The sequence below is a fragment of the Alternaria hordeiaustralica genome, assembly GCF_023758085.1.
Source record: "Alternaria hordeiaustralica strain BMP 2776 chromosome Unknown scaffold_15, whole genome shotgun sequence".
NCBI classification, from domain to species: Eukaryota; Fungi; Ascomycota; class Dothideomycetes; order Pleosporales; family Pleosporaceae; genus Alternaria; species Alternaria hordeiaustralica.
The window spans coordinates 571,166-713,686 of record NW_026056787.1 but is presented as its reverse complement, the minus strand read 5'-3'; the positions used below and the strand labels follow the sequence as shown (position 1 = coordinate 713,686).

The window sequence follows — 142,521 nt, the reverse complement described above, 5'->3', positions numbered from 1 at the left end:
AAATAGTAAGTTAATAAACCTTAGGTCTAATAGAAGCCTACTAATAAGAAATAATAAAAGTTTATATATTTTTAAGATAGAAGACGTTAAAAAGCTATTAGTCTAACTTCTAAGTAATATTATAAAAAGTATTAGTAATAAAGATACTATAAAATAGAGTAAAGCATTCTTCTAGATAAAGAACCTAGCTAAGATAGATAAAGACCTTACACTAAAGATTAATATAGTTATAGTGTTACGCGAATCTATACGCTTACCTACTAAGTATATAGTAAGTTAGCTAAATAATACTTAGATTAATAGAGCTTATAAGTATAAAGGCGTTAAGATTAAACCTATTAATAACTCTAGCTAACTAATATAACCTATTAAGAGGTAGTTAGACTAGAAGAAAAGAGTAGTAGTAAAGTAAGTACCTAATACTAATAGCTAATTAGCTTTATTTACTAAGTATTTTAAGCTATAATATGCTATATTTCTTTAAAGTACTTAAATAATACCTAAACGTATTTTAGAGATAAAAATCTTATTAGAGTTATTACTAGTAGAGAAAGATATGCTCTTAGAAGTTCTCTACTAATAAGAAGTAGTACTAGCCTAGAACTTTAGAGAATCTAAAAGAGTTAGTAAAGATATTATCTCTTTAGTTATTATTAATATAGTACTATATTAAGTCTAGAGAGCTAACTAGTTCTCTATTCTAAGAAAGCTTTAGTAGGTTATAATTAATATAATTTAGAACTATATTAATAGAGATACTTTAGAGTTATATAAAAGCTAGTATTATAACCTATAGTTCTTAGTTACTAAGAAAGACAAAAGGTATTACCTAATTAATAACACTTAAAAACTTAATAGAGTTATAATTTATAACGCTAACCTACTACCTAATTCTAATAAGTTTTTAGAGAAATTTATAGAATACATTATTATAAGTCTATTAGACTTCTTTTTAAAGTATAACTAAGTAGAACTATATAAGAACTTAAGAGATATAATAGCTTTTTTAATACTATTAGAACTTATATAATAGTGCACACTTCTAATAGATATAATAAACTCTCTAGTAGAGTTTATATATATTATAACAAAGATTTATAAAGACTATATCTCTAATAGATATATACTATATCTTAATAATATATATATTAAGAGGCTAAAGAAGCGCTATAGTAACTATAAGGTAGAACTAGGTATAAGATAGTTTATTACTAAACACCTTTTAAATATTAATAAAGTACTTATAGATATTAAGCGTATAGGCGTAATAATATTAGGCTATAAGTCTAACTTCTACTACTTCTTTATAATTATTATTAGCTATTAAATTAATAAATATAACTACTACTCTAATAAGAAGAAGGTTAATAAGATTATACGTTAGCTAGATTATTATAACACTAAGAAAGTCTAAATATTTCTTAGAATCTATATTTACTATAGAGTATAGGTACTAGGTTTTACTATTATTATAGCCTTTTTATTTAAGCTTCTCTATAAGAATATACTATTTAAATAGAGTTTAGAGTAGAAGTAGGCAATAGAATACCTTAAAGTAGCTCTAATAACTACTCTAGCGCTAGTTTTTATTAATTACACTAAGTCTATCTAAAAGATTATTCTTATAGTTAATAGTAGTAAGAAGAGTTAAAGTATAGTTATTATATAGCTTAATCTAAATAGCTATTATTACTCTATACGCTTTAAGAGTAGAGTTTAGTCTACTACTAAAAGAAATTAGAATTTAAGTAAGTATAAATATAAAGCTCTTCTACTTTCTCTAAAGAAGTTTTAGTTCTATATCTATAGAGTAAACTTCTAAGTTAAAATAGACGTAAAGACACTTATTACACAACTCTAATAAAGCGTAATAGATCTCTCTAAAGCTCTAATTACTTAGTAGCTTACACTTCTTAATATATAGAAGTTTAATATTATCTATATAGCTAGTAAGAAGAATGTTATAGCTAATACTCTTTTAAGAATACTTAAGCTAGATAGCTAGAAGCTACCTAATAAACCTAAGAAAGATATAGAAGACTTTATTAATACGCACCTAAATATAGTTTAGCTTATTTTTAGTAAAGCTCTAGCGTACGCGTATAGAATATACTAGATAGATTTTTTTTTTAATAATTAACTACTAGTATATAGCTATAGTAATAAGTTATAAGTAATTATAGGCTAGCTTCTATTCTATAGAAAGCCTAAGTATATATCTACTACTAAGTTTTATAAGTTTAAGAAGAAGGCGCTTTAAATAACTATTAGAGAATAATATCTTTTTATAATCTTTTTAGAAGGCTAGCCTCTATAAAGAGTAGTTAACTTAATAGATAAGTAGTATAAGATTATTAGATTTCTTTATAATAAGTCTAGCTACTAAGGTAAGAAAGATACTTAGCGTAAGGTGTAGGCACGCTACTATTAGAAAGAATAGTATAATTAAGTTAAACACTATATATAGTTCTACTCTAAGTACTAATTATATATATTAGTAATAGTTTAAAAAGAGCTTTAGCTTATAGAGCTACTAATAATACTATTTATATAGATTACTATTAATGTTATTTATATACTATCTAGCTATAATAGTAAGAAGTTTCTTATTATTATCTAAGACTACCTTTTATAATAGGTAGAAGCTAAGGCTTTAGCTAAGAATAACTTAAAGAGTGTTTAGAAGTTTCTATTATATAATATCTTTTATTAATAGAGTATTTTACTTAAGATATTAGCTAATAAAGGCTCTAAGAATAAAAGCTTTATTAAGAAACTTTAGAAGTAATAGAGAATTAATAGAGTTATTTTAAGTACTTACTACTCTTAGAGATAAGAACTTATTAAGTAAGAGTACGCGCCTATTATAGCTACTCTAAAGAAGCTTTCTAGTAACTAGATAGATAACTTACCTAACGTTTTATAGGCTAACTATACTACTATTAAGTAATCTATAAATAAGATACTAGCGTACTTAGTCTTAGGCTAGTAGTATATCTTACTTATTAAGCTATCTATTCTAACTTAGTAGACACTTCTATAGAATAATATTTAGAATATATCTACTCTTTTTATAATATAAGTCTACTAGTTTAACTATAGAGATAAATAATTTAAGAAGTCTATTAACTATACTATACGTCTTAGGTATAAGAATAAGAACTATTTTAACTAGTTAAGAGTTCTTTAGCTAAGTAAGCTTTCTCTAGATAATTTTATTCTATTAAGAGACTCTTTCTATAAAAATAACTAATCTACGCTTACTAAGTTTCTATCTAAGTAGAAAAGGCTATTTTGTATTAGTAGCGTTAATAAGAAAGGTTAGTATTAGTTAGAAGAGCTTAATAGTACCTCTTTCTAAAGTTATACGCTAGAAAACTATCTAAAGGCCTTTTACTAGCGCATAGTAGTAGATCTTACTAAGATTAATAGACTAGACTATACTATAACTATATTCTCTACTAATAAAACTAATAATATAGATTAAGAAGTAAGTAGTAATAATAATAATAAGACGTCTAAATAGCCTATATATAGCTAAGATATTTTAGATACTCTAGAGTTAACTAAAGTTTAAAGAAGCCTATAGCTAAGAGCTTAACTAGATAATCTATTAGTTAATATAGAAGAGAAACAAGATATAGAATAGGCATTAACTAAACCTTAGTAATTATTAGTAGTTATTTTAATAAAGAAGCTAGATTTTAACTAAAATAAGTATTAGGTATATATATTATAGGTATAGTTTTAAGTAGTTTTAGATATATATATATTAAACACTATAACTAAGCTCTAAACTATATCTATAAATATATATAGAGAATAGCTACTACTATTTTAGTTTATAACTAAGTAATATATCTACTTCTTACTCTTTTTCTTTTTCTTACTAGAGGTTTTCTAGACTAATAAGCCTTTAGACTTAAATAGAGTAAGAAATTTATTACTCTTATTATTATTAATATCTATAGCTTTAGTAGAAGGTGTAGTAAGCTTATAAGTGCAAAGAGTGTATATAGAAGTAGATAGTAGTACTAGTTTCTTTATCTTCTTAGTAGAAGTAGACTTTATAGTACTTTTAGAAGAAACGCGCTTACGCTTAGAAGATAGTAAAGCTAGAAAACTCTTTAGAGTAGCTATAGCTTTCTTTAGCTAAGTAAGCCTTAGCTTATAATTTTTTTTAGAAATACTCTTACTATAGTTACTAATATCTAAGTTCTAGAACTTCTTAGTAGAATTATAGTTACTATTACTAACTAGCTTCTTAGAAGTATGTAAAGCTTAAACTATAAAACTCTTCTTATATAACTAAAGTATACTTAGGCTATTAGAGCTATTAAGAGAGAAAAAAGGCTAGAATAATTAATAAAAGAGGTAGAATGCTATAGAAGACTTATTAAGATCTACTAGCTTAGTAAATATAATCTTCTTACTAGAGAAGTTAAGCTAACCTAAGAATAAGTTAGCTATTATACTAGTACTAATAAAGTAGATATCTAAGAGGTAGTTAGAAACTTATAAGTAAAAGAGTACTAGAGTTCTACGCTCTTTACGTAGTAATTAGTATAAGTCTCTTATAGTATTAGAAAGCTATTTAATATAACTAAGTAATATAACTTAAATAAAAGCTTTAAACTACGTTTATAATAGCTATATATTTTATTATATCTACTAAGCTCTTTATTCTTACCTAAAGCTAACTTATACTTAATTACGCTAATAAGATAATAGTATATAAGTATAGTAATAAGAGACTTAAAGATAATTTACTTATAGTTTATACTAAAAGAGAAGAACTTATAAAAGAATAAATAGTTTTTAGATACGTCTAGAGGTACTAAATTAATTTTATACTTAATCTAAAGTTTTTTACTCTAAGTTAGAAAGTAAGCTACTATAAGAACTAGTCTAGCTAGAGTTTCTAAAGTATTAAGGTTAATAATATATCTATAGAAGTCTTTAATCTAGTTAATAGTAAAGTCTACGCGTAATATATATATTACTATAAAGAAATATAATATTAGTAGAATATCTTTTAGAAAGTAAGAAAGAAAGATAGTAGACTTACTCTAGCTAATAATAGTATTAGAGGTAGAGATACGCTTTAGTAGCTTATATAACTTTACTATCTAATTACTAAAAGCTCTAGGCACTAGACACTTTTTTATAGGTAACTTAGAAAGAACTTTAAACTTAGATAGGCTAGAGCTCTTAATAGAGAGGCTAAATTTCTTAATATTAGATAGAGTTTTATAGTAGTTAGGTAGTATAGTAGAGCGTAAAGTATTCTTATCTATAATACTCTAAAGCGCCTAAAAGGCGCTTAGCGCGTAATTAAGGTTAAAATCTATTTATATAATATCTAAGAATGTCTTAATATTAATCTACTCTTAAAGACTAAGAAAAGATTTCTTATTATCTAAGATAAAAAAGTTAAAGTTATTAAAAGGCTATGTATCTAGCTTATTAAACTTATTAGCACTTATAGGTATAGGCTAAGTAGTAATAGTAGCTAAATAGTTCTTAGCTTTAGACATAGTAGTTATCTTATTAGTAGAAGTTAGCTTAGTAGTAGTAGCCTCTAGCGTAGTAATAGTAGACGCTTACTTAGGCGTAGCGCGTAGAAGAGCTTATAAAGTAGTAGAGTAGGTATTATTAAAGTTAGAGAAGATAATAGACGCGCTTTTAATAAGAAACTACTTAATAGTCTTACCTTTAGGCGTAGTATTAATAGAGCTAAAAGCTATAGTAAGAATATATATAAAATAATAGTAGTAGTAGTAAAGTAAAGAGTAAGAAGAAGTAGAAGAGTATATAGAAGAGTATAAAGTAGTTAAAGCGTAGAAAGAGTAGAAAGTAGTAATAGAGATATTATAGAAGAATTTACTTAATATATTTACTATCTAAAGAGCTATTAAGCCTATAGTAATAGACTTACTTTTCTTATAAGAACTACTACGTAACACTAGATTATAATACTAGAATTTTAAAGCTAGCTAGTATATAATAATACTTTTAGAATATATTAGTAATATAGAAAAAATATTATAATACTATAATATAGAATGTAATATATTTAGAGTAGTTAGAAATTTAACTAAAGGCTACTTAGCTAGAGCTATAGTAAAACTCTAACTAGATATCTTAAGTAGGCGCTTAGATTAGTATCTACTAATAAGAAAAGGCTCTTAGATAGGCTAGAGAATAGCTTTAAGAACCTTAGAAATAGATCTTAACTTTATAGAAGAATTATTTTAATTTAGAAAGATATTAGAAAATCTTCTATATAATTATAAAGGCTGCTAAGGCTATTACTATTAGTACTTCTTAATTATAGCTTAGAATCTAGTATTATTATAATAACTACTAGAAACCTAAGAATATTATAATAGAAAGATTATATCTAAATAATATTTAGAATCTAAGGCTAAAGAAGAAAAGACTTTCTTTCTTTTAAGTATAGAAAAGAAGTAATATAGGTTTAGCTATTATAATATTATAGGCGTAAGAATATAAAGTAATAAAAGAAGACTTAGAAGTATATTATAATTTTATTTACTATAACTATAGAGTAGAATAGATAGACCTAAGAGTTAATTAGAGAGAAAAGAGACTAGAGAACTACCTATATATAGAAAAGCTAGTAGAGCTAGAAGTTATAGAATTAGTAGAAGTTAAAGAAGAAATAGGCTTAGTAGTTCTAGTAGAAGTAGTAATAGAAGTAGTAATAGTAGAAGCTTTAGACTTAATAATATTATTACTAATAGTACTTACCTTATTAGTAATAGCCTTTTTAGGCTTAGACTACTTATAAAGCTAACTATAACTACTATCTAGAACTTAGATAGAAGAAGAAATAGTATAGAGAGCGTAATAATAAGGTTTTCTAGTTAGTATAATAGACTTAAGAACACTAGTAGCTAAATAGCTATTAGATCTAATAGAAAGTGTAGTGTTTAGAGTAAGCTAGCTAGTAGATAGATTAGACTTTATAGGTTAGCTCTAACGCTTAGTAATAGTTAATCTAGACTTATTATTACTCTTACTAAGAATCTTTAAGTATAGTAATAATAACTAAATATAAGTTACGCTAGTAGAAGTAGAAGTAGCCTTAGTATTAGAAGTTTTTTTAGGTAAATTATAGCTAAGATTCTTTAGACTTAGTTAGAAAGCTAAGTTATAACTAGTGTTAATATTACTTAAATAGTATCTATACTAAGTAGCTATACTATTACTAGCCTAGGTAAATAAAGCCTTATTACTCTCTTTAGATATAGTAGTTAGCTTCTTACTAGCCTTAAAACAAGTAAGAATACTCTTAGAGAAACTAGTAATTATATTAAAAGTAACTATAGACTTAGTAGCTATAGTAGACTTAAGACTATATCTTACTACTTAGATCTCTAGAAGAATATATTAGTAAAGATACTAGAAATAAGAAAGTAAGTATTATAGTAGAGAGATTAGAAGTATCTCTATTAGAACAGGTGCTTAATGCAGTTAATTGTATTATATATATATATGTAGTTGTTATTCTTGTCTAAACGCTGTTTAGACCTAGCTTTCTCTAGCGCACTAACTCTTAAGCCTAATAGCTATTTAGCCTATTATTATGTTACTAGTTTTACTACTATATCTCTTCTACACTTAAGAAGAAAGCCTTCTCTTCTTCTTAAGTACAAAAGAGAGAATAGCTCTTAGACATTCTCTTCTACCTATTATATTGCTAGATTCTATCTACTTAATCTAAATATACTATGCGCTAAACTCTTGCCTAGAAATCTAAATGCAAAATCTCTTTAGGCTATTTCTATTCTAGTACATCTCTCTCTATTACTCTTCTTGTTTTAATTTAATCTCTTCTACTAGCCTATAGCCTCTTTCTCTATTACTCTAGTGTATTCTAAACCTTGTCTTAATTACTTTTAATATTATCAGCTAATAATCTCTTAGGCTTAGATCTATGTCTTTCTTAGGTTTAATCTTTACTTTTTTATAGCGCCTACCTATCTAGCGCTTAACTCTCTATAATATTAGCCTTTTCTCTAATAGATATTCTATTATCTCTAGTATATTGCTAGTACATTTATAGAGATATTTTAGAAGGTTTGTACGTACTACACTACTATTAGAACCTATACGCTAGTTGCTCTACTTTTTCGCCTAAGAGCTCTTTAGCGCTTAGCAACTAGGCTATTAAAATAATAATATTATAACTTTTCTTCTTGCGCATAGTAATTACTACTCTTAACTCTACCTTTGCGCGTGTAGCCTTTTGCTATTCTCTCTCTATCTTCTTCTCTTCTTCTACTCTACTCTGCCTTAACCTTCTTTCTCTACTATAGCTTTATCTAAGCGCTCTAAGAGCGAATTAGCCGCTATAGACATTATACTAGTTACTATATCTACCTTCTATACTTAGAAGCTCGCTGCTAAGCTAGCTATTATATCTAAGGCTAATAACAGCTCTACTACCTCTATTACTATACCTACTCTTAAGCCTACTATAGCTAAGCAAGCTGCTGCTATTACTACGCACGCGCTTGCGCTTTCTAAGCTAACTTCTACTAATAAGATAACTATTAAGCCTAAGGCTATAGACTATTCTACTACTATTACTACTTAGCCTATAACTAAGAGTGCTAGTAATAATACTACGCTGTTATTCTAACCTTTGCGTGCGCCTAAACAGCTATTAGCTAAACCTACTCTACCTACTCTACCTAAGACTACGCTCTTAATTAAAGCTAAGACTAGCGCTAGTGTTAGCTAAACTAATACTATTATAACTAACGTGCCTAATACTACTCTACTACTCTCTCTTGTCTATAACGTTAACTCTACTAGCTTTTCTTAGCCTAACTTAGCTCTAATAAAAGCCCCTTAGACGCCTGCGTCTTACCTTTCTAAGAAGTAGAAGAACTAGAGTAAGTCTCTGCGCCTTTCTATCTTTACTCTAACTAAAGCTATTAAAGAAGGTAGACGTAGTATACGTATAGCAAAGTTGTATAAGTACAAAACTTCTAACTCTAGTTACAATTAGTATATTACCTAGCGTAAGTCTTTTCTCTTCTCTAGAGCCTTTTAACTAAACATTATTCTAATATCTTCTACCTTATTAGTAACTAACTAATAAGCCTATATTATTACTCTTAGCTTTACTATAGATATATAAGATTACTTATATACCTTATAAAGCGTAGAACGTATACTTAGGCCTTCTCTATCTATTCTAGCTACTAATTAGAAAAGCTATTAGTCTAATATATAGGTTAACGCCTATAGCAACTTCTACTTAGCTAATCTAGAGATAACTATTAGCAAATTCTTTTAGTTAGACAATAAGTCTGCGCGCTAGCTATTTAACTCTAATATAGAGGCGCTTATACTATCTTATTATTTTAGCGCTAAGTTAGTTAGTGTAATTAACTCTTTAGTTAAGAATTCTTCTATTAAGATTATTATCTATAGTTAGTGTGCGTTATTAAATTATAAAAAGATGTTTAGCTAGTGTATCTAGGTCTATATTAATAGCTAGCTAATAAAAGGTAGAGTTTACACTAATTACTTAAAGCATAGTAATTATTAGGTCTGCTCTTTTTACAGTAAGTCGCTAACTATTCTTTAGACACTTACTTTCTTGTTTCTAGTATCTTTACTAATATATTCTTCTAGAGACCTAAGTAGTAAGGCGTAGCCTTAAGTCTACTATAGCTACTAAGTCTATAGTTACCTCTAATATAATCGCTAGTTTCTCTAAGAGCGTTCTTACTTGTCTTAAGGCTAGTAAGAAGCTAACTACTACATCTAAAGAGAGCAACAAGACCTTATTTACCTAGACTAGTAATAGTATAGCTACTTAGTATAGATACTATTTAAGTAATATTAACGCTAGTTGCAACTTAGCTTTCTAACTAAGCCTAAAGAATCTTAGCTGCAATTCGCCTAAGAAGGCTTCTAATACTAAGGCTACTTCTACTTCTACTAGCGCAACTTATATTTAGTTATTATTACTACGCTTAAAGATTCTTAGTAAGAGTAATAATAAGTCTAGATTAACTATCGCTAAGTGTTAGAGCTAACCTGCGAAGTCTAATCTATCTACTAGCTAGCCTGCTCTAGACGCTGCGCTTTCTATTAGGCCTAATAGCTATTTAGCTACTAGTGTTCTTAAGCCTATTACGCTAACTAGAAAACCTTGTTATTACGCTCTCTATACTATTTCTTCTTCTGTTTAGGTTCTAGATAGTAGTTATAGTTAACCTTATAAGTAGCCTAAGCCTAAAAAGGCTATTACTAATAAGGTAGATACTATTAGTAATAATGTTGTTAAGTCTAAGGCTTCTGCTGTTGCTACTTCTATTACTACTTCTACTAGAACTACTAAGCCTATTTCTTCTTTAACTTCTACTAATTCTATAACTTCTAGCTCTGCTAGCTCTTCTATGCGCAGATAGTTCTCTAGTCTCTTTTCTCTCTAATTAACTCTTAGGTCTATCTATTCTACTCTATAGTTATAGCAAATAAAATTATAATATACTTCTAAGTCTTCTCTTATTACCTTATATTCTTACGCCTATAATATTATAATAGCTAAACCTATATTACTTCTCTTCTACACTTAAAAGAAAGAAGGTCTCTTCTTCTTTAGCTTTAGGTTCTAAATATTATTTAGACATAATCTTTCTATTACAATATTCTTAGGTTTTTAGTAGTTATTATAATAATACTAGATTCTAAGTTACAATTAAGAAGTACTAATAGTAATAGCCTTAGCAGCCTTTATAATTATGTAGAAAATCTTCTAATATCTTTCTAAATTAATATAATTCTTCTATAAAGTTAAGATCTATTTCTAAGATTCTTAAAGCTATTCTCTAGCCTGTCTAAAGGCCTTTTCTTGTTAGTAGATACTAATCTAAGCGCCTACTTAAGATGTCTAGTTAGAGTTTTACTATAGCTCTAGCTAAGTAGCCTTTAGTTAAATTTCTAACTACTCTAAATACATCGCATTCTATATTGTAGTATTATAATATTCTTCTTGTATTACTAATGCATTCTAAGAGTATTATTATATACTAGCTAGCTTTAAAATTCTAGTGTTATAATCTAGTGTTGCGTAGTAGTTCTTGTAAGAAAAGTAGGTCTATTACTATAGGCTTAATAGCTCTTTAGGTAGTAAACACATTAAGTAAATTCTTCTATAATATCTCTATTACTACTTTCTACTCTTTCTACGCTTTAACTGCCTTATACTCTTCTACGCGCTTTTCTACCTCTTCTTACTTTTTACTTTACTACTACTACTATTATTCTACGCGCATTCTTACTATAGCTTTTAGCTCTATTAACACTACGCCTAAAGGTAAGACTATTAAGTAGCTTCTTATTAAGAGCGCGTCTATTATCTTCTCTAACTTTAATAACGCCTACTCTACTACTCTATAAGCTCTTCTACGCGCTATACCTAAGTAAGCGTCTACTATTACTACGCTAGAGGCTGCTACTTCTAAGCTAACTCCTGCTAATAAGATAACTACTAAGCCTAATACTAAGAACTATTTAGCTACTATTGCTACTTAGCCTATATCTATAAGTGCTAATAAGTTTAACAAGCTAGATACGCAGCCTTTTAATAACTTTAACTTCTCTACTTTAGATAATAAGAGATCTCTTCTTAGCTTTTAAGAGTAGATTAATATTAAGACGTTCTTAGATATTATATAAATAGATTTTAACCTTAATTACGCGCTAAGTGTCTTTTAGGCGCTTTAGAGTGTTATAGATAAAGACACTTTACACTCTACTATACTACCTAACTACTATAAAACTCTATCTAATATTAAGAAATTTAGCCTCTCTATTAAGAGCTCTAGCTCTTCTAAGTCTAAAGTTCTTTCTAAGTTACCTGTAAAAAAGCGTCTAGTGCCTAGAGCTCTTAGTAATTAAGCAGTAGAGTTACACAAGCTACTAAAGCGTATTTCTACCTCTAATACTATTATTAGCTAGAGTAAGTCTGCTATCTTTCTTTCTTACTTTCTAAAAGATATTCTACTAACATTATATTTCTTTATAGTAATATATATGTTACGCGTAGACTTTACTATTAACTAGGTTAAAGACCTCTATAGATATATTGTTAACCTTAACACTTTAGAGACTCTAGCTAGACTAGTTCTTATAGCAGCCTACTTTCTAACTTAGAGTAAAGAACCTTAGATTAAGTATAAAATTAATTTAGCGCCTCTAGACGTGTCTAAGAACTATTTATTCTTCTACAAGTTCTTCTCTCTTAGTATAAACTATAAGTAAATTATCTTTAAGTCTCTTATTGCTGCACTTATATACTATTATCTTATTAGTGTAATTAAGCATAAGTTAGCTTTAGGCAAGAATAAAGAGCTTAGCAAATATAATAAAATATACAGCTATTACAAACGTAGTTTAAAGCTTCTATTTAAGTTATATTACTTAGTTATATTAAATAGCTTTCTAATACTATAGAGAACTTACACTAATTGCTACGCAAAGAGCGTAGGACCTTAGTGCTCTTTTACTTGTAAGTTTCTAACTACCTCTTAGATATCTACTTTCTTAGTATTAGTATAATAGCTAACTTGTTCTTAGGTTAGCCTAACTCTCTAAGTAAGAAGGTTATATTTACTAAGCTAGTAGATCTTAATAAGTCTTCTATAGTATTCTACCTCTCTTATTAATTATTCTAGCTATTCTTCTCTCTTAACAGCTCTAACAGTCTAAGCGCACTTTAGTTCTATAAGAAGAGTTCTATAGTTTAGGCTCTGCGTGCTTCTAAGAAGCTAGTTAGTAATAGCAACTATAATTCTACTAAGAAGTTCTAGAACTTAGATATTAGCAACTATAGTAAGAGTATCTCTAAGAAGAATTGTAAGCTAAGGCTTACTTAGCTAGAGAAGGCTATAGCTACTCTAAAGAGTCTTTTAGCTCTACTATCTTCTAAGCGTAAGCGCGTTTCTTCTAAGAGTACTAAAAAGTCTACCTCTACTAAGAAGATAAAGAAACTAGTACTACTACCTATCTCTATACGTACTCTTTGCACTTATAAGCCTACTACGCCTTCTACTAAGGCTATAGATATTAATAATAATAAAAGTAATAAATTTCTTACTCTATCTAAGTCTAAAGGCTTATTAGTCTAGAAGACCTCTAGTAAGAAGAAGAAGAAGAGTAAGAAGTAGGTACGTTGCTTAGTTATAGGCTGTAATAGTAGTAGCTATTCTTCTTATGTATTTATAGACGTAGTTTAGAGCTTAGTTATAGTATTTAATATATATATATCTAAAACTACTTAAAACTATGCCTATAATGTATATGCCTAATACTTATTCTAGTTAAAATCTAGCTTCTTTGTTAGAATAACTACTAATAATTACTAAGGTCTAGATAATGCCTGTTCTATATTCTGTTTCTCTTCTACATTAACTAATAGATTATCTAGTTAAGCTCTTAGCCTTAGGCTTCTTTAAACTTTAGTTAACTCTAGAGTATCTAGAATGTCTTAGCTATACGTAGGCTGTTTAGGCGTCTTATTATTATTATTACTACTTACTTCTTAATCTATATTATTAGTTTTATTAGTAGAGAACATAGTTGCAGCGTAGTCTAGCCTATTAATCTTAGCAAGATCTACTACTGTGCGCTAGTAAAAGGCCTTTAGGTAGTTTTCTAGTGTATAACTTTAGAAAGAGGTACTATTAAGCTCTTCTAACTAATACTAACCTTTCTTATTAGCGCTGCGAATGCGAAATAGCCTCTTCTACTTAGGTAGAAACTTAGTAAGCGTAGATTAGTTGTTTTTATAGAAAGAGTCTCTTAACAGAATAAAATTACCTAAAGAAAGCTTACTTAGCTAAAGAACTCTTAACTAGTTAAAATAGTTCTTATTCTTATGCCTAAGACGCATAGTGCAGTTAATAGACTTCTTAAATTATTTATCTCTATAGTTAAACTAGCAGGCTTATATTGCAAGAAGAGTAGATATATTCTAAATATTATTCTATAGAAGCGTCTGCTAAGTTAGAATAGATAGCTTAATAGGTAAGATATGCTGCTAGCCTAAGACTAAGTAAGCTAGTGTCTTGTTTATAGATTATTTAATAGTTATACAGTTAGCCTATAGAACGTTAGGTAAGTTATCTATCTAGTTACTAGAAAGCTTCTTTAGAGCAGCTATAATAGGCGCGTACTCTTACTTAATAAGTTCTTACCTCTAAGAGTAGTAGGCGCTTAAAATAACTCTGTTAATTCTCTATTACTTCTAAAGTTCTTTAATAAGGCTCTTATTCTTAGAGCCTCTATTAGCTAACATCTTAAGTAGAATACTCTATTAACAAAATATATTATGTAGTAAGAACTTCTAAACACTCTTTAAGTTGTTTTTAGCTAAGGCCTTAGCTTCTACCTATTACAAAAGGTAGTCTTAGGTAATAATAAGAAACTTCTTACTATTATAACTAGGCGGCATGTAAACAACGTTAATAGTAATCTATATAAATAGTACTATTAGTAGCTCTATAGGCTAAAGCTCTTCTTAAACTATTACTAATGCATGCAATTAGTACTTAAGGCAGAACTATACATAGCGTTTAACTTAATTATACTATTCTTTCTAATAGTAGCGCGCCTATACCTTACGCTAGGTACCTTTCTTGCTCTAGTAGCTAGACTTATTATAGAGAGATCTAATAATCTTATACTGCTTATCTATTAAGTTAACTACTCTTTACAAAGGCTAGCTTTCTAAGAGAATTATAAAGAGATGTTATTCTCTAATAGTTATTTAGAGCGCCTTTTTCTTAAACTTACAAAACTTAGTAGTAGATATATACTTAGGCCTTCTATAGAATAGTAGCTAGCCTACAATTACTTATAACTTATTACTATAGCTGTCTGCTAGCAGTTAATTATTAAAAGAAAGATCTACCTAGTATATTCTATACGCGTGCGCTAGAGCTTTACTAAAGATAAGCTAAACTACATTTAGATACGCATTAATAAAGTCTTCTACATCTTTCTTAGATTTATTAGACAGCTTCTAGCTATCTAGCTTAGGTATTCTTAAAAGAGTATTAGCTATAACGTTCTTCTTACTAGCTATATAGACAATGTTAAACTTCTATATATTAAGAAGTATAAGCTACTAAGTAATTAGAGCTCTAGAGAGATCTATTACACTTTGTTAGAGTTACGCAATAAGTGTCTTTATATCTATCTTAACTTAGAAGTTTACTCTATAGATATAGAACTAAAACTTCTTTAGAGCAAGTAGAAGAGCCTTATATTTATACTTACTTAAATTCTAATTTCTCTTAGTAGTAGACTAAACTCTACTCTTAAAGCGTACTAAGTAATAATAGCTGTTTAGGTTAAGCTGTATAATAACTATACTCTAACTCTTCTTACTACTATTAACTACAAGAATAATCTTTTAGATAGGCTTAGTGTAATTAATAGAAACTAGCGCTAGAGCAGTTATTAGAGTTACCTTAAGATATTCTATTACCTACTTCTACTCTAGGCTCTATTTAAATAGTGTATTCTTATAGAGAAGCTTAAATAAAGAGGCTACAATAATAGTAAAACCTAGTACCTATACTCTATAGTAAACGCAGATTCTAAGAAATATTTAGACTTTCTTAGCGTTGCGACAATCTAGCTAACACGTAATCTTATTAACCTTCTTCTTATTAGAGTAGCAGCTATACTTATTAATTTAATAGCTAATAATAATTATAGAGAGGTAGTAGAAGTTAAACTTATAGCCTAATATTATTGCGTCTACGCGCTTAATATCTGTAAGCACTTTATTAATATTTAAAAGGTATTTAGCAATAAACTACCTTATACCTAGTTCTACCTTATAGTTACTATAGCGCTTCTTTAGCCTCTTAATGTATACGTTATTAAGGTATAGTATATACCTATTAGAGATGTAGTCTCTGTAAATCTTTATTATAATACGTATAAACTCTACTAGAGAGTTTATTATATCTATTAGAAGTGTGCACTATTATATAAGTTCTAATAGCGTTAAAAAAGCTGTTATGTCTCTTAAGTTCTTATGTAGTTCTACTTAGTTATACTCTAAGAAGAAATCTAATAGGCTTATAATAATGTATTCTGCAAATTTCTCTAAAAACTTATTAGAATTAGGTAGTAGGTTAGCGTTGCAAATTGTAACTCTGTTAAGTTTTTAAGCGTTATTAATTAGGTAATACCTCTTGTCTTTCTTAGTAACTAAGAACTATAGGTTATAATACTAGCTCTTGTATAACTCTAAGGTACCTCTATTAATATAGTTCTAAATTATGTTAATTACAACCTGCTAAAGCTTTCTTAGAACAGAGAACTAGTTAGCTCTCTAGGCTTAATATAGTACTATATTAATAACAACTAGAAGAATAACGTCTTTACTAACTCTTCTAGATTCTCTAAAGTTCTAGACTAGTGCTGCTTCTTATTAGTAGAGAACCTCTAAGAGCATGTCTTTCTCTACTAGTAATAACTCTAATAAGATTTTTATCTCTAAAATGCGTTTAGGTGTTATTTAAGTGCCTTAGAGAAATGCAGCGTATTATAGCTTAAAATACTTAGTAAATAGAGCTAATTAGCTATTAGTATTAGGTACTTGCTTTGCTGCTACCCTCTTCTTCTAGTCTAACTACTTCTTAATAGGTCGCGTTAGTTAGCTAGAGTTGTTAATAGGTTTAATCTTAACGCCTTTGCGCTTATAAGCTCTGTTAATCTAAGTATTATTTAGCTAACTTACTACATACTTAGTAGGCAGGCGCGTAGGTTTACGCAACACTATAACTATATTAACCTTTAGTGTAAGGCCTTTATCTACCTTAGCTAGGTTCTTTACCTAGAAGAACGCCTTACTCTATTTTATAGTGTCTTTATTACTAATACTCTCTATAATATTACTTAGAAGTTAGGCTAATAACCTTTTAATATTTTCTATCTTAAAAATACATAGGCCTTTATTATCTCTTATTAGTAGGCTTCTATTAGGCCTAAGGCCTATTAACTTACTATTTAATCTTAATAAGTACGCTATTAGATCTTTTCTAGAGGCTCTGCGCTTCTTCTATAGAATCTATTTACTAATAGATTATATAAGCATCTAACTACTATTTAGTCTACTATCTCTAACCTTCTCTATTATTATACCTACTGCCTTTATATACGCGCACGCTGCGCTGCCTACTAGCTCTTTAGTTATATACTAGAGTATAGCGCTAGCTACTACACTTCTATACCTTTTTCTAATATAGGTTCTATATAAAGACTAGAAGCTATAAGCTTATTACTTCTAGCACATATAAATCTTGTATTAGCTTAGCTGTCTACGCTAAAGATGCGATAGTACGTTAATCTATTAGTTATATACTTAATACGCGCCTAAGCATCTATTAGAAAAGAGTTACCTAGAATAATTAGATTAGTGTAGAATTCTATAATAAAGAAGTTTATTTAGACTTTAATCTACTCTATAATAATAGAGACACTCTAGATAATACCTATAAAGCTTACTATACTTCTATTTACAGTAACTATCTAAGCGGCCTTTATACTACCTAGTAGTAATATAATTAGCAATATAGCTCTCTTAGCTACTTCTCTCTTAATAGTGTTTAGCTTAGCGCCTAAGTCTAAGAGGTAGAGAAAAGAGTTCTCTCTAATATTAATAGAGACCTTTAGATAGTCTTAACGTAAGTGCTTAATACCTATTAGTTAGTTATACGCTTAATTATCTCTTAAGTAGTTATAATCTACGTTTTTAGAGTTATACTCTTAGCCTTAATCTACAATAATATACTATTGCACATAGCTAATCTTCTAGTTAGTCTAGTGTTCTACCTTTAGGCTGTAGTAGTTAACTACTTTACTAGCTTCTACTTCTACTAGTACGTAGTTAGAGAGAGTGCTAAGAGTAATTATATTAACTACAGCGCCTAAAGGCTTGTTAAACTTCTATTCTTCTTTCTCTTCTTATAGCTTCTCTTATCTAGCCTATTACTTTAACGTCTTAATAATATTAACTTTAAACTTATCTAGCTTCTTATTTATATAGTTAGAGTTAAATAGCGTCTTGCAGACTTTAGGTATATTACTAAGAAGAGTACTAATCTAAAAAGAGATTAAAGTACCTAGAATACTATAGATTATAGCCTGTGTATTAGGCTTAAGCTTATTAATAATCTTACGCTTTCTTAGTTACTTATTAGTTATCTTAGGCTTTAGTTCTAATTATTCTTGTAGTGTTCTAGATACTCTATTATCTAGTTGTATAAGATTGTCTTCTTCGCTAAATTAGATAACTCTTTTCTTATTTAGCGCCTAATAGCTTAAAGAGTGTTCTATTCTATTCTTATAACCTTAGAGATAAAGAATATAATTATTACTAGGTCTTCGTAGTATTATCTTCTTCTAAACCTTAGAAGAATTATAAGATACTACCTTCTTAGGTTCTAAGAATACTCTAGAAATAGTTATAGCTGTAATAGTGTTGTTGCATTAATTTAGATTTACTAGACGTAGGTAGTAGTCTAATTCGTCTTTAGCAAAGATGCTTAAAAGCTTCTAGAATTATTCTATGTTATCTACTTAGAGGCTTCTAGTAGAGTCTAGCATAAGCTAAACTAAAATAGTATTATTCTCTACACTAATTAGAGCCTTTAGGTTGCTAAACTAGACGTTAACTATAAGAGAGTTAATATTCTTCTTTAGAAATTGTTACTTAATCTTAGCTAAAATGCTCTTAGCCTATAGTCTCTAGCCTAGGTTATTAATACAGCTCTAGAGGTTCTCTAACGTACTCTACTAAAGCATGTTCTGTTTATCTATATAAAGCTAGCTCTTATCTATATACGCTTAAAGAGTTAGGCAGTTCTACTTATAATAATTACTCTTATTATATACCTAATAATTTATAGTTACTCTAAGAGCCTGTCTATTTATAGTGCCTTAATTATATCTAGTTTCTAGATTTTAAAAGTCTTAGAAGTTGTTGCAGAAAGTCTAACTAGTATTCTGTTAGTAACTACTATATTACTACTACTGCTAAGGTTAATACTAGTTATTTAGCTAGAATTACCTCTAGCCTTAGAGTAGATACGCCCTTAGGTAGTTTACGCGTTTATTAGCTTAATAGTCTACTTCGCTGCGTATATTAGAGTTATTTATAAGTTTAGTTTTGCAGTAAGTCTACTAGATTTTCTATAGTTCTATCTCTAGGCTAGCACAATTAATCTTTAGGTTAAGCATCTTATTAACTAAGTTATCTACCTCTATATTAGTAGGTGCTTTTTCTAGAGAAGACTAGAAGGCATAGAGCCTAAGTAGCTTGTCTTAGAGTAGAACGTTAAGCTTAGGTAGCTAGAAAGCCTGCGTGTAGTTATCTTAGAGGGTTAGTACTAGTTACTAAGGTTACTAATAGGCTATTAGCTGCGCTAGGTTAAATTTAACTTCTAGAATAATTTCTTTAACTACTTTAGAGAGGTTAAGCATACAAGCTTCTTTCTCTACCTCTAGATAGGTAGTAAAGTAGTTACTAATCTTAGTATAGTTAAATGCCTTTAGGTTGTTAGTTTTTAAACTAAACTTGTTAAGTATCTTTATAGCATGTCTAAAGAGTAGTCTCTTAACTAGGTAGAAACCTTAGCAATCTTTATTAATAGTTAATGCTTTAACACAGCGCTTACTGCGAATCTAAAACTTCTATAGGTACTTCTTAATGTTTAGATTAGACCTTGCTTAGCACTAGAGAAGCTAGTGCTTAAAGTACTTAGCTCTAGCTTTCTATTAGTCTTTGTTATTAGTACAAAAGAGCTTTCTAAAAGTCTCTCTAAACTTCTTCTAGAATTTAGTAACTAGAGCGTTAGAATATTTATTTAAGGCTTAGATAATTACCTTCTACTTAGGTTTATAGTGCGCTAAAAGGTAATTAATCTTTATCTTGTCTATAAACTTATAGTACTTTAACATGTTCTTAAAACGCTTAAAGAACGTAGTAACGTTAGTTCTATTAAACACTAGAACTGTCTCTAATAGGTACAGAGAAAGCTAGGTAGAATAGACTAGAAGGCAATTGCCTAGCTACTAGAGAGACTAAGCTATTATCTAAAGAAGCTTTGCTATATTATTATTCTAAGGTTGTACTAGAGGTTGTACCTAAGGCTGCTAGCTAGTAGTGCCTAAGAACTCTAGAATGTCTAGCATCTTAATATTCTTCTAGAATAACGTAGGTATTACTTTAGGTTTTATAGGCTTAGTTTAGAGAGGCAAAGATAGTTATTTAGCAAACTAGGCTTTTAAAGGGGCTTTAGCAACTAACTTAGATTATTTATTAACCTTAGCCTTGTTAGATTAACTCTTACTTATTTATGTAAGGTAGTATATAAGTATTGTAAATAGTATAATAGCTAGTGTAAATGTTAAACGTATAAGTGCTATTAATTAGGTTTAACTATTTACTTACTAACAAAGTTAGGTATCTTTTACTAGAAGAACTATTACTACCTTTTTTATATACTATAATAGCTTTCTACCGCTATCTTATTATTTAGCCTCTTTCTTTCTAGCTATACTAGAATTAAGGTCTACTACGTTAGCTCTTCTAACCTTTCTTAGGTCTTGTTATTTATTCTTAGTAGAATAATATAGCTATATACTTTCTATTGTGTTATTTTCTATCTGTGTAGCTGTCTAAAGAGCAATTAGCCTAGTCTAAACCTCTTATCTAGCTCTTTATGTTACTTAGCGCAGCGCTACTATAGCTATATTATTTATTAGCCTACGTAGTAGTTATTATTATCTAATTATTTATATTGTTAGAGGTCTCTTAGTGCGCCTACTTCTTAGGTATCTATACTATTAGGTTTCTGTAGCTTACAGCTTACTTCTACGCGTCTCTTAGGTATACTATTCTACGTATTATCTTATTCTCTATTTTATATACTTGCCTATTACTTATTCTATTATATTACGTAATAATTGTGTCTCTTCTAAAGCCTAGTTAAACTATTATTCTAATAAGCCTTTAGTAGGTAAAATACGCACTTGCAGGTAGCGCGCAGCCTTTCTAAGGTAGAAGGCTAAATAGGTTAAGTTTTAGTTAGTTACTATATATAGTAGAGAGATTAGAAGTATCTCTATTAGAATAGGTACTTAATGTAGTTAATTATATTGTGTGTATATATGTAGTTGTTGTTCTTGTCTAAACGCTATTTAGACCTAGCTTTCTCTAGCGCACTAACTCTTAAGCCTAATAGCTATTCGGCCTATTATTATATTACTAGTTTTACTACTATAGTATCTAAAAGATAGTTAGTAACTTACTATAAAAAGAGTAGACCTAATAATTACTATACTTTAAGTAATTAGTATAAACTTTACTTTTTATTAGCTAGCTATTAATATAGACCTAGATACACTAGCTAAATATCTTTCTATAATTTAATAATATACACTAACTATAGATAATAATCTTAATAGAAGAATTCTTAACTAAAGAATTAATTATACTAACTAACTTAGCGCTAAAGTAATAAGATAGTATAAGCGCTTCTATATTAGAGTTAAATAGCTAGCGCGTAGACTTATTATCTAACTAAAAGAATTTACTAATAGTTATCTTTAGATTAGCTAAGTAGAAGTTACTATAAGCGTTAATCTATATATTAGACTAATAGCTTTTTTAATTAGTAGCTAAAATAGATAGAAAAGGCCTAAGTATACGTTCTACGCTTTATAAGGTATATAAGTAATTCTATATATCTATAGTAAAGCTAAGAGTAATAATATAAGCTCTCTAGTTAGTTACTAATAAAGTAGAAGATATTAGAATAATATTTAGTTAAAAGGCTCTAGAGAAGAGAAAAGACTTACACTAGATAATATACTAATTATAACTAGAGTTAGAAGTTTTATACTTATATAACTTTACTATATATATACTATATCTATTTTCTTTAATAGCTTTAGTTAGAGTAAAAATAAAAAGATATAAAGACTTACTCTAGTTCTTCTACTTTTTAGAAAGGTAAGATATAAGTATCTAAGAGACTTTTATTAGAGCTAAGTTAGACTAAGAATAGCTAGTAGAGTTAACGTTGTAGACAAAGAAGAGTAGTAAAGTAGTATTAAGTATATTAGTTATAATAGTATTAGTTTAGCTAATACTAGTGCTAGTTTTAGATAGAGTAGATAGAGTAGATTTAGCTAATAGCTATTTAGGCGCACGCAAAGGTTAGAATAATAGCGTAGTATTATTACTAGTACTTTTAGTTATAAGCTAAGTAGTAATAGTAGTAGAATTATCTATAGTCTTAGGCTTAATAGTTATTTTATTAGTAGAAGTAGGCTTAGAAAGCGTAAGCGCGTGCATAGTAATAGTAGTAGCTTACTTAGCTATAGTAGGCTTAAGAGTAGGTATAGTAGTAGAAGTAGTAGAGCTATTATTAGTCTTAGATATAATAGCTAGCTTAGTAGTAAGCTTCTAAGTATAGAAAGTAGATATAGTAACTAGTATAGTGTCTATAGTAGCTAACTTACCTTTAGAGCGCTTAGGTAAAGCTATAGTAGAAAAAAAAAGTTAAGGTAGAGTAGAGTAAAAAAAAAGAAGAAAATAGAAAGAGAATAGTAAAAGGCTATACGCGTAAAAGTAGAGTTAAGAGTAGTAATTACTATATATAAGAAGAAAAGTTATAATATTATTATTTTAATAGCCTAGTTACTAAGCGCTAAAAAGCTCTTAAGTAAAAAAGTAGAGTAACTAGCGTATAAGTTCTAATAGTAGTATAGTATATATAAACCTTCTAGAATATCTTTATAAATATACTAGTAATACACTAAAGATAATAGAATATCTATTAGAAAAAAGGCTAATATTATAGAGAGTTAAGCGCTAGATAGATAGGCGCTATAGAAAAGTAAAGATTAAACTTAAGAAAGATATAAATCTAAGCCTAAGAAATTATTAGCTACTAATATTAAAAGTAATTAAAATAAAGTTTAGAATATACTAAAGAAATAGAAGAAGAAGCTATAGGCTAGTAGAAGAGATTAAATTAAAATAAGAAAAGTAATAAAAAGAGATATACTAAAATAGAAATAGCCTAAAGAGATTTTACATTTAGATTTCTAAGTAGAAGTTTAGCGTATAGTATATTTAGATTAAGTAGATAGAATCTAGTAATATAATAAGTAGAAGAGAATATCTAAGAGCTATTCTTTTATTTATACTTAAGAAGAAAAGAAAGCCTTTTTCTTAAGTATAGAAAAGATATAGTAGTAAAACTAGTAATATAATAATAAGCTAAATAGCTATTAGGCTTAAGAGTTAGTGCGCTAGAGAAAGCTAGATCTAAATAGTGTTTAGACAAGAATAATAAGAATATATATATATATAATATAATTAACTATATTAAGCACTTATTCTAATAGAGATACTTCTAATCTCTCTACTACACTAGTACTAGATAGTACTAGCTTATAGTAGTAAATATCTCTTTTAAAGAGTTTAGTAGCTTTAGTAAAGTCTAGTAGCTTTAGTAGAGTCTAGTAGCTTTAGTAAAGTCTAGTAGCTTTAGAGATAGAGATATTTAAAGTTAAAGTAAGAAAATAGCTCTAAGTAAACCTCTAAGATTTATAAAAGCTATATTCTTATAGTAGTATTATATTATTATTATTAGTGTTAAGTGTAAAGATATATTTAACTATATTACTAATATAATTATTTTAGATAAGATAATAGGTCTATATACTTATTCTACTTTATACTTAAATTATTATTTACACTAATAAAATACTTTATAATTATTATTAATATAAACTCTATTAACTATCTACTCTATTTATATATATATTTTAGTTACTAATATTTATTAAGTAAGAAATACTAAATACTACTCTAATAAAATAAGTAGCTAGAGTAGTAGCTACTATTAATATTAATATTAATAAAATAGTTATAGAAGTTTTTAATAAACACTATTACTATTTTATAAAATATTAGTAATATTATAATATAAATAGTAGTAATATATATACTTATAATTACTTTTTTATTTTATAGTTTAGAATAATTAAAAGCGTTAAATTATTAAAAAAGATAGCTAGTTTAAATCTCTAAGATTACTAGTTACTTAAGTAATAGGTCTAGAATAGAAAGATAATATTTATGCTAGTTAACGTATAGAATAAATAGCTTAATTTCTAGATACTATATATTAGTAGAAGTAATTATATAAAGTAATAGTATAAACTTCTATTCTAGTATATTTTATAGAAAGAAAAAGTAAGTTTAATTATCTTTTTCTCTTTATTAATAATCTATAGTATTTATAGCTTAATTTATAGATACTTTTTAAGCTATAAAAGATATTAAAATAATATTATATATACTAAATATATTATTAATTATTAATTATATTATACTTAAATAATATAACTACGCTTATTAAGTAGTAATTATTAAGAAAAAGCTTTTTATTATAACTACTTAGAAATCTAGCTTAGGTATTATTCTATATATTTTGTAAATCTTTCTTTTTAACTACGTAGGCACTCTTAGCTACTTTACCTACTTATACCTAAATATTATTAATAATACTTTTTAATAATATTAGAGAATATACTTTTTAATATTTAATACTCTTTATTAATATTAATACTATTATAAAATAGAATAGATTTTTAGTATATTTTCTATTCTTTACCTTTTTCTACTTACTTATACTACGCTTCTTTTAATACCTATAGTACTAGCTAATTATTACTTTTATTTTTTAGGTATAAAAGAATAATTAACTACTATAAGTATTAGTATCTAGCTTATTTCTAATTACTTTAGATATTACTAAAGTAGCTTTTAAAGCTAGAGTAAAGTTTTTATATATAGAGAACGTAACTAAATAGACTAAAGAATATTAATAATAATAGAACTAGCTTTTCTTTTTTATTACTAATAATATAGTATTATATAACTTCTATATTTAGAAAGTAATAAGCTTTAGTATCTAAGAACTAGAATTATTAAGTTTACGCTCTAAACCTAGACGTTTTATCTTAACCTATTATTTAAAATATTTCTACTATCTTAAACCTATTATTAACGCTAATAACTACTATATATAATTATTACTAATATACTCTTTATAAGCTTTAATTATTCTCTCTAGGCCTTAGAAATAAAGCTTACTACGTTATATCTTATAATATTATACTATATTATAAATAATAAATTACTTTTTAAGCTATTAAAACTAAGCCTAGACTTAAACGCCTTTTACTATCTATCTATACTTCTTTTTCTTATATATTTATAATAAAGACTTATAATTCTATATTAACTTATTTATTACTACTAATAATACTTAAATAATACTTAGTAGTAGTACTACTACTATATTATACGTAGTCTCTTTTAAAAGTAAGCGCTACTACTACTTCTATTATAGTTATAATTACCTATAAGCTTAAGAAAATTCTAAAATTAGTAGTAATATATCTATAGTACTATAAAAGAGCTATAGATCTCTCTAATACGCTAGCTAAATACTCTAGAATAATCTTAAATATACCTATAGTCTATACTAGTTACGTATTCTACTATAAGCTTATTAATAAGCTATTATTACTTTATTATCTAAATTATCTATCTTACTTATATTATTAGCCTAATTATAGGTTTATAGTTATTATTATCTTTAATTACTAGCTTATATAGAAGCTATAGTAGCTTTAAGTAGCTTAGCTATCTAGAATAGTACTATTAGTATCTAGTTATAGTATTAAGAAGTAAATAATATATATTTTATAAAGTTAGTTTACGTAGATAAAAGTTAGTTATACTATCTAGCGTAGTTAAGAGCTATTTAACGTTAGTACTATACTTTAGAGTACTTAATATACTTAGAAAAGCTACTATATATTAAGTTCTTAAAAAGACTACTAAGAATATAGATCTTTACACTAAAGATCTTATCTTAAATATAGCGTTTAAGCTCTATCTTAATATTAAATCTATATATAAAGTAAAAGAAGTAAAGCTTTATATTATTTATAACTTATATATAGGCTTTAGTATCTTTAATATAGGTAATAAAGTTAATCTTTATTAACTTATATTCTAAAATAACTAATAAAGGTACTGCCTTAAAGAAAAAGTAGATTAGAAGGTATTTTAGTAAATAGTCTAATATATTAATATTATAAGTTAGTATTTTAAGAGATAGATATAAAGGTAGATCTAGAGAATAAAAAAAATAAAGAGAATAAAAAAAAAGAGAAAGCTAAACGTAAACTTTTTTACTTTTTAACTATAGGTAAAAATCTAGTATATATACGCGTATAAGACTTTTCTTTATAAACTTTTTTTATAGAACTCTTTTTATAGAACTCTTCTACTAGCTTAGAATATCTATTATATATTAGATTTAGAGTTACTACTATATATTACTACTTTATAGCCTTGTTTTAGAAATAGCTTTAAATACTTTAAGTTCTTAGACGTTTATTACTATTTTTCTATAGTTATAGCTTTCTTTACCTCTTACTTCTATATAGAGCTTTTAGAGAGTAATAAAATATATATATAACTTTTAAATATTCTTCTAGAGATATATAGAATGCGTAGATACTCTATTATACTTTTTTCTCTATAGTTTCTAAGTTAAATTCTAGCTTTTTACTTTTATACTTTTATATAAAGTTTAAGAGCGTTAAACTTTATAGCTTAGTTTTAATTCTTAAGACTTTTAAAAGAATATATACTACTATATACTATAAAATAAAGTGTTTAGAAAATACACCTATATTATAATTATATACTATATTACTTAACTACGTTATACTTATATTTCTATACTAGTATATTTAATAAAGTAATAAGCTTTAATTATAGATTAAGTATAAAACTACTTTATAGTTATTTTTAATAATAAGAGCTTTTTCTTTATAAATACTAATTTCTACTTAACTTATTTAAGCTTATCTTAGTGCTTAGTAGTAATATTAATCTTATAGCTAAGATTATCTTAGTTAATATTATTAAAATTATTATTATTTTCTAGCTTATTATCTTTAGTGCTCTAGCTAAAAGTAATTATATTTAATACCTTTTTAGGTAAGTTAAATATTACTAACTTCTTTTTATATAGTAGTATTATAAAGTATAATAATAATAAGTATAGAGTATAATAGTTATAGAGTAAAGATATTTTTATACTTATAAATATAGTATATATTTTAAATACTATAAAAAGTAGAGTAGTAAAGCCTATATATATAACTAGGTAAGACCTTTTTAGTATATTTCTAATAATTCTATCTTACTAATTATTATCTACTATAAATCTAGTCTACTTTTTATTATTAATAATAAAGATAATAATATAATAAATAGTAAGACACTACTTTAACCTACTAATATTCTACTTTATTTACTTTTAATAATTATTTAATATAGTTTATAATACTTTAAAGTAGAAGATATTAAAATAAATTTAGTACTTTTAAGAGTGTAGTACTTTTAGTATACTAAATACTTATAATATTTTCTCTACTAAAGACTATAAGTTAGCGTTATATATATAAGTATTATTATTATAAATATAAAAGTATAAAGCTAATAAATTTAGAATATTTATATAGATAAGAGAGGTAGCTAAGTAAATAATAATTAAGTAAGCGTATTAAAAATAATAATATACTATTTAGTAAGAACGTAGCTAATATTTATAGCTACTTTTAATATATTAAAGATATATTAAAGACCTAGATATCTATAAACTAGAGAATCTCTCTATCTATACGCTCTAACGTCTATAATATACTTTACTACTACTAGTTTATAATATTAGTAATATAGTAGTACTAATATTACTACTATTATAATATTACTAGGTATTTATACCTCTATAAGTTAATCTATATAACTAGTCTCTTTTTATACTTATTAAAAATATTTAGCTACTTTCTAGTATAGATACTATCTACTTTTATATCTACTAGTACTATAATATTATATATAATATATAGTACGCTATAGCTATACTACTAATATCTAGAAAAATAAAGAAAATAGTATATAGTTATTCTTAATAAAAGAATATATAAAGCTATATTAATAATACTATCTAACTAAGTAATATTATTATAAGTGCTTACTAAAAAAAAGAAATAAAAACTATTAACGTTAGAGGCGTTACTATAATATTTAGTAAAAAAGATATCTAGATCTCTCTACTAATTATAAAGCTACTAATTTATAATTTTAAAGCTATATAGAATAATCTAAAAAGAGCGCTTATAATAATTAAAAGCTAGCCTTTACTTCTCTTCTTATAGTCTTTTATATATAGTAGTAGTTTTATTTTTAAAATATAGAATATATATAAATAAAACTACTATTAGTATAAAATATATCTAAGATAATACTTTATATTACTTTTACTAATTTATATTATTATAAATATATATAAATAAAGTAAAAGACTTAGATTAAAAGTAAGTATATAAGATATATAGTATATAAAATAAATATAGCAAAATTATTTAAGATATTAAAAAATAGCTATAAATATCTATATTAAAGCCTTTATTAGTACTAATTAAGAGAAAAAAAGTAGATATTAACTAAAATAATACTAATATAGTAAAAAAGTAGCTTAGTAGTATTAAGTATAATAACTTTATATTATATAGTAAAAGTAAAATAAGATTAAAAAGTATATACGTACTAATAATAGCTAAGAAGTATTAAAAATATTAAAAATAACTTTAACTATAAAATATAAATACTAAGAATATAGTAAAGAATAGTTAGATTATAAATAACGTTACTATAATTATTTTTAAAAATTACTTATTAATACTAAGCCTATATTAAAAAAAGTCTATATATCTAGAATATTAATATACCTCTAAAATATTAGCGCTATAATGTTTTAGATAATAAAATAGTCTAAACTATAATTTTATATATTAAAAACTATTAAATTTATATTTAAAATAAGCTTCTAATATTTTTATATATAAATTTTACTTTTTAGAAAAACTATATTATTCTAAAATTTAATAGTCTCTTTATATATATATAAAATTATAAAAAAGCTTATAAATAATATTATTATTATATATATATTATATAAAATAATATTTATAAGTAATTATTTTATAGAAAAGGTAAAAAATAATATCTAGAACGCGCTAAAAGTACTTTAATATAGCCTAGAATATTAAAAAAATTATATATAATATAAAAATAGTACTATAATATCTATAATAATATATTATTTCTATATATAAGTATTAGTAATAATACTATATTCTATACTATAATTATTAGTAATAATATAAAACTACTAGTAAACTTTAGTAAAGTAAGCTATACGTTAAGTTATATGTTAAAGGTAATTTTAGCGCGAAAATAGTTTAACTATTAAACTTAGAGTTAGGAGCTCTACTTCCTAAAGCTACACCTACTACCTACTATCTCGCATCGCAATACCTTCGCTATGTCTAGCAAAAACATCTGCAAAGACATGTCTGGGCAGTATCTTTTGTATTTGGAAGGGGACGCGAGTATAAGCAAATCATTCAAGGGCTGGCACGAGAAGGATCTTATAGCCGCGACGCAAGAGCTCTCTGAGCTCAACAAAGAGACAAGGCATATCTTCGACATCGAAAAGGAAAACAAGAAGATTGTCTGCACGAACAAGATTAATGAACTCACGGCTAAAATTGCTCAACTGGATGAGCAGCTGGCGAGCCTTGACGAGCAGATTCAGCGTTACAAAGAAGAAAACAAACCCCGTCCCCAGAGCGAGTTTGCGGAATGCGAAGCACGAAGTAAAGCGCATATGCGCGCTAGGTTGGAGAGAATCCGGTAGGGGATTGTTCGATGCAAAATCATGAAGACAGCACCTAATTCTGTAGCTATTAAACTAATCACATATTCAAGCTAAAGTCAAGATATTAGTTTATCTAGGTAGCACTGACGTACGCGCCTTGACTAGCGAGCCTTCAATACCTTATACAAACGGCCGCTTGCTCTCCAAGAAAGAACTGTTGGGACCGACATCGAGTCTCGACTGCGAATGCTCCCATCGGAACACCACCAAAGAGGCATTGAACAAGTGTCCGATACACAGCGGCCTTGTGGAAACCTCATCTCGCCTAGCAGGAGATGGCTCTCTAGTCGGTCCCCTGCATGTTCCTGATGCGCACCGACCAGATCCTGCCGGATGGATTCAACCGGATAATTGGATTCGTGGGGACGTTGCGCAATCATCCTTGGTGGGATTTGCCTCGCACGAAGTTCGCTCGAGCTTCTAAGATTGCACGGGTGTCGGTAGTTTCTTTTGACTACACCATGCGCAGGGGGAGTACGCGTAAGAGATGCAAGCTTAGCCAGCCAATGTCTTGAGTTACGAGCTCATGTTGTGACTTGTGCAAACATAGGTAGTCCAACTGCATACGGCGCGAGAGCGTAGTTGGAGTACTCCTGCTAGATCCAGAGATAAGCGACTCCCTCCGTTGGAGTCTTGGAGACGCCGGCCAGATTCGCCGAGATGAAGAAGCGCCCGTCTCATCCTGGTTCAAAGACCGAGCCGACCCACCCACCATCGTCGGATATTCGCCTCACTAACGCTGCGCCGCCGGCCACTGCAACCTCACGATACCGCCAGAACTTCGGATCACATGGGCACGCTCTCCCAATGCATTGATGAGAGATCCGCAGTCTACGACGCTGAGCTGCGCAACGGCCCACACGCATCGACAGCTAACATGACTACGACTGAGATCTGCCGCGCAGATCAATGCAAGACATCACAGGATTTAGCCTATCCTGACGTCCTCTATAGCCCTTGAAAGACGTCCAATGGCGGCTCCGGCGAATCTGTCCTTCCGACATCCACGAGCAACGGCAGCCTTGGCAACCCTTCGCCGGGACACGTCGATGAACTTTGTTTTCTGAACCGAGGCACGAACCGCCACGGGCTAGCAGACGTCAACAATGGCACGGCATGTGGCGCGGGGGAAGTTGCTTCATCTCTCGCAGTGGACATGGCTGGAAACTAAAACAAAACGACGCCTGCGTCCTTAGCATGCCCGACAGCTCCACCTTCAAGACCCTTTGATGGTCCACGCGCGACATCCAGGCTATCCCTGAACACCAAACTATACGGGGCAAAATGTCAACAACACTCCCTTCTGAGCCCGTTTCGCCGAAAGCTACTCCGCTGCCTCCGCTCCCAGCTGAGGATCCGCTCACGCCTCAACAATGGAAGACGCTACTTGCTATCACGGATGCCGTCATCCCAGCAATCAAGCCCATCTCCACGGCGAGGACGCAGACTGAACTCGCCGCAACCGACACCGACTACTCGACTGCAGTCAGCAAGCTGAGGGCTCTAGCGCCCGGAAACGACCCTGATGCGGAGACGGCGGTGAAGGAGTATCTTGACGACTATGCGAGTCAGGATCCGGCGTTTCGAGCGGAACTGCAGCGCGTCTTCGCCATGTACATGCCGCAGAACCAGAGAAAGGACCTGTGCATGGTGTTGAATGTCCTCAACACGCGGGCGGGGTCACTGGCTTTGACGGGCTATCTCACGCCAATCAGCGAGCAACCCGCTCATGTAAGGGAGTCGATAATACAGGGCTGGGCTACCGCGCGGTTGGGACCGCTTCGCCAACTGCGCCGCTCGTTGGTGATCATCACTAAGCAGGCTTGGATCAAGACGTCGCCTTCGCTGAGACGCGTAATAGGTGCTCCACGTGTGCCTGTTGGTATGAGACCTGGAAAGGGCTTCGACTATGAGTTCATCCAGATACCTCCAGGTGACGAGCCTGAGATCATTGAAACAGATGTGGTAGTTGTGGGTAGCGGGTGTGGTGCTGGCGTGACGGCGAAGAACCTCGCTGAAGCCGGCCATCGTGTGTTGATTGTAGAAAAGGCATATCACTGGACGCCAGACCACTTCCCCATGGCCGAACTAGACGGCTGGCACCACCTCTTCATGAGCGGATCCTTCCTGACATCCGACGACAGTTCAGTGAGCGTAGTAGCAGGCCAGTCCCTCGGCGGCGGAGGAACAGTAAACTGGTCTGCCTCCCTCCAAACCCAAGGCTACGTCCGCCGCGAATGGGCAGCCCGCGGCCTCCCCTTCTTCACATCCGCGCAATTCCAAGAATCGCTCGATCGCGTCTGCGACCGAATGGGCGTGTCAGATAAAAACATCAAGCAAAATCGCAACAACGAGATCCTGCTCGAAGGCGCACGGAAACTCGGCTGGAACGCTGCGCCTGTGCCTCAGAACACCGGCGGCCAGCAACACTACTGCGGCTACTGCAATTTTGGCTGCGGCTCCTGCGAAAAGCAAGGCCCTGTCGTGTCTTTCCTCCCAGACGCCGCGCGCGCAGGAGCCAAATTCATCGAAGGCTTCCACGCGGAGAAAATCATCTTCTCGAACAAAAGCGGCAAGCGCGTCGCAACCGGCGTCCTCGGCACCTGGACCTCACGCGACGCCCAAGGCGGCGTCTCCAGCACGCCTCTAACCACCCGCCGCGTCCTCATCAAAGCAAAGCGCGTCGTCGTCTCCGGCGGGACAATGCAATCCCCTCTCCTCCTCCTCCGCTCCGGTCTCACAAACCCTCAAATCGGACGAAACCTCTACCTGCACCCCGTCACCTTCCTCGGCGCCTACCACGCCGAAGAGATCAAACCATGGGAAGGCGGCATCCTCACGTCCGTCGTCTCCGAGTTCGAAAACATGGACAACGCAGGCCATGGTGTCAAGCTCGAAGCCACGAACATGGTTCCATCCGCGTGTCTGATGTGGGTGGACTGGAAGTCCGCGATGCAGTATAAGATTGATGCTGCGAAGCTGAAACACATGGTGGGTTATATTAGCATTGCGCGGGATAGGGATACAGGGAGGGTTTATCCGGATCCGGTGGATGGACGGTGCAGGTTCTCGTATCAGACGAGTAATTACGATAAGAGACATGTGCTCGAGGGCGTTATTGCGCTGGCGAAGATACAGTATGTGGAAGGCGCATCTGAGATCTTCACCGTTATACCCAATATGCGGCCGTTTATCCGCGATCCGGCGGGACCGTCTGGAGATGGCATCAACGATCCCGAGTTTGTGGCTTGGCTCGATGAGATTCGTGCTAAGGGGCTGCCGTCGCCCGAGACTGTGTATGTGTCTGCGCATCAGATGGGTACTTGTCGGATGAGTGCAAAGGAGAGAGATGGTGTTGTGGATCCCAAGGGCAAGGTCTGGGGCACTGAGGGCCTCTACGTTGCGGATGCCAGTGTCTTCCCCAGCGCTAGTGGCGTCAATCCTATGGTTACGAATATGGCGATTAGCGATTATATTAGTCGGGGGATCATGGCGGGGTTGGAGGTCAGGGAGTCGGCGAGGCTGTGAAGGTGGACGCAGGTACATGATTTTGCTTTCTCGCGGTAATGATAATGTATCCCTTTTCATGCTGCAACTCGGACAAGCCAGAGTTCATCACCGACATCCGTTGCACACTTGGTGTTCTTGTCCACGGCATTTTGATTTGCGACACCGCAGCATGACAATCTGAAAACCAATGTTGTCCATTTGAGAATCATGCCCATTGATAGTGATATCATGATCTGCGGGTTGGCCTTTTGGACCCAGTACACCCTCAGCAGTCTGACTTCGTAGCTTGAGTCCAAACCGCGCTTGCATGCACCCGCATCTCCCCCTGCCACCCATCCCACATCACCACTCCATCCCCCAAAAGCCCCTTACATCCCTCAGCGCCCTAAAGACCGCAAAATGATCCTCCTCCTCCATAAGAAACAACAACTGCATCCCTCTCCTCCGCATCTCCTGATGACTCGCCCAATCCGCACACCGTGCCAATCTCTCAAACAGTTGTCGGAGCATCTGGGAGTCGGTGACGCATGCGACCTCTTGACCACTCATGTCCCCTCGACCATTCATATCCTCTCGGTCCTCGAAGCTATCGAGAAGATCAGGCGTGCCCAGTATATGCAGATCCTGCACAATAGCTTCGAGCTTAGGTAACAGGTCCCACAGTCGGCTAGCCGTGATACGTTTCCCCCAGTCGAGGTCAAGCGCGCGCATCATGAAGTGGTTCAGCAGGGTACTGTATACTTTCGTCGTATACTCCGATGGACAGTCTATGCGCGTGCGTTCAACGACATGGCCAGCTTGGTAGTAACAAAACTCCTTATAAAGCCCACGCGCAACAACACCATCCGGTATCTCCCGTCCACTCCCCCCAAACCAAGTCTCGGCATCAGTCTCCAGCTCCCGCACTTTCTGCATGGGTACACGACCCAGTACCAGTTCGTGCATCATGCTGCCCAAGGACCACATATCGGATTCTGGGCCGTGGCGATAGTCGGCTTCGGGGGGTTGGAAGGACGGTGTACCTATGTGTCCGCGTGGGATTTCTGGCAAGGGGTTACAGGACGCAGCGCCAAAGTCTGCGATCTTGGGTAGGGAGAAACGCTCGCCTTCTCGTGCCGCGGTGAGGAGGATGTTGGCGGGTTTGATGTCGCCATGCACAATGCCGCGGCTGTGCAGGAAAGCAAGACCACAAGCGATATGCTTGAACACATGCCAGAGGAATAGTTCGGGAATGGGGCCATCCAAGGTATCCAGGTAATCCAGTAGATCGCCTCTGGGACAGTATTCGAAGATCAATTGTAGACGGGAAGGATGCGGTGGACTCAGGACACTGTTATAGTATCGGATGATGTTGCCGTGGCGGCCTAGGTTTTGCAGAATCGTTGCTTCTGGTAGAGGTGCGGCGGGATTTGGGAGGGTCAGAGTTTTTACCGCGACGAGGATGCCGGCTGAGGTGTCGAAGCAGAGATCTACGAGGCCGTTTCCACCGGAGCCGATGCGCTTAACGAGCTCATACTGGGTCCAAACTGGTTCCGTGGGGACTGCGCTGCTTTTGATGATGCGTAATTTGGTGAGCGCATTTTTGATGCCGAAGGTGCTTGCACGTTTCTTGAGTCGTGACGTGTTATCTTGAGCCTGCGGGGCGTCTGTTGCTTGCACTAAGGTCTGGTCGGAATTCTCAAGTTGCTTGGGGCTGCGCGCTGCCCTTCGCAAGTCGTGCAGAGTGCGGCGCCTGCCGAGGGGACGTTGGCTGCCTTGCTTCATGAAGCCCATAGTGTCGGCTAGTCGGACTGAAGTGAGAGTGGAAGGAAAAGGGGGGGTGCTATGATTCAGTGGTAGCGAACGGGGTGTGGGTTGGAAGCGAACCATAGGGGAGCACGACTGCTGACTTCAGGGTCATTTGGGTGACAGCTTTTTCTCGCCGCCCATGCAGCATTTCACTTCCAGTCCTGAGAGCTCATAAGATTCCATGTGAATACCTACAACTACGGAGGTTGAGGGAGGATGTTTTGGACCTATCAGCAAAATGCAGTAGCAATGTTCCATCTTCGCCGCTGTAGCATGGGGTCATGTGCCAGCCACATCGCGATAAAAGATCCACCTTGGTATTACTCACACGCCTCTTCGATCCAATCGCCTCTTCGTTCGAACATCAAAGGAAGGGGCTCAAGGTGGAGCGTGAAGCAGTCGGCTTGATGATCGATGAAGTACTGGCATAGACCTTCCTGGCCAGGAGCAAATGCAATGATAAACCGTTGGGAGATCATGGCAAGGACCATGCGCAACTGTAACATGGCCAATGGCTTGCCCGCACAGTTGTACACGCCGTAGCCAAATGGAACGAATGCGTCTCTGCGAAGGATGAGGTCGGGACGCGAGTACCAGCGTTCGGGAATGAACTCGTTTGGTCGAACGAACGCGCGGGTATCTGAAAGGTCAGCTCAAGCTGCAACAAGTGGGAGAGAGCACTACCTCGATGTAGCGCGTACTTCGGCGTTGTGACATTCATATGGCCTGGTATGTGTCGGCCGGCGATGACTGCGCCTTCTGCGGGTGTTACGCGCTGAAGACCGGAGGGGACGGGAGGATGCAATCTCAACGCTTCGTTGATGATGCCGGCCAAGCAAGGTTTGTTCATCAGATCATGGTCGTTAGGGAAAAGAGAACGTAAGTCTGACAACTCATAGTGGAGCTTCGCCTGGTACCCAGGATGGCGGCACAGTAGATAGCAAATAATCGACATTGTGATGGCGTTTGTATCAGCGCCAGCAACGATAGCCAACTTGGCCTCTCTGAGAGTGTTGCCGTTGGAGTCTGCAGATTGCGGCAAGTATGTGTATATGTCCGACATCGAGACGGTTTTCTTCGCACATGAGCATCAAGATTATGAGTCAATCGGAGCTTGGCTGACTTACCTTACTGCGGGCCTTCAATGCTTCATCATACCAACGTTCCCAGGGCTTCTGCTTCCTCGTGGACATGTGCAGGTTTTTAGCGAGGTGGAGCAGAGGCATGTTCAGCAAGGCGAAGCCGAGTACTTTCTGCTTGCTGAGGAACTCTGTCACGATCGGACTCCGTTGCTTCGTGGTCTGTGTATTGAAGGACTGACCAAATGTCAAGTCCGATATGACATCAAAGAATAGGTCTAAGAAGGCACTGCTGGCGTCGATCGGGTTTCGTGATGCCGCATGACTCGTAAGTATACTGGCAGTGATTCGATAGTGTCGTATAAGTCGTGGCACATATCCCAGCAGTGCTACAGCTGTTAGCTGTGGTGGTCTAACATTCCATCGTGCTAGCTGGTGACGTTGATCGTGCGGAACTAGAAGTGACAGAAGGAGGTATATGCTCGACCTTGGTTGCTTGGCAGCAAACGAAAGCGGAGATCACTGACCTGGTCTATGGAAAGCTCTGTCCCAGTACCGACGCTGTTCCTTATGGAGGTTCGGATCGCGGATGAATTGGAGGCTATGAAATGGATGGGTCTGATCGTAGAATTCGCCTTTCAGGATCTTGCTCCTCGGTCCGTGTACGTCCGCTATCGCATCAGGATGGCAGATCGAGATCTCGCGTGGCCCTAGACCAGGTCAACGACGCACTCGTCTAAATGCTCTCCAAACCTACTTATTCGCACAAAGTCGCCATATCGATCATGCAAGCTGCGCATCTTGACATATAAGTCGAGATCAGGGACGTTTTGCTTGATGATCCATATGCTAGTGTTCCGTGCAGTTATAGGCCCTGGAAAGGATCTGAGAGGGTGTAGCCATCGTCGATACACTATCATAGAACTGAGAAGGCCGCTGACTAAGGACGTGGTCACATCGCCCACGCAAGCGAAAGATGAGACCCAGGAAACATTCCGAATAATAGCAACGGCTACGACTGTAGCTGCGAAGAGGACACATGCTGAGGATAAGATGGCGGCTGAATGGCGGTCCCATTCGCGATGCCTGGCCAAGACAGTAGCGTGGAGCACGACACCCGCAGCGAATGTAATAGCGAGACTCATATTGTGTATCCTGGGATAAGAGTGATTGATGGAGGAGAAGGGTTCTGTGTTTGAAAGTCATCCAATACGGCGGGTAGCAGCAGCTATGTGTTGCTGCCAGGCAGTCACGCTCGGTCCGCGCGGTCGGCATTTTCGGTCATTCCTTCTCATCTTCATTGCGGTACTGCGTGCTATTTCATCGATTCACAAGGAACGATTAACGATGGGCAAGAGATGAATGTGATGATGGAAAGCGCTACGTGATGGGGAGGAAGAGATGGTAGTCGCAGACGCGTCACGAAAGACGCGATGCCGCCGGCACAACTCCGGCAATGCTCATTGGCTGACACGCGTCGCCCGTGCGATCTATCTCGTGAACAACGCGATGCCGCCTCCATCGCCCTTCGATTCCGAAACCTGAACACCCATGCCAGCCTTCGCATAGAATCCTCTATTCTTCTCTCCACACAAGACACTAGCCACAACCTCGTTGCCCTCCTTCTGCGCTTCGCGTACACCCCACGTGGCTAACAGCTTTCCAACACCTTTACCTTGGTAGTCTGGGTGTACACCACAGACGTGCAAGTCCCAGCACTCAGTGCGATGGCCTGTCCAGTACTTCTCCGAGTTCGCGACAGCCGTGTCGAGGAAGGAAGTGCGCGTAGGATCAGCCGCTCGATTGGGGAAGAGCGCTAGAGACATGGAGTGGTATGTCTTAACGAGTGGCGCGATGAGATTACCTGCGAACAGAGAGGTCAGATAGGGCCAGCTGCGCGCTCATAGGCTATGCGGAATACTTTGATGGACATACGTGGATCTGTTCGCCCTAAACCCATGCCCTCTCCGCCTTTTCCTAGCCTCTTCCAGTCTGCGGCACCAACGACCTTCTCATCGTCTGTCACGACCAGGAATCGATGTCGCCAGTCCCAAAACCGTTCTCGGATACCGCGCAGCAAGAACCAGTATACGTCGTCTGGGTAGTCCTTGCGGTGTGGATGCATGAGCTCGCCGATGATCTCATCGTCAAAAAATGCCGCCGCCCATACTGTCGCTATCGAAGAAAGATCTGAGAATCTTGCAGGCCGAAGCTTAAAGTCGTTTGTGCTCGACTCCGTTGCCATCGTGCGTATGAGATTGGTCGCGCAAACGACTGGCTCTTTTGCGACACTCCCCAAGATGTCCAGGTAATCAACCAACCGTCAAGTATTGTGATACGGTATTATGCTCATGGCCTACGTGTGCCGAGCAGACGGGGCTGCAGATACGCGCTCCGGGCGTACTTTAACAGTTGTGAGAGGCCCCACATTCGGGCTACACCCATGCCGCTACGCGTGCGGAGTATGCATACATCATACCCAAGAGACCAGGATTTGTTCCTTAGAGCATGCCAGAACACCGAGAAGAGCGACAAACCTTTGGCCTCCGCTACTGATTCTGTCTCGTCGTTTGTCAATGCTCACAAGGGCTGCAACAACGCTTCAGCAACACGTGATGCCGTCCGACCACCCGATGTGGTTCACGCGCCCTTCGCGAGACCGAGATACATGTATAAATATGTGTGTGTCAGTTGCTGACGCTGATCTGGTATCCAAAAGCGCAATCGTCTCATCGCTAATATGAACCTGTTGGCGCCATGGTCAATCACGCTGACTGACGAAGAAGGTCGTCTCAATGTTCAGCCGCATATCCTACGAATTCATGACGAAGCTTGCTCGCCGTCAGCGCCATTGCGCAGCCAGTTCCCACTCCCCAACGAGGTTCTCGACGTTGTACTGGACCATGTTGTTTGCAACAACAACGAAAGCTACAACGACGTGCTGAGCTTCCTCTTGACCTGTAAAGGATGCAACGAACCGGGGTTTAAGAAGTATCTCTATCGCACTGTGTGCTTTGCGCCAGATCTAAAGAGCATCGCCATACTCAAAGGCATCGCTGACGATCCTGCTCGAGCGAAACTCGTAAGGGCTATAGTGTACAAAGATGCGGCGCCACGACGGCTGGAGGTTGCAGAATTCGAGAGGGCAGGCCTAAGCTATCGTGACCGCGAGTTCCATCGCCCTTGTCAACACGACCGGATGACGAATCCCTATCTTTGGTCTACATGGTTGGAAGATAATAGCCTAGGTTGGATGGACAAGTTCATCAACTTGGAAACAGTTTGCTATCGGCCAACCCGCAGCATGCTTCCACTTTCCGTGGATAGAGCGTACACGAAGCATACACCACTCAGGGAGACTAACAACTTGCGTCTCACAGATCAGGCCCCCTATCAAGAGCTGTACGGAATTAATACAGGCAACATTGTTCTCCCTTCTTTTGGCCTTGCTCAAAACTATCCGCTACGGTACACCTGCGCGAAAGCTCAATGCAGACACTCCATGAACATCTTCTACGCGTTGCTTAGACACATAGATCACCGCCAAGGCCAGCGACTTTGGAAAGCCGCCATCAACTTCAACACACTCGGGTTCGTCGGTTTTCCCACCGGAGAGATGGTACTCTCACATCTCACCATCCTGGAATACAAATTTGACAGTGGCGACAAGTCCAATGCGTATAGCAGCGACTCGTTGAAGATGAGGCTGGTCCACGACACTTTCATCATGCCCAACACCTTGCGCTGTCCAAATCTACGACACCTGATCTTTTCAGGGAGATCGCTCGCAGAGAACAACGCGCTTCACATGTCCATGCCTCAGATCGGGCTAGTGTCGGGATGGTCCCAGCTTCTCTGTCCGATCCGGACCTCCAGTCTCGACACGTTGCGCCTCGTCAATGTGAAATTGAACCGGATCGCAGTCCAGAAGTTACTTCGACTATCAGTCAGACTTCGGTTAGAGAATGTTGTCTTTCTTGAGAATTCATTGGATGTCTTCACAGAAACCTTGGAAAATCGCCTCCTGTCAATCGAAGTGGGCGGTCTTATCGTCGTTGCAAATACGATTATAGGTGGGTGTGACAAGGTCTGGGTCGTCGGTAGTGAGATGGAGGCTGCAGCGACTGTCCGGGAATATTCTCAGTACGTCCGCGACTCATCGGCTTTGGAAAACATACCCTACGTTCCGTCCAAGGATCTAAAGTGCTATATGCTGCTTAGGGGGCCTTCGCCGCTGCGACTCGACAATATGTGGACGACGTCGAAGAGTCTGGCGTTGAGGAATAGTTCATGGTGAGCGCCATGTAGCCGTCTATGGAAGCATGTCGGCAGTTCCACGACTCTCGACCAAGTAGTCTAGAAGGGACTCACAGAACCACATTTCTTCCATCCATCCACCCTTACAGCAAACAAATCCATTGCACGTTCACTTATAGAGCGCCGGGACTATTCTTACACTTACCTCGCTCAGATTCTCTACACTCAGACCCACAGTAACAGCGATGCCACCCATAATATCACGAGTTCCAGACAACAGTACGCCTACAACCAATCTATCAATCCCCTCAACACTTACTCCAAACAACAATACCTCGACACCTCCTTCAACCAACCCTTCGACAGCTACCCACGACTCCTTAGCCGCCAACCACCTGCTCAGCAGCTTATTCATCAACTCCAACCCCCATCCACACGACCAGCCAGAGCTCGCCATGCCTGATCTAGAACGCGTTTTCTCCTCGCACGGAAATGACGGACGTGGACGTCGGTATACTGGGATGTACAGGCAGGGCGAATGGGTGAACAAGACTATCGCGGTACTTCTCGTTGTGAGCGGTGTGTGTTTTGCGTTGTCTATACTCTATGGTACTGGGGTGTTGTGAGTGGTTGGCGGGTGAGGGGATTGGAGATCGCGGTATGGGGCGGGCGCGGGGTGTTTCCCAAATCCATCCGATCAAATACTACAGAAGTAGCTCGCAGCGCCATATGCCCTTCATTCACACCATATTTCAGCCAAACAGTGCATTGCTCATTCACTGATCAGCGCCCGGCCACTCTATAGAATCGTCTCACTCACTCACTCACTCATTCACCAAATCCACTGTGCCACCGATAACATCACGAGCTCCAAATAACAGTACGTAACAGCGACATCAACCAACCATTCGATAGTTGCTCGCGAAAAAACAACCGACACCAACGCCATGTCCGACCCAATCATCCGCCCCAACACATACGACCAGCAAGAGCGCACTACAATTGATCTAGAACGCGGTCTCCCTTCAGAAAGAGATGTTAGGCGGCGGGATATCAGGATTCACAGCGTAGACGAAATGTCAAACATGGAAATCGCGGTAATCTTGGTCTCAGGCGTTGTATGCTGTGTACTGTCTGGACTGTATCTATCTAGCGTATTGTGAGTGGTTGTTGAATAAAGAAGGGGGGGATTTGAGATGGCGACGTGGGGAACTTCGTGTATGATGGTTTAGAACTAGATGTACTAGAGCATGCAGATAGATAGTCAACTCGCGTTAATAAGTGTCAAAAGAAAATATGCTGTACACTTCAATCGTGCATTGGATATTTTGTGGAGAGGACGGGTAGCGAGATGGCAGGATGCAGATTAGTCAGCAGACGAAGTGGGGTGAAAGCAACATCGCACACGATCACCAGACGTTACCCTTCTGCATCACATTTTCCATCAGAAGCATCATCAACGACATGTTCCATTCAATATGTACCCATACCAGAATGTCAGCCCGGCAAATACGACAGTATCCAGGCATCGCATAGCAGCATACACCCCGTCCTTGTAATCTCCAACCTCGTCATCACCTCCACATCCTCACGATTTCGCAACACCTGTATCCGTCAAACCCTCACACCTTCTTGCGACCGCTTCCCTTAGGACGCCCTGGCTTCCTTTTCGGGGTAGCTGGCAGTGACAACGGCAACGAAGTAGCCTTTTGTCGTTTCCTGGTTCTCTTGACAACCTCTGTTTCTTTCTCCGGCGCGTCCACGTATTCCTCATCATCGTCGATGACGATGGGCCTCTTGCGCGACTGCTTTGGAGATATCTTCTGCGCGACATTGGTGCTTGGTACTACCGGTGATGCTGCAGCGGCCTTGCGAGGAGCAGACAGTGACGCGGTCTTCTTAGCGTTGGGGGCACTCGCCTTGGCTTTGAGGACCTTGGGTGCTGCAGATTGCGCTGCCGTGTATCGCAGGTAGTTTGCGCCGGCTTCGCCGAGGTTGGCTGGGCTACTACCGACTACAGGGTGGTTTGCTTTTCTGGGCGCGGTCGCAATAGTGTTGCTAGGCGCCTTCATTTCCTCCACCGGGTTCACCAGGATGTCTTCGAAGAAGTTGTCGCCTACTCGAGGGATCGAAATATCGAAAGGATGATGCTCTTTGCGCGGCGTATAGCTCTTGCCTAGTGTGCCGTCGGTATGGCAAGGCACGGAGGTGATCTTGAGTGCGATATAGCATTTGCGAAACTTGGTCTGCTTCTCGCGCTTGACGGCTTCCTTTTCGCGTAGGGTGCGACGCAGGTTCTCTGTCAAGTGGTGAGCGTAGTCGCGAGTGTTACTGCCAGTAAGTGAACATACCTGCCCCCGCTGACGTCAAAGTATCAGTCACCAGCTTCTCGTTCTCCTCCTCTACGCACGCGTCGCAGTAGAACAGCAGCATCTTCGCCTTCTTCTTCTCATCTCCCTTGATCTTGTGCGATCTGTGCTCGACACAGTAGCAATTGGGTGCGCATCGCTCGTCGGGCGTGGGTGTGGTGATGAGGTGGCCGCATGCGAGGAGGTGCTCGTAGGACATGGATGCGTTGTTGCATGAGTCCGCGTCCCGTGATCCTAAGACGCGTGGGTAGGTGACTTTCTCGTGTATGGCGTCGACCTTCTGCTTGGAGTCGGTCTTTTGCTTGGTGGATGGCGACGGCGTGGCTGCTTGTCCTGGGAGCGACCACCGAGTCGCGAGCATGTTGCCGACTTGTCTGGCGACAGACGACGACATGAGTGCTAACGAAGAGAACACTTTGGGATACAAGGTGATGTAGGCGGCAAGCGCGATTTGGATTGCGCGGTAGGTGGGTGGTCGGTAGCTTGGACTGTAGGTCAGGCGAGGTCCAGTGAGTCGAAAGAGAAGAGTTGGTCTCGCGACAATAGGATTGAATACTCAGAATCCACCGCCAAGAAGTGAGGGTGAGTTGGGTGTGAGCTCTTGAACAGGCGATACTCACGCAGCCGTAGTTAGTGAAGGGCAGGCCGCGCACAATAGCAACCGCGCAGTCTTCACCTCGCCCATGATTTCAGACCGCGCATCGCGTACGCAGCGAATATTGAGGGTATTATATAGTCTTCGGACCATTTCGTGACGTGGGTTCACATGGTGGTGTAGTATATAGTTGCACCACCTGAGATTGGCGGAGGTATCGTGAAGCTTGGTAGGCGCGACTGACGAGTGATTCAGGAATGACGTCAGCTTGCTACTTCTGCTTTCACGTTGATTGCTGGTTGTGCGTGCTTGCTCTAGGACGTAACAACATGCGATGCGCAAGATGACTGACACTTGCAGCAAGTGAACGCCTGCCCAACTTCGTATGATTTCGGCGATATTCGGATGTATCGGCACCGAGACCAATAGCTCGAAGAGCCAGTGAGAACTATGAGGTCTCTCCAGCAGCATGGAAGACAGCCACGCTCATTGGCTGCCATAATGGTTGCCTAAATCGTCAACATCGCGCGGAGGCGAAACGTCAAAAGCCTTGACATCGACATTGACATTCACGCCTCTACACACCCTTCTTCCTTGACGACCCATAGAACAATCAACGTTTCGCGATGCCAGTCTCTATCGAACTGAGAACAGATACCGAGCACCCCGACGCTCTCACCACATCGTCAGAATGTCCAGATATCTACGAAGAAACCATGCCTGGCAACACTCCATACATACTCGTTACCATCAACGATCCCGAGACCCTCTCAGTCCTAGGCAGCAAGCTAGCCACCGGCGACGCCAATATTCCCATCCTCCAGCCGCCGTCTTCACGCAAGTCCGCCGACGACTGCTTCTCACTCCCCGTCACTGCAATCAGAGTGCTGCACATCGGGATATCTCCGCTCGTCTCCTCCGATGATGTTCTGAACGACGGTGACACCTACGGCCCATTGATGACTCCCTTCATTGAAAGCTGGCGCGACGCATTCCGTAGTCTCCCAGAACGGCACTCAATCGAGCGCGTTGTATTCAATGTGCGCTGTGAAGATTCAGGCACGGTACGGAAAAGTGGCCACTTGCTCCAGGAAGTGAGTACAGGGATGTATGTAAAAGCGAAACGGACAATGGGGAGGGATATGGTGTTTAGGGTCGTGGGTTATCAGAATGAGAGGCATAAGCGATGGCTAGAAGGGGCTCTGCCAGGTAAGAAAGAGGAATTTGGGGCTCCGGTAGCCAAGGAGGAGACGACAATAGCGGATACACTGCATCTTCAATGAAGGTGGTCATTGTATGCCGAGGGTACGCCAGCCTTCAAACAGCTGTAATCTCACTTGCACTTTGACATCTCTACCACATGTCCGTCCACATCATATCTTCACAATCCCATCACTGCAGCCTACCATTTCACTCACACCCAACCCCAAATTCTTCCCACCCGCGACTTATCCAACCAACCCATACCGCACCCTACCATGGCGCTCACCAAGCCGCCGCCTCGAAATCACTGCGACGACCCGTCCACCCCTCTCCACACTCTAGACTGCGAACATATCATCAAGCCGCAGTCCTCGCCTCCCACACCGGTGTACTTCCCTGCTCCAAAGTCGCCATGCTCATCAAACTGCACGCGCAGTATCTACTCCGCAAAGCCCCAACTACCCTTAGTCTGGCTCAAGCGACAAGAAAACCTGCATCAGCATCCATTCATCTGCCCCGCGTGCATCGAAGATCGCATACGCAGCCAATACCCGCGATATCTCGAGGACCACCAGAAGAACCGAGCGGCCTCGCATAAGGTGACGGACGATGTAGAGACGAATGTACAGCTTTGGACATACGAAACGGTGCTAGAAGCAGTAGAGAGAGGAGGTAGGGTATGTGAAGCAGAAGATAAAGCAGGTATCTTTCGGATCAAGTATCTTGAAGGGTTCAAGGCTTTGACGCAAAGAAGAAACACATTGGCTAGGGTTTGGGATATAAGAGATGCACGCCAAGAGATTGAAGTTGAGGAGCAGGACAGAGCCACGCCCGATGAAGATGCAGAGATGGACAACTTAGCCGAGCAGCTCTTAGACGTAAAACTTGGGATTGCGCAAGACAGCACAGTTGATGATCTTATGGAGGGCGTGTCAAGATTGTAGACAGTGCCATGTCTTCTGTTATTCCAACCTGGTCAAACTTGTTCTCGCCGTCGGCCCACCTGCCCGCCCCGGACATGGGCCAAAAAGATGAGCAAAAAAACATCAAAATACATACAACAGCGGGGATTCGCTAGTGGTCACCCACCTAACTACTAATCCGCCGGTATCATGCTTGTATATGGCTGAGCGGACGGGAAGCCTAATTTTCATGATCCTATGGTCGTATGTGAAAGACTGGGCAATTTTAGCATATATATTGGCGGTGTGCGCCACGCGAGCCTTCTCGGACGGGTAAACTAAGTTCCAGCAGTGCCGTCGTCGAAGGAAGCAGTGGATAGAGTGTATACCGTTCAGATAGCGAGAGATTGAGAGCGCGACTGTCTATGGGTCTTGCAGCTTCGGTTCACATAAGGACAGGGCTGGAGCGGCGAGTGCAGCTAACTAGAATGTGCAGGGTGGGAGGCTGAGTAGAGGAGTGGCGAGTCCGTACTAGAGGAAGGGGAAGTAGATTAATAGGTTAGGCTAAGCTTGTGTTCATACAAGCAGTATGCTCTCATAGCTACCCTTGCCAACAAACAGGTGCTTACATTGTTGCCATGCCAAATCAGAAATAAACACTCTATACATGTAACGGTATGCACTGTCACTACGTCGAAGTCCTAGGGCCCAGCGGCACTCGGGAATGAGATACAGCCTGTCGCCACACCGCCAAGAAGGGAGTGAGTCTTCATATATGTGCCCTACGATACCTGATCCGACAACGAGATGGCGAGTATGCTCGAAGAAGCTACTTAGTTTCGTAATAGAAGAGGGACTCGGGACGAAGGGGTCTTCTTGATGAGCTACAGCTGCGCGGCGACGTCGCTGACTCTTTCGTTTCCCCGATCTGCTTTCGCGTTGGAGGAACTCATCCAAGGCCGTCGCGCTTTGCTCCAGAGCAGACAGACGGTTCGCTTTATCGTCGTCCCAAAAGTTGAGACGAATGTAATCGCGGAATCTTCGTGTGTACGTCTTCGCATCGGCGTGAGGTATATCCTTTGATTTTAAACCTGCAAGGATTCGATCTTCGACCTCCAGGACTGCTTTGCGCAACACCTTTACGTCCTTGATTTCCTGCATTGGAAGAACCTCCACCGTCGCGATTACTCTTCCTAAGGCCAGCGCATCGTGTATCTTTAACTCGGTACATCTCACGTCGATGTCGAACACACCCTTGGGCGCCCCCCATTTTCGCTTGTACTGTGCAGTACATCTATTACAGATTGTAACGCCTGATTCATGGTATGTCTTTCCCATTGAGATTCCGTGAGCAAGGATGTCGTAATTACTTTCTGGCGCTTCGTGGGTCTCGTTCTCTCCAGTCCACTGTTTCGATTCCCAAATTGGTACCCAGGACGGTATTCCCTGGATGCTACTGGGCCCGCTTTCCAGAATTCTGAGAGGCCGCGATTGAGGATCGGCGTCAAATAGAATCCATACAGCAACCAGGTGGAAGAACTCAGCGTCTTTTTGGTCTTTCTGGTCTTTCTGGTAGTCCATCATGAAGAACATAATATTATCATGACAACGGCCCATATTGGCCAAACCATACACGCCATTCACCCTATCTTTAGGCTTGCTCACTTCAAAGTTGCCGCTCATACTGCTCAGGTAGGTAAGAAGACGGCTCGCAAGAGATATGTCGGACGGTTCGTATCCCTTATGAAACATTCCATGGACAGTGAGGGAAATGTGTGTTCGGGAAAGTGGTGATGGTGCATCTTGAAGCATGCAACGTTTCGCCACTTCGAGGAACCTGCGGTATCCGACTTTCACATAGCCACATTGCATGACGGGATCTTTTTTCGAACGCGTGGCTTCCTGGATGACCCAGACGCGTCGCCACCAGGGTTGCATCGCCACAATTCGTATTCCAAGAACTTGTAGTTCATCAAGAGAACAGACGTTATTCTCTTTCTCGTCGAACAGGCGGTCGTCATCCATAACGTAGTTTGTGGCTGCGAGAAGTGCTCTCTTGATGGTTCTCTTGTCATTACTCAAGGCCGCTCCTAGGGCTTCTTCTGGAGGTAGATCGGAGTACAATCCTCCAGGTATCGGAAGTCTTCTTGACAGATCATTCAAATCGTTTTCTTGTAAGTCAGGCGTGGAATCGCATATGTCACCGACGGACCCTAGCCAGATGCGCACCTCCAGGGCCTGTTCGTAAATTTCCCCCATGCATTGTACTTGTGAAAGACATTCCTCCCTATCAGACTGGTTAATACATATGGCATCGACCCACAGTATGCGCCCTGATGCGCGATCTCGTAGATGTCGTAATGCCTTCTCCAAGTTTGTCGTAACTCCGAATGATGTGTAGCAATCAGCCTCTGGTGATGGAGCAGATGCCCATGTGAGAGCAGCTTCACTCGTCGGAGGCTGATGGTAACCAAGTTGAATAGAGTTCTTTCGTTTCGCATCACCCCACACGTATGACAATGCAGTGTAATCTGTTTCTGGTCGCTTTTGGAGGATATCGGCATGGTAAACCGTACAGTATATACTATCATCGAAGTCGCCTGGATGTAGATATATGAGTCGAGTTTCAGTCGCTTCGAAGGATGATTCGGAAAGCGGTCGATATGGGAAAGCAGTTTGTAGGCTACTCATTTTGTGCTCGGGTGAGTGAAATGATGAGTGACACAGTCGTAAGAAGTCGGAAAGTGCGACAAGGCTGAAGTCTTGAGGTCGTGCACGAAAACCGGTGAAGCAGAGTGGCGAATCGTAGGACTCAACCAATCATATCCACAAATCTGCAATGTTCGCTTTATTGGCTTAGATCAGCCTACATCGCTGTGAGTAGGGTAATAATGTGTTGACATCCTGATCGCAACGATGGCGTGATATCGTAACAACAGTATATACAGCATGTTAGAAAGAGTCGGTATGAATATATGCCGCATACATGACCCATCGCGAAACAGCTTGCGCGTCCATCTCATTGCCATTATCGCCGCCTTCACTTCATTGCCGTCTACCATTCAGGCTGACTTACAACTCCTTCTTCAAGAAGTGCTCAGGTCTGTGATCTGTCTCGTAATCCACATGCACATATGCCCTCTCCACATCAGGCAGACTCTCTAACTTGATCTGAAGTTCCTCGGCTACATCATGTGTGGCGCGTAGAGTAGCTTCAGGGTCCATGACGATATCGACTTCGACGATGAGACGTGGACCGCTGTGGTAGGCGCGTACGGTGTCGATTTGGAGGATGGTGGGGGAGTGTGTCATCGCTGCGAGAACGATTAGTAGGATGAAGGAAATAGTCGGAGTGGGGGGGTGTCTTACAGATATAAGTGATGTGCTGCAGCATCGCAGTATCAGCCGTAACACCAATGAGGAGCTGAAACTCCGAGTACGCCGTCCGTGACCAAAGGAAGATGATCAAGACCGAAAGTATCATCGCGCCCATGGGGTCCAACCACCACTTCAACTTTGATCCACCGACACTGGTCAAGACACCGAATCCGTTGATGAACAGATCGTTCCTGTGATCCTCCCACAGAATGCGGACTTGGCTGTACTTATTCCGCAACGCCCAACAGTACAAGAACAGACTGAACTTCGTCGCAAATGCAATGCTAACCGCGATGACGGACGGAAGGAAGAAGTCGTTCGTCTCAGGTCCGTTGTGTTCGGCGACTGTGCGGATAGACTCGACGATGATAACCACCGAAACGGTAATCATAAGCGCGCAGAACGACAGGTTTCCCGCCGTTTCAATCCTCGCCTTCCCGGAGGGGAATTTCCTCGCATCAACCCTCGCAACAGCGCGATTACACATAATCAGCGTAAGATTACTCAACGGATCAAACAGCGAATCCGCCATCGTCGTAAACAGACTCAAACTCCTCGAACTAACCGCCGCATAAAGCTGCAACACAGCCAGTATAATATTCGCAGCAAAACTCCCAATAACAGCAATCTTATACTTGAGATGATTCGCCGTATCCTCATCCTTCGCCGCCGCCCGATGCTCCGCCACGGGCTTAAGCAACCTCTCTATATTCTCATTTTGGGCAGAGTAGAACTCTTCGAGCTTCTTCGCTGACGTCGCGGCCTTGTTGAGGGTGATGGGCCCGCAGCCATCGCGTTTGCGCGACGTGTTGGCGCGGATGAGGGCGAGTTCAGATTCGGGTTTGATGGCGGAGGAGAGGGAGTAGGGGTCGTTGTCGGGGGTGTAGGAGGGGGGTGATTGCGATTCTAGGTCTGAGACGTCGGGGTGGTGGCGGATGTGGCGGGCTATGGGGTCGTGCGAGGAGGGTGTTGGGGCGTTGGTTTCGATGGCGGTGCTGCTCGCGTCGTTTTTGCGCGGAGTTGACGCGTCGGCATGGCTGTGGGCGTGTTGCGCGCTGGGGCTGTTGTTGCTGCTGCTGGCGCTGAGGTGCGCGTGGTGGGGACTTGATGTGCGTTCTATGCGGTCCGGGTGCGTGTGGAACGGGTGCGGTTTCATGGATATGGCGCGGTGCAGATCGGGTTCTGACATTGTTGCGGTGGTTACTCGATTTCGCACACAGATGTGGAAGGGTGCAGATAGATGCTGAAGCAATTGCGCGCTCCTTTCACGGATGACAATGATGGCGGCGGTGAAATAGGTCCGGTGAAGCAAGCCCGCCAAGCGCCATAGTCGCGATCGACCGCTTGTGGCCAAGCTTCCAGCGTACACGTGGGGGAGATGCGCGGCGTGGTGATAGGTGAACTTTGTTTAATCGTCCCGACTCCTTTGTTTGCGAACGTGCGTCTCAAAGCATTGCGGTATCTTGACAGTCCATCCCGAGGTCCCTCTACAAACCCAACTGCCAGGGCCCATCTATCATCTGTCACCATGCACCCGTACCACGGTACAAAGTACTACCGCCTACCAAGCATGCCTCCATACTTTAGCGCGCGGAGTCTATCGCGCCCAGCCCGCACACGCAGCAACATTCCAAGACAAGATCTTGAGGTGTCTTATCGATAAGACCCGCGACCATTCCGTCATCGGCGCCCCGCTCACCTCGGCTGGCCTGCCACGTTGATCAAGACTACGTGCGTCACGTTTCTCACTTGCACACTCAACATCTATAGATGGATCGTGAACCCTGCATATACCTCACCAGCTCACACAGCATATCACCACGACTTGCGCATCCTCACCGATGAGCATACAGGTCGGTCAAGCAATTGGTGTTGCTGCCAAGATGGTCAAGAAATTGTGTCTGCTGCTGCTGTGGGCTTGGTGGTGAAGTGAAGATTGTGGTGTGTTGCGGTTGTGATGGACTTGGTGAGTCGCGTGATAGAGATTATTGACATATCCTCATGTACGAATTCCTATCTCAATCGACCAGCAGTAGCATTGCAGTCAAGGTACTTCTTCTAAGTCACCACTCCGCTCATCGCACACGCATCCATCCTCTTAGCCTAAACACGCCCTCCCACCCCAAAAAGGTGGAGTACCTCACCTCACCTCGTACCAACCCCCTATATCTCCTCTACTAAGACTCTCACACATCACCTCAACAACGCTCTCACGCACTCCCTCTCTGCATTCGGCAAACAGCAATGTACGTGTTCAAGTCTATATCTAACTACATCCAACGTGCGTACATGCATGCATGCGATCAACATCGCATCTCCACTAGCTATTTAGCCACCACCAGAATCCGGGGTATCATAATGCTCACCCCCTGGTCTATAACAAAGTGTGAAGGGAACTTGGGAAGATGTCTAACCATGTATGCGGTACTTGGAGATGGAACGGTGAGGGGGTAAAGAGCTGGGTAAGAGAGATGAGGGGGAGGAAGGATGTATGCGGAAAGGAAGAGAGATATCGACATGTGAAATTGTGGAAGGAAATTGACACATGCAGCGCTGCCCTCCAACCCAGTCATATAAAGATCAACAAGATCAACAAACACAGACACCGCGGCTCCGGCATCGCAATTCCAGAAGCCTTTCCCACACACTCATTGCCGATCTCTTTCCAACCCGCTATCCGCGTTAATCATCCTTTTCTCCCGCTTTCCCGAGACGCGCGCGGAAGCACCCACGACTTTACCATGTGAATATACACGAGACGAAGGACAAGGGTGCCACAGCATCCATGTCGCGTAAACTGCGCGTCTACGGGTGCCGGTGCCGGCTGTTGTATATTACTGCTGCTGCTTGTACTACGGCTGTAGACAGCGTGCAGGCTCCGTATGCCGGGAATCGAGGGGCATGGAGGGGAGATGGGAGGGTGGGTATGCGATTGATTGGGCCGCTCTCGCCCGGTGTCGGTGGAGACAGTCGTCCTCGACATTTGCATATCGGATCTGCGTTCCAGTGTCGCGTAGAGCCCCAAAGATGCTACGTGTAGTGTATTCTGCGCTGCAGGAGCGTCACGTCAACGCTCCTCAACGTTTCCGTTAGTTCCCATGCATCCAACATGCGCCCTGCGCCCCAGAATCCTGCGCCGCACCACCAAATTCATATTCGTTCCCCAGTCCAAACGGCGTCTCTAGCATGTCCGGTAAGTTTGTATCCCACATCATGTCGTCCCAGAAGTTGTTCAGGATAGTGGGATCGTTGCTGGCGTTGGCCCAGGTAGGTGTTGCGGGGTTGTAGTGGTGGCCGAAGGAAGAGGGATGCTGCTGTTGGGGTTGCGGCATCGATGGGTGCTGTGGTGTGTAGGCGGCGGCGTGGGTGTTGAGCATGGGAGGTGCGGTCGAAGTACCGGGGATGGCGAAGTGAGTGTGCGTTTGGCTGTGGGGATGAGGTTGTTGTGGGTGGTATTGTTGGGGGTGCGGGATGTGTGGCATGGTTGGCTGAGTCTGGTGTGATAATGTAGACACGTTCGTTTTGTACGCTGCGTAGAGGCGAGTGACTGCATCTCCACTTCTTTTCGCTGCGATACTCCAGTCTTTGACTGTTTCGAAGAATGTGAGTGCTGTTTCTATACTGATCTTCCATTTTTCGACTTCTTCTGGTATGCTCGTGTCGCTGAACAGGGAGACGAGTGGGACCATGCAGGCTTGGAAGCAGAACCAGACCGCGTTCCAACCTGAGATGAGGTCGGGCATGCATTCTTGGCTGATCTCTTCGATGGTCTTGGAGGCGATGAGTCGGCATTTGCCTACTGCGACCTTTTCGTCTGCGCTCAGGGCGACCCATGGGGAACGTCGAAGTGCGGCGGTGAGCAAGATGGGGCGGTGGAGGATGATGCGGATGTTCTGAAACCTCCACTTCATGACCAAGCGCGTTCGTCGGAGAAACTCTGGACACGGCTCATCGGGGTTCGAAAGGATTGATGGTAGCTCTTCATGCCACTTTACAACCTGCGCGTCGTAACTAGCTGTCTCTGCAGAGGAAAGCAGTGGCGACTCGACAAGTCGGTCCTGTATCCTCGTAGCGATCTGACAGAATGCTGAGGCGTGAACTAGAGGCAGGATCTTGAGCTGCTCGATGTACTGCGGGCTATTGGGTGGTGGAATACACTGAGGCTATCGTGACGTCAGTATTGCGCTTTGAAACATGCACCAATAAATCTTACAGCGTTCACAGCCGTACCCGGTCTTAAAACAGTAATTGACGGCCCCATTCTTCCCAGCGAAGGTCGCCCTGTGGTAGTCGAAGCCCATGAATCCAGACAAAACAGACTCCACCAGATGCGCCGGCGCATCTCAGGCGATATCGAGTCTTCCTCACCAGGCGCCATAAACTGTCTACTCGCGTCGCTTCGCTCTGAGTACTCGCGATGTAATCCAAGTGCTGTAGCCATGCGAAGTGTCCCACCCATCAGCGAATGCGCTTCATTCGGGCGATTCAAATAGTGCATGTAGTATCCGCTCATGATAGCCAGAGCCTGGAGGACTTCCAAATTGCCGCTTCCGAACGACTCCAGAGACAGGTGGCGCCGAGATCGATTGAAGTAGACATAGTGAGCTTCGTTGTCCGCAGCTAAGGAGGCAAGCGACCCCAACGCGAAGACCATGTTGAGTAGTGCAAGCCATGCTGAGTCCTTGCGGTTACCGTATAGGAATGTAGACCAAAATTTGCGCTCATCGATCATAGGACAAAACGGATGTACGCGGTCGAAGTAGCTCTCGAGCAGTTCTTGGCCATGCTGAGGAGGCGGTAGAGCATCAGGTCTGTTATCTGCTAGCTCTGGTGGCGGTGAGCCTGCACGGCTTGGTAGCGCAGTCTCCTGGCTGTTGTGTGCGATTAGTGAACGTGCCTGAGGCGCGCATCGCACGATAACCTTTAGTGCGGCTGTGATTGACGAGATGCCAACGTAAGAAGACAGGCGGTCGACCGACATTGATAGCCCGTTCACATCGTCGGAGATGCCTTGGACACGGAGTTGGTGCTTCCGTGCCTCGTCCCAGTAAGGATCTTCAGGCGGCGCCTGCTCGAGCGCTTCCAAGCTCTCGGCTCCATCAGATCCAGCTTGGGCGTCGGATAAGGCTTGCGAATCGGCCGCCGATGGTGATGTCGTTGGGTGGTTCGCGGAGGATGACAGCGCCAGTTCTAGCAATTCTTCCCGCGGAAGATTAGCGAGCGATTCCAGGTTCTTGACTCCGTACAACTTTGTCAAGATGGTCTTGTACTGTTCGATGTTGTTGGAAAGCTTGTCGACTAGTCTACCAAACTGATTAGCGCCAAATTGTCCTGGTCGTGTTCTAGAATGCTCACTTTCTGCTAGGCACAACTCGCTGTGCAGGCTTCGAATAGCCACATGCCTCAGGGTGCTGATACCATTGGCATTGTCCGCAAGGTTGTGAACCGTCACACCGAATCTTGCGTCTCCTGCATTCGACACATGCGTTGCTGGTGGAAATCCGTCGTGAGCCAGGCGGTCGTGATGGTTTTCCCGCGCTGTCGCTGTCTATCCCGGGCGAGCGCATACCCACGGACGACTGGAAGGTATGGAACATGTTGCGATGACCTCGGTGGTACGTCGGCTGGCCACGCACTCGACAACCACGAGCTGAAAGAGAAAGAAGTTCAGACCAGAGTTGTCAGACGACCCTGCAGGACGCTCGATGAAATATGTCGTGACAGGTCAGTCTGGAGGGAGGCGAAAAACCAAGGCGATGGTCCAAAGTACCAGTGGTACGTCCCAGGACCAATATAACAAGACTCGGAACTAAAACGTCGACGAACCGGGATCTGATATATCAGAGACGCTCGGTAGTGCAGTTTGAGCTGAACGCATACCATCTGCAGCCTGGATAAAAAAAACGAGAAAGTGCACAGAGGCAAAAACGTAAACGTAGGTGCGTCTGGCTTCCAGGCATGTGCCGTCATAATCCTGCAGAAAGCTTGTGTGTATGAAGTCGGCGCGCGGAAGCTAGTCGCAAGTCGCAGTAGCAGGGCCGGAGCGACAAAACAGCCTTCCAGAGTGGACTATTCAAGAGGGTATAATCCCCGCATTATAGCCCACAGCACCCTGGTGATGCATGCAGCAGGGCTGACTGGTGGAGTTTGGCAAGATGAGGAGAAAAAAACAAGTGCAGGCGACCGTTGAGACGGGCGGACGGGAAGGGATTGCGTCTTGCCTTGCTTCCAGGGCTTGCGAGGGGGGAGGGGAGGGGGTGAGCCAAGCGAGATTGGTGTCGAGAGATGGGAGCGTGCCGCTGCCGACGGCTTCGAAATGCGTTCCAGAAGAGATCGCGCATGTCAGTTGCCTTTCTCGTCCGACGGGACATGAAGCAACCCTTTTTTTCCCACCTGGCCGCCTGCGGCAGCACTACTGCACGTCGTTTCAGCGAGTGCGGATCCTTCCCGCCACGATCAAGCAGCGCGTACTCTCGATCGCATGTCCGCGGATGAGAAAGGATGGCGGGTCTACGTTAGAGAACGTGTACATGTGTGTGTGGGTCTCTGGGGAGAGCGTGTGGTGCGCTGCGAACCTAAATTCCAGACCCAAACGTCGAACACCATGTTTCGGGTACCACTCACCCGATCTATGAAGGCCGGTCATTACAGGCAAGCCGCGTTACAGGCGAGAGAACGAAGAGGGTCTGCGCGTATTCGCTACCACGGCCTTCTGCCGGCATATTCAGTATCCAAAATAAAAGTCCACATACCAGCGTCCGGGTCGCGATCCTTCCTGGGCCGAGAGCACAGCGTAGTTGCTGCGAACCGGCTTTGCGTGATGCATGCGGCTAGGATGCATACTGTCTGCACCCTCTACCCCATGCAGCAGTACTCTGACCAGTGCTAAGAGAGCGCTGAAGGGAAGCATCACCGGCTATTTGCAAGGCTTCATAGGTACTGGGTATGTATGCTCCATCACTACCACAAACACAAACACACAGAAAGAGAGAGGTTGTCCACCACCTTCCCATCAACCCTTCGCTCCTTCCCAAGCCTCTCGACCCGCAAACTACACCACCATCGCTGCGAACTTTGGGAACCGGCTTTGCGTGACAGCATGCGGCTAGGTTGCATTTACCTGCACCCCTCTACCCCATGCATGGCGCGTTCAACCAATGCGACATCCCGCCAGCAACGCCATTTAATTTACCCTGGAAAGATAAACGCCTTTCATATCCAAGCCTTGGCAGGCCAACATGACGACGGACCTATAGCAGCCTCACATATAGGCCGCCGGTTCAAACTCTATGTATGTACTCGACAATGCGTAGTATTACCGTTGAGTAATCCAGTAATTCGTAACTTGTGTCGCTCCTTGCCTATAACGTCCGTATTCACAAAGTTTATGTTAGACCGTCCGAGATGACTTCTATACGCAGGGCCGGTGGATGTTGCAAGTAATGATGTGTTGATGAAGGACTTGGAGTGCTGGCGCGTCAGCATGCGCGAAGACATGTTCATCTAACTACATGTATACTTTGCATTTCCACATACTCCACAGCAGTGTGATCCTGCATCCTTCCCACCTCATCAAGCAACCTCCACATTCCGAATCCACAGTTACGAGCTGATCGCTACTCTTTGCCCAAGTATGTCCACCTCAACGGTTCGTCCTGCTTACCCAGCCCCTTGACCTTGATGACTTGCTCATCGCCAGGAACAACATCTATAGCGCTGTCGTGAACGAGGACGCCTGAGCGCTCCTCAAAGACGAGGCCCTTGGTCGGCTTCTGTGCCTTGACTGTGATAGTCTCGCCTTGGGGAACGACTTCCAGCCCGCGGTCCTTGAAGTCCAGATACTTGAGCGGCTGCGGCCAATCGACGTCGCGCGACACGATTTCGCCATCGACCCATATGCGTACGGCTAGGACATGCGGCTCCTCGTTCCGGTTGTCGATCGTGCCTGACAGAACGTCGGTCGTTCCGTTCGGTACGAGCCTGATATCCTTCTTGACGATCTTATTCTTAATCTCCTTGCCGCTCTCAACGCTAATATACCGCAACTCAACAGTTGCGACCACTTCCTCAAGCCTCTGACTCGCGACCCAGACTTCATAGTCGCTCGTCGGGGGCACTCTGGCATGCACGACGCTCCAATCAAAATGCGCCCGTTTGACTGCGACAGCAATCGGGGCAAGCACGCGGCGCATGGCGTAGTAAGCCGGTTTCTTGCGCTGGAAGTAATCGACGATGGACCACGAGGTAACTGGCCAGCAGTCGTTGAGCTGCCAGACGAGTGCACCACCACAATGCCTGTTTTGTCCCCACTGGCGCCTCCAGCCCCTGTAGCCGAACATTAGTGCTTCGGCTTGCGACAGCTGTGTAAGGTGGATGAACGACTATTCGCTGTCAGTACCCTATACCGGCTATATTGCGGCCCACTTGGTCTAGTTCCCGACCATGAACCGGGTAACCGTCGGACGGCACATACCTCTAGGTCGGTCTTGGTCCGGAAGTTTTCCACCAGATACGTGGCTATTCGCCGCTCGTGGCCGTCGGCCTTGTTGTGGAAATCAAGCATGTGGCTTTGCGGGTAAAGCTGCGAGGGGTCGGTGCAGTAGTACTTGATCGTGTCGATGTGTGGGAAGGCTTCCATACCGAATTCGCTATTAAAGCGTCCCCCGAGCGTGTCGAATATTTGGTACTTCTCTTGTGTGCCGTGCCATACTGTATCCATCGTTAGTATACTATATGTGAGGCAATGTGGAAATTGTTACCATTCCACTGATGCATGTCACCCACTGTGGGGTTTGACGTCTTAAGTCCGTCGCCCCATGGTGACCCTGGGTGATATGGCACATGTGGGCTTTCCGCCGCAACGACGTCGGGCAGCAGCTACCAACGTGTACTGTCAGCGTGATGGTATTTGCTAGTATGCGATACGCACGTACCTTTTCGTATATGTACCTGGCCGGGAAATCGGTCTTTAGCCAGTTGTCCGGGTTCTTGTCCTCGTAATCGTAAGTCAAGCCATACGACTCCTGCACCTGGTAGTCCTCATTGTTCCCCGCATAGATGATGATGGATGGGTGATGTCGCAATCTGGTGACGTTGGCAGTGCACTCTTCCTTGATTGACTGCAAGATGTCCGGAAAGGCGGGATAGTTGCCGCACCCAAACATGAAATCTTGCCACACAAGGACACCAAGTTCGTCGCAGAGCTCGTAGAACACGTCTTCTTCCCAGATACCGCCGCCCCAGATTCTGATCATTATTTGATAGCCATCAACCATCATCTCAAGCCATTTACGGTACTTCTCCTCGGTTACGCGGGGAGTGAATGAATCGGCGGGGATCCAGTCCGAACCACCACAGAACACATCAACGCCATTGACGCGGAAGTAGAAGCTTTTGCCAATCTCGTCCGGTTCTTGGATGAGCTCGCCCTTCCGGAATCCTGTTCGCCGTGATGTTTGATGGACGTTTGTTCCATTGGCAAGGACCGTTGCAGTGACAGTGTACAGTGGCTGCTCTCCATAACCATGCGGGTACCACAACTTGGGACTGCCGACATGAAAATCCACTTTAGCAACGCCGTCGCTTATTTTCGCAGTCTCTCGGAAGACACGTTGATCACCATCGTATACATCAAAGCTGACGCTATCCGCCGAGTCGCCCTCAACAGTCGCAGAAATGGTTCCTTGGACGGATTTGAGGCTATCGTCAAGCTTGTAGTCCACTCTCAGGTCCTTGGCTCTTGCTTGATAGGTCTCCAGTCGCACTTCGCGCCACGGACCGCAAGTGTTCAAGATTGGTCCCCAGTCCCAGCCCCAGTGATACTGGGCCTTCCTCACGGCAAGCCTTGACATGTCGCCGTTGAATCCGATCCACTTGTGATCCGGATACTTCTCTTTGATCTTGATGGCTTCAAGACGTGCGGAGGCGAAGTCGATCTCCAAAGTGTTGACACCGTCGGAGCTGAGCTTCTTAGTCACATCAAGTCGATGCGGGACGAACATGTTGTCGCTCTTCAGGATAGTCTCTCCATTGAGCTTGACAGTAGCGAAGGTGTCGAGACCGTCAAATGCGAGTACATGTATGATGCCTTCCTTCGCTTCCGGTACCTTGGGAAGCTCGACTTTGTAGGTCCAAGTCTTGTCCGCTACCCATTCTGCTTCAAGTTCATTGAAGCCCAGGAAGGGATCTGGGATTCTAGTCTTCGTGTCAGTTCTTCCAAGTTCATGTAGGTTTTGGAATGTTGGACGTACTTGTCATTGTCCATCAAGTCCAGGTGAACATTCGTAGGGACCTTTTTGACTGGCATCCACGCATCCTTAGCAGAATCATCACCCTGCTTGAACGTCCATCCTTTCGACAAGACGTGAACGCTGAGAGCCTGTGCCTTCGCCATGATTCTTGTTGTTCAAGATGGTGGTAATTGTTCAGTCTTCTGCCAGCACAGGAAGTGGCTGTCTGGTACTACCAATTGGCGGGGTAGGTACAATCGTCTATGCAGGGACATCCTCTCTCTTGAATGACGACCGAAAACCTCAGCCATACCACATCAGACGTTTCACCACTCCGGAGCAAGCAGTGCCGCGTTGAGCTCCTCTCTCGCGCTTAACGTGGTCAAGAAAGGAAGACGGAGTCGTTGCTCCGCGCCCAAAGCAGCTAGCGCAATACCATTTGTGGATCTGACGTCGGAAGATGCGGTCTTGAGCCGCAGTTCAGCCGTCCAGCGGCCACGAGGTGCAGGTATAGACGGCGAGTTGCGAGATGGTAGCGGTCCTGGTCGCTCCGTGTCGGATGTGGAAGCTGGCGGTGTTGTGTAGGATGGGAGAGGCGCAACGGCAGTGTTCCGGGTGGTGCAGCCCCACGCGGTGTGGGATGGTGCCGGCGTCGTGCAACCTCAGGATTGCTTCTTTGACAACGGAGGGTGAATAGGCTGCCGGTTTTCCGAGGCGGCATATGTGAGCATGCAGTAAGTCTTCGGCGAACAGGTAGTTAATGTAATGGGGGTGTTTGAAGAAGAATTCGTTCAAAGACGAAGGGTATAAAACTATCCGAATATCAAACGACAGTAACCACCAGAGCTATCCAACTTTCGGCTACCAGCAACAAGGGAACTTCCAGATCCTTTTTAACCATGTGCGACCGCCTTGCTACCAGAGGAACGAAGCTGAAGCAGCAGCTACCACAGCCGAGACGAAGGCGAGCAAGCTGCCGTCATGCCGGGAGATCTCCGACGCAGCGCTTCTCCGGACCTCGTCCCTCCTGGCTTCGCTCATCATCATCGTAGTCTGTCTCTCCACCCTCCCATTCTGCGCCAACGCCAGCATCTTATCTCGACTCGTCGCAAGGATGGTTGTGGAACGCGCACCAGGACAAAACACGACTTCAAAGCCGGCGCCAGAGGGTATGATGAAGGTGGAGAATTGGTCGTCGAATGCTGTTGCAGCTGTTAGTCATGTCTTCTTTAGTTGTCTAGTGTAACTGAGCATACCATAGCTGTATGCATCCGGGCAGACGGCCTTTACGTTCTTGGAGTACTCGCTCGGTTCGCATTTGTTGGGGGAGTTGTATTCGCCTGTACAGCAGTCCTTGGGCTGGTTGTTCTTCGCGCATGCGGAGAAACAGGGGTTGAACTGGGGTCGTTGGATGTTGTCGTCAGGGTACGGATATACGCCGTCGCCAGGCTTCTCGGGAGGACTCTGTTGTAGGTCCCACGGACACCATTTGGAGATCTTATTCTCGTCTACGTCCTGGTCGAAGGAGAGTGGATACGAGGTATTCGTGCGGAGGAAGTTGGGAAATTCTGGGTACGGGTTGTAGCCCTGGGTAGCCAGGAGCCCGTCTGTGCCTTGACATGACGGGTTGGTGAGGTTCGGAGGGATGTCGTCGAGCGTCACATTGTCCAGCGGCTGGAGGACAATTGCCATGGGGACATTGTAGCCATCGACAAGCGAGATGTCGTAGTATGTGTTTCCGTCTCCAGCGTCCAACGTGAATTCGGCGAGCGAAACGGGTACGTCTCCCTGTGTCTGAGTCAGCGGGAGTCGGTTAGAAGGGAAGACGAGTATGACATACTCCGACTTGACAGTTCAAGGCGCCATTACAGTCGCCGGATGTGCAAGCCTTTCCACGACCCGATGCAGCAGCAGTGCCATCGTCGTTGAAGGTGCAGTTTGTTCTCCCCCAGACTCGACCCTGCCAGTCCTCTGATACAGTCTGATTCCTCGTCTCTCCGGGTTCAAGCTTGAAGCCAGTCTCGCCTGGACCTGTGCCGGACTGCGTTCCAATACCAGGCCAGATGGGCTCGGGACACTGGTTCGTCACCAGCAGGGGTGTGATGTCCAGCTTCCTTCGATTGGTCTTCCAGGGTGCCTTAAATGCCATGTGGTGATTGGGTCCCATGTGATGAATGGCGTCCGCCATGGGCAGCGCGCTCAGGCAGAGGAGGGTGCATAGCTGTGCGATAGAGAGGCTGTTTATAGACCGGGTATGATCCCTGTTGGACATAACCGCAGACATGATGGGCTGTGACTGCGCACGGCGCATGCGCAATCACAGAATAGGTCTTCGTGGTGAGGAATGGTTGCTAGATATGTGATGCGAGGGTGCAGATCTGCTGAGCTTCGTCGCAAAGGTATAGAGATGAGCGTAAGGTTGTGAGGATGCTGAGAATAAGGCTGGGAAAGGTGGTGAGGTTAAGGGCCGGGGCCCTGCACCGCAAGCAAGGCACATATCCAAGGATTGGCTGTTGTTGGCTGCAGTGAAGAAGTCGCGACTTGGTATTCGTCAGTGACGCAATGTCGTGTTCCTGCCCCTGGCAGACAAGGGTCCAGCAAGGCTGACGGACAGCATCACAGCCTGTCATTGGCGTCCACGCCATGGCTTTCCAAACAACGGGCCGATGAGTTGGTGGCTTGCTTGATGGTTGCATTTGTCTGAGATAGGCATCTGATAAGATGTCCGGGTCTCGGTCGTTGAGGGTTGGTCGATCTTGTAAGATGTTCAATCTTATCGATTAGTCTTGCTGCTGTCCTCTACAAAGAGATGCAAATGCGACCCAGGCACCCAGATAGTTTCGCAACAATGCAAGCTGCATTTGGTTCTCCTTGGTAGCGATGCAACGCGTAAAGCATGTGAAAGACGTGAGAGCGCCACCAAGGTACGCCAGATTATGTGTCGCACTAGATCCTAAGAAGGTCCTCCATGATGGCAATATCAATCGAGATAGGATTTTACGTCTACCTAGAAATTATGGACTGATTGGAATGTTGTGCATGCAAACTAATGCGATGGAAGTCTGTCATCCCCTGGGGCGTTAGGCGTCAGGCGTTGTCGACATGCAAACCACGACCGAAAGCATCCGGGCAGCGAAAGCGTTCGGACAACGAAAGCGGACAACTAGAACATCAGTGATCCGACTATGGGCATGAGCAGAGCGCTACAAGAGACCGAGGCCAATCAGCGCATACTACGGCGAATACCAGGCAAGGGGAAATTGCATCTCCTATTCGCGGTCTGAGATTTCGTGGTGGCATCTCGGAGGTGGAAGCGCACGAATGCCGGTCTCGCCACCATTAGCTGCGGGTGGTGAGATCTGCGCATCTCTTGGCTCTCCTGACAATTGACTGATTGCTACATTACTCTCCGTACACTCCCGCGGCTTGTATTGTTACTCTACCGCGCATCCTCCCACCCTATACGCTCCTTCTCTACAGCGTGCTGTGTTTTACTGCGCCGCAGCTTCTCTCCTCGGGCACCAAATTAGTGTCGCCACGCAACCGCAGCTATTCACCACACCGCCGAGACCAGTGTTTGAAGATACACCGCTGGACACATATAAACAACCCTAGCCAGTCCCTTTCCTACGTACCGCAAATCACCCACCGCCGAACATAGACTTGATGTCTACAACCACCACAATGCCCGGCCGCACCCTTCCGACGATTCCGACCGCCGAGGTGCGCGCGCACAACAACGAGAAGTCCTGCTATGTTACAATCGGCACCAAGGTCTACGATGTTACCGACTTCCTTGATGGTCATCCCGGTGGCCCCGAGTTCATCCTCGAATACGCAGGCAAAGACATCGAGGCAATCCTGAAGGACGAGATCTCGCACACCCATTCCGATTCCGCCTACGAGATCCTCGAGGAGAACTTGGTGGGCTTCATGGTCCCCGAAAATCTTCTGAATGGCGTAGTAAAGAGCTCGAATCCTGCAGATATTGTGCCTCTGCCATCTTCCGAGGTTGGCAAGCTGGAGCTCAAGGGCATGGAACAGGACGGGAAGCCGCTGTACGAAGCAACCGGCATGTCATCTGCGGAAGATCTTTCAAAACCGACGGACCCGAACCAGGACTACAAGCAGCACAAGTTCTTGGACTTGAGCAAGCCGCTTCTGATGCAGGTCTGGAATGGTGGATTCAGCAAGGACTTTTACCTACAGCAAGTGCACCGCCCGCGCCACTACAAGGGAGGCGATTCAGCGCCGCTGTTCGGTAACTTCCTGGAGCCGCTCAGCAAGACCCCATGGTGGGTTGTACCATCGCTTTGGTGGCCTTGTGTCGCATATGGAACAGCCGTCGCGTTTGGTGGGCTATCATCAGCGACGGAACTGGCTGGATACTGGGTCTTTGGGCTAGGATTCTGGACCATTATCGAATACGTCCTGCACAGGGGCTTGTTTCACTTGGACGAGTAAGCACTTCCCATCCACATCATTCATCTTGTACTAACAACAAGCAGCCATCTCCCCGATAACCGCGTCGCGATCACCCTCCACTTCTTGCTTCACGGCATTCACCACTACCTTCCCATGGACAGATACAGGCTCGTCATGCCACCTACTCTCTTCGCTGTCTTGGCGGCACCGTTCTGGAAGTTCGCACACGCGATCATCTTCTGGAACTGGTATGCCGCTCTGGCTGCCTACTGTGGTGGCATCTTTGGCTACACCTGCTACGACATGACACATTACTTCCTCCACCACCAGAAGTATGTACACCCATAGACCACTTTGAAAGACCTCGCTAACAAATTAAAGGCTACCTCCCTACTACCAGCAACTCAAAAAGTACCACCTTGCGCACCACTTCGCCGACTACCAAAACGGCTTCGGTGTCACCAGCCGCTTCTGGGACCGCATCTTCGGCACCGAGCTTGAGATGGGACCCTCCAAGGTCATCAAGTCGACTTAGATCGCGACGCACGAATAGACTTTTGTTATTAGACACCCACCTGTCACCATGTTGTCAAGACCGGCATTGAAGAAGGCGTTCAGCGGGTCTGCAGGGCCATTTTGGGTCGATGCAGCTTTGATGTTTGTAGATAACTTTATGACTCACTACCTCAGATAATAGTAATGCCAACAATCACTTCACTTCTGTTCACAATTCTTCAGTCACTGCTCATTTCCCTGTTGCGCTCACGGCGGCAGTCACCTCCGCACGGACTTGCTGCATGTTAGTCATGCGGACCCTGCCAAGGCCCCTCCAACTTTTCAAGTCATTACGCCCAGGCCTGCCTCTCCACTTTCCACTCACCCACCCATTAACACGTCGTGCTGCACGAGCAAAGCTTCAATCAAGCACCCATTTGTCAAGTGCATTTCGGTCAAGAGGTCATTCGGCAAGCGCCAGCAGTGACATTTCTACGTCCGTTCGATATCGCAATTGAAATCAATACTTGAGCCCCGGCTCGCCATCACAACAACACATCGCCCATTGCAGTGACATCGCGCATCACTTCCACCAGCTACGCTTATCGAGAGCTAGGAACCGCCACCGACGTCGACATGTCTACCCAAGCCGCAGTCGAGGCCCTCCTTGAGGAGACCGCCCGCGAGGTCGAGATGAAGGACGCTGAGCGCAAGCGCACTGCCAGCAGCGAGGCGCGCGACACCGACAGCCGCCGCGACGACCGCCACTCAGACCGCCGTGACCGCCGTGATAGGAGCCGAGACCGTGGGGACCGTCATCGTGAGTCCAATGGAGATCGCCGTCGCAGCCGCGATAGAGACCACCGCCGAAGAGACGGAAGCCGTCCCCGTTCTAGCAAAGGTGCTGACACAGATGAAGACCGTGATAGGCTCCGCCGCAGCAGCTCGCGCGACCGCCGTGGAGGTCGTGGAGGCCGTGACCGAGGAGGCGACTTCTACAGCGGTAGCGGTCGTCCGCGTTCCCGCTCCCCTCGCGACCGCGGCAACGACAAGTACCGTGAGAGGTCCCGCGACCGTCGCCGCAACGGTGGTGATGACCGCCGCAACAGCCGTCGTAACAACACCCCGCCCAAGCCAGAGGTCACCGAGGACGACCGCGACAAGCGCACCATCTTCGTCCAGCAGATCTCCCAGCGTGCTGAGATGCGTCACTTGCGCAGCTTCTTCGAGCGTGTCGGCCCTGTTGTCGAAGCTCAGATCGTCAAGGACCGAGTTACCGGCCGTAGCAAGGGGTGAGTACTCACTTCTCCGTTCCTCATACACACATGCTAACATCCGTCTAGCGTCGGCTACGTTGAGTTCGAAGCTGAAGAGTCCGTACCTCTTGCACTGGAGCTGACTGGCCAGAAACTCAAGGGCGTCCCCATCATTGCCCAGCTTACTGAAGCCGAGAAGAACCGTGCTGCTCGTCCTTCCGAGGGCGGTGCTGCACCCGGTGCCAACGGCGCCCCCTTCCACCGTCTCTACGTCGGCAACATCCACTTCAGCGTCACCGAGAAGGATCTCCAGGAGATCTTCGAGCCTTTTGGTGAGCTTGAGCAGGTCATCCTCCAGCGCGATGAGTTGAACCCTGGCCGCTCCAAGGGATATGGTTTCGTTCAGTAAGTCGTCTGTTCGTGTTCACTGCGACATCATTTGCTAATACATCACAGGTTCGTTGACCCCTCGCACGCTAAGAATGCTCTCGCAGAGATGAACGGTTTCGAGCTCGCTGGCCGCCAGATCCGCGTTGGTCTCGGCAACGACAAGTTCACCCCCGAATCGACCGCGAACCTCCTCCGTACATTCACCCAGCAGGCTCAGTCGTACCAAGGCTCTGCCTTCAGCGGTGCTGGTGGCCGTGGTGCCTATGCTGGCGGTACTGGTGGTGTCTTCGACCGTACCCATAGCAAGGATGACCGTGGTGTTAGTGGTGCCTCTGCTCTCGACGACTCTGATGTCGCTGGAGTCAACTTCAAGACCTATGACCGCAGCAGGCTTATGGACGCTCTTGCGCGCCGCGACGTTCCCGGTGACTCCAGGCAGGGCGGCCAGGCTATGCCTGTCCCCACCACTCGCAAGGCTCCCGCTCCCGCCCCCGCCGCTCCCATGGCCTCGAAGTGCGTCAAGATCGAGAACGTCTTTGACCCTGACGAGTAAGTCCTCGCATCTTCTTCTAGACATTCGCTAACACATTACCAGGGAACAGCGTAACTACGGTGACAACTGGAACAAGGAGCTCCAGCACGAGATCAAGTCCGAGTGTGACAAGAAGTACGGCAAGGTCGTTCACATTGCTGTCGATGCCAACAGCGACGGCGACGTCTTCGTCAAGTTCGACTCCGTCTCCGGCGGTGAGAAGGCTCTCCAAGGTCTCAACGGTCGTACTTTCAACCACCGCACCATCCGCGCTTCCTACGTCGTGGACAAGATCTACAACTCCCTCTGGGGTGCTGCTGCCAGCAGGTTTTAACCGACCGGTACGTTACAACTGTCGTGGGGTGCTCGGTAGCCACTACTGCCGAGCATGCCCGATCACTCATGTGCACAGTATACCTTGATCGGTTCTTACGGTTTCTTTACGACTCATTCTCTCGGTTTACTCTTACGGTTTCTACTCTCGGCACACTCTCACACCTCTGGTACGTACGCATGGCGTTGACGGTATGATACGACTCTCTTTCTTTCATCTGCTTGTTCTTCTTTTTGGCGTTGCTTTTCAGGCTATGCTGGCGAAGGTGTACAACGCGCAGTGCTTTGGATGGTGGAAGCTGCGTTGTCAAGATCAACATGGAGGATGAACGAACGTTCAGAGGTATGATGGATGAAGGTCTTGGTGGATACTGAAAGGATAAGGTCTCGGTGAATGACGGACATGATTGTTTAGGCGGATGATGGGCGAGAGCTTGTATATGGCGCGGGACATGGCGGTGGAGGAGTGCTTACTTCGGTACGTTCTGTGAAAGACTTCGGTCTTGTTCAGATCTTTCACTTGGTCTCAGGTCTCCTCACAGACGATTGTGCATGCATCAGCGGCACTTACCACGGAAGTGGAGGACACATGGCTGCTAATAGCACATAGGACCAGCTCGTCTCTTCCTGTTCTTCCTGGATGACTTGTCTGCCAATAATCATGTGTTTAGATACTTTCTTGGATTCCTCCCTCGTTACCCTGGCCTTGTTGATGTGGAGAGTGGGATGTGGATCGGATGCATTTGGCTGTGGCTGTGGTTGTGGTTTGGCCCTTCTCCGCTGCTGACCATGTTGTTGCCTGACGTCGTGATAGGTTTCGATTGTATCGTTTTATTATGGCTAACTAGGCTTCGCAAATCGACGTCTTCACTTTTCCGTGAGACTACCAGGTTGATCGGTCTTTCGACGTGGAACAGTGCCATGCGTCTGCTCACAGCCAGATTGGTCGACGGGGTCTCGATCATCATTGCTCCAAGTACAGCATCCCTCATGAGACGTTGGAAACCCACCGCGATTCTCCAACGACCCAAGATTGGGGAGAGAATCCCTCTGGCCCTCAGGGTGTCGTGTCGATCTATTTCTCTGAGCGTACGCTGTACCTGCGTATATGATACGCTCTTCTCCCTTTTGGCAACAGCGAAAAAGCATGAAGCGAAGCTCCCTGTGAAGACGACTGGTATGTAAGTTGTACGCGCATCACTTCACGATGGTTCCCAGTAAATTGCGTGTCCTTGGCTCGCTTTTGAAATACTGCTCAGGCAGGTGCTTTCTCCTTCAACATCGCTCCTCGACCTGAGACTTTCGCGCATTCATGATATGCCATAGAGCATTTCTCTTCGCGCACTGACGGCTCAGTCTACTGTCGTTCATCGTGGCATTGCGCAGATTGCGCACTGCTTTGCATAGAAGAGGTACACGCTATGCGTAACGTATCAGCATTATCATACTCAACGATGTTTTGAGCACTTCGATCTGCCCTTACCATCAATGCATTGTAGTGTAATCGTTTCTGGAGACCGAAACGAGTGCCTTGTCAATGTTACACGATATTCCACCAACTGCGGGGAGGCGTCTCCCACCTTCACGCTTAGTGATGCACGACAGCGTCACACTATTGGGCATGTGTGCAGGCCACTCGTCAGACGCAAAATGTCCGATTGGGCCCAGGGTCAAGTGGCTGTTTGGCTACGTGGCTCAGCCACTAAGACCTCTACCTGTGGAGGCGCTGTCTTGGGGCATTTTGGGCTGCGCCGCGCCCAGCTGGACAGCTGAGTGACCCAGCCGAAGGTGCCTCGTCCATCTCAAGATCCTTTTACTCTCTACTTTCCCTTTCTTCTTCATTATAGTTATCTACGTCTTCTTGGATCATGGCAGTCCCGTTCGGATTCTCGGCGGGGGATTTCGTGGCAGCGATTCACTTAGTTCACAAAATCAGCACAGCCTTGCGCGAAACAGAAGGTGCAAGCTCGCAGTACAACCAGACTACCGTTCAACTGCAATGTCTGGAAGGACTGTTGCGAAGTGTTCAGAGTGCGCATTCATCAGACGTCGATTCTCAGCACCTCGATCGATTGCAGATACTTGGGCATGGATGCTACATCCCACTCAACAATTTCTTCAATAAGATCAGAGCTCTGGAGCCTAGCCTGGGAAGCCTCAGTACTGGGGGTGATCGCATTGTCGACAGGGCCAAAAAGACTACAAGGAAGTTGCAATGGGGGCTCCGGGTAAAGAAGGAACTATCAGAACTCACTGCGGCTATCGGTCCTCAAATCAGTGCTATCAATCTGCAACTATCACTGATCAACGCGTCAGTCTCACGGGCTCTTACACATGTAGGACTTAATAGGCTGATTTTTACAGGGAGCGACAAGAGAAGGCTGGATGTTCTCTCGATGTTCTGGTTTCGACGCTCAAAGGTCTCGGTTCTCTGACGAATGAGTTTCAAATCCGCCTGGACACATGCATGGGCTCCCTCGCTACAACAACATCTGTCGGGCACATCGCCCAAGACATCCGAGGCATGCGCTTGGAAGCTATAAATAATCGCAATGCACAGATGGATCTTATTCGCGATCGCACGGAAATCTTCGCAAGTGGCTTTGACCCCAAATCGCCGCAGAGAATCGAAGACCAACTAGCTAAGGTAGTGCAGCTGCTTTCGGAGCGAGGTCTGAGCCCCCAATCATCAGGCGTTCTACTTAGCGGCAAGTCTTTCACCACAGCAGAAAAAGACCAGGAAGCAATCAGGCACGCTGTTCACGTTATTCTCCGATACTTTAGGGCGGTAGTGATTGCTCTACTCATGAGATTCTGGATCGTTCTACCGGCTGTTCAACACATGCTCAGAAACGCGCAGGCAATTCCACGACTCATCTCCGTCTCCGTCTCAGACAGCATACTGTTTGAAGACGCTTTGGGCCGCACGATACATCTGCCATACATACATTTTCGACACCATGCCGTGTTCATGGCACGTTTGCAGTGCGAATTCAAGAACGTTCCTGGGGAACAGAAGGTCTTCCTGGGGCAGTTTCGGGTCTTCACCCAGACCAGCTGTAACAGCTTCCTCACCGAGGGTAACTGGGGCAGTGTTGTTCGGCCCGGTTCCAAGATAGGCATGTCCATTTTGATGATAGGTCAAGGTAGAAAGCGTGGCACGTGTCCTCGATGCGGAAAAGTCCAGGCCGGCTTGAACATACGACATCATTCCCGGTCGGACAAAAGATGGAATTTGAAGAATCTTCCCCGATGGTATGTCGTAAAGCTTTTGGGTAAAACTATGCTAATCGCCCGAAGCACTGCTTGCGGATTGACTTGGGACACGAATGAGTTCAAACCCCCGCGTGCGTCTCTTGGCCGCAAATCCTCCTATAAACCTAGACCAAAGCCCTCGGCTACTCCTCGCGAAGTCGTATCATCTTTCACTGACAACGCGGATATCAAAAGCTTCAAGATACTCCATGTTCTGTCACAAGCCACAAAGTGCGATTTCCACGATAGGTGGATCTCTGCACGATTTCACCGCGAAGAAAGATTTAAGCGCATGCGCATGGAGAGACGGCTCCAGAGAGCTCAGGATAAGAGAGGTCAACTAGAAAGTAACTCGCTCGACCTCAGCGTGACTTGTGGACACTGGCAGCGGCATATCTCTTACGAGAATAGGCTAGATACCCCCCCAAAGCTATGATTGCTCACAATAGCTATCCCAGAATGATTTCCTTCCATTCGTCGTCTGAGAGCGTGAACGCCGCCTTGAAGACTTTGCCCAGAGCTACACGACGATGGATGCCTTCCTTTGGGAACGGCTCTACCAAGAGTACGAAGTACAAATCCCACTCGGAATCAACTCTCTCTTTCGGCAAATAATACGTCCACACCGGAAACTCCTGTTGACTGAACGATCTGGCGTCAGAGATAGCAATAAACTCGAATGTAGTCTGACCAATGGCTTCGTACTTTCCCAGCCATTCTTTGTTGACGATGATGGACCCGCATTTATCGCCCCGCCGGTCTGTGATGTGGCAGCGAGCTCTCGTTGCTCCGACATCTTCCTCCTCGAATTCGGACTCATTAGATCGTACGACGTGAAAAGAGGCCCGCCAAGTATAGAACTGCAGGAATGGCTGGTCTGGGAACTCTTTTAGACCCTCGACGGGTTGGTTGGAATCCGAGATCCTAACGTGATACGGATCTTCGGGCAAGGTCAGCCGGAACTCCAGTTGTTTTCGGTATTGTATTCCATCCGGTGGACTTCCTGTCAACGGTCGACCGTAACTATCATAGCCTTCGCGTTCGGCTACGTCCTCGGACATGCGTTTGTGGGTCTTTCTCATGCGCTCCACGTCTTTCTTGCTAAAGCTGCTTGAGCTTCGACGATTGGAAGTACCCGTCGATAATCGTGTCCTTTTTTTTCTCCTCATTTGCTTGGTCGCAGTAGAGGTAGACTCGGCACTGCTCTGTTCATCGCTCCCGTTAGGCGCAGACATAGTAGGCTCGTCTGCCGGTCGTACAGGTGCCTTGTACCCTCTCCATTTATCGTCAGTACTCCGATCAGTGAAGGAGCATTCTCTGTCCCAAAGGCGACGAAGTGTTCCATGGCCATCTCGAATATGCCAGTCAATCCATGTGTGGCCTAACAGCCAAGCCTGGACATCGGAGAGACACCCATCAACCATCTGCGGTTTGTACTGTATTCCATCGCTCTTCCACCCACACCACGACCAGCTGGGGAATTTGATGTCTTTGTACTTTGGTTCTTCCGACACCCGTTTGTAGTCTAGTAGAGCCAAGAGGTCGACGGGCTCCCACAAAAGGGCGAGATCGAAATGCGATGTTGGAAGCCCGAAAGCGAAGGGCGCCTGCATTGTGCCCTCCATCAACTTACACATTCCACTGAACGCTGCCAGAATGTCCAGCGGTTCGTAAAGCTCGCGCAATGTGTATAGGTATACGCAGTGGGCATAGAACCACATGCCACGTTGCTTGAGCTCGGTGAGCATCTGGAGAGGAGCTTGTACCAAGTCCAGCGACCATCCTCTACCCTTCCCGTCCGCGAAGATATCTTCTGACATACCAGTAGAGCGACATTGAAAGTAAATTTGACCTCTGGTGAAGATTAAGCAACGTTTGGAGAGCAGTCGTTCTTGGAACGTCCAAGCGCGTTTGTTCCACTTGGACGTCTGGATGCTGATCTCAGGTGGTTGGTGCAAGATCAGATGCACACCCTCCGCATAGACTCCGATTTGCTGCTGAGGCCGTTGGTCTTCATCCAGGGCCAGCAAACCCGTCTGCGACTCACCATCCGCAGCGCAGATCGTGAGCATCGCGTTGCCGTATATGAGATGCATGGCTCTTGCATTGAGATTCCAAGAGTGGCTACTATCCTGCACTATGCACAGTGCATCAATCCAAACATACTTGATCCCCAGGTCATGCACCAGACGAATGCTTTGCGCGAGAGCTTTCGGAAGCTTCCGTATAATGGCAGCCAGACCACCGGACTTTCGCCGACTTTGTATGTTCTCAATTTTCGTTCGGTAGTCCATCATGCCGGTGTCTCCCCAAACATAGCTCACAGCCGCATAAGCTTCGAATTCAAGACGCTCATCCGTCTCCTCGAACGGCAAAGGAACAAGGCGATCGTTCTCGATATCGATGACGCCGAAGTATGGTTCCATCAACGTCTCAAGGAATGGGTTCTCGATGCCAATCTTTCGGGTACATCGGCGGTCGTGATTCGTTTCGCATAACCTCACGAATTCGCGGATGAGGTTTTTCTTGTTCTCCGTTGCACCGAAGCGGCGACCGAGGAATTGCGTCTCCTTGTTCAACTGCTTAGGGTAGTCGAGATCGGAATTGGCGTACTTGATTGGTGCTGCTAACACGAGGTAGGATTCGAAGGCCTTGAGTGATGCATCGCTCCATGTGACTCTCAGTCGACGGGTTCGCTTCTCTCCCAGTGCGCGTCTGGGGTCGACGGAAAGACGGCCGTCCATCTCCCATGTGAGATGGCATATCGCCTTAGTAGCATCGACATCCCTCAAGAAGTCCTTCGCGATGGAGTTTACCACGAGGCGGCAGAGAGGGCAAGTTCCTGCTCTCTCAGTAATGCTGTCAAGGGTTCCCAGACGAAACCTTTCATTAGCCAATCGCAAGGAATCGAGCGACGGGCGTATCTCTGCTGCTTTGTCGTCCTCAATAACGAACTTTTCGATGCTGAGATTGAGCGATGCGCACTCCTCGCATGGTCGCTCAACTCTGTCCACAACCGCGTGGTTCTCGGCGGAATGCTTTGACATCGATCCTTCCATTAGTGGCTCGGAGTCGGTCGTCATCGACTAGATGAGGGACTTGATGTTTCGCGCCTTACAATCAAAGTTCAGCGGTTGTTTTCAGGGCTGCCCTCACACCAACCTAGGACACGGTGGACACCCTAGAGCCTATGTTGACGTTAGGTAACCTACTTCGCAAGTTCTGTGTTTGATCTAGTCTGCGAATCTGTTTAGCGATTTCCTTGTATGAGAGGGCCTTGGGATTAGTACTAAGACTGTCGCTAATCCGTTGGAATCTGACGCTCATGAAGACGAGTCTGATCCTGCTAACTCACTTTTGCAACGTTGGATCCAAGCCTGCGCATCAGAAGTAAGAGCATGGCTTCTGAACGCAGCGCGAGAAGGCTCGCCAAAGGGTACTGTAGCTGAACCGCCGTCACTCAGCTCTCACTCTGGAGATCAGCTTCCTATTTCCCAGCCGCCCATATTAGGCGACGCATATACGAGAGCACTGTAGATTCAGACGAACGACATCCAAACAAAAGGATGCAGAAGCAGAAGCAGCGTAGTCTTTGCAGTGCAGCGTGCGTCGCCGACGAACATGGTGGGTGTCTCTCCCGTGTGATTGGACCACGTTCGTTCTTCGGGAGGGTCCAGCCGCACCCGTGCGCATGAGCAAGAACATATGCATGCCGAACATGTTCCCAGGTAGTAAAAGGTCGCAGTATGCATGCTGATTCTTTAGCCACCTCCCCTTCTAAGCTGAGTCGATCTCTGCACAGGTTAGACTGTGTTTCACGCCACGGGCCCCAACAGCACCTTGCGAACAGAACCTTGGAAGCGCCCACGCTCGGCAGACCACTGCCGATCGCTCGCTATCTTGCCTGTCGGATACTCTATTCACTGCCTCCCTCCATGAGCATGTCCCCGTTATACAAAACATCTCCCCGCTAAGAGCGGATTCAACTTCGCGATAGAGTGCCCAGGTGTCTCCTTCAATTATAGCAGCGCCAACCAAGCCGCTCTCTCTCACTAGGCAAACTGCCTTCCAACCACCACTTTGAGCGCGATCTAATCCATCATTCTACTTCCCCTTCCTTCGATACGGACTTGTCATTCCTCCCTTCAGCCTCCCACCCTGCACATTCCACTCAGCCGCACTCCCCGCTGCAGCCCTGTCTTCAGACAGATCAAAGTCGCCAAAGTTTCTCTCTTTGAAATCATTCCAGCGCTCGCGAAGCGTTTTCTTCTTGCGGTCTGCTCGCCGCTGAGCATCTAAATCGGTGTATTCGGAACCGAGAACTGCTGCGAGGGTACTTGCGGGTGCGCCGCTGTGTTGTTTCGTGGGCGTGGGTCGTGATGTAGGTGAAGTGGATTTGTTATCAGGGTATTTTGGTGGCTGGGCTGATGGCTCGGCGTCGTAGTAGATTGGTGGTGTCTCGTCAGAGTCGACGTTGTCCTTGTCCACGTTGGCATTTGTGTTGACATCAGTCGATTGTGATTTTTCGATGCCCTGAGTGCAATCTGATTTCGCGCCCATGTTGCGCCTGGGAGATTGTCGCAAGTGTCTGTTGGGTTCGCAGTGTTGTCGCTGTAATGGTAGTTGCGCCAATGCTCGGTTGATGTGGGGTAGGGTGACTTATTGATACGAGCGTCTCTTAATGCCCAGGTGGCACGGCAATGTCAAAACCTCCACGATGCAAGACTTGACGTGCCGTAACTCCGATGCGCCACCGAAGGTATATGGCAAAGAATCTTATCCAGATCCAGAGACTTGCCCTAGCGCAACAGGCAGAGCCTTGCATTGTCGAGCGCACGCTGTCGTATCTATGAGTCTGTTGTAGAAACAGTCAACTGCGCTGTTAGATAGGCCTGCGAGGGCAACGGTACCATCAACATGCCCGGCTGCCTCCGCCCTGCCGTTCATCGGAAACATCGTAAGATGAGAATGCCGATATGTGAAAAATAGAAACTGGCCTTGGGGGATAGATGTGTTAGAGTTCATACGCGGGTAGCTTAGCTGAAGCGCTAGCCTGATCAGCCTCGACAGTCGACCCGCGTCGATGAATCGTCGACATCAGCAGCTCGCCGAGAGGGAAACGATCTCAAGAACCTAATCTTATAACCAAAAGTCCAAACCTCGGAAACATGTGGACATGAGTTCGATCTCAAGAGACAGTTTAGAACAGAGCCTACAGAGGTCCAAAACGAGGGAGCCGATGCGCCCTCTTTCAGCTTATTTTCAGCTCCCACTCCTGACTGAGACCAGCTTCTCTTCAACTTTGTCTTATTGAGCGGTGCATTCGTGAGACGATTACAAGGTTAGGCGAAACAGCCATCCAATCAGACGAAAGTGGGTGCAACTCAAAGGTGCTGCATGCTTTGTTGGCTGCGTCGTGGCTGCTGACCCTAAACGATTGGGCCACGCTCACCTTTTGGGATCGCTCAGCCGGACCGGTCAAGGTTTCCGGAAAGCGCGTTGGTTTTCGGAAATAACCGTGCGCCTTTGATTCAGACTTCGGTCTGGCCCTGGCTCAGGTCTGCGGGGTAAGATAATCCCGACCATCGCCATCTCTGCAGCCTTCCAGTCTGTTCAATCCCGAGGTCATATCCAATAATGCGTCTTCTACGACTTGATTCGAAAAGTCTCAAGTGGGTTCTTCATGACTTTCCAAGAGAGGTTCCATTCTACGCTATCCTTTCGCATACCTGGGGGCTCGACAAAGATGAGGTGAAGTTCGAAGATATCCAATCTGGACAGCGGGGAAAGGACGACACCAGCAAGCCAGGTTACGAGAAACTCCGCTTCTGTCAGGAGAGAGTGGAGAGGGATGGCCTCGTATACTTCTGGATAGACACTTGCTGCATCAACAAGTCGGACAACACTGAGTTGCAACGGTCACTGGCCTCCATGTTTTACTGGTATCAGAGAGCTGCCAGATGTTATGTGTATCTTTCAGATGTATCTATTGACGACTCCACTGGCGATTCTGGATCCAAGTGGGAAAGCGCGTTCTCGAAGAGCAGGTGGTTCAAACGTGGCTGGACGCTTCAAGAACTGATCGCACCAAGTTCTGTTCGCTTTTACTCCAAAGAAAGCCGCTTCCTAGGCGACAAAGATGAATTAGCGGGCACGATTAGTAAAGTTACTCGAATTCCCGGTCCAGCTCTCGAAGGATTGGAACTATCGCGCTTCAGCAAGAAGGAGCGTATGTCTTGGACCGAGGGCCGCATCACAACGGTTCCAGAAGATGCTGCCTACTGTCTAATCGGTATATTCGATGTGGAACTACCCATGCTGTATGCAGATGACAACTACGAGAGGAGGAAGAAGAAAGCTCAAAGAATGCTTGAGAAAGCGATTACGGAAGCAGAAACAGATGCCGACCACGAACGATTACACGACGTCGTACGGATTGGTGGTGCATCCTGGGGTGATCTTATCGCATTGGACGAGAAGGATCTGAAAGGATTGGATATCGATCTCGGACAATATCAGCAATGGCTGCTCTTTGAGTTCCCAAAGGAGCACAAGGAACGTGGAGGCCTTAACTGGTCGGGAGGACTTCCCAGTCTCTCGCAGACCGCAGGCAAACGAATGAAGGCATTGTTAGAAAAATACCGGGTCCATTACGAAGATCTGTCAGATCTTGAGGCTACTATGCAAACTTGGGAGGAACCATGGAAACGCTATCTGGACGAGAGTGCTATAGCTCAGACTCGAGTGCAAGGGCTGGTGGAAAATCGATGGGTCTGTTCAAAGCTACATGAGGAGGACGTCTTTACAGGCATCACTGCAGTCAGAACATTTCAAGATTTGATGATTTGGAGAGGTACATGGAAGAAGTAAAGTGCAATGAATAACGCTTAGCCATTGTGCTGAAATATCACACCCTCTTCATACTGCTCATATGCGCCTTACGGATTAACGTAGATGAACTTACGGCTTGAGTAGGTTTGAGCAGTCTCTATCGATGTCGATATCTCTCCCATAGTACCGCGATAACCCATATACAACGAGCTACTTACAGCTTCCGCAACACACACACAAGAGCCACTTACAGCTTCCGCAGCACACACGAGATACATAATAACTAACTCTGCCTATTAGATAATAGAAGGGATGAGAAAGAGGCCGATGCCAAAATTACTGGGACGATCTTAATCCGACAGGCAAACATTCATCTACAACGGACTAAACTATCACTCGACTTCCCCAGAAAGCAGACATGCACCCACTCAACCACCCAATCATACAACAGTACCATCCCAGACACTCAGCAGTACCCAACGCGCAGTAGATCCATCGAATCGACCCCGCATTGTAGCCATGTCAGAATCAGCTGGGCTCCGCAGAACTGAAACACCAGGCTGCGCGCATGAGACGTGATCCAACAGCGGAGCTGCGCAAGCCTAGGTAGCCTGTCAACACCTGACTCCAGCAGCGGTCCACGGGTGCCTAGGTGCGACCTCAAGTCGGTATGTGTATCATCGAAAGGCCAGTTAGTGGCTTGACAAGTCATCTGGCGTCCACTATCAAACTCGAACTCAGAATAGCGAGAACAATATATACGCTTACAATGGCTCATCTCTCCACGTATGATGATGACACACCAGAAACCGACGTTCAAGCGCACACGCCCTCACATCACGACATCAACACACTGCAACATACAAGTCTACGCAGTAATCATTACAACTATAAACCACCGGCCAGCAAATATACCCATTCCACAGAAACAAACCACTTCTCAAACAAAGCAGTCAAAGTGGTATAAACGCCTATTTCCAATGTTATGATTGGGAAGTTGAAGCCCCGAAGGCCCCGAAGGGGGAGAGAAAGAAGAAGTGAGTGTACAAAAAAAGGGGGTGGATGGGAATGAATCTATTATTCTCCTTGGCTAGAAAGAAAAAGCTATAACAGCTTTTGATCTTTGCCTTACAAGACTTTTGGTGCTACATGATTGGGTTGTGGAGAGGGTGCTGTGCGATTCGGGTTCGACGGGGGGAGATGCGCATTGGTGCTGGGGTCGGGAGTCGCGGGGTCGGGGTGCTGGATTCGTTTCGTGTCGACTTTAGGCAAATTCGGGATGACCGCAGCCACCTGGAGTCTTTTCCGCGGGTGGACAATAGGTTGAGACACCATTGACCAATTCCCAATGTCCGAATCTGGTGCCATGGTTGTACGACGAAACGACTCCGCCTCCTCCTCCGAATTGGGACGCATGCGACGACGCTGCTCTATCAAGGATCTCCGGGTAAGTGCGAGGGACGTAGACCGATGACCCCGGGGGAGCGAAGTTCCGTGCGCGACGACATTCTTCGAACGGATGGGCTCCGTACTGTGCTTCGAGGTGCTGGGATACGCGAGGGGGAGCTAGAACCTATGCTTTAGCCACATGCTAGACGGTACCTCCAGGGAGGTTATCCAACATCTTGGCCAACACAAGGTTCGAGCAGTGCTGGGGGAGGGAAGGGGTATCAAGACAATCAGGCCATTACGCCTTGGTTGCCGCCTGGGAAGGGGAAGTCAGTGGGCTGGAGTATATATATAAGGTGGGGATGTCGATTTCACTAGAGAGGGGCGGGGCGGAGGTAGGGGTTGTAGCCGAGCGACGTACCGACTTGACGCTTGATCTGTTCACGTGCCCATCGAGCAGTGTCTCGGGTTCGACCGCTGAAGTCTTGGTTGGCGCGTGTCTCCCTCGCCATTGCGGTGAGGAACTCGTGACGGAAGTACTCCCGGAAGTCACCAGCTGGGAACGCATCCGCGAGGTCACTAAATGATGTTAGTGGGATATATTGAAAGAGGGACACCTGTACATACCCGATAACACCACATGAAGATCGGAGGAGAGCCTCAGTGCGGTTGCTGTCTGCTTGGATAGTGCGGAGAAGGTCGAAGATGGAGTCAAGGTATGGGACAATGAGTTGAGCTGGAACTGTTAGTGTGTGATCAACGTCTTGGATTACAAAACTTACTCTTGTTGCTGCTCTTCATGGCAACGATGCACCCATCCCATGCATCCATAATACCCTCACGGAGAGAGGTAATGTAGTCGATCATCTCGTAGTTGCCCTCAGTGGTCAATGTGACTTGTCCAGCTTGTTGCAGCACTTGAGCAACAACAGTCAGGTAAGTCTCGAACGCGCCGTGGATGGCATGTGCGATATCACCGAAGCATTGCAGGATAGCTGGCTTGAGCTGGTTGCCAAGTTGAGGGCTGCGGAGGTTGTGGAGAAGCGAGTTCATGAAGGCATCACAGAATGGCTGGACGTTCTCGCCCAGAGATCGAGTGATGTCAGATACCAGTCCAATGGCCATGGAGCAGAGTGCGGGCTCTTCCTGGTTGTTGAGGGCGTTGTAAAGGAATGGTGAGAAAGCCTCCATGTACTTCTGGAAGTCCTCCTCGAGAGCCGTCGCGATCGAACCAATGGCGGCAAAGACAGTGTCTGGCACACTGGACTTGGGAGGCAGAGATGAAAGTAGGCTCAGCAGCGCCTGCATGATACGGTCGGCCTGGGGCCTGATATCGCTCTCCATACGCTGGATGATCGCCATGATGACACTAGCCAAGCTAGTCTGCATCTCTTCGAGAGTCAGCTTGTCCTCAACGTTGACAACCTGCGATTGGAGTGCCATGGACTTCTCCAGACGCTCCAGGATGACGTTGGCGAGCTCGTTGACGAGAGGAACGCTGTCACCAGCGGCGTTGTTGACGAAGGAGTTGAGTACTTCGTATGCGGCTGTGCGGAGCGTGTTGTCGGCATCAGCGCGCTCGGTGACTTGCAAGAGGCTCTGCACGCTCTGGGCGAAGTGGGGCGACAATGGGTTGGTTGTGCAACCGGGCTCTCCCGCGAACCTGTCGGCCAAGTTCATCAGCGACCAACAGCACGATGCGGCCATCTTAGGGTTGCTGGCGAGACCATTGAAGAGAGCTCCGATCAGGGGAGGCAGGTGCTGCTGTGCGTCGAGTGCGCTGGGAACCGCCTCGCAGATACGGCCCAAGGCGTATGCGGCGGAGTCCTTGACGTGGATGTTCTGGTCGTCCATCATTCCGATCAAAGTAGGCAGAGCTTGCTTAACGATGGGGTCTAGCACAGACTCCTCGGGACCCTCCATGATGGCACCAAAGGCGGAAACGGACGCATCACGGTAGTGCCAGTCTTCTGAGCGGATGTACTTCTCGATGAAAGCAAGAACAGGGGGCATAACGCCGCTACCGACACACTGTGCCCAGAGCTGCAGACATTGGTATGCTGCGCGGGAGGTGTTGTACTCGTTGTCGTCGGCATCCTCGTCTTGCTTGGCGAGAAGCTCGAGAAGCACTGGCACGACCTCTTGTGTAGCAACTCGGGCAAAGTTGAAGTATTCGCGGAGTTCGGTGGAGCCCTCGGCTTGAGCTTGGCTGTTGTCGTCCTCGATAGCGATTTCCTCCTCACAGACGGTGCACCAGAACTCGACAGCCAGCTTGGCAACATCTTCTTCCTCGCTCTTCATACCTTGGATGGTAAGACCAAATAGCGCCTTCTCCATGTAGAAGCGCATCTTGTCGTAGTACAGACCCATGATGCGGTTGAGACATCCGTACGAGCCCTGCTGGATGCGGCTGTCGTCCGCTTGTGTGGCTTCGCAGATGACCTGCATGATGTAGTTGCGCTCGCCCTCATTGTCAAAGTTGGAGCGGACGAACTCGATCGAGTCGCTGAGCGCGTTGATGGCGGCTACACGGACGTCGTTGTTGGCCTCCTCCTTGCGGGCACCCTGGACGACAGCCGTCAGGATAGCGTTGGAGTGCTGTGCTAGCGCGTCCCTCAACTCTACATCGTCTGTGTCACACACGAAACCGATTGTGGTAAGCGAAGATTGCTTTTGGGCGTCGCTGCCCTGACCGACACTCTCGACGAGCGAGGTCATGAGCTCCGGCCATTGATTGCGGGGTATCTCGATAGCAGCCACGGAGGCGATGAACTGTGCAGCGGCGGAGCCTACATTCTTGTTGGGTGTGGCCAGAGTCCGCAGGGCCATGTCCTTGACCTGCTGCTTGATCTGGGTGTCGAGGCTGAGCCATCGTTCTTGAACCTGACGTAACCGGGCATACTCGCGAGCGGTGAAGGCGTTCTTCAGGGCGAGGGCGGCGGCCTGTCGGATCTGGGGCGCGGCTTGTTCATTTGCGAGTTCGCCGCCGAGGACGGTGAGGTATTGAGGCTGGTGGTAGACGTGTTAGTGGATATGTTCTGGCTATGTCTCGGGGGGCATGCAGCCTTCTGGCAGCGGGGGACTCACAAAGTCGGAGTCGGCAGCCTGGATGAGCTGTTGCTCGGCGCTGTTACGGATGCTAGCGTCTGCAGAAGGGTCAGTCGAGCTTCTAGAAAAGTGCGGGTCTCAGCAAAGGCAGCATACCGGCGGAGTAGGTCCCCTCCAACACCTGGTTGATATCCATAACTGCTGAAGGGTGCTTCAAAGATTCAGGCGGGGTATCTGGCGGTGGGAAGAATTAAAGGGCCGCGGTGGCGGGAGAAGCAGAAGGTGGTGCGGCAGGAAGGCAGGGAGTGGTGAGGTTGCGGAGGGCGTCCGTCGTAGGGAGGGAATTTGAAGCGAAAGAAGGTCGAGCGTAGACAGGCCTAGTTCACGTGTTGTTTTCCTCCTAAAGGGTCTGCCCCACTAACAGTGCGGACTTTGGTGCAAGGAGACGGGCGTAAGGGCAGCCAGTCAAAGAGCAGCAAGCAACAGGCAAACACGGCGTTTGACAGTGAGACGGCGTCGTGAGGGCGAGGGTGAGGTGAGAAATTTATTCTTCCGCTGCTTCAGGCACCGTCGATGGGTTCGTTGGAGGAAGGAGCGGCGCCCGCCTGGCAACGGCGCATTGGCTCGCTTGCGCATCGTGCTTTCCCCCCCAGATTGAGCTCGCCCTCCCGCATGCAGCCCTGTGAGAGCCATGACACTGAACGAGGGTCCTACCGTCCTGCACAGACTCTGCATAGAGTTATGACATCCAGCCTAGTCGTTGTGCACCTTGAGTTCTTGATACTGTTACATCGCGTCCTCGTGGTTCTGTCTGGAAGCCAAGCCAAGCGTCTACCTGCAGCCCGTCAATCACCTCGAGGCTATTGGACGATACACGCGCATCATGACGAATCGCATCGATGCAAAACTCTAGTACGCGAACATCATCATCTTGGAAGTTCCAGTCATCGCGGCAGCCTGCATTGTGTATGTCTTTGAAGTAGCTGGTAGCGACGGCAGCCTACAGCTGTACCTACATCTGGACGCCTAGAGAGGGTCACGGGGATTGATTCTTTGCTTAGACATGGGCTAATGGACGAGTGAGTGCCAAAATCTGTGTGCTCACGTGTCCGACTGTTCATCTTTCGAGGGGGCAGAGTTGCTCTTACCAGTCCTATCTGGCGGAAGCTCTTTAGTGCTACTGGAAGAGGGTTTAACTAGGCCTGAACTATGTCCCCTGACAAGTACCAACATTTACGGAAAAAAACTTATTCCCTCTTTTAGATGTACCGTATGGCTACAGTCTGCGAGGAAGAAATACACTGCATCGCGTCCCACAATACGACGGTAGACACGATGTCTGCTTTTAGCACATGATGGATCTGACTATAGACAAGCTCCTTCACACGAGGATCGAGCCCGTACTAACCTCAATATCTCGTGGGAAAGCGGTAGCCTGCATACTCACATGTTCAAGTCAATACAGGCTGGAATAAACGCAGTAGTGGTAGTACGAGGATCATTATGATAGCCTTATATACAATGTATCCAACCCACCCGCTAAGTGTCAATTGACACCCGTCAGCCACCGCAGTCCCATCAACACAAATGAGCACTTGATCAGAAACAGCTTGTTCACATCCTCCCACTAGCCCTCGGATTCTCCGCCTCCTGCCTCCTCCAATCCCTCATCTCCTTCGTCCCCAAACTCCCCAAACCCCCCTCACCCCTCCTCTCCCAACCCCCCAACCTAACAACCAACCCCGTCGCATTATCCGCCCCCTCACTCCCCGTACTCGTCTCCGTCGCAAAAGCCACAACATCTCTCGCCGCCTGTTCCGGCGTCTTGGCCTCTTTAACAATATCTACAATCTCCTGGTCACTCAAATGACCCGACACGCCATCTGAACACAAGATGAGGAAAGAGTATTCAGCGGGCGACAGTTCTATACGCCGGATCTCGGGTTCTGCGGATACTCCGACGCGTTTGTGTGCCATGTCGCCGAAAGAACGGGTATTTGCGAGACCGGACATGCGTTCTTCGCCGAAGGAGTCTGTGACGAAGGAGGCGGCGAAGCGGCGGAGGCGGGTTGCTTCTTCGGGGAGGGAGGGGTGGTGGTTCGATGTTAGGGGGACGGCGAGCCCGGTTGCGGTGTTGCAGAGAAGTATCCTAGTATCGCCGACATGAGCGGTTATGAGGGAGGATGGCGAGGACGGGTGCCAGAAGGGTGAGGGCGTGGGCGTCGAGATGAGGGCTACGCTGCATGTGCTGCCGCCTTTGAAGCGGCTTGTACCGCCGATGTTTGTGCTGGTTTGGCGTGATGGCTGCCCGAGGATGTCGTCGTCGTTCAGAGCTTTGTCTGCGCGGACGGGGTCTTCTTCCTTTTTGCCGACTTGGGCGGCGACGAAGTCGTAGTCGGCTTTGAGGAAGGCGTATTCGAGGACGGTTTCAATTCCGATGCCTTCTTTGACGTCTTCGGGTATTGTGGGGTTGCTGGTGTGGCGCTTCTCAATGACTTCTTTCTCGGCAGGATGGCCGCGTCCGCCCGCGGACATGGAGAAGTACTCGGGCTTGAAGCGTCTGAAGTATCCGCCTACGAGCTCCTTCCATTGCTTGACCAGCTGCTGCTCGAGCTCTTCAGCTTTCCGCACGCTGTCTGACTGTCGCACTGGTGCAACGCCTTCGATTGAACCGTCCATAGATTTAGAGCCGGCAGTTGGCAGCTGGTCTTTACTACCAGGCTGTGGCGGCTTCATAGCTGTTGTGCCCGGTGGCGTATGCGTTTCTATAGCATTCAGACTCTCCTTGTCCCTCTGCCTTCGGTCGCCAGAAGAAGCCTCCCCTTTGGCCTTTGGGTTGCCAGACTGGGTCTCGGTTCTTTCCCGTGCGAGGCTGCTCGTGAGCTCAAATTGCTTGGTCGCCTTCTCCAGGTAGTCGTGCAGCTGCTCCCTCAGGAAGCCGGAGCACTCAGCGCCGCCATGGCCATCGAAGACGCCAAAGTAGAAGACCTGTGGATCTCCACTCGCGCCTACGTCTGGTGTGACCTCGGTGTCTGCGCTTTGTCCCTTTCTGCTCAGAGAGATGGGGCGCCGCCGTGCGAAAGCGGGGAGGTCGATGGTGCCCGCCTGGAACGCATCTTCGTTGTATGGCCGCGACCCCCGCGACAAGGAGACGCCGAAATGATGTTTTGCGCTCTTCAATGGTATGCGGACGACGGTCATCTCGCGCGACGTGCCAACGACGGCAGCCGGCGACCGCCCCGACTTGTCCGCATTGTACGGCGTGCTCTTGTCCCGCGGGAGCTTGTGGTGCAGCGCGGGCTGTGTGACTCGCGAGTCAGGATGCAGCGACGTCGAGGGTATGTGGGTTATGAAGTATTCGTGGAAGCAGCGTCGCTGGCGGGGGTGGTGATAGGTTGGGGGCAGCCTGGGGGCATGGGCGCAGATGCAGGCAACGCGGTGTCCTATCGTGCCTCTTTGGGCGTGGAGGTTCGGTTTCCACATGTCGTCTCTTGCTGCGAAGGACGCATGGCGCGGTTAGGTGGGTAGTTATGTCATGGTTGGTGACCTTGGGATAACCAATTCCAAGCTCCAAACTCGCCATGTTCCGCTGTTCCTGGGGCCGCACTCCCGCCTTTGCCTTTTTCGGCACGTCATCCGTTAGCCCTACTCCACCACGCCATCAGGGCGCCGAGGTAATGTTGAACACCACAATATTGCATGATTCTCGAAAGGCCTTTGTTGAGCCTTGCGCCCTCGTCTGGGCAGCTGACAAGAGATCAATTGCAGGTTGGAATACCACGTTGAATCGACGATAACTCAAGATCACAACACATTCGGGGGCGAGGAGGTACGATGGTCTTAATCATAGAGTAGTAATTTGAATTACTGACAGCACATTGAGTCCTCCTGGGTCTTCTGTGAAACTTTTAATATCTTATATATGTGTAATCGCAGTTCAGTGCATTATATCATATTATCGTGCCTCGTTGGTGGTGCACCTGGGGCTGGGCTCATCCTCCCCTTCACTACAATCATCCTTTGCACATCCGCCGTGGCAACAATCGTCGGGCTCCACGGATCGAGATCCTCGCTGACTCTGTACACGCTGTGCTTCTTGTTATTCTTCATCTCCTGCGCGACCATGTCTTGGCTCCTCAACGCAATGGAGTCGTCGGGCTGTAGGGACCCTTTGCGTGAGTTGGAGTAAGACGACGCCTTTGACCGAACATCAGAAGCGATTTTGCGGAAGAGCGGGCGAAGGATGGCGATTGAGGCTGCAATTATGCCTGTGCCCGGCTCGGCGGTCGCCCATATCGTTGCTTTGACGGCATCGACTAGATAGTCGTTAGTACATGCTTGAATGATGGCATGTAGGTGAAGAAAGACTCACCATGTAAACCTGGTCCATTGTAACCCAGTCCCTTCAGGTAGACCATCCTGAGGATTGAGCTCACACTGCCCACTGCACCCAACGCCATAACCATGCTAACGCTGATCTTACTCCTTCGATCGAGGTCACTATCCAGTAGGACGGAGATCGGTACCAATACGAACGTCCAGTCAGCGATTACGTTGATGATGCCGTAGAGATACCCGGAGGTGAGAACAAGAACGGATGGCAAGCAGTTGGGCGATGACGGTGATCGCAGGTTATCTGCGAGACGTGTTGGGTCGCCGCAATGGAAGATGATGATCAGAACGTAGTAGAGACCGTATGTTGCGCTGATGACGAGAACGACGTGGAATAGATGCCTTTGCCATCTCTTTGTAAGGACCCTTAGAAAGAAGAGACCTAGCGAGACTTTAAGGAAGCTCGTCGTTAGGACGTAAAAGACTTCGGAAAGTTGAATAAACTGCAATCTAATTAGCACTGAGAGGGATGTGAAGTCTGGTGGCATACTCACAATCAAGGTTACGTGGATATCCTCTTCGCCGAAGAGTTTTCGGTCCATGCTCCGAAATGTGATGGCCATTACGAAGGCGCAATAGGAAGTAAACAATAGAAGTGAGGCCACCATAGCAGCGTCGTCCCAACCTGGAGATCTCGTGATGCGATACCGCACCCATAACCGCAAACCGACTGTGACATAGCTCAAAATGATAAGTGTTATTATACCGTAGAAGGTGATTCGACCCAGGAGCACCAGCTCCATAAGCTTTTCGCTTGCCATAGTTTAGAAGGGAATTAACATTGATGTATAGATATAAGGTCCGAAATCGGGAAGGGACCAACCACGCACTGGCGGAAGATTAGCAGTCGAGAAGTAGCACGACGGTGAAGGATCCGAGCTGCAGGTAGAGGTAGCCGGGCATTATGAACGCATGGCCTTGACCACGATGACCGCGGTAGGAAACATCCCGGTAGAACGCGTTGCATGCATGGTGAGGGTTCGGGTGTGTGGTATGGGTCATGAACTTTGTTATTCTGCAATCCTTCACCGATTGGTCACTGACGTAGGTGGTAACCCGAATGGTTTGTGAATGACCTGGATGTCGCAGCTCAAGCATCCCAGATGTTTGGTGTTTAGTAATGTAACCCATGCGGATCAGATCCCGCCCACAGTGTTCTCGGCAGTCCGAAGGATGTTTGATGCGTGGGAGCCCCTGTTGTCATGGTCAGGGTGTCTCGAGAGGCTCGTCGATCTTGAAACACTGCTTCCACATCCAGCGGGTGGGCATGAGCACCGAGGTCATGTACGCTGGGGAAGCTGGCCTCATCGATGACGCTATGAAAGAAAGCCTTGTCGGATTGCGAAGTCGTACGATATCAGAGTCTGGATATGCCTGTGAGAAGTCGGTCTCCCCGATGGGTGAGCTGCATTTCCGAACACCCCAGGAGGTAGTGCCACCCGCAAAGGTCTGGAGTTGACCCATGAGAAACACAAGTTTCGATACAAAGAGCCTCGACGACTCGTTCTCCACATGGCAATAAGGAAACGCGCTCGATGTTATACAAATCTGGAATTATGGTATGATTGACAGCGGAGTGTAGTTTTGACGACGTCTCAATCTCCTCTCCCAGATGCGATAGGTTGGTGTTCTCGAAAGCTCTCATGTTTGACTAAACAGTCCGTGTTTGACGAGGGCGCGTGAGGCGTGTTTCGCGTGGGCCTGGTGCAAAAGGGAACATCCCCAAACGACTCACGTGCAGATGCGGCACGCATGTTTGATCGTCCCAACATTAGGAGAGAACCGAACCCGTGGATACCTGAGGCGAACGTCACTCGGTGTTCGTAAGGCCCACGGTTGTGGCCACAGGTGTCAAGACGGGAAGGCCCGTGTGGTTGAAGATGGTCCGGGATCTCGGCAACATAGATGCTCCGATCCTAGCGCCTCGGCGAAAGTTTTCTTCTTTGTCTTCGAGCTGCAGCGCCTCAACTTTTACTTCACATGCGCGGCCAGCATCAGGGGACAACTTTGAACACTATGATCTTGGATTTCCATGGTTATAATGTGCAAAGTTGTCAAAGGGTGTTCAACACGCATGTGCCTTCAATCTAGGCTCCCAGCGCGTTGCAGCGCGCGACATGGCTCTACAGGCTCTACTTCGCACATGCTCACTTCTAGTGCAGCGCGAGACTAACCCAGTAATTGGTAAGTTCCATCATTCCTACACCCTCCCCTTTCATGATGAAAAAAAGACAAAATTCACAGACCTGTTCGTAAAAATTGTGTCGAAAACTTTGCTTTATATAATCTGATCACCTCCTTTGGCTACCTGCTTCCCTACGTCCACATTAGAAAGCTCATTGGCTAACAAAGAGCAGTTATCGGTTCATGCGATCCACTTGTCCACATTACCAGGCGGTCCGGAGTCTTGTTCAACACCACATCTGCTTGAAGTAAGCCATCGCCACGATGATGAGTGGGGTTGTTTCTTCAATTGATAGAGCGACTCGAACAATGCTGGTAATTCACCGCCTGGCCGCCCTTTCAAGACCGCTTTGTAGCTCAGCACAATGATGCACACCATAGTATACTTACACTCGACATTCCTTTGTCCAATTCAAATCTGTAACCTCACAAGACTCGATGAAAGAATCTCGTGAGCTCTCATATATATACGATGTGAGCCGTGTTATCTGTGCGTCCCGTACGCCGTGAACCTATCAGATCGCTCAAGCTATGTATCCATCTACCGTTTCACGCATCTCGCCAATCTCTCCGAGGTCACACAAGGATCAACCCGCAAACGCATACAACCAATACGATATACAGTCAGGACTTCCAACGCTCAACGCTCGTCAGCCCGATTCGATAACAGATACTCATCTACGAACAGGTCCTGCTCATACAGTATCAGGAACCGGCTCCGGCGCTGTGCTGGGTCTACCCAGTACAATCGATCCTTGCCTTCTCGGCGAGTTTGACTTGACGCAATTCAATCTCAACGAAGATTACAACGATGATACATTCGGTCTAGACTTCGACTGGATACCTAATAATGGCCTTGATGTGCCCATGGATGAGGTGCCTTTGAACGGGGGCGACGTAGGTGCATTCCAACTCGGTGATTCCTCTCAGGAGAACCAAGCTGGTCAAGGATTCGTATCTGCGCCTCTACAAGATAAACTCAATGATCAGTCACATCAGTGGGTCAACCAGAATGCGGTTGGACAAATGCCGACTGATTTGGTTCCCGTAGAGCCGCATGGCAACCAACCTAATGACCCTACCTATGACTTCTCGCAGGATCTTGGTCTCTGGGATACTAACTTCGAGATGCCATCTCAGTTCTTAGACACCACTCCCGGCTTCTCAGCATTTCCAGGTGGTAACACGTTCATGTCGGACATGTCGCAGTACCCTGTTGCTCCCCAGCCTTCACAGACGTATCCCGACCCATTCACTCCGATGTACCCAGTTCAGCCGTACTACCAACCAACACAACAGCCGTATCCGCAACAGCACACTGGATACGTGGCGATGCCTACCGAACAGTATACTGGATCACATCAATTCAACAAAACCTTTCCTTCAAGCTCTCGCCAATCCAGTCGCCCCGTACCGCAATTACCCAAACGTAAACGTACTCAATCTGGCTTCGGATCTGATGATGACGCTTATGTCGCCAAGCAACCTCCCAGGCAGCTTACACATCGAACCCGATCATCAGTAGATACTCGTCACGATTCTAACGTTTCATGCGCGAGCTCGGTTAGCAAACCGGTCAAAGTAGCTGTCGTGCGCGCAGGAGAAAAGCCAAAGAAATGCGACGACAAGCCATGGGTTCGCGTTAACAACACAACTAGGGGCGAAACCACACGCACCGCTCGCATCAACCAACACGCAGAAGAAGGTCGCAAATACAAGACCAAGCCTCTTCCTCACGGCAACTGGTCATCATCATCAGGCTTCAAATTCGAGTATAGCCAAAACAACGGCATGCACGAGTTCAAGAAGCGTACCATGACTGCCCGCGAGATTCATGAGTACATCACCCAGTATCCCGGCGACAATCTGCGCATTTGGATCCAGCCCGTAGCCTCAGACTCTGCCCGTCGTTATGCTTCTGCATCTCACAGCCACTGTCGCTTCGACGCATGCCCAATGCGTGTGTACACCGGCAAAGGCACAGCTGAAGTAGGCAACTACCGCGTCGCATTCGACGAAAAGCACCGAACCTATGGTACCGGCGTGGTTGATCCGTACGACTGTGTGGGCTTCGCTCATTTATACTGTATGGAGCGCTTCCTAGACTTTGCCTACATCTGCCAGGTCGCTAACGTCAAGGTTGATCAGCGAGTAGGCATGGAGAAAGAGCCGAAAGGCCACTTCGCATCCGCGTTCGGCTCGAAACATCATTACGAAGCGGCGTTGGCTAGCAAGTTCATCGAAGCTGCTAGCAAAGGCCGATTAGGTGATACTCACGAGTTCTCTGACTACCCCGTTCATGAACACTACAAGGGCGGTCATCCTAAGCCTCACGAACGCACACTTATCTACGCACTCTACGGCATGAACATGAAACATCGTGCGAAGTCGCAGATGAAACAGTTTATCCTCCAACGCAAGATCCGTCCCGGTTCTTTCCCGGTTCACCGCGGTGACATGGAAGTCAAGCTCGTCGACAAGAAGATCGAGAAAATGGATGTCTATATAGACTATAAGCGAGAGGGATCAAAGAAGGAATTCGACTACTCAGCCTACTACGATGTCCTACATCCAGAGATTAACCAGCGCATCGCAGAAATGGAGAAGAAGCGCGATGAATTCATCAAAGAAGACGAAGCGGGTATTGGTGGTAAGCGCAAAACACCACGTCGGACTATCACGTTCGTGGATTCAGATGATGAACGACAGACGCCTTCGCGGAAGCGATCGCTTTCCAAGAAGCGCCAGGCTACTGATAGCGACTCCTCTGATGACGAGCGTCCGGCACTTAAACGCACGTCTACGGCACGCTCTACGGGACGTATAACCGCCATCTCCGACTCCGAAGACTCAGACTCCTTCGAGAAAATCATCAACGGCACCAAACCCCGTCAAGGTTCCCGCGCAGGTCTCCGCAAGAAACCCCGCATCAACTACTCTGAGCCCTCTGATCTTCCCATCCAAGCCCAAGTCCAATCCGCCGCTCCACCCCCATCCAGCGATTTCATGGCCAACTACGCCCCCGCAATCCCCTTCGACGACCGCAAACAAAGTCTCAGCGCTTTCTTCCCTGCTAACAACGATCCTTCTTGGTCTAATCTAGATCTCGATGAGTTTTCTATTGAGGGCATGGATGATGTTTGTATGGATGAGGAGGCTGTTGATGCGCTGATTGGTAATAATGCGAAGTACCGGCGGCAGAGTTCTACGTTTGAGAATGGGCCGTGGGCGTCTGGGTCCAGGACTGCGAGTTTTAATGCACAACCTGTGTCTGGGAGTAGGGAGTTTAGGAGAGAGGATCCGCCTAGGTGTGTTGCGGAGGGGGAAGTCGTGGAGGAGGTAGAGGATGGGTCAGTGGGAAGGATGAGGAGAAGTAAGAGGTTGGCTGGTAAGGGTACGCCGGCTTCCTTTGTTGCTGGATAGCTTCGTTAGCTAAGCATGTTTGGGTTGGTATGAAGTGACTTTACATGTACATTGAGCGGGACTCGACGTTAGCTACCAAAACAAGAACCCGTTTAAAAAGACCATATACAAATGATACATATGCACTGCGCTCAACTCCGAAAAGTTTTGGTACAGACAGCCGTGACGCTCTACAGGACATATCTGAAATACATATTTTCGCCATCCGTCAAATCCATAAACGCCATCTTATCTCTTTCTTCTTCGTCCACGCTCATCGTCTCTCTCCTCTTGTTCTCCCTCTTCAACACGGCGTATAGCGCTACCGCAGACGCTATCGTGATACAGTAACAAATGATTAGGCCTGTCCACAGCCTAGGATAATGCGCACCCTTCTCTTGACTCCTTATCAGCAATGGACCGACGATGTTGCCGACGCAATATGCGACAAATACTGTGCCAGCCATCGCACTCTTCTTCGTTGCGCCGCTGACATTGGACATGGCTATGACGATAGTCTGGCTGACTACCGCGCCGAAAGTACCAATTATTGAGTATCCGGCTACTGGAGTGGGCGCGTGGTATGTCCATTCCGACTTCCAGATCATCGCGCAGCCGGCGATGACGGGGAGGCAGTTTACGATGAGTAAGATGATCCGGATGTTGGGTATACGCGACGAGAGATAGCCGCAAAGAAGGATAGTAACGAGACAGATCAGTCCGAGCGGGAACTGCCAGAGTATGGATGCGAGCGGCGACCAGCCGAATGTGTTTACGATGAGTGGACCGAAACCAGAGACTGCGCCGTTGACGGTGTATGCTGACCCCATGAGGAGGAAGACCAGGTAGAACTTCACATCCCTGATGCATTCCCTAAGCTGATACATCTTAATCTTCTGGCACCGCACACCCGTCGCCCCCTTCCTCAGCCGCTCAACAGCGACGATGCGTTCGTTCTTCGTTAGAAACCACGCTTCAGCACATGAATTTGGGATGAAGAAGCAGAAACATCCAAAGAGGAAGGTAAGACACCCAGCGAGGAGGTAGATATACTGCCAGCGTCTCAACGCACCGGAAGTGATTTGCGCGAACCCGTAGTTCAACGCGCCGCCGATGATGGTAAAAAGACCCGTGCTACTGAACCACCAAGACTGGCGTACGGATTGTTCGCGCTGCGTGTAATAACTGCTTACTATTGTCATAAAGCCCGTTGGGATGATACTCTCCACGAACCCTAGAAAGAAACGTTGAACGTACAGTCCTCTGTAGTCTGTAACAGCGGCTGTCAACATGCAGATGAGACTCCACAGTAGTACGACGGCACCGAGGATACGACCTAGGTTGAAGCGCTGGAGGGCGAATGTTAGGGGGTAGAGTCCTGCGAGCATGCCGAAGTAGAATAGTGAGGTGGCCCATGAGAGACGCGTTGTGGAGATTACCGCTGGGGAAGTCGATGTAGCGGGGGAGAGGGTTTGGGTGAGATGTAGATCTGTTGTCATGCCGAAGAGGGCGGCGGAACCGAGGATCGCTTTGTCGTAGTATACCAGGCCATAGCCTATAGGATGTATGTTAACATGATGAAATGCGATGATTTAGAAATTGAGATGGATGGAATCGATGAGGCCGGTGGTCGTGGTGATGGTGAATTGGACATACCAACGATCATTGCGGGGATGAGAAACCAGTCGATCTTTCGGAGAACCTTTGCTTCGATTCGTGGATCGATTTCTCGGGCGTGTTCTCCGACGAGGTTGATTGCTATATCTTTGTCGGCGGATGTCGCGTCCAAGGCTGTTTCGGCGTCATGGCGAGGAGATGACCCCGCTGCTTTTTCGTCTTGCAGGGCAGTCGCCATGTTGAATTCGCTGTCGCGATTCCAGCTCCAGAGCCAAGAATAAGCGATGAGAGAATTAGAGGAAGAAATGAAGTTGACGATTTCACATCGCTTGACTCTACACGCACGGCTTGGATATCCACGGGATGCCACATAAACACTAGCGTCACGTCAGTCCAGCATGCCAAACCTCTGCAAGCCGCAAGCGAAGCCGGCGGCCAATCCAAGGACCCTGGGCACGCCATCTGCGCACAATTGTGATTGGAGGGTGCTGAACATGCCGCGTGAACTGGCAGAAGTTGGGATGAATTGCGCGGGTTGACTTTGAACGCTAGTACCCTACAGGCTTAGTGCTGTGATGACATAATCGTGAAAAACTTTCCCTTGCTCACGCCGCGCTTTCTCCCGCCTACTCTGCCCAACCACAACCGGTGCCACCATCACCACGCGCGTGTGAAGTTTGTGTACTCATGTCGTACACACCCTACCACACATACAGCCACCAACGCTGCCTTCACCAATCTGTGAAGAGACGCGCGCGTCGACGCGAAGCTTGGAAGCCAAACGCGCGCGCTTTTGTAGAACGGTCTCTTGCCTCGCTCAGTCCGCTGTTCCATCAGCAGATTTCGAGCTGGATACACACAACACTTTCTCTTTTCTTTCTTCGAGGAAAAGAGGTAGTGTGTATGAGACAAGAGTAAATGCGACGATCTTTGAGTACGGAACCGCCTGAAGCCATGTGTCGGACCTCTGTAATTTATCTGTCGGGACATATTTCGCGTTTATGGGTGCTTTGCTGTCTGAGCATATTGAAACGTTCGGTTTATGGCACTCCAGCGTAGGGGAAAAAATGAACACCCTGGAGCCTACGTTGACGTTGGGTCATCTACTTTGCAACTTTTCGCTCTAACGTAGTGTGCAGATTTGTTTAGCGTTTCTTATATGAGGTGATAGCGAGATGCCTTAGGTGCTTGAACAATGATGCTTTGTCCTGGAGTTGCTAGACGTTACATTATGGTGCTTCTCGATGTGATGTGCTATACTAAGCGGAACTCTCGTACGTCGTTGGACTCAAAAAAATGTCCTAGGCTTTCTCCACGAATACCCGCCCACCAATTGAGAGGCCAGTCCTCTAGCCCACTATTCTGGGAATTCCTGTACAGCACTTGGCAAGCTCCAACGAATGTGTATACTTCTGCTTTGGAATCGACCATAGGACGAAGCAGCCAGGGATACCTGGCTCCTTTCAATAGGACTAGTACATCTCCCTCCATAGGCTGTTCATCATCCCTTTCCAGATTCACTATGAGGCCTCGTGAAGTCGCGAAACATACGCCATTTTCAATCGTGCGTGTCACTTTCATCCATATGTCTCCACTAGACATTTTGCCTTGAGTACCTGCAGATGCAAATTCAGACGCGTATTCATCGTAGGCTCCTTGGTATTTGCTCTCTTGAAACTCAACATAGCCTGATCGGTTGAACATATGCACTATGTCACCCAAGACACAATGTTTGTCAACCTGCGCTTGTTTGCAAACATGCTCAAAAAAGTGGTCGAAACGACTGATGGCGTTTGCGCGTTCCTCTTCTGAACCATCGCCGCAACTGTAGTCTAGCACCAGCACCACATCTCCTAAGTGAGTCCCTCTTGTGGAGCAAATCTGGCCATCATCCGAGACACTCACATCAGGATTGACTGATAGCTTGTCTTCATCAGAAAGCTTGAAAGACGCAGGCGATGAACGGTAATCTGGGACCCAACTAGGCACTCCTTCGAGTCCATGGCGCTTCCGAGGGATGATAGCAAGATCTCCTGTATGGCGTAGTATCAGTTCCGTATATTGATGAAAGACATCCTCGAATGGCAATGTATAGTCAGGGGCAAGGTTCCAGGGAAATGTTGTAATACCACCAAGGGAAATGACTCCGTAAAGATAGTCATGAGGAATTGTAGCCTCAAATCTTTCAAACATGGCGGACAGCGCAGCCCTGAGTAGAAACGCAAGCAGTTTGGTGCTCAAAAATTCATGCGCAACTGCGGGCATTTCCCACAGATCTTGAGCATCATTGGCCCAATCTTTAAAGATATTGGCGAAATGTCTAGGTCTACCTTCGGCTGTAGTGTTGGATTCGGACAAGCATTGATCATAGTCTTCATCTCCCACCTCGTTCTGGGATCCAACAGAAAGAGAACTTGGTCCAGTTGCAGATCTTTCCTTAAAGATAGACTGTATTGTTTTGCGAAGGGCCACAGCAAAAATCTGGTGACGATACGGCCGTGCCAAATGCATCCTGGGTCCGTTGGTCAAAAGGTCATGACGATCTCTGACTGTAGCAACGCAGACACTTGTAAGGTGCTTGTAGTCACAACAATATGATCCTGCTAGAACAATGGTGTAGCGTGACATCACTGTCTCTTGTATTACCCATATTCTTTCGAACCATGGCCGCCGGCAGAGGCTCTTGTAGGCGTCTAAGAAACGGGAAAGTTCAGCGCTTTTTAGGGTATCGAGTATGCGAGAGTAACTAGGGGCGGTCCTTTCTTGATCCTGGAGATCATTGGTGTTGACCAGTTCTATGAACTCTTGGACTTTGGTGTCGTCTTCTCCGTTCTCTCCAAGCCATGCTAACACGAATTCTGCAGCTCCGTAGATCGCGGCCATCCGAGGCACCTGCGCCGACTTTTCTGCATTGTCTGACTGGTTGATGCACAACGCATCGATCCAGAACAGTGTGCTACTGTTGCGAAAGATGTCGGGTGCGCGGGAGGGGTTCCCAAGCAAGGCTCTTAGATGTCGCAAGCCAGCGATGAGATCGGTGGTCTTTTGTACTGGCTGACCATCGAGAAGTAATCGTCCCGTGTGGGTTGAGTCACCCCACACATATGATAATGCAACGAAAGATGGTATCTCAGCTTTCGGCGCGGTCGCAGTTGATCCTTCTCCAAAGTTTCCTGTCGTGCTCGAGGGTCGTGGGTCATATAACTCCTCATGTAGTAATTTCGGTAGCGGTCTACCCGAAAACCATGCTTCCACTACGTCGACTTCAGCGTTAGTCAGCGGTAGACATACCAGATCGCATCGGATGGGATCTGTCCAGGCACCAGGCTGAATCCTCACGAAGCGGACTTCGTCGCCCACGAGCGGTCGGTAAACACTCTCCATGTGGTTGCTGTGAGATTCGAGGTTGAAAGATGCGTTGCTGTGTGATGAGGTGCAGGAGTGTCAGACGGTGATGAGGGAGTGTTGCCTACAGCTCACAAGGCTATGGCAGAGTTCTGGGCGTTCATGTTTCTCAGCTTTGGGGGCTGTGCCACGCGGGACGCAGGCAGCGCGCCGTCGCCCAATGGTATGCACCTGCTGCCGCAATCAATCGACCTTATACAAGGGAAAAAGTAAACGCCTAGAGCCTACGTTAACGTCAGGCCACCGACTTTGCGTGTTTTTATCCTAATGTAGGATCTTAGGTGTTTAGTTCTGCTCTGATATAGGGCGGATTCGCTACGCAGCCGTGCGTTTCTCCGAAGGATTAACAGCCCTATCTTGACGTTGGATTACTGGAGGAAAGAGGCCAAGGGAGGCCCCGCGGGAGACAGGACCGGAAGAATGGACCCTGGAGCACCGTGCATGCCGCCAAATCTAGCGTCTTGGCGGGATGCGGGAACTTTCATGTCTGGACACTCGAAGGTGGTAGATACTTTCATCCTTCCATAGCAAATCCTTCCAACACCGCTTTCACAAGAATCTATGTATGGTAGGCGAGGTTTGATCGAACCTCCATTTTCGAAGACACGTCTGATACTATGCACACTCTCAAGTGCGCTCGAGAAGGAGAATTCATGTCGACTCCCCTACACATCTTGAAAGGATGGCGACTAGATTGCAGCACTGCAGATGATTACTCTGAACGCCCCACTGCGGCTGACGGCACGCTGCGAAGGATGCTCTCGCTTCGCCTAAGACGTGCTGGGAGACGGCATCAACAGCCCGGGTAAGTAGTGATACCAGGGTATGCTCTTGGTTGGGACGATCTCACGTGTCACTGCAAAGCGTCTTGAACATTCCCAATCCAACATAAGAGTTCTTTCCCGTCACGTTCAATTCACCACCAGATACTTTCGTACCCTAGCATGATGAAGCTCTCCAACGTCTTATCAATGGCTTTGGCCAGTACCACCGGCGCAAAGAGCATAGGGAAGCCTAATGAAGTAGATTCTCTGGCTGCCGAGAGTCTACATCGAATGCAGACCTACTACTCGGAAAACCCATTACCCAGCCCGGGAACATGCACACTGGATAACGTAGCCGTTCGTCGAGATTGGTGAGCGAGACATCCACCGTTCCGTTTTGCGTGGACTCACATACCCCAGGTCAGCATTAAGCAAACAGGAAAGACGCAGCTACATCAAAGCCGTAAAATGTCTAGCAAAACTACCCGCGAAGACACCGGCCGCCATCGCTTCAGGAGCAAAGAGCCGATACGATGACATAGTCGTAACTCATATCCAACAAGCGTTCACAATCCATGGCACGGCAAACTTCTTGACATGGCACCGATACTATACTTGGGCTTTTGAACAGATGCTGCGGAATGAATGCGGTTATAAAGGGTACCAGCCTTATTACAACTGGTATGTGAAATCTATCTAGGTCTGTATGAGACCAATACTGACTTCATGTGCCAACGTTCAGGGACCAATGGGCAGACAACCCAAAAGCCTCACCCTTCTTCGACGGCAGCGACACCAGCATGTCAGGAGACGGCGCATACATCGCGAACAGAACTTCAGTCTGCTTCCCATCAATCGAACAGTGCTACATCCAGCTACAGCCCGGAAGTGGAGGCGGCTGCGTAACCTCCGGTCCGTTCAAAGAGTACCTACCACCCTCCTACCTCTCCTCACTCCAACAACACCCATCGCTAACACCCCCCTCAGCTGGACAATAAACCTCGGCCCCCTCGCCGCCGTCTCCCTCCCCCCTCCGACCCCCAACCCCCAACCCAACGGTCTAGGCTACAACCCGCGCTGCCTCTCCCGCGACATCTCGCTCCAATCCTCCGCCGAAACCCGGGACTCCGTCGTCGCCGCCCTAATCAAAGACAACACCACCATCACATCCTTCCAAACCGTGCTCGGCGGCGAATTCGCCCAAGGCAAAATGGGCCCCCACGTCGGCGGTCACAATACGATTGGCGGTGACGCAGGCTCCGATTTTATTAATTCGCCTGCGGATCCGGCGTTCTTTGCGCATCATGCTATGGTGGATCGCGTGTATTGGACGTGGCAGAATTTGGATTTGGAGGCGAGGAAGGAGGCGATTGCGGGGGGGACGAGTGGGGTGGGGGATGGAGGGGAGCCAGGGACGTTGGAGGATGTTATTACACTGGGGGAGTGGGTTGGAGTGGGGAATGTGACGATTAGGGGGGCGATGAGTACGGTTGGGGGGCCGTTATGCTATGTTTATGCTTAGGGTTTGGGTAGTATGCTGCTATGACTTTGTTACATGAAAGTCTAATGGACGAGGCCAGGTCCTGTTACCGATACGAAAGAAGTTGCAACACCCGGCCGAAATACAGCGCCTCAATAGTCCCCTCGAGGTCCAAACCACCACACCAATCTTGTCATGACCTTCCCCCCTTCAATCCCATCCCCTCACCACCCCCCATCCCAAGGAACCACAACCCCTGCCGCGCTGCTCGCCTCAACATCACTCAACCCATTAAACTCCCAACTAACATCCACGCCATGCATCTTCCTAAACCTTGTTCTGGCATCCTTCGTCACGGGATCAACCTCCAACTCATCCGGGAAAGTCTCAAGTAGCCTCTTGACAAATCTCTTGCCCGGCCGTACTATAGTTACAATCTTGATCTCCGTGTTGGGCGGCGGTGGAAGGGTCTCGGTTTTCGTTGTTTGGAAGGAAGACTTGCTGTCGCTGGTAAAGCGGGATGGTTCGACGGACGTGGCGCTAGCACCAGTAGTTGGATCAGTCCAGGGTCGATCGAGGGCGACTAGTCGATGTTGTGAGATTTGGCGTAGTCGTGTGCCGAACGATTCAGTAGGGGTGATGGAAGTGGAGGATACGGGGGATAGCGCAGACGGAGGGGGTTTGATGTGGAGGACGTCGTGGAGTTGGAGGCAGAGTGATGTGACGACTTTGAAGCGGTTGGAGCGGATCATGCCGGAGTAGAGCTTGTTGGGGTCTGTGCTGTTTGTGGGGGTTGTAGGTGGTGGTGTTTGCTGAGCAGGTGGGTGTATGACCTGGACGGTGGGATTGTCCTGTTGGGCTTGGAGATGTTGTGCTAGCGGACTGGGGTTCGGCGGGTGGTTGTGCTGGCCGTGGGCGTGCGGTGCTGGCATTGCTTGTTGGTGATGTTGCGCTTGACCACCCATCCCCAACGCCCCCTGCATGAATTGCGGGAAAGGCATCGCGGGCGCGGGTGGAGGCGGAGGCGGGACCTGGTTCGCGTTGGCAGGAGTATGCGCATGGCCGCCTGTGCCGCCGACGATTTGCACGCCGGCAGTAGTCATGACCTGGTTTATGGCGTTCTGGACATGTTGCTGTAGGGTGTGTATCTGATGTCCCACAGCATTCTGAACTGCCGGTAGGTGTCCCGCTGGTTGGGGTCCGAGAAGTGGGCGTTGTATCCCAGCCAGTACGCCAGACATGAAGTGTGGACACATCCCCAATTTGAGGAATACCCAGAGACTCTTCAACTTAGGCAGATCAACTCTTAGGCTCCTCTCTGCCTTCTTGCTTCCCATATATTGTGTCCATAATGGCAGGTCCTTGTCCTTTATGCGGATGTACACGCTCGTTATGTGTGCGGAGGCGGGAGACGTGACGACGCGGAAGATGTTGCAGTCGCTGGGATGTGTGAATAGAAACTTGTTCTGTGCATACAAGACAATCACGGCTTCGTCGTGAACCTGCCTGTTCGTCCGGAGGAGGTTCACGCTGACATGGCGATGTTTGCTGTACGCGGATTGGGACACGGCACCGGGCCACAGGAACGGCGTGTTGGAAACCAGGGCATACGTGTAGACGCGATCGCGGAGCTCTCTCGGCAGAGACAAGAGCAGTGAGAAGCACGGATCGGGAAGAACTTCGTGGGTCGGCATCTGGGAGGCTGTAGGCGTGGGCAGTGCGGCGCTACGCGAATGCGAAGGGTTGCGGAGGCGCGCTGGGCGACTAGCTGATTGCGGCGGCGCGTCTATCATGGTGGTGTCGGAAGAGCTGCTGCTGTTGGAGGAGGAACGCGACCGCGAAGGTGTCGAAGTGCGCGAGGCCATCTCGTCCAACTTCGGACGGGCGCTTGCTGATTAATAGCCTGGTAGCTTGTTTGTGGGGCGGCGAAGCGATACGGCGGACGGTACGGGACGTTGGGCGTGATGGTAGTAGTACCGTGTTGCGCGCGATTGGCGAAGCGGGGCGGATGATTCAGCGTGCTATCGATGCCCAACAATGGCAGATGGGGGCAGAGAGGTCTTATAATCCTACGCGCCCTACGAGGCCGAGATTGAGGGGAAAGTGTTGAGCGGCTGTGACCTGTGCCTCATTCCTCCACTGCTGTGATCCCATCATCACCCAGCCGCTCACGCTATCGCCGAGGCTAGACCGCTGCCGATCAGCGTTTGTACTACCCAATAACCTGCATCATCATCCACCATAGCTATTACAAGATCCGCATGTGCTCTTCCATCTATTCTGTCTTTTCACATGACCCATCTCTTTTAAGACGTATCTTCATGCTATCGGTCCTTAAAGGTACCTACATCATTTTCCTGGTTAGCTATCCCGCGGCGCTGAGCGGGGAACCGACCTCCAGCCTTACGCGCACGTAGCGCTGTCATACGACTTCAGAATCTTCCTATGACTCAATCGCGGGATCATGAGTGCCCGAAACAATCTGCCTCAGCTTGGGCTGTGGTAAAGGTTAGCGACCACGTGATTGTCTATGCCATCCATTACCGCATTGCTGCGACGTGATATCGCATCTCTCGCAACCGGAACCACCACTGAACTCGACACTAAGGTCTGTAGCCTACATCAGAATGGAAGCCTGCAAATTAGGCGATCTAACGTTAATGGAGGCTTCAGGTGGTTGGGATTTTCATGAATAAGGTACAATTATACCTAATTGATCTTCGATAGGTCGTATTCAACCTAATTTGGTTGCAAGCGCTGGTCGCAGCATGCCTGCTATACATGAGTTCTTCTGTCCGGCCAAGTCATCCTGCGCGATGACATCGAGCGCCTACTATCACATCAAATTCTTAAATTCGACGCTCTTTCGGGAAAAGATGCCTGAGGCAACATTCAATACACCGGACCGTGCCGCTGGGGCTATGTGACCGGGGCTTACAGCACATGAGGATGGATGCACATGTGCTGCCTATGCGAACGATTGGATGAGCGGTTCGTTGGCGCCTGCATTGTAATGCGTTCGAAGAATATTCGACGAGACGAATGCTGTGTAACGTGCACCGTGCTGCGCCTCGAGGCACTTACCTGTGAGCCCAGTCATTGACAGCCTTATTTATTTCTGCTCTCTCCCAGCCTTTCTGCTGCAAGGGTCTCATTATTGAGACTATTTCGCGTCTGCACCGTTTCGAGGAGATACAATGGCGGATCCGCAAGCGCAGTTGAAGTGTTTGCAAGATGTGTGGGACACTTGCCAGGCGAACGATGATCAGAAGCATGTTTTGATCAAGGTAGGCAAACCCTCCCTCGAACTTTCTCCAGTCACTTACTTCCCATGCAGAACCTGTTTGCATATGTGGACGATCTCTCGGCTCGTTTGTCAGAAGCCGAGTACGAACTTCGTGATCGAAAAGACGTGATCAAGTTGACACGCGACCGTTTCGAAGAAGCCAAGAAGGAGATCAAAGTTTTGGAAGTTGAGAAGGCTCGTCATGCCTTCGCATCCGTTTTGATCGATGGTGATTGTATGCTGGTAAGTCCCCTCTTGACATTCATCGACCCTCCCTAATGACTACTTTAGTTCAACGATGGTCTTGTGAAAGCCGGACTAGAAGGTGGAAAGAGAGCCGCCGGCTTACTCAAACAAGCTGTTGAGGAAGAACTTCGATCATCTCCACCTGCGTTGGCCCACCATATCCAGGTGGTCGTTCGTGTTTACGCGAACATGAAAGGGTTGGCGAAGACATACAAAGACGCGGAGATTCTCCCGCAGGTAGCGTCGTTTGACGATTTTGTACGTGGATTCAACATGGGCGATCCCATGTGTGATTATGTTGATGCTGGCAACGGCAAAGAGTGTTCGGATGAGAAGATTAAGGGTGAGTTATGTGTCACCCAAACAAGATGCTAAATACTTACAGCTCAAAGCAATGTTTCGGCACGATTTAGCGGATATGCACTGCCAACAGATACTGTTCGGCGGCTCGGCCGACAACGGCTATGCGCGACTTCTGGGCCCATATACCGAAGATGATGGAGTGCGGAGCCGAATTACTCTCTTGGAGGGCCCACCGTTCGCCAGAGAGCTAGCTGCGATTAAGGACAGATATCACACTGTATCATTCAACAACGTGTTCCGAAACCAAATGCTGGTGGTCACCCCTAGGCGCGCAACGGTGTCTCTCCCGACTCCGCCACGAACACCATCGGCAGACTACGCAATGGCCGCTGCTCAGGTTCCAATAGGACCTTCTTCATCTTCGTCGTCTAAAGCGCATAACCCCGCTGTCACCAAGCAGCCTACTACAGCTGCTACGGTACTTCTTAACAAATCCGGCGAACGTGTGGACTCGCCGCTGACCTACACATCCAAAGACTTCTTAGCGATGAAAGGTTGCAGGCTCTGCAACCAATTTTATCTGCTGGGCAAGTGTTCGTATCTGGAGAAATTTGGAAACTGTCAGCATCAACACAGTGCTAAGTTGAGTAATAAGCAGTTGGTGGCTTTGCGAGCTGTTGCTCGCTTGACGTTGTGTCAGGATGGAAGAGCTTGTAGAGACTCGGAGTGCCTTTGTGGTCATCAGTGAACGATGACGGTCAGATTGTTATTATCACCGTGATGCGTACTATTAGGCGCTCAGCGAGAGGTCAAGAAAGTGGGTGTCAATGTGCGAGGCGCGGTGAAATGCGTCATTTAGATACTACTCATGTCTAACTACCTGACGAACCGACGCACGGGTAAGATGGTCCTGCCCTGTTCCCTAAATTTGCCAGACTAGACGTTTGTTGGGACGTCCGGTGTTGGGGCGTTGGGTTTAACGTAGTCCGCGCTGGTCGTGCAATCCTTGTCGTGGCAATCTTTCGCGACGAGTGTGGTCACTCTTCCTTGCTCGTCCTTTGTGTCCTTGGTCTCGCAGTAATTGACTGGAGCGACGATCGAGATTGTGGACAATGCCATCTATGATAGTTAGCTTTGCTAGCTATGCCAGAATCTCCTGATGAACGCACATTGTTCGTTGTTAGGAAAGGGTGAGAGTTTGTTTGACGTTTGCAATGGGTATGTATGTTGGCTGAGCGTAGTTGAATCGAAGAAGAACTGTGTACTCAGCGTGATCCGGACGTCTAAGATGTATGTGTTTATATACCCAGCGATGAACATGCGGAGTCATACCTGATCTCCTGATCCGGCGTGTGCAGCATGCATACCCCTCAGTGGCTTGACAAAGCGATCACTCAGAGTAAAGCATCGAACTACTCTGCGTCACCACACACTTGGGGCTTTTCTGTAAGCGAGAAGATCACGCTGGCTCATCCCTCATCCGAAAATGTTGGTCACACGTGCATTTGTATTTGTTGAAGGTGGGGTTTGAGCCAGTAAAACATAGTGAGCTTATCTCTTGGACGCGCGCGAGTTACCACTACGAAGGGTCCTGTTTTTCTGACATTCACGATGTATGAAGCAGAGCCAAAGTGCCTTATCTTCTTAGAATGCTGGTGGCAATCTGGCGCCTTCACCGGTTCTTTGCATGTTCCTCAGCCAAAGAAGATGCCGTACATACTTGCGACTTCTACACCTATATGCCACGTGTTTAGATCACCTATCTCCACAATGTCAATCGCTGTTCCCCCAGTATCTACCTTTTCCTTGACTGTAGCTAACTCCTCGATGTCATCATCATTTGCCCGAGCCTAAAACCCCCACTTTTACATGTGTTTCGGAATCATCATTTTGTGCGATGCTGAGCACTGCTGAGGCGACCAGCTGTGAAGGGAAACCTCCTTGCACCAGTATCCAGACCCCAACGCCGAATTAGATTCCAGCACCGGATCTATGGGCTGGGGATGGTGTTCTATGCCGTGGCAGAACGACGTGGGGAGTGCGATTGTTGTGCGCAAGGATCGCAAGCCACTTCTTCCACTGCAGATGGAGGCGCTTGCTGAGTGGTTTAAAGAGGAAGTTCGACCGATCTTGGCTCGGTCTATCGGGGAGTATGCTCCAGAAGAGCCGATCAGCAAAGAGGATGTTTTGACGATCATTTGTCGGCCGATGTTTGTGGTTTATTGGAACAGGTTCAGGGGTGAGAGGAAGGATTATGAAACTCCTAGTCGGTATGGTGACAGTAGCGTGTGAGCGATGGTTGCGACGCAAAGAAAAGGTCAAGCGGGTTTATGGCCTACATTTAGATACAAATATGCAAAGCGGGTACATCAAAGTCAAGTTAGATTCTAGTGCATGTGTCTATGAACGCACAGACAATTCACCTAGCTAGGTACTATTGCGTTCAAGAGGCTCTGGGCACCCTCGCGCATTGATAGGCTTGAAACAGATTCTGAACTTGAGTTTCACCGGTGGTTTTCTCTCGTCCGGACTTGTTTCCCAGAAAGACGACATAGTTAGATTATATAGTACGTTTCCCTTTCGCATGCTTCAAAAGAGTTCTCGATGGCGTTGTAGCTAAGATTTCCCACGCCTACGCGCTCAAAGCAACGCTCCGTGCTCTCGGGTTCGTGTCTCTCGAGTAAAGCAAGGCATACAATCTTGCCCTCATGAATATGAACGGGAGAGAATTGAAACATTTCTGGCTCTTCATCCTTGCGGTCGAAGCAAACCCATTCGCCAGCATACCCAGATATTCCTGCGGTGAAGGTGCGTTTACTGCCCCGACGGCTATCGTGATTTTGTGTAAGTTCGTACTTGCAGGTGGGTCGTAGTATTCCCGAAACCTTCAGAGGGCGACTTGGCCAAGGGACTCGAACGCTGTCTTCGATTGCCTCGAGACGAAGCTCACGTTCGTCCATGCCGTAGCTTCCGTCACATTTATGCAGGTCGAAGTTGTACTCTACTGGACCCTCTAGGGATGCCCACGACCATGAAGAACACAGCCTAGAAGGCTGCCCGTCATTAAGTACCGATAGGGTTCTGTCTGCTTTGGAAACCCACATTAGTTCGCACACGAACCTCCGCGTACCATCTTCCCAATGACCATCGACACAACGAAGCACTGTCTTTTTCTCAACAACTGAGATAATACCCCGCAGAGCTATCAAACGATCACTCTTTTTGGTGAGATTCCTGGTGCAATAGTAGCAAACGAAGGTTCTCCAGGTTTCGTAAAACCTATCAAGTTGTGATCTTGGAGAGCGGTACAGCGGGTTGAGATCTTCCCTAGGTTCCCAGGGTAACGGTATAATAGGAGGAAGGGCATTCACGTCAGCCCAGAACAGTGAGGATACCAGGGTTGCACTCTTGAGATGGATGTCGTTCTCACTTTCTTCCCCAAAAAAGCGCTGCTTACATTCCCAGTACACTTGTGTCGAAGCGAAGTGAATGATACGCCGCGAAAGTATTTTTTCTTGAAATACCCAACCACGCGTGTTCAGTGGTGCGTCATCGAGATCGGTTTGGGAGGTCCACGAGGCATCGCTGAACCACATATTTCCTTTAGCTGCGTCAGAGCCGTCGCAAGGTATTCTAATCCAGTCGTTTTGAGGGCGGATGCTGTCAAGTCCACCACTACCGTCAGCGGTCCACGTCGCAGCGATGGTGAGATAGGCGTTCGCATAAATGCCACCCATGCGCTCGGACTCCCGAAGCCAGTCCACATCGTCGTCTTGCACTATGCACAATGAATCAATCCAGATATACTCAATGTTCAGCCGTCTTGCTACGTTGATCGCATCCTGGAAAGTCTTCGACAGATCGCCAAGTATGATCTCTTCTTTGAATAGTTCGATGTTTGCGTTCAACGTTCTGACTTGTGGAATTTTCCCCCAACAGTGGCTCAACGCGATGTAGCGATTGCTCTGGTGTCTCTGAGATATATGGAGACGTGGCTGTCGAGTTGCTGAGCCAACATGGACAACTCTGGTAGGCAAATATCGCGTCTCTGGTTCTGCAGACTGCCATGAGTGGTTCCAACAGCTTGTATGCGTCTGGTCGCACACCTTAATCCAGCTAGAGATATTCTGGAAGGTAGTATTTGAGAGATTAGAAGATGGTATACACACTCTCGGTCCGAATTTCGAAACGTATGAATCTATCAAAATCAGACCTCGATTCAGACTTGCAGAGACGGATGAAGCGGGTTACTCACCTGGTTCCGCATATATGCGAAGCAACCCATCTGCAAAGTAGTCCTCAGCGAATACTTGGTCCCTTGTTACACGAACATCCCGGATTCGTCTCCCAGTATAAATGTCGGTTTTCGGTTGAGGGTCATCTACTCTCAACCCAAGGCGAGTAATTCCGGTGTTCTCATCTCCAAGGTTGATAGATTTAAGGATGAGTCTGCACATGGGGCAGTTTATGGGCTGACCACTGTTGAACTCAAGCCAGCATGCCCCGACTGAGCCGCAGTGTGTCTTCAAGAGACGATCGAGTGTAATCTTCTGGCAGGAGGTGCAGATCCCTTGCTGAAGTAACTTTGAATCTATAGTTTTCGCGTCTTCCTTCGACAAATTGACTTCGTTCGGTGGTGTGTCGATCTCGGGGGCTCGAGAGCCGCAGGGAGGTGGACGAAGTGCAAGTTCCGACATTATGCGTTCGTTCCTCCTTTCATTGCGGAGACTGAAGCATCAGAACTGGATGTTGATGAGCACAGCCTTGTGATAGTGGATGATCTCATTTAAAACGCCGTCAAGCCAAGGTAGCAGGATTGGTCAGCGAGGTGGCTGAAAGCTACCCCAGCACACCGATCATCTTTACCCTCGGCGTCCACCGGCCATCGAATCAGCCTCGCTGGATCTTTCACCGGAGCTAGACGAGGTGCGTCCTCCATGCATTAAGGGATTTCGAATGACTCTAAGGTTGCACCTCATACAAGAAAAAAACTAAACAGGTCTGCAGGCTACATTAAGCTAAAGCCTTGCAAAGTAGGTGACCTAACGTTAACGTAGGCTCTAGGCTGTCTAGTTTTGTCCTAGGTCGGCGTGGTTGCGCGCTGCATGCAAGGCTGAGCTGTGTGGTGTTGGAGTGATTCGAGGCAGCAGCCGCGACCCTGCGCTACGACCGATCACGTGGGCCACCCCAAGTGCGAGCGCCAAAGTCCAAGTACCTCAAACCACCACGTCAGCCGGCGCAACATTTCATCGCTAGACCCCAACAACTTCCCACTCCCTCTCCCATCCCCCGCACACCAAATCCGCCCCCCTCCGTCTGCCACACATCTCCAAAGCCCCACCCCTCATTTGCGCATGTGCTAAATATTTTATCAAAATTCACAATCTTCCACATACGACCACAGGATCTTGAGACACAGCGCTTCCCGTTCGCTCAGCGGTACTTAAGCAAGATACCGGCGGATTAGTACTCGGGTGGGTGACCACCGGGGAATCCCCGCTGTTGTATGTTTTTGGCAATTGAACCTTCTTTTTGGTCATCTTTTTTTGTTACCCGTCGCGCATCTACATGGGGTGGAAGCTGAGTGAGAAGGCTGTGCGTTGAAGGCGACGTGGCTGCTAAATCGTAGACAGCCTAGAGAGAGACATCAAAGTTGAGGGATGTTCTTTTGACTGCGTTGCTGACCCAAGACAAAAGTGGAAGCAAAAGCGCGTGGACTTGTTAGCAACATCGCAGCATCGCTGGCTCAGCAAAGAGTAGGTGCCGTAAGCATGCGAACAAGGGCTCCAAACCACCGACTAAGACGCATTGCCGTGGCTCGAGAGAAGAAAACTTGAACTAATACTAAGCTAAACTAAGACTACCTACTATACTACCTACATCCGCTCAAAACAAAACGCCTTGGAAATGTTCTCATACGTGCGTGCGTGCGTATTATCGCCTCTTCATTCGTCGCATAAACAACTGAAAACCGCTGCGCTCGCTAGAAGAAAGAAGATAAAGACACACATGTTCTATATAGATATCACCCTGCCACCCCGCCTATTTGCCTGCCGAAAATGCTATCACTAGTCCCATTTCCTCCTCCTGTCAGGATCACATACACCTACACACATACACGTGCGGTAGAGAGTGTGACGACGGTAATGTGCCTGTTGGTATTTCCCTATTTTCCTTCTCTTCCTCTAAGATCCAGACGTGTCCTTCGTCCTATTCCTTATTCAACGCCCGCGGTAGCACACACATGTGGGAAATGATGATGTCGGAAGTTGATACTCTTTTGCTTTCGACTCATACCGAGTACAACTCGCGGAAGCGAGCCTGCTGCTCGGAAGGCAGACCTCCGAGGAAGGCGTCGAAGTTGCCGATCATGCCTTTGTATTGCTGGATGACCTGGTGATAGTGTTAGCTGAATGTACTCTTCGTTATCAGTATGGATATGATCTCACCTTCTGGAACGTTTCCTGCACCTGTCGACCAGCCGTAGGTCCGCGAACAACGTTCCGATCAGCCTGAGACATATCGCTGAAGAACTCCAGGAGAGATTGTTCCATGGCTCCCGGGTTGGCCAGAACGATCAACATAAACCCAGTAAGCGCGTGGCACTTCTCATCCGTCCATTGCACTTTCCTGATAGCGCGGAGGAAAGGAGGGGCGATTTGAGCGAGATGAGGGGCGAGTAAGGGCGCGCTACCAAGACCTAGACGACCGAGAGCAATGGCTGCGTTTTCGTTCAAAGATTCTGGAACGCGCTCGTCGAAGAGGATGTTACCCAGCTTCTGGAGCAACTGCTCAACATAGGGCTCCATGCCTTCTTTGTGGCACATGGCAATCTCGCCTACGGACCAGCAGGCGTTGTTAATGACTGAGTATCCAGTGTCGAGACTGTTAGAATCTATCCGCGAAACGTCTAACTGTGTGATGAGGGTGGTCAATACGTCTCGCAGATGGGGCTGGAGTTGTTGGAAGACGTAGATGGCGCAGTCTCCGAGAAGTGCGTATGCAGACTGTCGCACGTCGTTGTTTGGGTCCCGCATGCAGACAACTAGTAGGTTGAAGAAGTTTGGTGCTTGTGTGACTAGTGTCGCGCTGTCCTGGGAGTTGAGGGCTTGGATGATGGCGCTGAGCAAGTCAAGGCTTGTTACCAAAAAGTCTTTGTCCGGAGGCTCGAAACCTTGAATCTCAGCCGCCATTTGACCTTCTTCGAGGTTGCGGTGGATGATCTTCATGCACCTGGCGAATATGCCAGCTGCGTATGGCGCGAATTTGGGTCCAAGAGCCGTGGCAACATATGAGAGGCACTCCAGCAATGGGAACATTTCTCTTGATTGGTCTGACACCTTGTTCCATCGTTGAATGAGCGCGGGCATAAGTGTCTGGACGAGCGAGTCGTCTGCCAGTGCAGGTCCGACGTGTTCGGCCAGTGTCTGAACGCAGTCGTAAAGGATGAACATGTTCCGGTCCTTGTACATAGCAAAGCACTGTACGAACTGCTTGACAATGACGGGACAGTATAGGGTTAGCTCAACGTTGGCCTTCTCCTCGAGATTTGCAAAGGCTGACGCCGCAGCTTCCTGGACGCGCTTGTTGGTGTCGAGCATCTTCACCAGAATGCCCTCCATCATTGGTTCGAAGAACTGCTTCTTGCCAGCCCCGTCAAGATGCGCAGCCCATCCCGAATAGCGACCGAGAGTCCAGCATGTGATTTGGCGCACAACAGGCTTCGGGTCGTTCAGTAGTGTCAGGAGGAATGGAGTGAGCATGGGAAGATGCGGCTCCACAACTTCCATGCAGCCATCCGCAATAGCGCCAAGAGCCAGAACTGCGGACTCCCGGTTGGGCCATTCAGCGTGGTTAAGGTTGTCTGTGAGGTATGGAAGAGTCGCCTGGAATACGGCCTCGTGGAAGACGGATGCGAGGACATCAAGGGCCGCAGCGGAGCACTTTCGAAGGTTCCACATCTCCTCGGGGTCGCCGAACTCGTCATCGTCGTCAAAGTCGTCAATCTCGCCGTCGCTGAGACCATCGTCATCGCCTGTGGGTAATCCGGCTCCATTCGAGCCTGGGACCGTCTCGCCGTTCGCGTTTGTGGTAAGTCGCGCGGCCTTGCTTGATGCGAACTGAGGTTTGATGTCTTGTTCCCGATCCTCCTGCTCATAGTCCTCCTCTTCGCCCTCTAGACGGAGAATCTCATCCTCGCTATACACCATGCTGGATAGCAATACAGGTATTATCTTGGCCAGATATGGTCCAAGGTGGTCCCTCATCTTCTCATCCTCACTGGCACACAGCCAGAACTCGGCCGCGTCCAAAGCCAGGTCTGCATTGTTCTCAGTGCGCTGCTGTGCGACCATGAATTCGACCAGACCCTCCATATGTGGTATTATCATCTGAGGAGCGATGTCGGCTATGTGGACGAAGGTTCGGCAGACGTGTTTCCGCACGTCTTCGCTGGGGTCAGTGGCTAGTTTGAAAAGCTGCTGCATGAGCATGTCGATGTTCGCGACGACGGCCTGGGGCTTCTCTGGGACGAATACGTTGATAGCGGCCAATGCGTCGGCGCGTACTCGGGGCTGGGGGCTTGTTGTGAGTTCGAGCAGCTGGGGAAAGAGGAAATTGAGGGGCTTTTGTCCTTGGTAGTCCCGGTCCAGAGCCTTCCTGTTGTCCTCACAGATCTTGAGCAGCGCGCCCATGGCGCCTTCTTGCGCCTGTGTCGAGACACTGCCGTCGGCGTTGCTGACCATGCCGACCAGCTCTGAGAGAATCTGGGGCCAGCCCATGATAGAGCCCTGGCGCACAATCTCCGTTATGACATTTCCCGCGTAGCCCCGTATTTGCGTAGTCGAGTCTTGCAATCCCGCAAGTATCACTGATCGTATGTAGTCCTTGGTAGAGTCGGGCATCGATTTGTAGCCGGTCTTGATGTCGTTCTTGAGCATAACGGCAGCGGCAGCGCGCGTCTGGAAGTATTGAGAGGCGTCCATGTTCACGACGGACGGGGGCTGGCTGCTGGAGAAGATGTAGGCGAGGTACTTGTCGATATCAGGTGAAGTTTGGGCCGATTTGAGCATCTGTGTGGTCGCCGCGGTCAGCACAGTACAGCAATGCGATGCATAGCAGGGACAAACTGACCTCTCCGGCATTCTTGCGCGCATTCTGATCATGGCCGCTCAGCGAGTCCCTCAGACACTGCGCCAGCTGTCGCAGGGGCTCCTCTTGGGGTTGCCACGCCATATTTGCGGTGGATTACTTCGCAGTGCGGGGAAGGTGTGTGCGAGAGTCTAGTAGCACCCTCGAATTGGGTATGTGCGGAAAAGCAGGGCTGCGCTGCGGAGGTGAAGCAGGCGGAAAAAAGAGTAGACCCTGGCGACTTAAGCTTGTTCTGCTGGTACGCTTCATGGTTAGCTCTGATGGGGAAAGCCATGGGCGAATGAACAATGAGGGGCAGTGCTCACCAGCCTTTCACGCGAAACAGACAATAGGGCGGGCTACAAGGCGACGAACATGTCTTTCTAGCGGCCGACAAATTATTTCCTCGCTGTAATATTTTGCGTGTAGTGCAACAAGTTTGCTCGAGAATGACGCGGGAGCCCGTAACGTGCAGTGGGTTCTGCTTGCGACCCAATTATGCGCAGCGGGCGGTGAGCTAGGAAGGAGCAGCTGCCGTGCGACTCAGTCGAGGATGCGAGCGCAGTCAGCCTTTACCAAGGCCGAGACGGTGAGCTTCAGGGGCGGTATAAAGCGGGCGCGGTCGTAATCTCAGTGAGTGCGCGTCTGCTGGGGTGATGTGCCTGCTTGCGACCGCCCAAGTCGGGCGGGCTCGGTAGAAAAGGGCGACGTGACTGCGAGACGCGTGCAAGACATTCCCCAGCTCTTCACGCCAACAAACAAAGTCGCCCTCATCGCGCCTCATCATTCACGCGGTATGTAAATGGTCGATATTGCGCGGTAGTCGAAAACAGCACCTGTCATCAGCCGTCTGTTGTACAAGTCGGTGCTTTTAGCACACGTCGTACCGCAGCACCTGCATCGTGCTCCTGCTTCAATAACGCCGTCCGGTATCGCGTCAGTCGAGAATTGACGTCCGGGCAGCACCTAAAAAGTCATGTGAGTGCTTCAGGGAAATCACGTGCATCGCCATCGCTCCTTCCCGAGGTCCTGTTCCAAGGTTGTCTCACTTTCCTAGCTCAATGACCCTTACTCCTCAACCTCACTTCCGGGGACCCCGTGAGGAAGTCTCAAAAACATCAAGAACGTCAAGGCTCAGTCATTTCTCTCAGTCACGCAATACACTACCCGTCTTCGAAATACATTACTCCACGCTCAAGGTACAGCACAGCCAGTCGTCAAGAGCCAGAAGGCGCCGACAACGGAAGTCACATTGTGATGGTCAATGACCTACTGTAAGCAAGGTACAGAACTGATTCCGGATAGCATCCATTGCTCACTTGGGTGCTTGCGTGATTCGCGTGTACCATGACATGGACATATTGGGCCTTGTGTTATGATGATAGTACAATTGAGCCTCCTTCCAGTTACACATGAGCGACTGCCTCATGGCTGCCAGCAGGGCGAAAGCAATACACCTGGTCCAAGAAAAACGCATCGCTAGGACCTCACCTTCTTCAGTCGATGACAAAGGACGAGGGCTCGTATCAGACTTGAACTACTTGCAGCCTATGTCGATGAGCTGCGTCCGCATGGGCCGTCTATGAAGTCAGTATATCACGCCCATGAATACCCCCACGGACAGTTGTCTACTACCGGATTCGCGTGCGACTTGATGCAGTCTGAAGTTACACTATTCCGAACAAACGTCATCGCGAATGTACTGTTGGTCGATGTCATCTGACAATAGTCAATACTGACTCCTCTCCTTTGGGTCCTGCACGAAGTCATCACTGAATTTACGCCTCCCTTGAGAGAGCATGGTCTGTCATCAATCTTCCAACTGCATCATTCAAGCTATCAAGTCATATATCATACGCCTTATTCGACAACTCATGGGTACTTTTGCTTCTTCCTCGTTAACGTATTGGAGCCGCTATCGATTACTCAGGGTATGAGCTTTGACATCATTGACGTCAATGGCGAGCGGGTAGGCATCCTATCCGTAGAACGACGCAAGACTGATGTCCAGGCTGTGTGATATAGAAGCGCGGGACAAATTCCAGTGCAATCGGCGATTTAACACAACATGATGTCAACAGGCTATGAAGTCGTCGCGACTCAAAGAAGTCCCCTTGCGTGATGAAAAAGGATGAACCATATTGCTAACTTCAAGACATCAAGACGAGCTCAAAAGAGCACTTCGCTTGCTATGTATGCGGTAACGAGATATTGATAGGGCTTACCGATATCAGGCACCGACACTAGCTGCTGAAGCGCCTTTGAAGGCGGCTCTGCTATGTTGGTGTTTCAGGACTGTACGACATGGGTTCGCCAGTGGATCAAGTGCCTCAGAAGCATTTCCCCGCGCTTGAACAAAAGCAATCGCGTCAAGTGCTAATTTTGGCCTGTCTATTCTGGCATGTCTGGAGTAGCGATATGTCTACTTTTTGCGAGGGACCAGAACCGAGAGTGATGCAAGTCTAGCACTTTCTGTTGTGTCGTAGGAAAGCTCGCAGCCTTCTAGAAGAGTAGTGCACGCATGATGTCGTGGCCATGCAAGTCTGAGTTGGTTTTTCGGTCTGGATTGCTGCGCGACGACTACCATGGTCGAGATTACCGCTTCAAGACGGCGAAGGGAGCCAGCGCAATGCTAAGGGACGCCGTTGAAGCCTACGAAAGTATTGATTTTCCCAAGTGTGGTGTTTCGCGGCGAATCTGTAACGTGACGGGTAGATCGGCAGAATCCAGGACCGGGGGCTCAGAGTGTCGTGTGCAGGCGGAGGTGGCAAAGCGCCGCGCGATTCCAAGCCAAGCTGCGTCAGGCACTTGACGTCTCACGCCGATCTCACAATCACGCCAATCCATCATCACACTTCGACGCCTTTCCTTCCCCCTCACCCACGACGGCGCACTGCTACCGACGGCAATTCGCACCTTCACCACGCCCCATCGCGTCGCTGCCCTGTCGCCAGCTCTGCCAGCCATCCGCCGCGGCACGTCAACGAGTGGTTACCGGCCCCCACTGATCCGTCCAGCGACTCCACTGGACGACTTCATCCCGGAACGAGCGCTGCTGCGCCCATCGCACCCGCCCTCGCCGAGTCGCAACCCCCATAGCACTCGATTATGCTGCCTCAAGAACCGCTGCAAGCGGGCTCGCCGCACACGACACTCTCCAGGTCCTACTACCCGACCGGCAATGCGCCCTTTGCGCATGCCACCATCCTTACCGGACAACCGGCCTCACAGCTCGATGACGTGCGGATATCAAGATACAACAACACTCTCGGCTCGACGGCCAAGGGCATCATGATAGGCATATTCTCCGTGCTGGGCGCTGCGGGCGTGTGTCTTATCATTGCGGCCATTGTTTACTACTTCCGCTACACCAACACAGGACGCATCTTCCTCGACCGGATAACGCGGCCGGGTGAATATGACGACGAGCAACAATTTGCCAAGGAGGAGGCCGAGGCGCTAGAGGATATGGACGACCTGCAAAGAACAGAGTACATGAGAGCGAAAGGTATGCCAGGCAGGTTATTGTGCAGGAAGGGCACCAGCTAACATCCACAGCTTTTGTGCAAGCAAACCCGCCCGAGTCCGTTCAAACCGACATATCACTATCGCAGTTCTTGGCTATACAAGAGAAGGGAGTGTCTGCCTGGGAATTTGAGCCCGAATTGGAGATTGCCAACTGCTTTGTCGAAGGCCGCACGGAAATTGAGTTCTTCGATTCGGAGTGCAGCGTCCAGAGCAACCTCCCGATACCGAAGCAGAACGAAGTCTACTACTGGGAAGCCAAGGTCTACGAGAAGCCCGAGAACACTAGCATTGCGATTGGCGTCACAACGAAGCCGTATCCGTTGTTCAGACTACCAGGTATGTCCACGACGACGCCCTACCTTTATCTCGTTTACTAACATTTATCAGGATACCACAAAGCCTCGATATCGTACATGTCCAACGGAAACCGCCGATACAACCAGCCCTTCCAACCCTCCGCTTACGGCCCATCTTACGTGCAAGGAGATGTCATTGGTGTTGGATACAGACCTCGAACAGGAACAATCTTCTTCACGCGAAACGGAAAGAAACTTGACGACGTCGCGCACGGTCTCAAGACACAGAACTTCTTCCCCACCGTAGGGGCAAATGGCCCTTGCCAGGTGCACGTAAACTTTGGCCAAATGGGCTTTGTCTTCATCGAAGCCAACGTCAAGAAATGGGGTCTAGCCCCCCAAACCGGCAGCCTCGCACCCCCACCTCCCTACGGCAGCGAACAAGGATCCATACTCCTCGACTCCGGTCGCGAAGGCATAAGAGAAGGCATGGGCGGAAGCTACATCCAAGCCGGCTTCGGCCACGGCCGCTCCAGTAGCCAGCAAATGCGTCTCGGACGCCAAGTGCCAACGAGTCCCGGTCCGCAACGCAGTCCGACCGACATCTCATTAGCCGCCCTTAGTCTGGTCGACTCTAACGAAGATGTCGGTGAAGGGGCGAGCCATGACGATCACGCGACAACCACAATCCCCGTAGACCAACGCCAGGGTCTTGGTCTTCTGTCACCAGGCGAACTCCCTCCTGAGTACAGTAGTCCTGTTGGCTCGCCCAACCTGCGCAACACGGCCGACCACGAAAGAAACGGATACTGGGACGAGCGAGCACCGCTTCTACAGAACCAGCAGCAGTCTGGCGAAAGAAGTCCGCCGGTTCCGAGCTATGATGCCGCGATGGCTGATACACCAGAGATACGGCGTCCTGCTATCAGAGTGAGGAGCGCGACGGAAGCTGGTGTGAGACCGCGTGGACCCCGCTAGATGAGCTGGAAGTCATTTTTTCTTTTGTGTTACTCTACGCTCCATTGTTTTGACGAATCTGAGAGGAAGATTGCGTCTTTTCACTATACCCTATCGCTCACCTTTTCCTTTTTTCCTATCTTTGTCGAGGCTGGATCCATCTCATTGCGAAGGATCATTATGGATCGAACGCACCGCTGTGGGAAATGTCTCCACGGACTGCATGGGTGGCAGCGAAACATATCTTTGAGCGGCCTGATCTGTTATGGCCCATACTACCTGGCGTTCTGGAAGCGAGCATTGTTACGTTTATTTTTGCTTGGTTTCTGGGTGGAGTCACGAATGATTAAGCACACGAATACTCCTGTTGCTGGCGTTTTATTGGATAGAATGGCTCGATGTGCGTTGAAGCGCGTTCAAATTGGATTGCGGCTGGCTTTGGCTACTCATGTGGTAGCTTTTGGATTGTAGTAGTAAAGCGATGAGTTGTTTGGATTGTCAATATACACGCTCTCCCACTTGCGAGAATTATCATCTTATTCCTTTTTTGTATCTACTCTGCTTGTTATCACTTCTAGCTATATACTTTTCATGGCTAACAGCAATTTAGTTGTTAACCAAACACGCGGTCTACGAATACAAATCGTCCTTCCCTTACTTTCAAATCGCACGAACATACAAATTCAGTCTCTATAGAGAACCGTGGTACTCTCCCAGGTTGCCATACTTGGCGTGCCAAAGTGAAGATCTAGCGCTCACTCAATTTATCGAAGAATTCCATCTTGGTTTTCGTATCCCAAGACGCACAAAACCCCATCACCGCCTTCGATACCTTCTACAGTCCAACCACAATGTCCAAGAACAATTCATAGGCGGACAGTCCATACCCATGGCGCAACCCCGCGATCATCTTCGAGGCGCTAACAAGATCACTTATCCTCGCCGATTTAAAACAATCCTGGCACTTCCAGCGAGAAGCCCAATTCCGCTGGATGCAAAAAGTGATTTGGACCTCGATTGACCGCTATCGTGTAGATCTTCGTGACGTTAAAGGCACCGTAGGCGACGTAGCAAAGGAACTGTGCAACAAACCCACGGCATTCTACTGGCTTCAGTCTGCACAAACAGGTGCGCCCCACGCCCCCGAGAAGACGTGCATGTCTGGCGGTGTCTTTGCCGCTATATACGAGGAATGGCGTCGAAGCTGTGTTAAGCTGGATATTGAGTTTGGCCATTTCTTCGCTGCGCCCGTGAGGGTTGCGGGGACGGGTCCGGACAGCCTACCGCAGATCTTGGAGGCGCATTTGTCGCTTTGTGCGCAAGCACAGCGTGTCTCGTTGGACATGGATAACTACCTCGTGCATCCGCTTCTTCCTGCCGTTATTCTCATATGCGACCGCCGTGACACAACCGCTAGATGCGGACCAGATGGCTTCGTTAGTCTACGCGAAGTAGCGAGGACACAGACCGTGCTGGTCATTCTTACCGGAGGAAATCGGACCAGCACCGGCATCCACATATCTCTAGATCCTCTCAAACTCTTCGCTCTGCCCATCGACAGAGATGATGTCACTGGCCTTGATATCCTGCGCGTACCCCTTGATATCGCCGTCAGATTTATCACTGAGTTGGAGGCCAGGATTGATGAGCGAGAGGGGATAAACAGTGCAACTTTAGACAAGAGTCTCTGTCTGCACTAAACACCCGTCGGATACAGTCGTGATATCAGGTTTTACCCAAATGTATGGGCGAGGATAATGCGGGCAGAGGCGATGAAGATTGGGTTTAAGAAGTTGGAGGTTACGAAATTTGCTGCTGTGCGCGTTTAGGCTCAGCTTTCTGGGGAAGAGTCGGGGTGTGAACTTGAACATGTGTCTTTTAGTCAGAGGTGGAAAGAATGAACTCACCTGCGTTCTTGGTTATTGCTTCTGAGTGGGATCGATGCACATGCTGGGAGCAAAGCTTGATGTGGGTTTATTGGCAGTGGCAGAAAAGCTGGTGCGTTTTTAAGCTGTAAGTCTACCTATCGCATCTCTACGAGCACGTCGCTCACATTCTTGTTCCACGTTTTAATGATTCTGTTATTCTGATGTTTGGGTGGAGGAGAGAGCAGAAGGAATGAACGAGGGAGAGAAGAAAGAAGCTACGTGTATGATGCACGAAGAAAGAGCTTCACGAACTGTCCCTACCTCTTGATGTTGTGTTTACCATCGGCTGGCTTTCCCATCTGTAGACCGCACCGTAACTTTCGCAAGATGTCAAACCCTCTCGAAGTCTACGACACCGCGATCACGAACGGAAAGCGGCTACGCAAAGAGCAGACCAGTTTTCGAGATCAGCCACGTTTGCCCGCCTCGCTTTCTTCGTGTGGCTACAATGTGAAGTCGTGGAGATTACGGTCCAACACCGAGAATTCTCTCAGAACAGTGTTGCAATCCTGCGGCATGATGATCAGTAATTCGACATATGTCGAAGTTCGCTCTGTGAGTAAAGAGGAGTGAAGAGGCGATGATAGTGGCGTTGTGCTGCCCAGTTGATTGCGTAGCAAAGATACGTCCAGTGCCAAAAGTATTCCATGTAAGCAACGACCGGTCAAGGTACCCAGGTAGCTACAAGACGCTCCACCACTGACATATCTTCAATGATGCAACCATGTCGCTTTCACGTGCAGGAAGTGGCTTGGTCGTTGCTGCCTCCCAGATGCGTGAGGCGGGGTTGCTCAGCCCCTCCGCAGTCGAGCTGACAGTGAGGCAGTGAGGCGCCACGAGCATCATCGATCCATACATCTGTCGCCATCCTCGCTCGACTTTTGCTGAATACATACCACTGTATCTCTCTTTTTGACTGCCGTTATCCTCCGTGTAGTCTTCACGCGACGTCACGTAATTGCGTCTCGTTTTACTGTTATCGTTGTCATCTCCCGGCTTTTGCTCAATAGCACGCGCCTGCATGTTTCATCGCCATGACCAGCATTGCCTTTTCCGGAAATGGAACTGAATACGGACCTTCTAATTTTGAGGTTAGCGGTTTCTATGGTCCAGGGGGATGGGCAGCTTGGTGCATCAGCCTTGTAGCATCTTGGGCGCCGAACCTGCTCGAGGACTACACGCACAACTTCCACGTCATCGCGTACGCGCTATACATGAATTGGGCAGCCCTGGATTCTTCCCGATTTCTGTTCTTGGGACGAAAGTTTGATGAACTGGCTTCTAAGAAGAAGAGGTTAGATCGGGAACACTTCATAAGTCTCACAAACGGGAATGATACATTGATCTTCCAAAGGCACTGGCCATCGGATTCGGACAATTATAGAGTATGGGAAGTGGACACAGTCCCAGCAACGAAGAATATCACGCATCAAATACTGGGAGCCGAAGTCGAACTCAGTAATATGACAGGAGCGTTCCCTGGACTATGGGACTATTACACAATTCCTACCACGACAGATCTCACGATCCAACTTAAAAAAGCCGAAATTAAACTCGCCTATACTACAGTCGTCCTCGATCAACAAGAGACATCACTCTGGAATCAATTGCATCAACTACAGGCAGCACTAGCAACTTTAAATGTTGGTATGCTACATTCGGGGACACAGCTGTTTGTCCGCTTGTCGTCGATCCATGAATATACTTCCACGGAGGCAGCCACATCATGCCGAAGGCGCAACTTGATCATAATGACGGGCCTCGTCCTTCCTTCGATCATACAAATCATCGATATGGTGTTGAATAATAGAGGTGTCAAAAATGGATGGTCGGGCCCTTTGGTATGGTCAACGGGAATGATAGGACTGACCACCTCTTGGTGTCTTGGATACAGTTACGCTATCGCTCCGCAACTACCTAGCCTGGGTACTGTAACCTGGTGGGCCGTTGCATCAATCTATGCACTCGCCATCGCAGGGTTTTACGGCCTCTACTTCTGCTCACTTTCATGCATGTATGTCGAGGGACCGAGATGCGGCTTTATGCCACACATGTCTTCTAAGATCACGGAGGTGGACCAGGCGTTCGCTTTGTTTGCTGCGCTTCTTTATCTTGTGTATGATTTCCGTTCATACTTTGTTAGGTTTTTCAAGCTTTTGAGGCTTCACTTTGAGAAGTTGGTTTTTGGGGCTGGTTCACATGACAACATATGGGCTGGTATGCCGTTCGGGCTGCCATATTGATGGAAGCGTGTCTGCAGATAGCAGCGATGTTTTTTAGCATATTGGGTTTAATACGTTACCTTTTCGTTCGTTCTACCGCGTTGTGTCCCCTCTGTGAGTTCTTCTGGAGGACTTTTGTACGTGAAGCTCTTCTCACTTCCAAGTACCCAAGGCACGTCTCACTCTTCGAACCAACCTTGCTTCGACAACGTCTGACCAGCGTCACTACTAGATCAGCTACATCATCTCTTCTCTTACCGCCGTTTTGAAGATCAGAGCATCCACTCACTACTCCCTGTCGAAGAAAAAGACACGAAAATGGCAGGATACACGCCCATCATCGGCAAGTCCGAAGAGCTTTCCACGTCAACGTGTCCCCGATAAGTTGGGCTATGAGAAAATGAAGCACATGCAGCCAATTGCCAACTTTGATTCCGACCGATATCTTCTCAGCACACAAGAAGTATAGCAGCACAAAGCAGAACCATACCTCCGCAGCACGTCCAAAAGCTGTTTCCCATGCTCTACAGAAGCTAGGAAGAAGTATACCAACTTTCGCACAGAAAGACACCACCACCCCACATCGACCACTTCTTCGGCCGAGACCTCAACAATCCCATCATCGCCCCAAACAATCAGCATGCATTTCGCGTATGCAGCTACATCCTTCGTACCAAAGAAAAACACCCCCCAAGAAAAGATCACAGCTGTATCCGTGAACCATCTACAAATATACACAAGCCCCCCACCAACCCAATCTCACATTCTCCAATCACCTTCCAGAACCCTTCTTCCGCACCAACCTCGTATTTCGGAGTTATAAAAAACGAGTTGAGCCCCTACCCACATTCCACATTCCACGTTCCACATTCCACTACCGACCAACCGTACTTTCAGCCTCACACATGCGCGTATGGTAGCGTGCGCGCTAATGGGACGTGCCGTGAATACGAGAATCTATGACGGTACCGAGTAAGAAGCCAGTGCAAAAGCTACGCGTCGCGTCCGAAGCGATCAACACCGCGTACGACACCCAGTCACGTTACCTAACGTAGTTCGCTCAACTCGCGAGGGATGTAAGACCGAGGGAGGCCGTGCTTATCCACTGTTTTCTAGGGTTGAGAAGGGTGGGGAAAGGCTTGTTGGGTTTGGGAGGTTTGTCGATGTACGATGTACGAATCAGGGCGCACATATTTGTACGCAGGGAAAAAGATCTTCAACAGCTATGTTTCACGCCTGCCACGCGTTGGATGCTAGGTGTTTTTTGCGCTGTTCGAGTTGGGATCGATATGTGTAGTAGTAGCGAAGGCAGCGGTGCCATGAGTGCGAATGCCGTGATGCCACGATACGCGTTGCACATCCAACTACACACGCTACGTGTCAGTGTACTCGCTGATCCTTTTGCAACCTCACCGTAATGTAACATCCTCACTACCGCGAATAGCAATACATAGTAACACAGCAGAGTCGCAATCGCAATCGCAGTCGCAGTCGCATCGCATGCACAGTACCAGCAGATCTACCATCCAGCGGGTCAACTCCCCCCGTCTTAGATATGCCCGCATCCAGCCTAGTCCCTCTCCCAAAACCCCAATTGGGGGGTTTGGAGACACAGAAAGCATACAAAGGTGAGGCTTAGCTCCACGACTAAACAGTTCCGACTAGTAGTCAGTTATCGGAGTGTGGGCTTGGGCGGTCGGAAGGAAGGAATGCGGGAATCGACTGATAATGACGATCGTGGGGTGCGACGACACGGCAATCAGTTCAGGCAAATGTGCGGGCGAAAAGGTGTGTGTAGTGTAGGAGATGTCTCCGAGAGCTGATGGTTGGAAGTCGACGTAGAGTTTAGGCAGTTGGGTGTTAGTTTTGCGAACTTATTTAGTTAGCAGCGTCGACGGTCGGCTTTCGCTTCCAAAGACTTTTTTGCGACCGCGGGCATGGCACCAGAAACGTGGCAATGCGACGCGGCGTTAGAAGAGCGCCAGAAACGCCAGAACCCATCGGATCGTGCTTGTCCGAGGTGTGTGAACCAGAGGAAAACAAACTTTGGCATCGTGGCATTCTCCGCGAACGAAAACGCGCCATGGCGATGGTTGAGCGCGACACAAGTCGGGGACAGGCCAGCCACACAGTCTAACGCAGCTCTGGGTACCCAGTCCGTGCCAGACGCGAGGCTACTCGTTTCTTCCTTCGTTCAGCCACCCCTTATGTACGCGCGGATCATATCGTCGAGGCTTCGGAACTTTCTCCAGCATTCGGCTTCATCACGCCTAGGTTCATGTACACACAGTACCATGATGTACCTACAGTCGACCGACCGACCCTCCGCCTCGGCTCGACATGACAATGACCACGCTGAGGCTCATACACCCACCCACCCATGCACGCTTGATCCCCAGAATAGAAATTATCAATGACCTGTTCGGTATTAGTAGGAATCGGGGGGTTGCTGCTGGGGCTGCTGCTGGGGCTGCACGGCTGTCAGACAGTAGAGATCTGCTTTCCTGCAGGTGCTGGTGCGTGAGCGCTGGCAGGGTGCCGCGAGCGCAGGTGCGCATCCTTCGGCCGACCGAGCTCACGCATTTTTTTTTTGGTTTGGTGGTTGATCGTCATGTCACGTTTTCTCTCTCTCCTTCGGAAGCCGGACAAAAGCCAGATCCGAGCCCCGCGCGGTGGTTGGTGGATTCCAAGTGCGGTGAGAACAAGAACCAACGTCGAGTGAGACTCGAGTCAGCGCGCTGCTGGTACACCACGGGTAGTGCCCGTTGCGTTCTGCCAGGTCAGAATTTTGGAGTGTCATGGTGCTGCAACAAGAGGATACTATGGCGAGTGGAAAACCCATCTGCATCATTCGATAGTTCGCAAAGTTCCGATTCTTTTGGTGGAGGTGATGAGTGATCATTTATGCAAACCTACTCCATTTCCACATCCTCGAGACGAGATCTCGGCATAATAGCACCGCAACAGCCCACACCACGGAGGCCGTGGGCCACGGGAGAGTGGGGGACAATGCCCTGGACGTCCGACTTCTCAGCGGCCAGCGAGGAAGAAAAAACGTGTAGGGCGCGATGGAGACAGCGGAGCCCAAACGTTCCAAGAGAGCGGAGCCGCTTGAAGAGCGTCCCTCAGGAACGGCGGAGATTTCTTGTGGGTCGCCCTCTCGCATTGGGGAGGCACGTTTGTTGGAGGGAGGAGGAGGAAGCAAGGAAGCGAGTGCACAGAGTTTCTACTCGCCTGCCCTGGTCCATCGTCCTTCCGCTAACTCGACACCAGGGACGCGGCTAAGCAACCTGCCGGACTCCCATGATGCAACTGCTATCTGGGATGTCTGAAGCAGCTGGCCAGCAGACGACCCAAACTTTTTCCACCTGCAAGTTGCAACACTACCGGGTAGCTCTCTCTCTCTCGCGCTCTTCGGGCAAACCATGGATATGCCTTGTAAGAGCTCAAGTACCGAGATGCCGAGGAGATGGTTCTCGCAGTCCCAATCCAAGACAAACCCTGGAGACCCTGGCGTGAGCACTATTAGCTAAGACGTAACAAAGTGCTGGAATTGTCGGTGAACCGCTTTGGGGTCGCAAAGCCGAAGACAGCCAGCCTTCTTATTGACAAGCAAGTGTTGCGACGACGGCAAGTGTGTGATGGGCTGGCGATGGAAATGGGGAAGGCAGCGAGAAAGTGGAATAATTGCGAGAAAGTCATAGGAACTTCGCTTGCACCTTCCGCTTTGCATGCTGTGGCTGACATGGATGCCGCTCCCGTTGTTGTCGTTATGGTTATGCAATGGAATCATCCAAACGCCTGACGCCGCACGCAAAAAACGACCAATCGACATTTTGATGCGTAACTCCCCTCGAACACACCACATCAGCCCTATCTCCCTAACGTTGACCGGTCTCTGCACCAACAAGTAGCCTGCCAAGCCGGAGCATTCTGTGGCGGTGCAGCCATCACAGCATTTTCGCATTCCCACACAAAACAAGGTTGGCGCAGACAGACCTGTTGCGTGGCTGGTGAGAAGAGAACGGTGTGACGATTCGTACGCGTTAGCCAGGCTAGGCGAGAGCAGCAAATCCTATCCCGCTACCCGCGAAAAGCGAAATCCAGCGCACTGGTATGACATCAAGCTCGAGCCTACTGTACGCTGTAGGTCATACCTTAGCGCGGCCGTTGTCTTTTGATCCTTAACTATCCTTTCTTTCGTCAGGGTTTACCCATCCGGGAAAACCTGGGAATTACGTCTTGGACGGCATTGGAAGAGAACTACTTGCGCTGAATCGAGACTGCATTTGTCGGCAACATGCTTGTACGTAAACCCGCAGTGCTGGGTTGATAATTGATAATGGGAAGCGATGGTGGGGGATTCGGTGGTGATTGGCGGCAGGAGGCTAAAATTGGTAGCTGACCTGTCCATCTTTCACGCGAGCATGCAGGGCAGACCCTGGCCATCACATGGAGAAACTAGGACTAGGGCTGAGAAACTAGGACGGTGTTGGACAACCTTAATTCTTCTGTGCATTGCTATCTAGCTGGTGCCTAAGTATCCTTGCTCTTCTCTGTACTCGGGGAAGTGCGGACGACGCTCAATGAGGAAGACGTTTTCCCTGAGCGTGGTTGTTCGTTCGCTGCGCTATGCAAGCTCTCCATTATGTCGTTATGTGGCGTACTGTGAGAGCCTCGTCAGGCTTCCTCCACGCCGGGCATCAGTCCCGCAGCTCGATGCGCCTTTTCCTACAATGTAGCGAACTCCGGTCCAACTGCGGCTGACATAACAGGGGACGATGCGCGCGTTGCATGTTGGTGCGAAACATGTCCACTTGTTGTTCCGTCCACCTTGCGTCTGTCCGGATATTGCGCCGAAGCGCCGCAGCAGCCAAACCGCGATCGGCTTACGGCGGAAAGCCACAGCACCGTGCCAGTGGTGGCATGTCATAGGTCCGACTCGGGTGTCATGATTGACAGAGATCAATCGATCGGAAATTGTTCGTCTCGCACACCTGTGGATACAGCGAGGACGGGCCGGGCGGATGTCAGGTTTCGTTGCGTGCGCATGGTTCCTCGAATTTCCGCCGACATGGTGCTCTCAGGCGTGGTTGTACTGGCTGGGAAGGTACCCCGCAGTGGACGCCTGGCCTTTGTCATCTACATCGTCCAGCGCGGGAGTATGTGATTGAGAAGCGACAATCTGCATCGGAGTAGTCATTTGGTTCCTGGGGGATCGTTCAGCGCGTCGTTCACGTCCAGATAGGTGTAGCCACGAACCCGCTGGGATAACCAGATTGCATTCCGAATGCGAATGCATGCTCTTGTGGGGCCGAGTATGGCGGCAGCAGCGCTGCAGGCGACCCCAGCGGAGACGCATAGCTGCTCGACGATGCGTAGCTGCTAGCTGTGCCATACGTGTCGACGGTGCCAGATCGCGGGACTTCGAGGTACGGTGACGTCGGTGCAGAAGCCATGCCATGGGGAAGGAACGTGAGCGGTGATGGCGCAAAGGCGGGAGACAGGCTCTGGCCGTAGCTGTATTGTGCAATGTGGTTTTCCAGGTCCAGGTTGATGCTCTCCAGTGCGTAGGCCGACTGCTGCTGCATCGGCGAAATAGATGTCATCTGTTGTCTAGACCATTCTCGCCGGGTCTTATAAGACGAGACCATGTCGATAGGAAATTGCACCAGATAGGACATGGTCTGCATGCGCGCATCGTATCGAGGGTCTTGGAAACTCTGCACCAGCTGATTTATTTCCTCCAATGGGCGAAGGGAAAGGTCCGCGACAAAGACAGAAGCAACATCCGGGAACATTGGCTCCAAGGCTAGCGCAGTAGCGTAGAAATGAGCCAGAACAACCAGGACGTTGACGTCTCCACGCTTCGCAGCTAGAAGTGAAATGGGAACCCAGAACAGCCACTTCCGTAATGCATAGAGCTGGTTAAACTGTTCCTCCGGGCTTTGCGGCTGGTTAGACGATCGTAGGCGGTCGAGGTAGCCCTTGAGTTGATCCACCCATTTCGATTCCTGTTCGTTGCGAGTGAGGTAGGGCTGTAGTCGTTGGAGGGAGGCGTGGATATCGACCAGGGCGTTCATGTGCTCTCTTCTTCCTTCTGGTGATATTGGGGTACTGATCGGGTTCATAAAGTGTCGGTTTGGCATAGGCGTGTGCTCTGCGATGTAGTCGGCGAACAGAGACTCATGTCTCCAGGGTTGCATGGATTGGATTACAGTCTTCGTGCCTGTAACTAGAGAAGCCCAGCCTCGCCTAAATGACTGCGTCAGTTTTGATTACCCCAATATATTCAGGTAGTCCTTACCAGTCTGTCGCCTGCCATGCAAGCAGGAGAGACGCCGCAAGTACAGCATCCGAGTTGTGCTTAGTAAAGTTGGTGATGCCGTCGTGCAAGCCCTTGAGAGCAAGACTTGCGTGATGGAATGCGAGGTTTCGGGTTTCGGTTGATTGAGAGATCCAGGCCAAGTGCGAGGCAGAGAAGGCGAGGATGCTGTGCATAACGAATGGATGGGTTGCGGCTATGCTTAAGAATCTAGAAATGTTAGTGTTGCTTTTGGGCGTAGTCGCTTGGGGTGGTAGGTGCGTACTTGGGCATCATGTCGGTCCAGAGGGTCGATTTCGAAGTCCTGTTTCTGAACATCTCATTCGAGATAGAGGCAAGATGGTGCACCAGACGGAGGTCAACCGTCGTCAAGGCGCGCCATTGCGGCTGTGGGTATACTCGGAGCTCGGGGAAAGGGAACTCTCCCGTCTGTCTCCAGAGTTCGATAGTGGCCTCGATCTCGGGCGTCCAGAGCAGGTTGGGCTGCTGTGGAGACTGGGGAGACTCTGGCATCATGGCAGTTGGACTGTCCATGTAGTCGCAGCGAACCTGGTGCTTGGTGCAGTTGCGGCTGGTAGATGTTAGTACATGAGTCGTAGACAAAGAAGTGTTGGTGCTTACCATTGCGGGAATGTTTCATCACAGCGAATATGCCGCCTCTTGCACGTCTTGCAGCCCTTTCGGGACTTGGTATGGCTGCGCCTTGAAGGGCCTCCACCGGGACCAGCCATTTTTCAAGAGGAAGATGAAGTAGTTTAGCGAGAGTGGGAAGTGGACCGTACGGCGTGGTCGTGGTAGCACGTCAGGGCACAGGATCAGTCGCAGGCAGTGTTCTCTTGTTGTGTGGTATGCGAGATGGACGGGAAGGTGGGATAGACGAGGGGCTGTGTATATGCGGGCGGTAGATCTGGCGAGCGGTTGATAAAGCGAGGGTAATGGGGTCGAAACCGGTGACTAAATTGGACAGGGTGGTGATTTGGAGGCTGTTCGTGGGCGTTCTGGTGATATATAGTGCAGAGTGCAGATGGGATGAGCTTAGATAGCTCTAGGGCTGGAGAGATATTGACGCAAGGCCAGCAATACCTCCGGCGGACAGGCTAAGAGGGTACGACAGGACGACGTGACAGCGGAAGTGGTCAAGCTCGTCTGCAACCTACCCCCTGCACAATGACCATGCAGGATGAGGACAAGGCTATGGACTAGAGGCTCGCCAGGCTGAAGAAGGGACTTGGGTGGTATGCGGGCAAAAGCGCAGGGTGACTTGTGCTCGGTCCCAAAGACGACAAACGTCGAGAAACGGGGCCAGGTAGGGTTAGCCTGAGGTAGCGTCCACACAAATAGCAGTGACGCCACGAGCGGCGGAAGAGGGACTTGGGTGGCAGCCCGCGAGACGGGAGAGGCTAGCAGGGAGGGCAGAGAAGCTTGCGGGAGCTACAGACGATGGAGTGACTGATTGCCAGATGGCACCGGCTGGCTCCTGCTCGTATGACATAGCCCCGGTGTAACTCCCGTGGGGATTAAGGTTCCAGCGAGACGTGAACCCTCGCAGTCGGCAGGGCGCTTTCAGACATGCAGCACGGCGTCCCTCAAAGACTCTGGACGTGTTTGGATGAATGAAGCGGCCCCTGTCGGGCGAGGGTTGAGCCCAGGGCTAGGGTGCAGTGTGAAGGTGCTAGTTCGCCGACGGCCATGTCGCAGAAAGCAGCCTTTGGTGGCCCTCTGGTCAAAGCCCCTGTCAATCCGCTTGGGACGGAGACGTTTGAGCGTGCAGGTGCATGAGCCGCTCCAGCTGGGGCTCGGGCTCAGAGCGCAAGAGGCGTGAAAAACGGCCATTCAGGTCCGACGACCGAGGAAACGCCAACAGCTGCGCGGGCCGTGCGTGGAGAACGATCGACCAGTAGCACCTGGATAGCTCGCTGGCCATGCTGTAACGGGTAGTTGGAAGCCGCCTGCGGAATAGTGGGTGAAGGAGGCCGCCATGCTTGCTCGCCGGGTCAGCTTCGGGGCGCGCGCGCTGCTAATTTTTCAGACAGCTCCAGAGCCCTGAGTGAGGTGGCAGCGCCCACGCGTGACGGGCGTGACGGGCGACCACGGGCGACATGGATGCCCGACATCTCATCAACGCGAAATGCGAAGCTGGACTCTGCCAGCGACGTCGGTCGAATCAGACTGACGTTGCTGATGCGATGCCACCAGCGATCGCTAAACACTGCGGAAGCCGGGGCCCTCAATATCTCGCGGTCAAAAATAGCCCTCCGTGCGTCACCTGTCACCAGACCGCACGCAAAAAGGGTCTACACTCTCATCGCGCTGATTTTCCATCGATACTACGCTGGCCCATCCTCACGCCGCTATCCTCATACCGCTCCTTCGCATCCAGTTGCGCCGAGCAGTGGCGGCGGACCTCGCTCTATTCCTGTCTCCGCTATCGACGGAAGGGCGCCGCGCGATGAATAAGCGTGACTTCCGCTCCGACGAGTGCCACGAGTGAGTGACTTCGCCTGTGGCATCGCGAAACGCCATCGCATCACTGGGTAAACAACCTAGGAACCTCCCCCGCTGGCAATATCTCATGCAGCGGAGAATGCTTGCTGGCGGGGCCTATACAGTAACTGAGTAATTACGCGACCCTGCTGGTGGGCGCCTGACACAACAGCCTGCATCCACATATCGCAGCTGCTGTGACGATATCTCGATTTCGTCGCCGACGTCCCATAGGGCTGTACCTATGACGTTGTCTATACGCGCGATTCCGTCGCGACCGTCGCGTGGTGGAGCACAAGTAGCTGCCACGAGATACGAGTTCTAAACCAGGAACCAGTGGCATCGCGGCGGCACCCGTCGCCTACCTACCAGCTACCTCTTGCAACCACCGAGGCTAAAACTCTACTAGATGACATAGCGGAATGCGCGAAAGCAGGTTCATGCGACAACATGTGTATTCGCAGGCTAGTCTTCCTTCAGCCACACGCCTACGTCGAGCTGGTGTTTGGTTGTCATAGATCCGTGGTGGCTATTCTTAGGATTAAGGTCCTTTTACCCTGGGAGTTTGCAGCCGACCATGCATCTAGGGCTACCCATGCAGCCATGTTTTCTCTGGGGTTCTGCGACTAGGGTTACAAGACACCTCTCCACTCGCATCTTTCGTCCATCGTCGCATCGGTCTTTTCCGATGGCCTATTCGCCTTTTCAGCGTAGCCTCAGCGTCGCTCCAGCGTACACTAAGCCAGCGCACTACTAACCGACTCAGCGATTCAGCAACCACAAAAAACATCCGAACGTTACTATACATACATTTTATGACGTCTGAAGAGGCTTCATGTCGCGACACCACACCGTCAGTCACACGACAACAAGACATCGCAGCCAAGCCGGTTACCAAATGCAAGTTTTGACACAAAATGTCGAGTTTTCAGCGCGCGCGCGCAATACACATTCCCCAGCCATCTGCAAGCCACACTTTGCACCTGCACGACCATGCAAAGCATCCCTCTCCACCCGTCGGCCCAGAGCTATAAAAAGCGTCGCACCCTGAGCTACCATTGGCGCGGAAGCGATTTCTACCGGCAAGTGTGGCAGGCGACACAGAGAAATCACACAGACACTTCCTCTTCTCCGCCCTCACGGGCCATTGCGTGCACTGTGATGTGAGCTGTCAATTCCTCCGAACGCTTTAGGGGGGTTTGATCCACCGGCCGAACATGCACGACTATCAATTGCAAAATCAACGTTTTGATATTTACGCATATCTACTGTGTATCGTCGATCTCACATCCCAGACACACACCACCACATCATACTCACCCCTCCAATCCTCCATATTGCCAATATATCGCCCACTACAGAGCCCGCCTATGCAAGCCAACCCGCCTGAACCCTACACTAGAAGCTACAACTATCATTCACCCCAATAAGCCTAAAGGCAATGCCAATTCCAATACTCACAACCAACCAACCAAGTACCTAATTATGCCACAACTAAACGATATCGTAACCTGATACATAACCACACATTGCCAATCGTCATGTTGCGACGGCGAGCAATACCTCCGTAACCTGAAACATTCGGCCTCGGCCGTAATATCACTCATCTGGCAGGTAATCAGGCCGATTGCCTTATCCACTAACTTCGCTATTCCAAGGTTCTTTCAATAGATTAAGTGACCCCACACGTGATCGACGACCGGTATGCTGAGTCAGTTGCGAAGTCTTCGCTTTTCGGCGAGTCGTGAATGCATGGTCGTTCAGCATGGACATTCGGCATGGGAGATACACAGACTATGGATATGGGGGTTTGACGTGAATATTGGGTGGCCTGATACCGGTGCATGTGTTTCAGATCGCGGGCGATGTTACATGCTGGTGAAGGTGGGGGGAGAGGGGAGTTTCAGCTGTCAATGTTTGTCGGCGGTACCGGGCGCTTGGGGTGGATAGGTGGGTATGTGTGTGTGGTTTGTGCGGCTTGTGCTGTGGATGAATGAACGAATGTACGAGTGCGTTATGTCATCGGATGTGGTGGGAATTCGGATTCTTCGAAGAAGGGAGGCATGGCCTGTTTTTGGGGGTTGAGTTGGGACTTGAGAGTAATGCAGTTTCCTTCTTTTGTATTTGGGTTTCGATGCTCAGCGAAAGTCCATTCATCACACTCATGACTCATCACTCCCTTCCCTCTGCTACCCTCTTAAATCTTCCCGACCCTCCTACCATCCAATCCTCCCACCCCACCCCATCCCCCAATCTCATCTACGTCCCCCAACTCCACTCATCCCACTCCTCCCTCCAAGCCACCGGCTCCAGCGGCCCCTCAACCTCCAATATCTGACCCAACGCACATTCGTCAAAGCTAACCTTCTTCTGCTTCTCCAAGTAAAACACATCGTACCTTTCATGCATAGCGTCTTTCAGGTTGCGTACATTGCCCTCGGGATGCAGTTTCTCCCATGGTCGCGTGCACACACGGCCTTTGCAGCGCTTGAGCGTGAGGAGGAGGGCGTCGAGGCGGGCGGTTAGGGGGAGGATGGGGTAGGTGTTTATGTGAGTGGTGGAGGAGGTGGTGTTGGTGTTAGGTGTGGAGAGGAGGTTGATGAGTTGGTATGGGTCGGTCTGCCATCCTTCGTCAGTATCCACCTCCCCAAGCCCGTGAGGTAAAGATTGAGGAGGAGAGGGGAAGACAAAGTAAACGCAGACTGACCTTCATATCATAAAGCTCCCGCTCATTCGTACACCAAACCGTGTAACTCAAATCATACTCCTCCCCCACCACCCTCACGCTCTTATACGTATTCTCCGCCCACACATCCCGCCCATAAAACGCATTCCCCTCCACAAGATACTCCCCCCAAAACTCAACATTAACATGCTCACTCTTCCCACCCCTCTCCTGCATCGCCCCCGTAACAGGAATAACCTCCCCGTCAAAGTCACCCCGGGCTGGTATACCAGCGAGATGAAACAGCGTAGGCACGATATCCGTATGACTACTCGGTATATCCATCACTGCGCCTTTGGCAACGCCCGGGCCGCGGATGAAGAAGGGGATGTTGATATCTTCTTCTATGCCGCAGGATTTACCGGGCGGGAGCCGGTGTTGGCTGATGTGGAAGCCGTTGTCGGTTGTATAAATCAGATAAGTGTTTTCCAGCACCTCGGGGTGTTCGCCCAGACGGTTCATGATGGACTCGATGAGGTCGTCGACGGATTGGAGGGTTTGCAGGCGCGCGCGGTACCAGGCGTCGTTGTACGCGATTTCTGAGGCGTTGAGCGGGCGGAGCGTGGAGAAGTAGGATGCTGTTCCTGGCTGCATGGGGTTGGGGGTGTTAGATGGGGTGTGCAGTGCGGAGGGGGAGGGGACATAGTGTAGTACCTTGGAGGGGTTGAAGTTTGGTGTTCGGGGTACTTTTACGTCGGGGAAGAGATGCTCGTGTCGCTTTGCGGGGACGGGTAGGTTGAACTTTGTGGGGCGTGGGTTGGTGATTGTTTCTGAGTGAGGGGCTATGGGTGCGACGCCGATGAAGAATGGTCGGTCTGGTGCTGCGATGGCTTCGTCTAGGAAGGAGACTGCGGCGTTGGCTACGAGGTCGGTTGAGTACTCTCCTGGCGAGTTTCTGTAGACGTCGTGATTACGTGTCATGGTTGAGTTGTAGAAGACGTATGTTCCGGGGTCGATCAGGACTGCAGGTGTTAGTCTCTGGACAGCATCGCTGTAGTAGTATTGAGATGCTCACAGTCAGAACTATTCCAACCACTGGCTCGTGGTGCATCGTATGTAGAGATGGAATGTCCGTTCATCAGCTTTCCAGTGTAATAAGTGTTGTAGCCCGCCTCCTGAAGCCATACGGGAAGATAAGCATCATTGAAACCTTCCTCGATGAATCTAGGATATCCGCCTGCTAGTAGTCAGTACAGTTTTCTAGCTTATCATCTTTGTATCCCACGTACCGTAAGGAGCTGAGACATCCGTGACATTCGTGTTATGGGCAGCTTTCCCAGTCAAGAGCGATACTCGTGACGGGCAACATAGTGCTACGGTGCAGAAATGCTTCTTGAACCAAGTACCTTCCTGGGCGAAATATTTCTGCACAGCAGGCTGGTAGTCGAGCGAGTTCAGATGTAAGTCCTGATCATCTGTAATGATGAAGATGAAGTTGGGTTTGGAAGAGCGCCCTGTAACAGCGGCTACACCGAACGACAGCAACACTAGAATTCGACTTGAAATCATGGTTGTGAGTGAGAGTCGAGTTCTGTAAAATTCACAGTGTTGATATACCTTCGGATTCGTTTACACTCTGACGTATCTGGGTAGTCGCTACCCACGCCCATCGCGCGAAGTTGCAACTCCATTGCGTGCTCGGGAAGCCGACCAGGGTTCAGCACAGTCCCACTCACGAAGCATACTAGTAGACATAGCTGCCAATAGGACGGAAGGGAACGTGATAACCGATGCGAATGGAATGGAGATCTAGTCTTGAAAGGAGAAAGAACGTGACAGTATGAGCTTATCTTGGAGCCAGCTGAAGAGCGCCGTACCGCGCAGGGGGGGGTCTAGGATTAAGTGTCTTAATAGTTGTATTAGAATGTTAAAATTAAAAACCGTGTTTCTTTTTAATATAGTAATAAAGATAATATAGTAATATCTTAATAAGCAGCTAATATAGTATTTAATATAACGTAGTATTAAATTAGCGTTATAGATAAATGTAATATTATAATAGTGTTTATGTTAAATTAGTATTAAGCAAATATAATATTAAAATAAATATTATATTAAAACGCTAGTTAGCCTAGTTACTCTATTTTCTAGTAATATAACGTTAGTACTCTCTCTATTTAAATATTATAATAGTATAGTAATATTTAGATAGGCTATTACAATAATATATTCTAAATATTATAACTACTTTATTATTTAAGCTATCTATTATACATTTATATATAAGATTTAAGCCTAGAAAATAGCATATTAATTTATTCTAACTAATCTACCTTACTATCTATTATAGATTACTTACTACTTTTAGTGTAGCTAAGAAAAGCCTTAAACTCTAAAACTACTAATAATTACTCTACTCTAACTCTTTACTCTAACTATTATTATATATATTACTAATTCTAACTACTACTATTACGCTAACTCTTTATGCTAAAACGCGTTATATATAAGAATATGTTCTAGTAAGTTATATTACGTTAGTTAGGCTAATATAAGTCTTTTCTATTAGGTTTTCTAAACTACTCTTATTTTAGCTATTCTTAGTACTATCTACTAGGCTAATATAATAATAACTATATTCTTCTATATACTATACTAAAGAAAGTATTAGGTAAATAGTTTAATAGTTAAGATTTGCATTATATTACCTAGGCGCGCTAAAGTTGTCTCTATAAGCACTAGATTAGCTTAGAAAGTAGGCTTTTTATATTTAGTTTATTAGTAATAAAAAGTAATAGTTAGTTAGCTAGAAAAGCTTTTTATATAACTTACGTATAGATAAAAGCGTTATATATACTAATATAGACTTTAATAGAGTTATTAGCGTAGAAAGAGAAGGTAAAAGCTATATAGCGTATTTTTTAGACTTCTTAATAATTTACTATTATATTACGTTAGCTTAAGTTAAGTAGAAGAGGCTAGAGATATATAGAGAAATTTACCTTAGCGTACTTTATAGAAAACTACTATATCTAGCTTATAAGTCTAGCTAATATATAGAATAGCTACTATAAGACTTATCTATATTAAGGCTAACTAGCGTAAGGCTTACTCTTTCTCTTACTAATAGTAAGGTAAAGTTCTTACGTATTATATAGTATTCTACTAAACATCTCTAATATTATTATAGCTAAGCTATATTATTAGAAGTTAGATATTATAATTTTATATTATAATAATATATTACGTTACTATATTATATTAGATAAGAAGCGTTTTTATAGTAACTTCGCTATTCTAAGTCTAAAGAATCTCTTTTTTATCTACTATTCTTATTATCTCTATACTACTATTTAATAATATACGCTATTAACTATCTATACATAGTATATAATTCTTCTTTATTATCTAATAATAGGCTATATTAAGTCTTATATAACTATACAAATACTTAGTTTATATATATAGTTAGTACTAACTATAGCTATAAATTTACTTAACTAACCTAATTTTAGCTATCTACTATAACTCTACTTCTATAAAATTAATTACTATTTATAAAGCCTATAGCTATTTATAAAGTCTAACTTACTATTACTATTACTATTACTATTACTATTACTATTACTACTACTATACTTTAGATAGTAGTAAGTCTAAGCTTAGACCTAAAGTGCTGTAAATCTCTACTTACTACCTACTTACCTCTATCTCTTTTACTCTTACACCTACGCCTACTACTACTACTACTACTAATAATAATAATAATACACTTAATTATAAGATACCTAGAAAGGTTATAGCTACCTAAAGAAGAAAAAGAAGTTGCCTACTCTTAAGATTAAAGAGGACCTAGAGAATAAAACTATTAAGACCTATAAGCTTTTCTCTCTATATTCTACTATATATACTAATAAAATTTAGCCTTAGTAGTCTATCTATATAGTTATTAAGCTTACTTATATTTTGTAAAGCGCTATAGTTACTCTTACTCTAGGCTTCTTTAGGTATTACTATAATTTTTATAGCGTTAGTAGCTAATAAGTATCTATTACTCTATAGTTATAACTTATATCTAGTAGCTAATAATAGACTATTAGCGTGTACTTAGCTAGTCTATTAGGTATAGATAAGTAATAGTAATAACTTAATAGACTTTACTAATCTTTTTCTAGACTAAGAACGCACTTAAAACTAGCCTATCTACTTAGCGTAAGTAAGTCTAATATTACTATTAATTCTAGTAAATTACTTTTAAACTTTACTAACCTTTTAAAGTCTATTATACCTAGATAGCACCTCTCTAACCTTTCTTACTACTAGCTCTAATACTAAGTTAAAATCTTATTATTATATTCTCTCTTAAATATCTATTATTAGATATTAAATATTAAATATTAAACGCGTTAAACGTATAATATAATAGTACTATAAGAAGAATGTTAGTAGAACTTAGGCCTAAATATACCTATCTAAGCCTAATCTTCTAAGTTTAACTTAGTTATTCTAGTATAGATTTATAGTATAATATATATTACTATAGTAGTTATAGATATTAGTAATATATATTACTATAGTAGTTATAGATATTTAGGCTGCATATTACTATAGTAGTTATAGATGTTTAGACTACATATTACTATAGCAGTTATAGATGTTTAGGTATATAACACTATAGTAGCTATAGATATTTAAGAATATACCTAGAGTAGAAATGTTAAGGTCTAGAGTATTATCTAAATAGAATTCTAATTAGGTAGTAGAGTAGCTAAGAAGCTATAACATTACTATAATATTCTAGATTAACTAGCTTTAGAGGTAGTTATCTATTCTTAGGTCTTTGCTAAATATAATAACATTACAACTAAATCTAGACATCTATTTCTACTATAATTTTAATCTATTAGACCTAGAGAATTTTAATATTTTAACTATTTAATAGCTTATTAGACCTAAAGAATTTTAATATTTTAACTATTTAATAGCTTATTAGACTTAGAGAATTTTAACATTTTAACTATTTAATAGCTTATTAGACTTAGAGAATTTTATAATTTTAACTATTTAATAACTTATTAAACTTAGAGAATTTTGTAATTTTAACTACTTAATAGCTTATTAGACTTAGATAAACTTAAACGTTATACTATATATATTACTTAATACTTAGTAAATGTTCTATATAACCTTAAGTAAAAGTAGCCTATTAGAGATAATCTTTATCTATAATAGACCTTTTTAAATACTTACACTCTTAGAACATATCTATATTATTAGTAAGAGATAGATAAATATTTATATAATAGAAGTAAATTAGCTATAAATATAAAGTAAGAAAGAAGTAGAAGCTAACTAAAAGTATATATAAGACGCTGCTAGTAGTAAGCTTCTATACCTAAATTATTACTATATAGCTAGTCTAGCTAGTTACACTATAACTAGTAGATATTCTAATATTAGTACTATATACTTAGTCTACTTAAGCGCTATTTCTTTATATCTAGATTATATATTAGTAAGATTAGAAAAGTGTATTATCTATATAGAGATATTAATTAGTGTAAATAAGGTTCTAGTAGAATAATTTAGAAGCTATATATCTAAGATACATAATATTCTAGACTAGATAAGATGTTTTAGTTAGAGCTTTTATAATACTAAGAGAGAGATTTTCTCTTCTCTATTATATATTATAACTCTTAGATTTATATATTAGTCTACTTATAATCTCTATAGATATAACGCGCGTAATAGCTTTACAAACGCGTTACGTAAACTATATCTTTTACCTATAAGTACTAGATATTAAAGTAGCTTTATTAATTATTACTTTTATTAGACTTATATTATATATAAATTATCTTTTAATATAGTTTAGCACTACTATAAATAATAGCAACGCGCTATATATATTACTATTCTTAGATAGTAGTTGTAATAGGTTTACTCTACCTTCTCTAGAAATCTAGCCTCTCTCTATAGTAGTTAAATATTCTTAGCTACTAAGTATTACTAAATTAGAGTTACACTATAGACTAGTAGCTACTATATATATAAAGAATAGATTAAAATATATTACTATATATATAGAAATAATATACCTTATCTTACGCTCTTCTTCTATACGCAGTTAAATATTGCGCTATACTAAAATACCTAAGTATAATAAATCTAAAGCTTATAACTTTAGCTTTATAGTATATATATTTATTTTACTATCTATAATAATTAAGTTATACTTAATAAAAGTAGAAATTAGCTAGCTATAATATAACTTAGATCTTATAACTTATAAAGAGGTAGAATAGTAACTAGAAATAAAGTAGCTATATAGTAATACTATTACGTTATATATTGCGCTATATATAGAGAGAGAAAGAGAGAATAAGAATACGTAGAGAACTAGTAGCTTAAACTAATTTTATAATATATATAAGTAGTATACTATAACTTAGCTATAGAGATTAGAAAGATAAATATTAATTATATAAAGGTAGAGATAAACTCTAGCTAAAAGATAAAGTAGACCTAGGTATCTTATACGTATAACTCTATTACTAATATAATAAGTAAGCTAGAATATAAAGCGCTAGACTTATAAGAAGAAAATATCTTAGTTAATCTACTAGAACTTCTTCTTCTTTAGACTATAAGTTATCTAAAGCTAGGTAGCGTTAACTAAAGAAAGACTAATAAAGATTTAGGTGCTAGCTATCTTAAATATAGTAGAGTATAGTACTAGATTATAAGCTATATTCTAGTTAAGCTCTAGTTTTATAATACTACGTAGGCTAAAAGATCTCTCTACTAGCTTAACTACTATAAAGAGGCGCTAAGTCTTAATATAAATATATATAAAGATACTAATAACTTTTCTAATCTTATTACTATAAATCTTAATAAAATTAGAAAGGTTAAAAGTAATAGTTTTATTTATTATTCTATAATTTATTAGTATACTAGAAAAATAATATAATAAATATATATATAGTAAGTTAAACTTTATACACTTTACCTATTAAACCTATAATTTACCTATACTCTAGAGAGTTAGTATTCTATAGTCTATTTAATAAGCCTCTAGAAGACGTGTATAGAATATATAATTAACTAGAAGTAAGCTAGACTAAGTAATTAAGAGTATACTATCGCTAGCTATATCTTCTTTTAGTTTAACTTAACCTTATATAGTTATGTTATAGTATTTAGTATCTACTATAATTACTTAGTAGTTTATATTAATATTAGGTACCTTATTAAGCTGCGCGTCTAACTTTAAATACTAGAAAAAAGTTAGGCATTTATTATTAACGCTATAGATAATAGTAGAAAAAGTAGAATTTACGCTAGTAAATAATCTATAGAGTATAAGATAGATAGATTAGCGCTATATCTTAAAGTTTATAAGTATATTACACGCGTACTAGTAATTTATCTTTATAACTTTACTCTTAGTAATACTATATATAAAGTATTAGTTCTCTTATATATAGGTAAGACTACGTAGGTACGTTTATAGTATATATAAATATAAAAAGATAAGAGAAATAAAGAGAGCTTTATAACTTACGCGTAATAGTTCTCTCTACTCTAAGTAGTTATATTTCTTACTAAGACGTACTTAGTAATAGAGTTTAGAAAATAAATAATAGTGTAGGCGTTTAGAGTTAATATCTTCTTAGCTAAAGCCTTAATTCTCTTCTACTTATTAGACTTACTACTATAAGCCTTTATAGGCTAACTAACTCTACTAGTATATATATTCTCTTCTTCTCTAAATAATAGTTCTGTAACTTTATTAAGCCTATTCTCTAGTGTAGATAAGTTATCTTCTTTACTTACTACGCGCTGTAGTAGTAATAACTAGTAAGCTTATAGCGTTAGCTATAGAGTAGTAGAAGCTTAGTCTTTAGTATTAACTAAATTATGTCTAGCTATAATAGCAATATTAATTAGATTAGTATATCTTTTATAGAACTTATATATAAAAGTAAGAATAAAAAGTTAATTTTCTTAGTAGATAGTAGCAGCTATAAAAGCTATATTATATCTTATAATTATAGTAAAATAGCTAATAATAAAATCTAATATTACGTTCTATATAAGTCTGCTATTATTATTAGTTAAGTTACTCTAGTAGTAGCTACTTCTATTCTTTAGCTACTTAGTAAGCGCGCGCTAAGTTAGTTAGCTAGTAAGTAAGAATCTATAGCTCTTTATATACTTATCTTATATATAAAAGTCTTAGAGCTATTAGCGTAAGATAATAGACGTAATAATAATTACTTACCTAAGTTCTTATATTTAGTAGAAACTAAAGTATTTCTTAATATTCTATAACGCTAGCTAGTAAGGTAGAGTTAAAGTAGTAGTAAATTTATAGGTAAAGGCGTTATAAAACATAGATTTAATAATATTATTAAATAGAATAGTTAAGATCTACTTTACTATACTCTTAAACTTACTATAAGCGCTATTACTTAGAAATATAAAAAGTATATAGAGAGTAGAAGTAAGAATAGTAGTAAGAGGTAACTCTATGTTAGTAAGCCTAAGCTTCTAGAACTTTAGCTACTATTCTTATATAGTAAAAGTCTTAGCCTCTTCTCTTACGCGCTTTATCTTATAGTAGTAGTAACTATTAAATATAATATTAAATTATATATTACTACTATTATTCTTAGATATAAAATATAAGTAATAAAAGAACTCTATATTCTAGCTTTTGTAACTAGCATTATTCTGTTATTAGAGTATATCTCTAATATAGACTAAGAAGAGTGCATAAATTATAACTTTCTCTCTAGAGTTAAGTATTATATTAATACTAACCTCTAGATCTATAAGATAAACTAGAGTAGTAATAATATTCTTCTATTTTACGCTAAATAAACTAAGTGTAATTAGAACTATATTTATTCTACGCTTCTAATTATGCTTATTAAGAAAGGTAAACTAGGTATAGAAACTAGTTATTAGGTAGTATATATTATAATAAAGTCTAAAAGCGTCTATAAATATAGTATATAGAAAAGATATAACTCTTCTAATATTACTACTAAGGCTCTAAAGTAGTTAATTGCGTTTATAGTAATCTATCTTAAGTTCTACGTAGTATAGGTAAAATAGAGTAATATTACAAATAGTTAGTAGGTTTAGAGAGATAATATAATAGTAAATATATTTTCTAGATATTAGACTTCTTATTAATTATCTAGTTATATATAAGTAGTTAATAAAGATAGAAGCTTTACAATAAATAAGCTAGATATCTAATATAATTATTATAGCCTTATTCTTAACTAAGAAAATCTTATACTTATTAGAAGAAAGCTTTAGTGTAGCGTTAATAGACTACTATAAATTATCTAGAAGTTGCTTATAGATATTAATAGCTTAGATAGAGAGTTTTATTTCTTTACTCTTACTACTTACTATAGCCTTAGATTAAAAGTTCTTTCTAATAAAAATAACCTAGCTAAGTATAGTAGACGCGCTCTTACTATATATATACTATATAAAATTAGAAGCTAGAATAAGCTTACCTACGTATTTACTATTCTATATCTTTATAAACTCTCTACTTATAGTTTAGTTTAAACCTCTCTAAGCCTATAAATAGTAGAACTTAGTAGAGTTATTAATATATTACGCTATTCTAATATATACCTTTACTATAAGTATATTAGATTAGAGATAGTATTAGAAAAATTAGTATATATTAAAGAGGCGTATATAGTTATATAATAGAGCGTAAGTTAGAAGAAAGTAGGTATTAAGATTAAGAATAGCTTATTATATAGAAAGAGAAGGCGTTTATTATTTAAGTTGCTTTTTAATTATATCTACGCGTTTTAGTATAGATAACACTTCTACTAGAATAGAACTAAGAAGATATAGTAGAGATCTAAAGTTCTAATATATAGCGCGTAGTATCTTCTATTTCTTAATAAAATGCGCTACACTAACCTTTTATTCTATTATCTTAAAGTTATAGAAGACGTATAGTACTTCTTTAGTTAGATCTTTTATTACTTTTAACTCTTACGTAGTAGATATAATAGAGAGATCTATAGATGCTTTACTATAGATACTAGAAAATAGTAAGTTCTAGCTAGTAGCGTTCTTTAGCTTATCTTTATTATTAGAGCTTTCTTTCTTAGTATTATTATTAAATATAGTATCTTCTAATAAGTCTTCTTTATTCTTAGTTATATTACTAGCGTTAATAAGCTTAGATATATTATTATCTATATTACTACTCTTACTACCTTCTATTATCTTCTTATCTATACTAAGATTACTTTCTAGTATACTACTTAGAATATTAATTACGTTTTTAGAGAGAACTTTAGTAGACTAAATTAGTTTATTAGAATCTATATTAATGTTAAGATACTAAGAGTTACTATAGTTTTCTATAGGCAAATCTTTAGACTTCTTAGAGTTATTATTACTAGCTAGGTTAACTTATTAGTTATTATTATTTTTATCTTTAGAGTTAGAGCTAAATTAGATAGGCATCTATAGAGAGTAAATGTAGCTAGGTATATTAAGTAAAAGTAAAAAGGTTACGCCTAATTAGCGTATTCTTAAAAGAAGCTCTTAGTAGGCTAGCACTTAGATATAGGCTTATTAGAAACTATATAAAAGTTAGTATATATTCTAAAGAGTTAAATATAGCTAA

The 142,521-nt window shown here is 45.6% G+C and overlaps 22 protein-coding genes across 22 annotated transcripts; 9 read left to right on the top strand and 13 right to left on the bottom strand.

Annotated features, from left to right (window-relative positions):
- Positions 1-31,241: 31,241 nt before the first annotated feature.
- On the top strand, positions 31,242-33,485 carry J4E84_007273 (uncharacterized protein; the record flags this gene model as incomplete). The annotated part of the gene is made up of 1 exon (XM_049389858.1): positions 31,242-33,485. The coding sequence occupies one exon, from the start codon at positions 31,242-31,244 to the stop codon at positions 33,483-33,485; it is 2,244 nt and encodes a 747-aa protein (XP_049242602.1).
- A 324-nt stretch (positions 33,486-33,809) lies between these two features.
- Positions 33,810-35,240, bottom strand: J4E84_007272 (uncharacterized protein; the record flags this gene model as incomplete). Its single annotated transcript, XM_049389857.1, has 1 exon — positions 33,810-35,240. One exon carries the CDS (start codon positions 35,238-35,240, stop codon positions 33,810-33,812), a length of 1,431 nt encoding a protein of 476 aa, XP_049242601.1.
- Positions 35,241-42,213: 6,973 nt separating this feature from the next.
- Positions 42,214-43,024, bottom strand: J4E84_007271 (uncharacterized protein; the record flags this gene model as incomplete). Its single annotated transcript, XM_049389856.1, has 2 exons — positions 42,214-42,922; positions 43,017-43,024. The coding sequence occupies 2 exons, from the start codon at positions 43,022-43,024 to the stop codon at positions 42,214-42,216; spliced, it is 717 nt and encodes a 238-aa protein (XP_049242600.1).
- A 5,708-nt stretch (positions 43,025-48,732) lies between these two features.
- On the bottom strand, positions 48,733-50,227 carry J4E84_007270 (uncharacterized protein; the record flags this gene model as incomplete). The annotated part of the gene is made up of 2 exons (XM_049389855.1): positions 48,733-48,974; positions 49,030-50,227. 2 exons carry the CDS (start codon positions 50,225-50,227, stop codon positions 48,733-48,735), a joined length of 1,440 nt encoding a protein of 479 aa, XP_049242599.1.
- Positions 50,228-52,127: 1,900 nt separating this feature from the next.
- Positions 52,128-55,760, bottom strand: J4E84_007269 (uncharacterized protein; the record flags this gene model as incomplete). Its single annotated transcript, XM_049389854.1, has 3 exons — positions 52,128-53,201; positions 53,252-54,586; positions 55,704-55,760. 3 exons carry the CDS (start codon positions 55,758-55,760, stop codon positions 52,128-52,130), a joined length of 2,466 nt encoding a protein of 821 aa, XP_049242598.1.
- An 894-nt stretch (positions 55,761-56,654) lies between these two features.
- On the bottom strand, positions 56,655-59,431 carry J4E84_007268 (uncharacterized protein; the record flags this gene model as incomplete). The annotated part of the gene is made up of 5 exons (XM_049389853.1): positions 56,655-57,419; positions 57,512-57,747; positions 57,798-57,915; positions 57,972-59,232; positions 59,289-59,431. The coding sequence occupies 5 exons, from the start codon at positions 59,429-59,431 to the stop codon at positions 56,655-56,657; spliced, it is 2,523 nt and encodes an 840-aa protein (XP_049242597.1).
- Positions 59,432-60,182: 751 nt separating this feature from the next.
- Positions 60,183-61,551, bottom strand: J4E84_007267 (uncharacterized protein; the record flags this gene model as incomplete). The annotated part of the gene is made up of 3 exons (XM_049389852.1): positions 60,183-60,469; positions 60,524-61,055; positions 61,108-61,551. The coding sequence occupies 3 exons, from the start codon at positions 61,549-61,551 to the stop codon at positions 60,183-60,185; spliced, it is 1,263 nt and encodes a 420-aa protein (XP_049242596.1).
- Positions 61,552-62,951: 1,400 nt separating this feature from the next.
- J4E84_007266 (uncharacterized protein) lies at positions 62,952-64,227 on the top strand (the record flags this gene model as incomplete). The annotated part of the gene is made up of 3 exons (XM_049389851.1): positions 62,952-63,727; positions 63,776-64,024; positions 64,074-64,227. The coding sequence occupies 3 exons, from the start codon at positions 62,952-62,954 to the stop codon at positions 64,225-64,227; spliced, it is 1,179 nt and encodes a 392-aa protein (XP_049242595.1).
- A 596-nt stretch (positions 64,228-64,823) lies between these two features.
- On the top strand, positions 64,824-66,699 carry J4E84_007265 (uncharacterized protein; the record flags this gene model as incomplete). Its single annotated transcript, XM_049389850.1, has 4 exons — positions 64,824-65,479; positions 65,531-65,848; positions 65,900-66,382; positions 66,429-66,699. 4 exons carry the CDS (start codon positions 64,824-64,826, stop codon positions 66,697-66,699), a joined length of 1,728 nt encoding a protein of 575 aa, XP_049242594.1.
- A 3,703-nt stretch (positions 66,700-70,402) lies between these two features.
- Positions 70,403-73,012, bottom strand: J4E84_007264 (uncharacterized protein; the record flags this gene model as incomplete). The annotated part of the gene is made up of 1 exon (XM_049389849.1): positions 70,403-73,012. One exon carries the CDS (start codon positions 73,010-73,012, stop codon positions 70,403-70,405), a length of 2,610 nt encoding a protein of 869 aa, XP_049242593.1.
- A 2,687-nt stretch (positions 73,013-75,699) lies between these two features.
- Positions 75,700-76,823, top strand: J4E84_007263 (uncharacterized protein; the record flags this gene model as incomplete). Its single annotated transcript, XM_049389848.1, has 2 exons — positions 75,700-75,704; positions 75,755-76,823. 2 exons carry the CDS (start codon positions 75,700-75,702, stop codon positions 76,821-76,823), a joined length of 1,074 nt encoding a protein of 357 aa, XP_049242592.1.
- Positions 76,824-78,547: 1,724 nt separating this feature from the next.
- Positions 78,548-81,417, bottom strand: J4E84_007262 (uncharacterized protein; the record flags this gene model as incomplete). Its single annotated transcript, XM_049389847.1, has 5 exons — positions 78,548-78,752; positions 78,801-78,909; positions 78,956-81,182; positions 81,261-81,319; positions 81,378-81,417. 5 exons carry the CDS (start codon positions 81,415-81,417, stop codon positions 78,548-78,550), a joined length of 2,640 nt encoding a protein of 879 aa, XP_049242591.1.
- Positions 81,418-82,835: 1,418 nt separating this feature from the next.
- J4E84_007261 (uncharacterized protein) lies at positions 82,836-84,704 on the bottom strand (the record flags this gene model as incomplete). The annotated part of the gene is made up of 1 exon (XM_049389846.1): positions 82,836-84,704. One exon carries the CDS (start codon positions 84,702-84,704, stop codon positions 82,836-82,838), a length of 1,869 nt encoding a protein of 622 aa, XP_049242590.1.
- Positions 84,705-88,328: 3,624 nt separating this feature from the next.
- On the top strand, positions 88,329-91,220 carry J4E84_007260 (uncharacterized protein; the record flags this gene model as incomplete). Its single annotated transcript, XM_049389845.1, has 1 exon — positions 88,329-91,220. The coding sequence occupies one exon, from the start codon at positions 88,329-88,331 to the stop codon at positions 91,218-91,220; it is 2,892 nt and encodes a 963-aa protein (XP_049242589.1).
- A 170-nt stretch (positions 91,221-91,390) lies between these two features.
- On the bottom strand, positions 91,391-93,054 carry J4E84_007259 (uncharacterized protein; the record flags this gene model as incomplete). The annotated part of the gene is made up of 2 exons (XM_049389844.1): positions 91,391-92,754; positions 92,856-93,054. The coding sequence occupies 2 exons, from the start codon at positions 93,052-93,054 to the stop codon at positions 91,391-91,393; spliced, it is 1,563 nt and encodes a 520-aa protein (XP_049242588.1).
- Positions 93,055-97,168: 4,114 nt separating this feature from the next.
- Positions 97,169-98,507, top strand: J4E84_007258 (uncharacterized protein; the record flags this gene model as incomplete). Its single annotated transcript, XM_049389843.1, has 4 exons — positions 97,169-97,356; positions 97,406-97,666; positions 97,728-97,910; positions 97,973-98,507. 4 exons carry the CDS (start codon positions 97,169-97,171, stop codon positions 98,505-98,507), a joined length of 1,167 nt encoding a protein of 388 aa, XP_049242587.1.
- A 3,155-nt stretch (positions 98,508-101,662) lies between these two features.
- On the top strand, positions 101,663-102,372 carry J4E84_007257 (uncharacterized protein; the record flags this gene model as incomplete). The annotated part of the gene is made up of 3 exons (XM_049389842.1): positions 101,663-101,752; positions 101,803-101,994; positions 102,043-102,372. The coding sequence occupies 3 exons, from the start codon at positions 101,663-101,665 to the stop codon at positions 102,370-102,372; spliced, it is 612 nt and encodes a 203-aa protein (XP_049242586.1).
- Positions 102,373-108,591: 6,219 nt separating this feature from the next.
- J4E84_007256 (uncharacterized protein) lies at positions 108,592-111,534 on the bottom strand (the record flags this gene model as incomplete). Its single annotated transcript, XM_049389841.1, has 3 exons — positions 108,592-108,693; positions 108,750-111,371; positions 111,433-111,534. 3 exons carry the CDS (start codon positions 111,532-111,534, stop codon positions 108,592-108,594), a joined length of 2,826 nt encoding a protein of 941 aa, XP_049242585.1.
- A 3,003-nt stretch (positions 111,535-114,537) lies between these two features.
- SSH4 (Rsp5p-dependent ubiquitination, sorting of cargo proteins at the multivesicular body) lies at positions 114,538-116,231 on the top strand (the record flags this gene model as incomplete). Its single annotated transcript, XM_049389840.1, has 3 exons — positions 114,538-114,937; positions 114,988-115,293; positions 115,345-116,231. 3 exons carry the CDS (start codon positions 114,538-114,540, stop codon positions 116,229-116,231), a joined length of 1,593 nt encoding a protein of 530 aa, XP_049242584.1.
- A 971-nt stretch (positions 116,232-117,202) lies between these two features.
- Positions 117,203-117,910, top strand: J4E84_007254 (uncharacterized protein; the record flags this gene model as incomplete). Its single annotated transcript, XM_049389839.1, has 1 exon — positions 117,203-117,910. One exon carries the CDS (start codon positions 117,203-117,205, stop codon positions 117,908-117,910), a length of 708 nt encoding a protein of 235 aa, XP_049242583.1.
- A 7,684-nt stretch (positions 117,911-125,594) lies between these two features.
- J4E84_007253 (uncharacterized protein) lies at positions 125,595-127,416 on the bottom strand (the record flags this gene model as incomplete). The annotated part of the gene is made up of 4 exons (XM_049389838.1): positions 125,595-126,615; positions 126,668-126,895; positions 126,951-127,256; positions 127,307-127,416. The coding sequence occupies 4 exons, from the start codon at positions 127,414-127,416 to the stop codon at positions 125,595-125,597; spliced, it is 1,665 nt and encodes a 554-aa protein (XP_049242582.1).
- Positions 127,417-132,045: 4,629 nt separating this feature from the next.
- J4E84_007252 (uncharacterized protein) lies at positions 132,046-133,403 on the bottom strand (the record flags this gene model as incomplete). Its single annotated transcript, XM_049389837.1, has 4 exons — positions 132,046-132,065; positions 132,125-132,856; positions 132,910-133,071; positions 133,124-133,403. The coding sequence occupies 4 exons, from the start codon at positions 133,401-133,403 to the stop codon at positions 132,046-132,048; spliced, it is 1,194 nt and encodes a 397-aa protein (XP_049242581.1).
- Between the last annotated feature and the right edge of the window lie 9,118 nt (positions 133,404-142,521).